Here is a 144,179-nt window from a genome sequence, read left to right on the forward strand (position 1 = left end):
ACATGGAAGTAAGGGAGTCACTTTCTTGATTTCTTCAAGGCCTTCCTTGGTGGCTTCCCTGCAGCCTGCTCTTTCACCTTCTCTGCAGCCTTCTCAGCAGCCTTCCTCTTCTGCCTGGCTGGAGGTGGTGCCACAGGGGTAGTACTCATGCCAGGAGGAGGAGTAGACGAAGGTGGTGGAGGATGAGTAGACGACGGTGGTGGAGGAGGAGGTGGAGGAGGAGGAGCAGTAGAAGGAGGAGGAGTAGTAGAAGGAGGTGGAGCATTAGAAGGAGGAGGAGTAGAAGGAGGAGGAGCAGTAGAAGGAGGAGGAGCAGTAGAAGGAGGAGCAGTAGAAGGAGGAGGAGTAGTAGAAGAAGAAGAGGAAGAAGAATGTTGAGAAGGAGCAGGAGAAGAAGAGGAAGAATAATGTTGAGAAGGAGCAGGAGAAGAAGAGGAAGAAGAATGTTCAGAAGGAGCAGGAGAAGAAGAGGAAGAAGAATGTTCAGATGGAGCATGAGAAGAAGAAGGTGGGGGAGGTTGAGAAGGAGCATGAGAAGAAGAAGAAGGTGGAGGAGGTTGAGAAGGAGCATGAGAAGAAGAAGAAGGTGGGGGAGGTTGAGAAGGAGCATGAGAAGAAGTAGAAGGTGGGGGAGGTTGAGAAGGAGCATGAGAAGAAGAAGGTGGGGGAGCTTGGGAGTTATGTGGTGTGTGAGGATGGGGATGGCGGCAAATGACAGTGTCCTCCGTGAGAAGACCCCTCACCCCCTGATTTGCGAGGGTGATGAGGAGTCCCTCAAAGAGGAGGCGCTGGTCTACTGTCATTTCGGACATTTTGGCCAAAACCACCGTTACAAATCCCTCCTGAGCAGTGGGAGGCTGTTGAAGGGTTGCATGGGCGTCCCGAATGAGGGCTAGTGAGGCGTCACGCACCCTTGTATCCCTCACCTGCCTTCTCGGACGCAGGCGAAGAGGAGACACCTGACATCTTGTACTTCGCCCAGCCACCTTGTCCAACCCACTTGGGCCTGCCACCTCATCCGCTCCACTTGGGCCTGCCACCACGTTCAAGCCACTTGGGCCTGCCAACACGTCCAAGATACTTGGGCCTGCAGCCTCCTCCAAGCCACTCACCCTGTCCTCCTCCTGCCTGGCATTTTCCTGATCCTCCTGCTGCCTGGTCTCATCCTGTGTATGGAAAAAAAGTACAGTTTTACTTTTTTTTAAAATTCAAATATTTTTTTTTAAGCTCCTGACTGTTGCATAGTTTTTAGTCACGACTTAGCTAAGCCAATCATTGTGACCCATGTTTTATGGTCAATCACACAAAAAAAATTCCTGGCCAATACTGACAAATGTTCTGTATAACACTTTTAGCTCTAATTTTTTTTTACCTTTAACATCTTAATTTACATCTCTTTAACAACATTTAAACACCACACATTTGCACATTGAAAGTACTATATACCTGGCTCCAGCTGGGCAAATCCGGATCTTCATCCAGGATGGAAGGCTGCTGAGAGGGTTCATCTGCAGAGGGAGCAGCAGGTTGGCTGGAGGGAAGGCTGGAGGGAAGGCTGGACCTTCTGTGCCTTCTGGGGGCAAGGCTCGAAAGTGACTCCCTTACCTCCAGGTGTTCATCCAGGAAGCTCAGTTTGCTATAGTACCACAACTTGGGTTTAAATACCCGCCCTGCTCCAGCTCCAGACCTCATCGAAGCCAAGACCTTGTTGTGTGCCTTCCTGTAGGTGCCTCTCAAGGTCCCAATTTTGACCTCCAACTGGTCAGTTGTCACATCAAACCCCACCTGTCTCCGCACAAGTGGGAGCAGGCTCTCCAGTGCGGTTTTGCGCAACTCTCTGTTTCGTGATATAGGGTCTTTGGTGGCCCACAGAACAGGAAGTTCTTGCCACCGATCAATAAATATCTCCAAAAATTCAGGTCTGTTAAACAGGTTCATCTTTTCCTGTCCAAAACCAAGGAGAAAAAAATAATGTCAATACACAGTCTATAAAGTTAATTACTCTTTCTCACCAGCTAGCCCTTAAAGGGTCACTAATGGATAACTCTTTTTTTGGAGGAAATGACTGTTTACAGTGTCTAGAGACATACAAGTGCATACATATAATGTGCCTCTAGTTTCACTTTTGCTTTTAAAATTATTTAATGTTTCTATGGAAAGTAAAGAGACACACAGAACAAAAAAAAAAAATCCAGGGCATATTTTCATTTCAAAAATTATTAGCATTGTTTTGGTGGATTTTTAGACACACAGCTTAGACCACAGTGACAAGCTCCCCTGATAAATTTTAGAGGGAGCCAGAGAACCAGGAAGTGAGGATTTATGCAAAGGATTACAGCTGCTTAAAAGCAAAAAGGGACAATGAGGACATGAAATCAAGACTGATATAATGTAAAGTTAGTTATTTCTGCCCCAAACAATTTGGGCTTATTGCTCCTTTAAATGTCTGTCTTTCCTGAATATGCCACTGCTGTTCCAAGTTCGAAGCATACCTACACGCTTGTCGTTCAAACGTCTTTCTTACGCAACCCGGTCGTATGGACGCTACGTGTGTTCGAGCCTTATATACACTCCGCACACGACATCCGCCCATGCTTAAAAAAAATTGATGTTTCCCCCCGCCCCTTATCTTCCGTCGCAAAAACGACAAGGAGGAATTGGCAGCAGATCATGTTGGGTCAGTTCCTAGGAAACAGATGACCAGTTGTGTCGAACTAATAAGCCAGATCTCATCCTCATTTGTGTATGAAACGTTAGAGAAAAGCACTCCGATCTAGTTTGGTCAAGACATAAAAGCGACCATTTGCATCATGTTTAAACCGACTTTTTTTTAGAAGACATCCTGATGAGAACCGAGATTGCCCACACAACAGTAGTTGGATCAAAATGCATAATCAAAGCGTTGGTTACGTACGACGGCACTATAGCGGACCATTACCTTCAAATTTCGAACTAGCTATGTTTTATTTTATGAACCTAAGATGTAGCCCACAAAATCATTCAATCAAGAATAACATGTAAAATGTAGTTACATACCGGTCTTTGACCCGATCGTTATCTCCGCCGTCTTCCACAAACTGTGAACGCCCCTTTTACTCACGTGGTAGCCCTTTATACACGCGCATGTGGGACTTTACGCACGTCTCCCCGCCCCTGACGTTCATGGTGTCGTATTTTCCCCGCCCCTTTTCCATCTTTTTTTTGTTGGGAGCACATGTTGGATAATATGGCAGCAAGACAGGAACCAGGCCAGGCGGGACGAGGAATGACACGGAGAATCCGTTTTAAGGCCACCAACATGACCTTTGAGGAAATGGTGGAGATGGTCCTCATCCTCAAAGCAGAGGACTATGATGGGAGGCATGGGCCATACAAGTACCCTAATAAGGTCAAGGCCCAAATAATGGAGAAGGTGAGGAGGAGGCTCCATCTGAAATTTGGGGTGAAAAGATCCAAGGAGCAGATCCGGAAAAGGTGGTGTGACCTGAAAAAACGGGAGCCGGAACAAATGAAGAGGATCAGGAGAGTGATTAGAAGAAGTAAGTTTGTTATATATTTTGTAAGATTTGTTCCGCGCCATGTGTTTTTTATTTCAGGTTGTACTGTATTATGTTTTTCTGCACAAGAATTTGTCGTCAAACTGGACGTACATTCGGAACGACAAAATATTGTGTTTAAAATCCTCAAAATTATGACATTTCACAAAAATTGGGGTGAGATCAATATTGAAAATTATGTAGATGTGCTATTAAAACAACAAAACTTTTTGTTAAATTAAAATATATACAGTAAAAGGAGAGTCTGCTCAGCAGTCGGTGACACATGTAGACTCATTTTGCATAATTGTTGTCCCCTTTAATAACCCATTTTGGGGTTCACACAGAGGTGAGGTGATCCAGTGTATACTTGGTTGGCTTACATGTTTAAAAGTAGACCAAAGCTACAAGAATTGTCATGATCTTTGTGAATGCCTTCAATCCTGTGTTTTGCCCTGAGGGGTTTTTCAAAATATCAATAGTCCCAGAAATTGTATAAAGTGAATCATATTCCTCTTTCAGGCCTATAAGCTATAAAAATCCTGTTTCCATTTTCTTCATTCTCGTAGGGCGTCATGAAGCTTCGACACGGGAGCAAGAAGTCCAGCAAGCCACACCCCCGAGGGATGGTGATGATGCGCAGCCTGCCACCACATCAGGTAAAGTAACATATAACTAACCCAGCTTCAGGTAATGTAGATGTAGGCCTGCCTAATTTAAAAAAATGGTTTTGTCCCACATTTCAGGATCAGGTGGTGGCTTGGACAGGCATACTGTCCAGATGGTAATCTCGGAAATCTGGGCCTGCAGAGAAGAGGTGGAGGAGATTCATCTGGCCAACCGAAAAATTAAAGAAAGAACAAGGAGGGTGGAAAATAAATTAAAAAATGTACTTGATGTTTTGGGGAGAGTCTGAATCAGAAAAAAAAAAAAATACGAAAAAACAAGATTTTACTGTTTCTTTAATTAAAAAAACAACAAAAAAAATAAAAAAAACAGATTTTACTGTTTATTTAATTAAAAAAACAACAAAAAAATAAAATAGCCAGATTTTACAGTTTATTTAATTAAAAAAAAAAAAAAAACAGATTTTACTGTTTATTTAATTAAAAAAACAACAAAAAAATAAAATAACAAGATTTTACAGTTTATTTAATTAAAAAAACAACAAAAAAATAAAAAATCCAGATTTTACTGTTTCTTTAATTAAAAAAACAACAAAAAAATAAAATAACCAGATTTTAATGTTTATTAAGATAAAAAAGACCAAAAAAATTACAAAAATGATTGTATATTGTATGAGAAAAAAAGACCAAAAAAATTAAAAAAATGATTGTATATTGTATGAGAAAAAAGACCAAAAAAATTACAAAAATGATTGTATATTGTATGAGAAAAAAGAACAAAAAAATTACAAAAATGATTGTATATTGTATGAGAAAAAAGACCAAAAAAATTACAAAAATGATTGTATATTGTATGAGAAAAAAAGACCAAAAAAATTACAAAAATGATTGTATATTGTATGAGAAAAAAAGACCAAAAACATTACAAAAATTATTGTATATTGTATGAGAAAAAAGACCAAAAAAATTACAAAAATTATTGTATATTGTATGAGAAAAAAGACCAAAAAAATTACTAAAATGATTGTATATTGTATGAGAAAAAAGACCAAAAAAATTACAAAAATGATTGTATATTGTATGAGAAAAAAAGACCAAAAAAATTACAAAAATGATTGTATATTGTATGAGAAAAAAAAAACAAATATTTTTGTAGGGTATTTTGGAAAACAAACCAAAAAAAAAATTAGTAAAATAAAGAGCTTTTGAACCTCAAAAAAGTGTGTGGTGTTTTTCCTAAAATACGTTAAATTTTCTATGTGTTTGGTTTGGGGGTCACCTGGGAAATGTTTGCTAGTTGATAATGAAAATACACTTAGTTACACTTAGTAAAGAACTCCAAGCAACACAAGCAAGACATAACAAGTTTATAAAAAAGATTCGGATTTATTTTTGGGAAAGATAAAATTATGGCAAATTTGCTTGAGATGGTATTGCCCCCCTACCCATGAAATAGTCCATGTATTTGTCCCGGACTTCACGGGCACTCTGGGGGGGCAGTCCTGTGTGGCCAGCTTCAAGGCCCGCCAAAGTTTGTGATGGAGCCAAAAGTTGTGCCTCAGGCCCAACCAGGGCCATATAATTTGGAGATTGTCTCCGCAAAAAATTATGGAGAATGCAGCATGCAAAAATAATAGTATTCCACTTATATTCCGCCATGTGGAGAGAGGTGAGGAAAAGGCGGAACCGGCTGGCCATGATGCCGAAAGCGTTCTCAACCACTCTGCGTGCTCAGCCCAGCCGGAAATTAAAGACACTCCTCTCTGGGGTGAGGGTGCGCTGAGGGAATGGCCTCATAAGATGGGGTCCCAGGGCAAACGCTTCATCAGCCAGGAAAACAAATGGCAGGCCTTCTACATTCTGGTCATCCGGTGGCAATGACAGATCATCATCCTGAAGGCGAAGCGCAAACTCCGTCTGCCTGAAGGCTCCCCCATCCGATATCCGTCCGTTCATCCCGACATCCACAAAAAGGAATTCATACTGTGCTGACACCACCGCCATCAGCACAATACTGTTGAACCCCTTATAGTTAAAGAACTGGGATCCCGAACGGGGTGGAGGCACAATGCGGACGTGCTTCCCGTCGATGGCTCCCCCGCAGTTGGGGAAGTTCCATCGGGTCTGGAAGTCCAAAGCCACAGACTGCCACTCCTGTGGTGTGGACGGAAGCTGGGGATGACAAAATGCAAAAAATTAGCCACATAACCTTGCAAGCAGATAAGACAAAGACATTATAAGCATTATAACATTTCTGGGAACTAGCATATTATATCTAAATATATTTAGACAATTAACACATTAAACACCCCCTCTGATGGGCCAGTGCCCAAGTTTGGGGGAGGGCTAGATGAGTTTGGGAGTACAAAAATAATATAATTTGGATTATTGGTGAACATAGACTTTACAACACATTTTGGAGGGGAGGGCTAGATGAGTTTGGGATTACAAAAATAATATAATGTGGATTATTGGTGAACATAGACTTTACAACACATTTTGGAGGGGAGGGCTAGATGAGTTTGGGAGTACAAAAATAATATAATTTGGATTATTGGTGAACATAGACTTTACAACACATTTTGGAGGGGAGGGCTAGATGAGTTTGGGAGTACAAAAATAATATAATTTGGATTATTGGTGAACATAGACTTTACAACACATTTTGGAGGGGAGGGGGGGGGGACATTACAATGGATATAACACAATACATTGGGAAGTGACTAGACTAGGTAGGTTGGGGCCCAGGATAGCATGCTGGGGAGGTAAGTGATGGGAAATATGCATGTAGGCCAAAAAAGGGGCATCAAAGTTTACAGCATGCATGGGGGCAAAGGGGACATTCACAGCATATTCCAGACATGGTAATTAGGGAAAGAGGAGATAACTACAAGACATTAGCATACATTATAGACATAAAATGTGATATTAAAGGAGAAAACTTACCCTCATATATTCCTCCTGCAGAACCTGGATGATGGTGTCAGGAATGATGAGGCCCAGAGCCTGGGGGGAGATGCCCGTCGAGAACTTTAAGTCCTGAAGGCTTCTCCCAGTTGCCAGATAACGGAGGGTGGCAACTAGCCTCTGCTCAGCACTGATGGCTTCCCGCATAACGGTGTCCTGCCTGGTAATATAGGGGGACACCAAAGCCAACAGGTGCTGAAAGACGGGATCAGACATCCTCAGGAAATTCCTGTAATCAACAGGATTATTTTCCTGAAGCTCCCGCAGCAAAGGCATGTGAGAGAATTGGTTCCTACGGAGCAACCAATTCTTGGTCCATGAACGCGTCCTCCTCCTGTTCATGAACTCCTCATCGTCTAGGTCATAAACAAACAGACCTACACACAGAAGATGCTTAGCACGAAGTCGGCGACGACTAGGTGCCTGCAACATGGCTACAAGGCTAGTTACGAACGACAAATCAGAATTGCACTAAACAGACCGCAGTGAAGAACAGCAAGACCTATGAAGAACGACCCTGACAATGAAAAACGCGGGGACAGGACCGCAATGTAAAACAATACGACCTGACCGCACGTCCCGATTGCCTAGATACGACCCCCACAAGTACAAACTGAACGGCAGAGATCAATCTGAAAGCACAAAGACTGAAAAGCACGAATCGTCACTCACCAAACTTTTACTAACACGCGTAAACACGGAATCAGCAAAAGGAGCCCCAAGGGTGGCGCCAACAAAATCAAACCTCCCCTTTATAGTCGCGTCATACGTCGTGAGCGTCACCGCGCCGGAGAACGACCAGATTTTGGTCTGTTACGTGTGTACGCAAAGCAAGCCTGTCGAGCTTCTCGACAAGTTCAACAAGGAACTCGACGAGGAACTCGACGGGCTTGGCACGTCGAGTTTCTCTGTTGTGTGTACGAGGCCTCTGCCTCTCTTTGTTGTCCTTCCAGACATACTAATGGCCTGCACACTGCAGAGGACACAGGCAATACACACACCATGTAGCTTTAGGTGCACACTGCAGAGGACACAGGCAGTACGCACCACATAGCTTTAGGTGGACACAGGCAGTACACACCACGTAGCTTTAGGTGCACACTGCAGAGGACACAGGCAGTACACACCACATAGCTTTAGTTGCACACTGCAGAGGACATGGGCAGTACACACACCACGTAGCTTTGGCTGCACACTCCAAAGGACACATGCAGTACATACCATGTAGCTTTAGGTGCACACTGCAGAGGACACAGACAGTACACACCACATAGCTTTAGGTGCAAACTGCAGAGGACACTGGCAGTAGTCACCACGTAGCTTTCGGTGCACACTGCAGAGGACACAGGCAGTACACACCACGTAGCTTTAGGCGCACACTGCAGAGGACACAGGCAGTACACACACAACATAGCTTTAGGTGCACACTGCAGAGGACACAGGCAGTACACCACGTGAGAATACTGCAGCTAGCACAATCACCTGCCTGCCAGTAAATTAAGAAGAGCGGATCTAGCTAAACTTTACAGTGTATAAATATATATACAACACCTGGGATGCATATATATCCTCTACACACTGTGGCCCAGATTCACAAAGCACTTACTCCAACGTATAACAAGTTACGCCGACATAAGTGCAAATGTGTGCCGTCGTATCTGTGCGCCAGACCCACAAACAGATATGCGCCTAAAACCAGGCTACACCCCGCCGACGTATCTTGCTTACGCCGGCGTAGGGTGGGCATGCATTTAGGCTGGGAGCATAGTGCAAATGAGGGAAATACGGCGATTCACGAACCTGCGTGCGCCCGACGCAGGCTACGCGAGGTGCGCGTAAGTTGTATGTCTGGCGTAAAGTTATTCCCCATAAAGGAGGTACAACCCAGCAGCAGACATGCAAAGGTCTGCACCAGGGAACACAAGCTGGCGTATCTTACGTTGGACGTGTGTCTGGCTGGGCGTAGGTTACGTTCACGCTGTACGCAGTGATCGGCGTAGTTTAGGCAGTTTTTTTGACATGGTTGTGAGCAGGCGCAGGGGGATGCGTCGTCACGGCGCATGCGCAGTTTGTGATACGTATCTGTCTGGTGCTCGGCCCATCATTTTCATGGGTTCAAGCCTCATTTGCATGGGTCACGCCCACTTCCACCTACGCCGGGCCTGCGCCCTCGAAACCTACGCCAGGCTGACGCAGCGTTGGGAGCAATAGCTTGCTGAATGCATTGCTTGCCTCTCTGCGCTGCGTTGGCGTAGCGTACATTGGTTACTCTACGGCGGAGTAATGTGCGCCTGCTCTCTGTGAATCTGGGCCTGTAACTTTAATTGACTAGCCTGCCTGCTCTATCTACCTACAAAAAATGACTCTCTCTCTCTCTCTCTCTCTCTCTCTGTCTTCTCTCTCTTAACCTCCACAACACACTACACAATAGACATGTGCAAACTGAAATATTTTGTTTCGGAATTTCATTTTCGTCCGAAAAAATTAATGCATTTGTGCGAAAATCCAAATTAATTAAGGTCGAATCTGTCATTGAAGGCTGATGGTGTCTGTCGAATGTTCTAAGAATCGTAAAAAAAAAAAAAAAAAAGAAGATTTGACGGAACCTTAAAAAAAAAAAAAGAAGAAGATTCGACAGAATCTTAAAAAAAAAAGAAAAAAAAAAAGATTTGACGGGGCAACGAAACTGTACATTTCCGGTCGAATGTTCCGCCTACAAGCTATAGAAGAATTCTAATGTTGTATGACTAATAATATTTATATTTATTAATTATTATTACTAGTCAACCAACATTAGAATTATTCTATAGCCTATGGGCAGAGCATTTCACCATAAATGTCCGCTTGCTGCGATAGTATGTTTTTAGCTACTTCGTCGAAACTTCATGTCTCTCTATGTCGATGCTTTTCTCTCTATGTCATCTTTTCTCTCTAATTCAAATCTTTTCTCTCTATGTCAAATCTTTTCTCTCAATGTTGAATCTTTTCTCTCAATGACAAATCTTTTCCCTTTATGTAGAATAATATTGGACTACAGTAATAGAGTTAAGGTTAGGCACATTCGACCGCAACGAAAACGAAAATAAAGCATTTGTTTATGTCGGATCTTTCGGTTTTCGTTTTCTGTGCTTTCGTTATCGTTTGTTAAAACAATAACGAAAATACCTGAAATTCGGACAAAAATGCATTCGAACGAAAACAAATGCACATGTCTACTACACAAGGCCGACCTGCAGGCAGCCTTTTATAGTGTGGGGTGTGTACTAAACCCCCTAAGCCATAATTGGTCAAAGCCACCCTGGCTTTGGCCAATTATGGCTCTCCGTTTTTTGCAAGCTGTGATTGGCCAAGCATGCGGATCATAGTGCATGCTTTGGCAATCATCAGCCAGCAATGCACTGCGATGCCGCAGTGAATTATGGGCCGTGACACGCCACTCCAATTTGGCGCAAACGGCCCGTAACGTTCGTATTTCGACGAACGGTCGAACATACGATGTTCGAGTCGAACGTGAGTTCGACTCGAACACGAAGCTCATCCCTACCAAGGAGTGATCCCATGCAGGAGACCATCTGGATCAGGAGAAAGGCCTAGGCTGGGTTAAAGCCACAAACACATTTGATCTCTTGTAATGAGGGATCATTTGAAGTTGGTAATCAAGCAATTCTGCTGATGGGTGAAGTCACTGAATTTTAGGGATCACTGTGGTGGTGGATGTTGTAGAGTGATACTAGGATCCATGTATCACATTACTTGTGGACTATTTAACTACTTGCATCACAGCTGTTTATGTTTATATTTGTTTAGCGCAACCTATATTTTTTTTTTATGTTTATTATTGTTTACATCTCACAAGAGGTTTGCTGCTTATCACACAATTTATTATTTGTTTTCATTTTTTTTTTTTATAATTTTATAAATACAAAATTACATACTGTACAGGACACCAGGGTTGGATCCTGGAAGGGTGCTATACAGCACCACTATTTGGGCTATGGTCCCTTTAAGAAAGCTGTGAGAGTGTTCAGGGGGTTAACACTTCCAGAGAACAGCCCATAAAAACAGTAAGCGATACTAGAGGTGTGGTGTGTGGAGGAGTATGGGGTTTGCACCTGTGAAGATGAGCTGGGCGCCTGCTGGGAGCTGTTAAGAACACAGCAAGGACTTTTGAAATTCGGGGGCGAAGACCCATCTACAAACAAACTGTATGTTTTTGCTTTGACTTATTTTTGTGCTGAAGACAAGGAGACTTTATTTGATGCTGAAGCTAAGCAGATTTTGTGTTATAGTTTTTCCCCTGTGTGCTGAGCAAAGCTATATTTTTTTTGTTTGTTTGTAAATAAAAGCCTTTTGTTTTTCCCCCAAACAGTTTATGCACTTAATCCTGCGGAGCTATAGCCCCCAAACTTTACAACTGGTGTCGAATGCGGGCAAAGTGCATTTGCAGCCCCCAAAAAAATTTAAAACTAAAAACTGACATTTAAAGAGATAATGTGCTTATGGCATGTCTTGGGTGAAGTCAGCTCAGACATTGCAAGCAGCAGGCAAAGGCATGGAGGAGGTCATCAAGGCTTTGGCACAAGCCACCATGATCCAGCAGCAAGCTTGAGCAGAGGCAAACCGTTGCCATGAGGAAGCGATGGTTCAGCAGCAGCGGGCCCTGGCGCAGGCTATAGCTGCATAGCAGTAAAACACACGGCTGCTAGCCGCCAAGTTTACGGCCCAGCAGGAGTCCACTCAAGCTCAGGTGGCTGCCTTGAAGGAGGCGGTACAGCAGATGGCTCAGGGATGAGAGCAAGCACTCGTTGCCGCCGGCAACTAAGTGTCCGTGAGACCCAGCCATTTCTTACAAAAATTAACACCCAGCGATGACAAAGAGGCCTTTCTCACTACCTTTGTGTAACAGGCGCTCCATACAGCGCCGTAATGCGTTCCATGCTGGAACGCATACGGCACCCGCGCAATAACGTCATCGCGCGGCACCACATGCGTTCCAGCTTGGAACGCGGAAGTGCGCCGCGAATCGGCGCTTCTCTTTGAATCGGTGCTAATGCACTGCATCTGTTCTCAACCTATAAAGGCATTCTTCCAACCTATGAACCTTGTTCTTTTATTGTCAGCCGTACCGGCCACTCTTCAATACAGGCAACATTATGGCCAGCTAGCAAAGACCTTCACTGCGTCCAACCTGCCATTGCTGCGGACAGCCTGGGAGTTCTTCCTTCCTGATGCCCTACACTACGCAGTCCCTTGCTGCTAAACACTGAAGTCCTGCAAACGGATAAGTAGCAATTGTGTCACTTGTAGTTCTATAGACAGATCTGCTGCATACTTTCCATCTAAAACAATTGTTATTTATTATGGCTTGTGACTATTAACATACTACTTGGGATAAACTGTTGTGCCTATGGCTCTTTGCTAAGGAATATCTTAACCACTTCAGATTCGTAGGACGTCCTGGGACGTCCTCCACTTTGAGCGGTGATATCTGAATGATGCCTGCAGCTGCAGGCATCATTCAGATATCGCCGTCTTCAGCTGGCGATTCTGTGCACCAGAAGAACGATCAAAGCGGCGGTTCCGCCGCTCGATCGTTCTTCTAGGCAGCGGGAGGGGACGTCCCCCCCCCTTCCGCCACCATCCGGTGCTTCTCCGGGCTCTCCCGTGCCATCGGGGGCCTGGAGAGCGAATCGGCCGGCGCTCGTTGGTGAACCATAGAGATGACTGGTGACCAGACGGTCACAGTCATCTCTATGACCGTCGGAGGGCAGGGCGCGACGTTATAACGTCACGCCCGGTACCCGGAAGTAAACAAAGCCGCTATCGCGGCTGTCGGCATGTAATCCGTGACATTTTTTTCACTGATTCCTATTACAAGGGATGTTTACATTCCTTGTAATAGGAATAAAAGTGATAAAAAAAAAATTTAAAAAAAAGTGTAAAAATAAAAAAAATGAAGTAAAAAAATAAAATAAAATAATTTAAAAAAAAATTTAAAATGCCCCTGTCCCGGTCGCTCGCGTGCAGAAGCGAACGCGCATGCAAGTCCCGCCCACATATGTAAACACCGTTCAAACCCCACATGTGAGGTATCATCGCGTGCGTTAGAGCGTGTGCAACAATTCTAGCACTAGACCTACTCTGTAACTCAAAAATAGTAACCTGTAAAAAAAATTAAAGCATTGCCTATGGAGATTTTTAAGTACCGAAGTTTGGCGCCATTCCATGAGTGTGTGCAATTTTAAAGCATGACATGTTAGGTATCTATTTACTCGGCGTAACATCGTCTTTCACATTATACAAAAAAATTGGGCTAACTTTACTGTTTTGTTATTTTTTAATTCATGAAACTGTTTTTTTCCCTAAAAAAAGGCGTTTGAAAAATTATTGCGCAAATACCATGCGAGAAAAAAAGTTGCAATGACCGCCATTTTATTCCCTAGGGTGTCTGCTAAAAAAAAAATATAATGTTTGGGGGTTCTGATTAATTTTCTAGCAAAGAAATTGTGATTTTTACATAAAGGAGAAAAGTGCCAAAATAGGCCCGGTAACGAAGTGGTTAAAGGGACATTTACTCTCAAATTACCTCAGCTATATTTGCCTCTCGTATGCAACTATTAGTTGTCTATATTACTATGTGTACTTTCAAAGTACCTGAGCTATATTTGCCTCTCAAATGCAACTATTATTACCTCAGCAATAATTGCTTCTCAGGCCCCGTACTCACGACCAAACATGTCTGCTGAAACTGGTCCGCAGACCAGTTTCAGCAGACATGTTTGGCCGTGTGTTGGCCCGAGCGGACCATTTTGGGACGGATCGGACAGGTATATGCAACTATTATTACCTGAGCTATATTTGCCTCTTATATGCAACTATTAGTTGTCTCAACAATGCCCATTTACTACGTGATTGACATAAGTGCTACCTGTTTATGGGCCTATGCCCTAAGTTGTGGAACATGTTCGCCTAAACTTTTCTATGCTAAGGGTTGACGTATTTTATACCTTCTCCCTTAGTGGCCTAATGCACAACGCTATGTAATACTGATAATCACTTGCATACAGTTGTGCGTTGGAATCTTTAAGTGCATACTATCATTTTAAACGCTAAGCTCTGGTGGCATGTTGTAATGCAACCAAGCTCAGTAGCTCAACGCCTATCTTTATGTGAGAGAGAGAGATGATGTAGAGAACCCCCAAACTCCTGTTTGTGTGGAGTGACGCCTGGGGCCTAATACTGAATTCTCACATAGAGAAGAGCATTACAATTCTTGCTACCACAGTTGTGGTTCACTCCGTTCACCAGAGCTGTTACACTTTGAAAGGATAGCAGAGAGAGACGGGTGGCCCCGTGACCAATGGGCTGGCAATATCTCCCCTTTTCTCACCGGTGACCCGCAAAAGGCCTATTTTGACCTCCCATCTGAGCACATCAGCGACTGAAGGCAGAAATCCTGGCCCGCCTGGGGGTGACCACAGCCGTCCAGGCTCAGAGGGTACATCGCTGGCGGTACACACCTGACAGACCACCCAGGTCCCAAATGCACAAACTGGTACAGTTGGTCAAAAAATGGCTGCAGCCACAAATGGTGGAACAGGTGGTGATGGACTGGTACCTGCGGTCCCTGCCAGATGACCTACAGCACTGGGTAAGCCATGAAGACCCTGCAACTGCTGACCAGCTGGTTGAGTTGGTTGAAAGGTATACCATGGTAGAGGACCTGCTTGGGCCTGCCAAGCTTCGGGAACCCACACCAAGGCCAACCAGACCGGCCATAGCACCTAGGAGAGAAGCCCTGCCAGACATTGGAACCCACAAACCTGCATCAGCTTCCGCAGAAACACGAAGGTCGGCGCCTGTTTCAAGGTAGGGGGACCTACAGTGATGGCGATGTCGGTCCTGGGGGCATACCTGGGCACAATGCCCACTGCAGGAGGAGCCTATGGACTGCGGGACTGGTCGGAAAAGCTCCTTCTATGTGCAAAGTGTGTGTGCCACTTATTTTGATCTGGCTGCAGGACGGTTTGAGTGTGAAGTGTGGGTGAACCACCTTCCTGCCAGGGCTCTAATGGACTCTGGTAGCATTGTAACACTTGTACATGCCAGGTCGGTCGGGAGACTCGACCCAGTAAATAAGACTTTACGGGTAGTGTGTATCCATGGGGACACCAGGGAGTACCCCATGGTCCCGGTGACGGTTTCCTATGGCCATACTTCAGTTACACAGGAGGTTGGCGTGGTAAAAAGTTTAATACATGACATAATAGTGGGGCGGGACTGTCCACTATTTCTTGAACTATGGAACCAGGTACAGATGGGGCTGCAAGGAGAACTGGGAACACTGGGCCTGGAAGGGACAGGGTCTGAGGGGTCCGGACCTGAAACCTCCACAACACACCCCTCTGATATAGAGATACCTGTCACCAATAATTAAATTGCAGAGAATGCTAATTTGGGGGATAATGCCCCTGTTCCAGGTCTTAAAACCGAGTTGATCTCTGAGGGGGGGAAGTCTTCCAATTACAAGTTATGCTGGGGGAGGATGATGTGAAGCTCTCCCCGGTTGAGGAGGATGAAGGAGAAACATCCTCAAGGCCCGTGCATCCAGACCTGGATGTATCCAGGGGTGCATTTGGCACCGCCCAATTACAGGATTCTACTTTGGTCAATGCTCGAAAGCAGGTGTCTGTTATTGATGGGGTCTCACAAATGCCGGGTGCAGATCAGAGGTTTCCCCTCGGCTGAGAGCCGAGGGGAAACTGTAGAGCAGTTGCTGGTTCCCCAACAGTATAGGCGGATGCTCCTTGATCTAGCCCACAACGACGCACTGGGAGGACACCTGGGGGCAGAGAAAACGGAGGCCAGGATAACCGACCGGTTATACTGGTTAGGGGTGAAGGCGGAGGTTAAAAGAAATTGTGCATCTTGTCCCATTTGCCAGTTAACTGCCCCAGTGCCCCACTATAGAAACCCTCTAGTACACTTGCCAATTATTGAGGTCCCATTCGAGCTGATCGCTATGGATCTTGTGGGACCCCTGGTAAAGTCGGTACGGGGGCACCAATACATATTATTCATCCTAGATTGCGCAACTAGGTATCCATAAGTGGTCCCTTTGAGGAAAACTTCCTCTAAGGCCATTGCCAGGGAATTATTTCAAATGTTCTCACGAACTGGGTTCCCCAAAGAGATACTGATGGACCAGGACACCCCTTTTATGTTAAAGGTGATGGCGGAATTGTGAAAACTGTTTCAGATTAAGCAGTTGCGGACATCCGTCTATCACCACAGACCAATGGCATAGTTGTGAGGTTTAATAAAACGCTAAATTCCATGTTGAAAAGAGTGGGCCAGAAAGATGGGAAGGATTGGCATATGTTACTCCCTGCCCTGTTGTTTGCCATCCGGGAGGTTCCACAAGCATCCACAGGGTTCTCACCGTTTGAGCTAGTGTATGGACGAAGGCCCCCGGGGGTTACTCGATCTGGTAAAAGAAACGTGGGAAAATTAGTCCTCACCGCATAAAACTGTGGTAGAGCATATCTCTCAAATGCAAGAGAGGGCGAGGGAGCACATGCAGAAGGCTCAGGATGCCCAAAGAATAGTGTACAACCGGTCAGCTAAAATTAGACAGTTTCAAGTAGGAGATAAGTGGCTGTTCTAATACCCACAGTGGAGAGCAAATTCTTGGCCAAGTGGCAAGGTCCGTTTGAGATAGTAGAGAAAGTCGGTGAGGTAAACTACAAGGTACACCGCTGACTGACTTGACCAAAGGCAGAAAGTCAGTGATGATAAAGTGGAATGCCGAGGCCGAGAAAGCTTTTCAAAAGCTTAAGACAGCATTGTGCAAAGATCCGGTGCTTGTAGCAGACAGATGCTTCAAGTGAAGTGTTGGGAGTGGTGCTGTTTCAGGAAATCAATGGAGAGGAGCACACCATGTTTTTTCTTAGTAGGAAGCTGATGGCAGCTTAGAGAAACTACCCGGTGGTGGAGTGGGAGTGTCTGCCCATCAAGTGAGCTTTGGACTCCCTACGATATTTCCTCCTGGGTAGGAGGTTTCGCTTGGTGTCAGACTACGCTCCCCTTACCTGCATGAGACAGAACAAGCACACCAATGCCAGGGTAACAAGGTGGTCCCTTTCTCTCTAGGAGTTCAATTTCATGGTAGAGCACAGACCCAGGAGACAAAAATCAGAATGCCAATGCCCTCTTCATTGTATGATGTCAAGTGGTGCCTCCAACAACTCCACGTTGAGGCAGGGGGGGATATATACAGGACGCCAGGGTTGGGTCCTGGATGGGTGCTATACAGCACCACTATTTGGGCTATGATCACTTTAAAGAAAGCTGTGAGAGTGTTCAGGGGGTTAACACTTCCAGAGAACAGCCCATAAAAACAGGAAGTGATACTAGAGGTGTGGTGTGTGGAGCAGTATGGGGTTTGCACCTGTGAAGATGAGCTGGGCGCCTGCTGGGAGCTGTTAAAACCACAGCAAGGACTTTTGAAATTCGTGGGGCGAAGACCCATCTACAAACAAACTGTATGTTTTTGCTTTGATTTATTTTTGTGCTGAAGACAAGGAGACTTTATTTGATGCTGAAGCCAAGTGGATTTTGTGTTATAGTTTTTCCCCTGTGTGCTGAGCAAAGCTTTATTTTTGGTTTGTTTGGGGGAAAAACAAAAAGCTTTTATTTACAAACGGTTTATGCACTTAATCATGCGGAGCTATAGCCCCCAGACTTTACAATACATACATAAATTGCACATAATTAAAATCTTATATCTGACATTAACCTATTAATCGCTTTGTCTTACAATATTGTAATGTCTGTTCCTCAAGAGTTTTATTCCCTACTCATCCATCATCTTTCATTTCTTCTCTCAAAAAAAAAAAAAGAAGATAACACCCCATTTTACTTTCCCATCCCCTGTCCTTCCCTCCCGTTTTTCCCCCTAGGGCTATGCCCTGTTCTTATTTAAAGATATTATTTTCTTTGAGGACCGAAATTCTTCACATTGTTTCCATTTTTCTGGTACCTGATTGTTTACATATCCTTCTTCCTGTATCTGTTTTTCCATATATTGTATTTCGTTCAGTTCACGTACCCATTCAGCTATAGATGAACTGTTTATTTTTCTCCATTTATGAGCTATTACTATTCTGCCTGCTGTTGTCATGTGGTGAAGAATATATAGTTTGATTGTTTTTATCGATCCTGCCATTATTGATAGTACTGCAACTTTTTTTTTTTTTTTTTATCTGGATCTGTCTCCTTCCCTGTCATCCTTTGATATATTTCAAATATCTTATTCCAAAATTATCTCACTCCATGACAACTATACCAAATATGTTCCATAGTCCCCCTCTCTATCAAACATCCCCAGCAACACTTTGAATTTTCCCTGTTTATTTTATGTAATGCCACTGGGCACCAGTACCATCTCATCAGAATTGTATAATGTATTTCCTGGTGTTTTATCGCTATTGCTGTCTTATGCATTATAGTGCTTTCTCCCATTCAATTTCTGGTATCTGGCTTTCCATTTCTTCTTCCCATTTTTTTCATACCAACTATTTCATTAATAGATCCAGTAGGGAGTATTGATTATATATCTTAGACAGTTTATTAGTCGATTTTCGTTCCTCTACTAATATTTTTTTGAACTTCATTGTTGGCCAGTTAATTAAAGATAATAGGATTTTTTTGTACTCACTGTGAAAATCCTTTTCTCTGACGTCCATGGACGGACATAGCTCCTTAAATCTTGACAAGTGGGTCATGTTCCCTGTTTACAGGAGAGGACTAGGCAGAAACATGTTAGATAATCAAATACATGTTACTTTAACAGAGTTTAACAGCCCCGCCCAGGGGGTGGTCCCTCCAGACATAACCCTCCTCCCTGCAGTATGCAGCCTCAGTTCGTAACAAGCAGTACAAACCCAAAAAGGAGGGGTGGGTGCTGTGTCTGTCCATGGACGTCAGAGAAAAGTATTTTACGCAAAGTACAAAAAATCCTATTTTCTCTTATCGTCCATGGACAGACACAGCTCCTTAAATCTTGACAAGTGGGATGTCCCCAAGCAGTGTCAAAAACGAGGGGTGGAAACAGAATCAGTAAAACCAATTTTAACTTCACACCAAAACAAGCAGAGCTCCTCAACAGAGGAGCTTCAACAGTAAACAGCCGCCTGCAAAACCTAGCGGCCGAAAGAAGCATCAGAAGATGCACTCACAGCAACCATGTAAAATCTGGAAAAAGTGTGAACGGACGACCAAGTCTCCGCCCCGCACACCTGTGAGACAGACGCATAATGTCGGAAAACCCAGGAAGCACCAATTGCCCTGGTCGACAGTGCCGTGACCAGAAAAGGGGTGCCCGCCCCCTAAGAGCATAGGTTTGTATGACAGCCTGCCTGATCCACCGAGAAATGGTGGTTGATGAGACCGCCAGGCCCTTTTGTGGACCAGACACAAAAGGAGCGTCAGATCTCCAAAACTGAGCCGTAGCAGGCAGGTACACCCGCAAAGCGCATACCACGTCTATAGTAGGAAACACAACCTCCTTAGGATGCGCCGGCTGAGGACAAAAGGATGGAAGAACAAAGTCCTCATTCAGGCGAAAGACCGAAACCACCTTTGGAAGCACCACCACTTAATCCTAATGGAGGATCAAGCATGGTGACTTGCAAGGCAAGACCGCCAACTCAGAAACCCTTCTGACAGGAGTAACGGCCACTAAAAATGCCACCTTCCGAGATAATGTCAAGAGAAGAATCTCTGATGTTTCCAAAAAAGGTTCCTGAAGAACCGAGAGAACCAGAGTCCAAACTCATGGGGGAAGAGGTGAACCAAGAGGGGGAAGTATATGACAAACCCCTAGCACAAAAAGTTACCCACCAGGGAATGGACCGCAAAAGGCCACTGACAAAAAACACAGCCAAGGCTGAAATCTGCCCCCAAACGGTGCTGTGAAAACAGCAGGACCCTGGACATCGAGTACGTCTGTGGACGTCACCCCATCTCTTCGCACAAAGAGACGTAGGTCTTCTAGGTGCCATGGTAAATCCTCCTGGAAGAAGACTACCTTGCTTTCAGCTTGGGTGAGATGACCGAGACGGACAGACCCTAGTCTCTTAAAGTCTGGCTTCCAACAGCCATGTCGTGCAAGCCAGTGACTGTACCACAGGAGGAAGTATAGGACCTTGAGACAGAAGGTCCTCCTGCCCTGGCAACCACCAGGGTACATCCGCCACCAGGCGCCCGAGATCGGTGTACCAAGGACGCCAAGGCCAATCTGGAGTGATTAGAATCATCAGCCTCCCCTCTGGAGCAGCCAAAGGAAGCAACTACAATGGAGGAAAGACATAAAGTCTGACGCATCCGTACAGGGTTCACTAGACCTGGCCGCGAACTTCGACACCTTTTGGTCGAGATGAGCGGTCAGGAGATCCAAGCCCTGTGAGTCTCACCTTCTGCAAGGGAGCTGAAACACCTCCAAGTACAGAGACCAGTCACCCTGGTCCAGCATCTGGCGACTCCGGTAGTCTGCCTGCCAGTATACCTAAAGGTAGACCGAAGCCACAGCCGTGGCATTTTCCGGCTGAATCCAGATCGGGCAACCCTTCAACCTCCTCGACCACGAGGAGAGGCATAGCCTGATCGTCCCAAAGTACTAGAACATTGATCGGTAGACAGGAGTCCACTAGATTCCAGTGACCCTGGGCCGACTAGACCCGCCAGGCCCCCCCTCAACCCATGAGGCTGGCGACCGTCGTAATCACCGTCCACTGAGCGGGATGAAACGACTTCCCGAACTGAGTCGGGGATCCCAGCCACCAATTCAGAGAGACTGAGTAGGTGGCTCACCAGATCTGATGATCCAGAGACAAAAGAGATTTGTACCACTTGGACAGTATCTCCCACTAGAAAACACGAGTGTGGAACTGGGCATAAGGTACCGCCTCGAAGGAGGCTACCAACAGGCCCAGAGCTGGCATGCAAAACAGAGAAAAATGACTGATTGCATGAAGCCAACACCCTTACTGCAGACTGAAGAGTCTGCAATTTCTCCAGGGGACGAAAAACCTTTGCCGCGAGGAGTCCGGATCAACCCTATGTACTCCAAACGTTGAGTTGGAAACAGGACCGACTTCAAAATGTTTAACACCCACCCAAATTTTCAGAGGGTCCACAATGGCTATAGACACATCCTCCACTAATTCTGAGCCAGAAGCTTCTCTCTGAAAAAGGGTGTCTAAGCAGCCCATGATGGAAAAGCCTCGCTATCCCAGCAAAGCTAGGATAAGTGCGAGCACCCTGGTGAAAACTCTTGGTGCTGACGCTAGAGCAAAAGGACCTCCCCAATCGTGAAGCACAGAATCTCTGTGACTTGCGCAAAATGGGACATGCATGTATGCGTCCTTGATGTCCAAGGACGCCAGAAATTCCCCCGGATAGAGCACAGCTACCACCAAACGAATGGATTCCATGCAGAACTACCCATCATTCACAAAGGCATTTTAGGCCCTTCATGCCCAAAATCGGACGGACCCCATCCACCTTTGGGACCAAGAACAGATTCGGATAGAATCTCTCAAACCTCTAGTCCTGCAGGACAGGTAAAAATTACCCTGCAGCTTAGCTAGCGCCACACTGCCTCAGGGCAGACCGACGAGCCGCAAGACTCGAGGGAAAAAATCTGTTTGGTGGATAGGAAGGAACCCTATCTAAAACTCTGAAGAGACCACCCCGCAGACCCACTGGTTGGCGAGCAGGGAGGTTCACGAGCTGTGAACCTGCAAAGCCGTGCCCCCACCCAAGGTACGGGCAGGGGGAGGCTACATACATTGGCGGGATAGGGTGCCGGCTTGTTCGGCTTACGCTCCCAGGGACATTTCAGTCCCCCAGTTGAGCCTTTAGTTGGCCCAGGAGGGTCAACCCGCGGGCCCTGACTGACGCAAAAATACCGCTTCTGAGCGGGGACTGAAGGACCCGGCCCATGGCACGGCTCCTTTCCCCTGGTGGACTGAGGGAGGAGAGTGCTCTCACCCCCAGTGACATCCTTGATAATGTCATCCAACGAGGTACCAAAAAAACTCTCATTTTTTTTCTCCACAAAAGGGGGAAAATCCAGGCGCTGAGGAACTAAAAAGACTTCTGCGGCATTTCCCATTTCTTATAAATGAACTAGTCAAAGAAAAAAAAAAAGAAAAAGCTTTCACAGAGCGGTCTGATTTATACAAAAAAGACAGAGACCTCAGAGGAAACCTCGGCTGCACAGACAGCATAAGGGAGTTCCATACAGCGCACTGACAAGTGCTCTACACACATGTCATAGGAGTGTGGGAGGAAACCGGATTAACCCGAGAAAACCCACGCAGACATAAGGAGAGAGCATGCAATCTCCAGGCAGTTTGTGTTGGAGTCCAGATTTAAACCCGTGACTCTCTTTCTGCCAGGTGAGAGAGTGAGTGAACCACCACAACACCATCCATGTCTCCATATAAAACAGAACCGGGGGACCTGAGCTGCAGCCAGGTCCTGGTCTGATATAGATCATTCCCCAGGGGATAGCGGGGGGAGGGGACGCCTTGTACCCCCTTCACATCCGCACTCCGCTCCCACTCTGGCAATAAAGGATTCCAGGACTACTGACGTGTCTGTGGGAATCCCTGGTGCAGGATCACCAGCTGCCACTTCAGGCATGATTGGGGAAGAGACTGACTCCATTTCAAAAGCTCCCAGGGCCCTATTCAGGCTAGACTGAAAACCCACCCTCTTGCTGCGCTGAACGGGGGGTCCCAGGGGACTCACCATCATAGGAAAAGACTGCACAGCACCGCTGCCCGCCCTCAGTACTCAGCGCGTGTGAGAGGAGGAAAAACCACAAGATAAACTGTGAGGAGACCTGTGCTGCACGCCATAGGGACCAGCACAAGATGGCCGACGCAATAGTAACCTGTGCCATAGCGCGGTTGCAACAAAATGTCTGCCAATGGGATTTTCAATGGTAACTGAAAACCACCCAAAAAATGGCGAAGGCGCTGCGGCAAAACGCAGCATTTTGAACAGTGAAAGCCCAAAGAGGCTAAACCGTGTCCAAACTCCTCTTTTAAAAAGACCCCAGCAGTAAAAAGAAACACACCGCAGTCCCCTCAGTAAGGTGCCCCCCTCAGTAATGTAATGCAGCAGAGGGAAAAGGAGCATGGAAGGGAGGATAGGAGAACCCCCCGATCCCCAGGAATGCCCAGCCGTACCAACCCACTGAAGTCCAAGCGAGGACTCACTGACACATTCCTGACAGGCCTACAACCGCAGCGGAGGTAGCTGTTGGCCCGGTCCACTGTGAGTGAGACAACACCACAGCCCAGTCATGTGTGGACCTCGGAGCAAGCTCACCGGCCACCCCAGGAGTCATGGGGAATGTCGTGGCAGACCCAGCCTCTTTGCAAAGGTGTGCTCACGCACGCTGGCCGTACTGAGTAGACTACAAGGATCTATATATCGAGCCTGTCTCTCAGACGACAGTTGATAGAAGATTCTTTCAAGAAAAAATAAAATAAAATAAAAATAAAATAACATTTTCATCAGAGCGCTGGGCCCAAAGGGAGCCATACGTCCCTCTCCTTTGCTAGGCAGAACGAAACTGCAGGGAGGAGGTTTTTTTCTGGAGGGATCGCCCCCTGGGCGGGGCTGTTCAACTCAGATAATTAAATACATGTTAATTTAACAAACATGTTTCTGCCTAGTCCTCTCCTGTAAACAGGGAACATAACCCACTTGTCAAGATTTAAGGAGCTGTGTCCGTCCATGGATGATAAAATAAAATTTTATTTTTGAGTCTATATATGCACATAATTGGTGATATTGTAGCCATTTATTTTTGCATTCAGGCCCGATTTCTTGCAATGTTGGGAGCTTACCGTCCACTAGGATCTGTACCATCCTTGCATTCTCCAGATTGTTTGATTTTAAATATGTACTAGTTCCCACAGCAGGCTGAAATTCTGGTCCAACAATAGTGGAGAGTTTCTCCTTTCTTAAAACCGCATCCCATATTTTTAATGTGGCTGATACAAAAACGTATAAGTCTTTTTTCTCGGGTCGTAAATTCGTTTTTTTTCCATGGAAGGGATTTTAAAGGGGTTGTAAGGTGAAAAAAACATCCGATTGGTACCGCCCCCCCCCCAAACCCTCCTGTTTTACTTACCTCACCCCTCGGAAGTCCTGCGCGCGTCCTTGTGATCCTCTTTGGTTCCCAGCCTGGCTGTTGATTGGCTAGGCTGGACGGATTGATGGCAGCGCAGCCATTGGCTGGCGCTTCTGTCAATTACATCCGGTGCGCTGGGGGCGGGGCCGAGTGATACAGTCGGCTACTATGCCCGCCGCTGTATCACGGGAACGCGCCTGCAAAAGCTTTCCACCATGCGAGCTCGCTCGCATGAAGGTGGAAAGCTTTTGCGAGGAGGAGCCGAGACAGCCGCCGAGGGACCCCAGAAGACAGGATTCGGGGACACTCTGTGCAAAACGAGCTGCACAGTGGAGGCAAGTATAACATGTTTGTTATTTTTTTTTTTTTTTAAAACATTTTTGTCTTTAGTGTTTCTTTAATTGTATTCCTATAATATCCTTCTCTAACTTTACCCATTGTTTATTTCCCATATTTTGATACCAATCTATTATTCTAGTCAGTGATGCTGCCTGAAAATATCTGCAAAAACTCTGGTAGTGACAGTCCTCCTTCCTTTTTTGTTCTGATTTAAAATCTCTCTTCTTATTCGGGGGATTTTTTGAGCCCCTATAAACCCTCCTATTGTATTGCATAGTTGCCCCATTCTTTTTTGAGGTGGGATTAAGGTTATTGCTTGAAATATATATATTTTAGGTAATATGTCTATTTTTACTATATTGATTCTACCCATCAGCGAATAGTTCATTTTATCATATTTTTGCAAAAAATGTTATAACCTTCTGAATTATAACAATATGATTCAGCTCCTGCAAACTATTTAAATTACTTGGAATATATATTCCTAAATATTTGCTTCTTTTTTCCAGTTAAAACGGAAATCTTTTTGAAGCAGTATCTTTACCTTTTCTGTCAGGGATACATTTAACATCTCTGATTTATCATAATTAACCTTGAAGTTGCTTACTTTTCCAAATCGTTTAAATTCTTGTATTAGATTTGGAATTGTCATAATTGGATTTGTAATGTAAATTAATAAATCATCTGCATATACTGCCATTTTGTATTCCTTATCTTTAATATTTATCCCTTGAATATCTTTATTTTTCCTTATTGCTATCACGAGATGTTCCATAACCATTATAGCAATGGGGAAAAGGGGCATCCCTGTCGGGTACCATTTAATATTTTAATATATTCCGAAAGTATACTATTTGCTATTACTTTTGCCCTGGGGTTGGAATACAATGCCATAATCCTGCCCCTCCCTCATCTTAGGTCCCATTTCTATTTGAATTAATGTTTATTGCAAAAACCGCCATCCCACCCTGTCAAAAGCTTTCTCAGCATCAATTGATAATAGACATGCTGGGATGACGGTTTTCTGGGCGTATTCTACCAGTGTACAAGTTTTTAGAACATTATCTCTTGTTTCTCTTCCCTTAGTAAATCCAGTTTGATCTAAATTTATATACTTCAGCAAATTAGGTGCTAATCAATTGGCAATAATTTTAGAATATAGCCTTATATCTATGTTTGGGAAATTGGTCGATAATTACTACACAATGTATGGTCCTTTTCCGGTTTAGGAATTAGTGTTATATGAGCTTCCATACCCTTTGGTGTAAATGTTTGTCCTGTCGAAATGGAATTAAATGTCTTTTTCAAGATTGATGCTAATATATCCTGGAACGCCCTAAAAAATCTTGGCGTATATCCATCTGGTCCAGGGCTTTTGCCCATGACTAATGCTGAAATTACTTGTTGAATTTTTTCCATATACTCTATTATTTCTTCCGAAAATGTGCGTAAGGCTGTTTCCTTGATATATTGGCATATGTCTTCCCCCCTCCTTTTCTTTATCTTTTTGTTGTGTATTTATGTTATATAACTTGGAATAATACTTATAAAAAGTTTCAGATATTTCTATAGGATCATATGTCAGTTCTCCCATGTTTTTTAAGGATTTTTACTATAGAGGTTTGGGATTGTTGTTTTATTGTTTTGGCTAATAATTTCCCTGTTTTATTCCCATATTGATATAGTTGTGCCCTATTTTATCCCTCAGCCGTAGGGACTGTTCCATATACAAACTTTGCAATTCCATATGTTTATCTTTTAAGATTATTGCATCCAATGAGTTTAGGCTTTGCTTATGTGCCTTTTCTATTCTTGATATTTCTCCCAATTTTCCTAAATCCATAGAGGGCTTTATCATCTGAGCTAATTGAGTAAAACAAAAAAAAATAGTCTATTCTATGATAGGAATTGTATATATATATTTAAATAGAGTCTGGTGTTGGACCCTCCATATATCTACCATTTGATACTCTTCCAATAAATCTTTAAATTATTTTAATTGGCTATTCCTTCTATAGGAATGTGTTGTAGTATCTATTTTTGTATCCATTATAAAATGTAAATCGCCTCCCATTATTACTGTCCCTTCTATTTTATCCATTGCGTCCAAAAAGATTTTTATCCCTGTTTTAATTTGTTCATAATTTGGCAAATGAAGATTGATTAAGGTAAAGATCGTTCCATATAAAATGATTTTTAATAATTACTGATCTGCCAAACTCATCTTTCCAATTATCTATTATCTGGTGGGGTATATCTTTGTTGATCACAATAGAAACTTCTCATGATTTTGAATATGAGAATGTATCGTGAATCCATGTGGTGTAGTTACTATTCCTTAGCTTAGGAATGTGATCCGAACGAAAATGTGTTTCTTGAACCCGAATAATACAAACCTGAGTCTCAGAGGGCAAATCCTTATGTGATCCTTGTTATGCCAAGGCAGTTGGGCAAAAAGAGTCTGAAAGCCGACAAATGGAATCGCTAGTCAAGTGGGTGGTGCAGCAATCCCTCAAGGAGTGGGGTACATCTGACATGCGGAGCCAGTCCACCACACTATCTGGCTCCCTGGCTGACAAGGCCCAGGAGAATCTGGGCCCATCCCAGCCTTTTGATGCCTCCCCCGAGTCTTTGGACAGCAAGTTGGAGAGAGGTGAATTTGTCGGAGGCTTTGACTTCACTCTTGTTTCCCGACTAATTAAAGCAGTCAAAGAGGCCCTTAAGTGGGAATATTCTTCCACTCCCCCAGCTAAGCAGTCAATTCTTTAAGCATCTGGGGAAGGAACGCTCCAATTTCCTGCTCTATTCAGAATTGAAGGATATTATTGATGAGGAATACAGCAAGGTTGATAAGAAGACCTCTATGTCAAGTAAAACCTCCAGATTATACCCCTTCAAGACTGAGGAAGTGAAACATATGGAAAACGCTCCCCTCGTAGTCTCCGCTCTAATGCGACTGGCCAAGCATGCCACTCTCCCCTTGGAAGATGTGGTATCCTTCAGAGATGGGCTTGAGAGAAAAATAGACCAAGACCTGAAGAGGATTCGTGGGTTAGCCGATATGGCTTGCAAACCCGTCTTGGCCCTTACGGCAATGTCCAAAGCCATGGAGACTCCGTGCTCAGAGACGTCTCAGAAGAACTGGCCAGGGGCTTTGCAGTCCAAGAGCTGAAGTTGACAGTGGCCTTCCTGGGGGAGGCTTTGATTGACCTTATCCACCTGTTGGCCCGGACTATGCGGTCCTCCGTTATGGCTAAGCGGGCCTTGTGGCTGCGCCATTGGCTCCCCGATCCAGCATCCAAACAAGCCTTGTGTAGTATCCCCTTCCAGGGGCCATCCTTGTTTAACAGGCTGGAGAGCACCATATCTCGGGCCACGGGTGGGAAGTCAGGCTTCCTTCCTAAAGATAGGCATCTGTTTGCTCAGAAGAGGCCCCAACACAGAAGATGCAGTACTGAGCATTCATGGGAAGCTCGCTCTTACAGGACCGGTTGAAAGGAATAGGAGCACAGGGCAGTCATGGATGAGAGCCAGCTAAGTCATTTTGAGATTGGTCCCTCCCAGGCGAGTCATATGGGGGAGTGTCTGCTTCTCTTCTGGCACATCTAGGTGGCCTCAATCTCGGACTACTTGACCATCAAGATGGTCTCCACAGGCCACACATGGTCCTTCTCCAGTACCCCTCCCTCCAGATTTAGTTCCACCCTGCTGCCACGGTAAGAAGAAAATAAGCAGGTTTTACTGTCCTATGTGGATTCGCTGATAGTTTAGGGAGCTGTGGTGCCTGTCCCAAAAGGCGAAGAGTCCTAAGGGGGTATACTCCCCTCTCTTCCTTGTACAGAAGAAAAGCGGTTCATGGCACCCTGTGATGGACCTAACTTACCTAAGCAAGTTAAAGCGGGATTCCATCCACGATTTGTTTTTAAAAAGTCAGCAGTTATTAAAAGTCAGCAGCTACACTGTTAGTAAGGAAACTTACCTGTCCTAGTCGCCCGCGATGTTGGTCCCCAGACGGTGATCACTGGCGATCGTTCGGTCTTGGTGCCTCCATCCTTACTAAGGGAAACAACAGGTAGTGAAGCTGGTAGTGGGGTACTTTGGGATTTAATCCCATCCTAGTAGCGCGACTCTTTTCCTTTTACATCAGCTAATCTCAATCGACTTAAAAGATGCCTATTTTAATGAGCCTGTCGCAGAAGAATTCTGCAAATACCTTCGGTTCAGAGTCGGGCAAGAACATCCTCAGTTCACCTGCCTCCCTTTCGGGTTGAAAACCTCACCCCAAGTCTTTTAAATGTTCTTCTGGCCGTGGTGGCCCTTATCAGATTAAAAGGGATACGCTTGTACCACTATCTCGACGACCTTATGTTAGTGTCCCAAGACAAGGAGCAGCTACTGGTGCACAGGGAGCATGTCATCTCCATGCTGACCAAATTTGGGTGGCTCCTAAACCTGGAAAAAGGCCATCTGGAACCAGTCAGTGCCTGATATACTTAGGGTTCCAGTTCGACACTGTGGAAAGCACCATCTCCCTCCTGGTGGAGAAGGTCCCAGTAATTTGGGAGATAATCTCACAGGCTCTGAGCTCCTCACGCCTAAAGGCATCACAGTGCCTAAGAATCATCGCCACAATTGTCTCTACGACCCCCATGGTCAAATGGTCTCTGTGGAGGTTATGCCCTTTTCAGACAGGGTTTCTTCAACAATGGAATTCAGGGGATGACAATCAGTCCATTCACATAACGTCAGTGACGAGGAACAGTCTCTTTTGGTGGATCCAGTGCAGAAATCTGCTCACCTGCCACTCCATTGCTCCCGTATAATGGGTCAGGGTCATGACCAATGCCAGTGGTGCCAGTTGGGGAGCCCTTTGCAGGTCAGAAATTGCAGAAGGCAAGTGGGATGCCCGTCTTCACAACTAGGGCTAGAACATCCTGGAACTTTGAGCAGCCTGGTGTGCCCTTCGATCTTTCACTCATCCCCTGAAAGGGGAATCAGTTTTATTGAAAATGGACAACACCACAGCGGTCTCCTATGTGAAGAGGCAAGGGGCACTCGGAGCTCCACCTTGCTCCAAGAAGTCAAGCCCATCATGTCCTGGGCTTAGAAAAACCAGACCAATCTTTCAGCGGTCTGTCCCGCACACAGTTGGACAACAACGAGTGGTCTCTTCATGTGCAGACGTTCGAGAAGATTCTGTCCCTGGGAGTCAATCCCGAAGTTGATTTATTTGCATCCCCCTGCAACTTGAGGATCAAGAAGTATTACACTCAAAGCTGTTGCAGCCAGGCCTTCGGAATAGATGCTCTGACAGATCAGTGGAGCTTCAAGAGGGCAAACGCCTTTCCCCCACTCCCGATCATCTTCAGATTTCTGCGGAGATTCCAGGCGGAAGCAGTCAAGGTGGTGGTGTTAGCACCTTATTGGCCGAACAGGCCATGTTTCCCCTCCTGATCCAGCTCAGTTTTCGGGATCCGGTGCCTCTTCTAGTCAGGCCTCCCTTCTTTCTCAGGGGCAGTCCTGCACCCTTGTCCAGCATTAGTGAGTCTGATGGTCTGGTTCTTGAGAGGGAGAGGCCAGAATCTCTTGGTTACACCTCAAGAGTGATTTCCATCCTCATGAGCTCAAGAAAGGCAAGTACGAATAAAGTCTATGGGAGAATACGGGCCAAGTTTGTCAAATTCACATCCTCTACAGGCAGATCATTCAGAGATCCAGAAATCCAGGATCCCCCCAGCTTCCTTCACTCCAGCCTAGATCTGTCTCTATCCATTAGCTCTCTTAGGGTTCAAGTCTCAGCCTTGTCAGCCTTCTCCGGAACATCATGGGCTATTCACCCTCTAGTCCGGCAGTTCTTCTATGGGGCAACAAGCCTCAAGCCCTAAAGAAGACCAGGATTCCCCAAATGGGATCTTCCCCTTGCCTCGACTCTCTGTCTGGTCCTTGGGATCTGCCCAGTGGCGGCTGGTGCTCAAAATGTTTAGGGGGGCGCAAACAAATGAAAAAAAAAAAAAGACAAATGCAGCCACTGTGCCCATCAAATGCAGCCACTGTGCCATCAATTGTCACCACTGTGCCATGCCAAACGCAGCCACTGTGCCATCAAATGCAGCCACTGTGAATGAATGAAACACGTATAAAGCGCGGCGCATGCAAACTGAATCACTTCTGGGCGCTAGTTGTTCGTGTCTCATGCCCTCAAAAGAGCAGAGTTTTGATCTGTCTTCTGAAAGTCAGGTGGTTTTCCTCCAATCGAATGCTGGTTGGTAAAGCGTTCCATAGTCTAGGACCCTGAAAAGCAAACCTTCTTTCTCCTTTGGACTTGTATTTGGTTTTTGGTACCTTGACCAGATTTTGGTCGGTGGATCGCAGAACGCGATTCGAATTGTGAGGTTCTATCTTGTCGCAAAGATATTGCGGAGCCTTCCCATGGATGCACTTATGTGTCAGGCAGAGTGCTTTAAATGCAATTCTGTCTTTTACTGGCAGCCAGTGAAGGGTTCTCAACGAAGGTGAGATTGATTCCCATTTTTTTTTCCCAGTCACCAGTCTGGCGGTCGTATTCTGAACGACTTGCTGACGGGAGATTTGGTACTTTGGGAGTCCGAGGTACAGGGCGTTAGCATAGTCCAGTCTGGAATTAACGATTGTTCCCACCACGACTGCTATGTCTTCTTTGGGGATAAATGGAATAAGTCTGCATAGTAGGCGCAACAGATGGTGCGCTCCGCTGACTACTGACCCTATTTGTGCGTCCATTGTCATGAAGGTGTCGAAGATGACCCCGAGACTTTTGACTTTGGAGCTAGGGGTGATGATTTGGCCCAGAATGGGCGGCGGTGTCCAGGTTGTTGCCAGTTGACTCTTTCGGCTGGCGTGAAACATAAGGAGTTCTGTTTTTGAACTGTTGAGTTTAAGATAACTCCTAGTCATCCAGTTTTCTATCAAAGAGAGACATTTCTCTAAACTGGGATGATGATCCTTTTTGTTGCAGATGCGAAAATACAGTTGCGTATCGTCTGCATAAGAGTGATAGAGTAGTTATTGGCTACTGATAATATCAAAGAGAGGGCGAAGATGGATGTTGAAAAGCACCGGTGACAGGGGGGATCCTTGGGGGACTCCACATGACACTGTGCGCTTTTCCGACGTGAAAGAACCCAATTTAACTGTTTGTGATCGGTTTTCAAGAAAGGAAGAAAACCATGGTAAATCACCTTCTGCGACTCCTGCTACCTTGGCTAGTCGCATCAGTAACAGTTTGTGGTCTACTGTGTCAAAGGCTGCGCTTAGGTCCAGCAGAACCAGGAGACAAGATTCTCCTTTGTCTGCGGCCTCAAGGGCATCGTCCCATATTTTGAGTAAGGCCGTTTCTGTCCCATGTCCGGGACGGAAGCCTGATTGTAATGGATCCAGTAGATTGTGGGTATCTAGATGCTGTTGCAGCTGTTGTACCACTACTTTATCCATTATCTTGGAGAGAACGTTTAGGCCTGTTATGGGACGGCGGTGAGTTGGGTCCTTGGGATCCAGGTTAGGTTTTTTCAAGATGGGCTGGATTGTGCCCTCTTTCAACAGGGATGGCACTGTGCCTTCCTTAAATGACTGGTTTATAAGCTGCGTGATAGGTGGTGCCAGGATGTCGGCACATTCCTTCAGCAGTTTAGTGGGGATGATATCATTGGGCGATGTGCTGTTCCGCAAAGCACCAATGATATTTTTTGTGGTATCGATGGAGATCGGTTCCAGAGTGAACTTTGTTGATTGTAGAGCGTTTCTGTGGGTGTATTGTGGTTGATTGACGGTGGGGTTGAGGGGAGTATTGTTTTGCATGATGCTTTCCCGGATTCCTTCAATTTTGTTGATGAAGAAATCCGATAGTTCATTACAGAACTCTTGGGTGTCTGAGTTGGGGACTTCAAGACATCCTGGATTCATGGTCTGGGTGACCATCTTGAAGAGTTTGCGGGGGCGGTTTAGGGCGCTGTTAATCGCCATAGAAAAATTATGTTTCTTGGCTTTGAAGATTTCTTTATGATATCGTGTTGTTATTGCCTTGTAGATGATGAGGTTATCCTCTGCAGGGCTTCTTTTCCAGGCGGCTTCCGCCCTTCTGCGCTCTTGCTTCAGAAGCGACAGCTGGTTGTTGAACCAGCCGGACTTTTTTTTTCGGATGCAGGCTTTGCGTTTCGGTGCTACTAAATCGGCTGACTGTAGCAGGGCTGCGTTTATGGCATCCAGTGTATCTGCGGCTGTTTGATGTGGATGGATTGTTTTGATTCTGTTTCCCAAGGTATATTTGAAGAGTTCCGAATGGAGCTTCTTCTAAGATCTAGCCCAGTGTATTGTCACCGGCTTGGGTGCTTTTATCACTGGGGGAGTTTTGGAGATTATGAAATTAATTGCATGGTGGTCTGTCCATGGCAATGGTTCATTTTCTAAAATGCTTATTTTCAGATTTTGTCTGAAAATTAGGTCGAGTGAGTGACCTGAAGCATGTGTTGGCCCGCATATAAGTTGCTGTAGCCCTAATCCCTCCAGGTGATCGATGCAGGCGTCCGCAATGGGATCCTGTGCGGAGTTGGCCCACAGATTAAAGTCCCCGAGCAGCAAAAGGTGTTTGCTGTTAAGGGTATAAGTGGATATAAACTCCGTTAATGATGGCAAAAGCTGCGATTTTGGCCCAGGTGGCCTATAGCAGAGGAGAATGTGAACAGTCTCCTGGGGGGAAGTTTGAAGTTGAAGAGTAAGGGTTTCCATGAATGGAAGAGGATTTTGAAGGGCTGGCTTAGTGATTGCAATGTGATTCTTGTGGATCACCGCCAGGCCTCCTCCTCTTTGCCCTATTCTGTTTTCCGTTATAATGCGATAGTTTTCTGGCACCAATTCTCCGAGAATGGTGTTGCAGTCGTCTGAGAGCCAGCTTTCTGTAATAAAAAGGCAGTCTAGATCGTTTTGTAGTAAGAAATCATGGATTTCTAATCTGTGTTTTACTGCCGATCTTGTGTTGATCAAAGCACATGATATGTGCTTGAGCTGGTTTAAATAGTTAAAATTTTTGATGGTCGATCGTCGATCGAATCTCAAAAGTTGCTCTATTTTTAAGGCCTTTTTGGTGACGGCTGGTAATGCTGTTGCGAATTGTCTCAGACCCCGAATAGAGTCCGCAGAGTATCGCAGATTAGCCATTGTCGCCAGTCACCGGGGGGGGGGTAATGATTAAATTACGATGGAGGGAATATTCGCTGAATCCTCTCTCTTGGCCTTGGTCCAGATGAAGGCAAAAAAACCCTGGCAGTGCTAAGCCAATGTGCTGTCGCAGGGAAAAAAATTCCCTTTTGCTCCTTTCAGCCAGTAACGAAATCTCAGCTCTTCAGCTCCATTAAACATCTAAAACCCTCTTATTATGCCGATGACACGTGCCCAGCATGGTTGCTTAAGGATAACATCAACACAGTCATCGATGAGATTCTGATCATGGTTAACCTCTCTTTGACAACTGGAGAGTTTCCAGATAACTGGAAACATGCCCTGGTCACACCAATTTTGAAAAAAAGCACGCTGGATGCCAAAGTTATGTCCAACTACCGCCCCATTTCAGGACTATGCTTTCTGGCTAAGCTGGTGGAACATGAGGCTCTTATGCAACTTCAAGCACATTGTGAATTACAAAATCTCTTTCACGATGCTCAATCGGGGTTTAGGCCCAAAAGAGGGATCGAGCTATCCATCCTGGCCACTAGAGAAAGGCTGCTGGAGTCGAGAGACACGGGGGGGTCGGCGGCCTTGGTACTGCTTGACCTCTCCGCGGCTTTCGATACTGTCAGCCACAAGATCCTCCTGGCTCGGCTGCAGGACGAGTTCTATATTACAGGCCTACCCCTTACTTGGATACGCAATTTCCTGACAGGCAGAACATTCCAAGTAATATTGGGCTCATTTAGGTCAGCGAGGGTGCCCCTTCTCTGCGGGGTCCCTCAGGGCTCGGCAATTTCACCGTGGCTGTTTAATTGCTATGTGAGGCCCGTGGTAGATATCATCTCTTCATGGGGATTGGCCACTCAGGTATACGCTGATGACATACAAATTGTGGCCAGTGATGCTCTTAACCCCACGGCAGCCCACCTTCTTTCCTGTTGCCTCTCATCTATCCAGACATGGATGAAGGACAATCGTTTGGCCCTGAACGTATCCAAAACTGAGGTACTTCTTACAGGTCCAACACAAAGTTTAAACCTGCCTGCAGAGTGGCCCGTATCAATGGGCCCGTGCCCCACTCCATCCAGCCAAGTAAGAAACCTGGGTGTCATATTTGACAATAAACTCATGGATTCCACAGGTGAGGAACTGTACCAAGAATGCCCTTTACTATCTTCGGATGCTGCGACGGGTAAAACATCTGCTCTCCCAAACACACAGAAATACACTAGTACAGGCCTTAGTCATCTCACGCCTTGACTTTTGCAATGTGGTATACCTTGGACTCCCTATTAAATGGCTCTCCAAGCTGCAGCTGGTGCAGAACCAGGCAGCTAGGTTGATTACGGGGACCTCAAGATGGGACCATATATCACCCGTTCTCAGACTACTTCATTGGCTCCCATGCGCAAGGAGGATCGAATTCAAGGCTTTGTGTGTTATGTTCAGGGCCTTCAAACAACATGGCCCACTGTTCATTAATAACATGGCCATACATTACCACCCCCCCAGGGCACTGAGATCGGCCGATCAGGACTTTGCTGTCATCCCTCTAGTAAGGTTGATTTCGTTCGGTGGCCGATCCTTCAGAGCCAGAGCCGCCTCGCTTTGGAACCTTCTCCCGTTGCCTTTGAGGAAGTCCACTGTTCTTATTACCTTCAGAAAGGCTCTGAAAACCTTCCTCTTTGGGGCAAGTTGATTATGACCACGCCTATTAAACTGACCTGGCCCCTCCTCCCCTCACCCTATGTCCCCCTCACTCCAAACCCCCTTGCTACCGTTTGTTTTTATTGTTGATATTTTATATGGTTTCTCTTTCTTTTATGTACACGAGCCATCAGTTCGTCTACGAAGTCTTTTTTCTTTTTTCTCTTGGATTGCTTTTTGGTCCAGAATAGACCAGCGGACCTCCTTCCAGCGCTTAGACACACCCTTCAGGGTGTATGTGGCGCTGTAAAGAAATATTAAAATCAATCAATCAATCAATCAAAAAAATTCCTTCCTGATCCCTAGGAGGCGATCGGACAAAGCCCTGGATCAAGTACTGTTGGGTTGAGGGAGGAAAGGGGGATGAGAGGTGTCCCCTATTACTGGGGTGTACCAAGATGGCAGCCGACCAAGACACAAGCCTCAGGTTTGCGGCTGTTTAACTAGGTTGGTTTTTAAAAAAAATGATAATCCGGGGAGGATGGGGTCCTCCAGGGATAGGGGGAGATGTTTCTGGCCAAATTCCGGAGATTCCCGGGCTGTTTTTATGCCTAAATGCGGCGCGGCGCTAGGCCGCGGCTGAAGCCGCGGTCTTTCCTAATTGTGGCAGCCGCGAATGAGGCCTGGTCTGGCGCGGATGCGGGAAGAGCTGTGAGACGCCAGGAAAAAAAACGTTGCTATGAGCGCCGGGGATCCAGGATGAATGTGGGTGACAGTGTGGGGTGCAATGCGGCTTAACAGACGAGTTAAAATTGTTACCACTGTGCCCACATCAATTGTCCCCACTGTGCCCTGTAAAATGCTGCCAGTCAGATTACCCCCCCCCCCCCTGCCCGGCACTTACCTTTCTGGGGTTGGCCATCCTCCTTCCACGGTCCCTCAATGTCTTCTGCCGCCCTCGATGACGCTTCAGCCAATCAGGTTACTGATAACCAGAATCAGTGAACCTGATTGGCTGAGACGGCCGTCAGTTTTATCCAAGGGAAGTAGCCCACTACGTTCCGAGGATAAGACATCCGGGAGCTGAAGGGCTGTACTGGGAAAGCTGGCTCTGATAGGCACTTCCGCACAGCCAACCAGCTGTCCTTATTCAGATAATCTGCGCCCAATGTCCGGTTATCTGAATAGGCTGGCCACAATAACATACACTCATGCAATGCATGAGTGTATGTTATTTGTGCGGCGCTGCAAAACAAATTTTTAAAAGCCTTAAAGGGCCCGTGTTTTTTTTTTTTTTTATGACTACAGGAGGGGGGGGGGGCGGCGCCCAGGTGCCCCCTATGGATGGGCCGCCACTGGATCTGCCCTGCTTTCTATTAAAGACCTTTCTGCAATAGCCACTTTCCTAGTAGCCATCACTTCGGTTTCTGAGGGCGGGGTAGGGTGACCACATTTCCAAACTACAATTCAGGGACACCTCCGTTCCCAAAAATCAGCTTGTGCTGTAACGAATCACAGCACAGTGATTGGACACAAGAGGCGGGATTTATGTTTCTCCAATCACAAGCATGGGGCGGGGATTGTGCTCCTCCAGGCATTCCCGGCCAGGACAAGTACTGTCATTGAGTAAAGCGGTGATGTGGCGGCCTTTTTTGGGGGCATCAGATTGGCCCGTGGGGTGGCTGTGTCAGTTTCATTCCGGGACACTGTATTGTCCTGGAATGAGTGTGCCCGGGAAAGACCTGCAAAATGCGGGACTGTCCCGGGAAATCTGGGACACATGGTCACCCTAGGGCGGGGTCCTTGGTTCATGAAGAACCATTCCTGACTTTCTTCCCATACCTGGTGGCCCTCATCCCTATGCTTGGCTCAAATCCAAAAGTCACTTCAGTGTTCCATGGGAACCAAGAAATTGTCCTACTTATATTCAGGACCCAGGGTCCACCAAAGTTCATCCTCTGGATGTAGGTGAAATACTGAAGGAATACCTGCAAGTTACTTCCTCCTTTTTAGATGCTCCGACTACCTGTTCATTCTGTACTCTGACAGTAACAGAGGGAAGCGAGCCTCGACTAGAATGATTGCGGCCTGGATCGTCCAGTCCATCCAGCAGGCTTATAGGGCTAAGGGCTTTGCTCCTCCAAAGGCAGTGACAGAACATTTCACCAGGGGTATGGCAGCTTTGTGAGCAGCAGCCCAGCATGTGGCTCTGGACGTCATCTGCAAAGCGGCCTCCTGGGCCCCCAATAATACCTTTTATGTCACATTACTGCATAGAGCAGGGATCCTCAAACTACGGCCCTCCAGCTGTTGTAGAACTACAGATCCCATGAGGCATTGTAACACACTGACATTCACAGACAAGACTAGGCATGATGGGAATTGTAGTTCCTGAACAACTGGAGGGCCGTAGTTTGAAGACCCATGGCATCGAGCCTGCTTCTGTGAACTTTGGTTTAAAAATCCTGTCGGTTGACGGGCCAAAGTTAATTTCTTTTTGATCAGCATGCCTAACCGTGTGGTCTGGCTAGTTATTTCCCACACGTAGACTGCCATGGAGTCTGTCAGGAGAACTGAAAATCTTTTATCAAATACTTACCGGAATTTTTCTTTCCTGATGGACTCCATGGCAGACAGAGTTCCCACCCATCGGTCAAGAGTTGGCTAGTTACGGAACGCAGTCTCTAGCAGTAAGCTCAAATCTATGGAAGTGGGTTCCTACAGCATTGGAGAGGAGGCGGGGTTAACACACACGTAGACTGCCATGGAGTCTATCAGGAAAGGAAATTTACGGTAAGTATTTGTTAATTAAAGTTCCGTTCTTTTAGCAGAGACTAATAACATGTGTATAGTTGTAGTATAAGTATGTAAACCTGTAAAAAATATATACTTGGGGGGGGGGGGGGGGATACACTTTCATTAATCTTTTAAAAAATACACACCCCTTTTTTTGCATGAGAAAGGTGATGTTAAAAAGCAGAGCTCTGCCGTAAAAAAAAATACTAAAAGCCAGCAGCTACAAATACTGCAGCTGCTGACTTCTAATAAATGGACACTTACCTGTCTTGGAGTCCAGCGACGTCGGCAGCAGAAGACGAGCAATTGCTCATCTCTCGCTGCCCCCACCGCCATCCTTGGTGAGGGAATTTAGGAAATGGAGCGTTGCGGCTTCACTGCCCAATTCCCTACCGTGCATGTGTGAGTCACACTGCCCCGTCTTCACTGGTCCCTGCTGTGTTCTGGGAGCCGCGTTTTTCCCAGAATACAACGCGGGGGGGGGGTTGTGATGCTCTACCCGCAGATCTAGGCAGTGTGTTCCCGGAAGTGGGTGCAAATACAGGTATCTGTAAAGTGCCAAAATGTGACACCGGAGGGGGAGGGTTCCGATGAGCAGAAGTTCCAATTTAGGGTGGAGCTCCGCTTTAAGCCTAGTAAATAGATAGTGAACTCTCTACAATTGTGCACGCTCGTGGAATAGCAGAAAAATATGTTCATATAAAGTATGCATAGGCAATGTTTTAAACAGTATACTAAACTGGAGACTAAAATGTGTAATTTTTCTCTTTCAGCTCAAAAGCGGAAAATTTGTGGGCAACCTTCTATCAACACCACAGGTAAAACAAAACAAAAAAAATAAGTAGTGTGCACACAAGCATTTGCCAATCACATGTTAAATATGTCAAAGCTAACTGCCATAACCAATATTTGTTTTTGTTCTTTTACATTAGGCGGCAGGCTTATCATAAAAGTGATCACAGCGGCACATTTGCTGAGAGATCACTTTTAGAAGCGGCGGTAGAGAGGAATACTCCCCGCTAGAGTTGAGCAGACACCTGGATGTTCGGGTTCGGGTCCGAACCCGAACTTTAAAAAAAAAGTTCGGGTTCGGGAACCCGAACCCGAACTCCGAGCCCCATTGTAGTCAATGGGACACGGACTTTTAGAAAAAAAAATGTGCGGAGGTCCCCGCAAATTCAATAACCAGACCCTTTAGGTCTGGTATGGATAATTAGGGGAACCCCGCCGTCAATTTAAAACAAAAATGACGTGCGGTTCCCCCTAAATATCCATAACCAGACCCTTCAGGTCTGGTATGGATATTCAGGGGAACCCCGCCGTCAATTTAAAACAAAAATGACGTGCGGTTCCCTTTAAATATCCATAACCAGACCCGTTATCCGAACATGTTGACCTGGCCGGCTGCAGAAAAGAGGGGGGGGGCAGAGTGCGTCCCCCCCCTCTCCTGAACCACACCAGGCCACATGCCCTCAACATGGGGAGGATGTCCCCATGTTGATGGGGACAAGGGTCTCATCCCCACAACCCTTGCCCAGTGGTTGTGGGGGTATGCGGGCGGGAGGTTTATCAGAATCTGGAAGACCCCTTTAACAAAGGGGACCCCCAGATCCTGACCCCCCCCCCCTGTGTGAAATGGTAATGGGGTACACTGTACCTCTACCTTTTCACGAAGGAAGTGTAAAGTCTTGTAAAAAAACACACTGACACCAAAGAATAAAGTCCTTTATTAAAAAAAAAAAACATCCAGTGGTGAGAAATCCACTCGTTCCCGGCTTCCTGCGTTGTCCTGATCCTGCGACGGCCGAATGAGCGGCTGAAGCTGTGACATTTCTTATATAGAGGAGGCAGAGCCACCCGTCACGTGACCCCGCCCCCTCTGACGTACCCTCTGCTACATCACTGGGTAAGCCCAAGAAGAGGAAAGATCACCCAACGCAGGATCTTCTCATCGCGGGAGATCCCCCGCAGCCGTCGCAGGATCAGGACAACGCAGGAAGCCGGGAACGAGTGGATTTCTCACCGCTGGATGTTTTTTTTTTTTTTAATAAAGGACTTTATTCTTTGGTGTCAGTGTGTTTTTTTACAAGACTTTACACTTCCTTCGTGAAATGGTAGAGATACAGTGTACCCCATTACCATTTCACACAGGGGGGGGGGGTCAGGATCTGGGGGTCCCCTTTGTTAAAGGGGTCTTCCAGATTCTGATAAACCTCCCGCCCGCATACCCCCACAACCACCGGGCAAGGGTTGTGGGGATGAAACCCTTGTCCCCATCAACATGGGGACATCCTCCCCATGTTGAGGGCATGTGGCCTGGTGCGGTTCAGGAGAGGGGTGGGGCGCACACTGTCCTCCCCCTCTTTTCTGCGGCCGGCCAGGTCAACGTGCTCGGATAACGGGTCTGGTTATGGATATTTAGGGGGAACCGCACGTCATTTTTGTTTTAAATTGACGGCGGGGTTCCCCTGAATATCCATACCAGACCTAAAGGGTCTGGTTATTGAATTTGCGGGGACCTCTGCACATTTTTTTTTTTTCCCGAACTGCGATCCCGGACCCAAACTTTTTTAAATTATTCGGGTTCGGGTCCAGATTCGGGAAAAACCCAAAGTCCGTACCGAACCCGAACTTTACAGTTCGGGTTAGCTCAACCCTACTCCCCGCCACTTCCTTGGATAACTTTTGCAGCCTCTAGCATCGGCAGGGATTTTCCATTGAGAGAAGTGATGGCTAGATGGCCACTGCTCATCTCTATCCCCTTTTATGGACTGGAGCGACATCCCTGTAACTTCCGGTCCTTGGGCCATATCAACATGAATGTGTTTTTTGTTTCCTAAAGGAAAAGATATATATATATTTTTTATCTTTTGCTGTTGAGGTTAGAGGACAGATTTGTGTTTTTTTTTTTTTTTTACAACAGATCTCTCCATAAAGAACCTACAGTATAATGCTGTATTGTTATTGCATTATTGTTATTGTTTTCCCCTATGTTTAACCCCATCCAAATGTCATTAGTGCAGTGATGTTTCGTATCACAAAAAAATGCCAGATTTCAAAAGGGGTACATGTTCAGGAGGTACTGTGGTTAGACAACAATTTTAGAATGATGAATGTAATACAAAGCTTTTAGCCATGTAGAAAAACACATTTCTAAAATAAATTTGCAAGGAGCTGAAGAGATCATCTCCAATGCAATTGTGACTCTTTATTTATTTATTGTTGTATTGTTGTGTTTTTTTCAGATGTAAAAATCTTAATACTTTGTTTTGCAGAGTACTGCAAACCCATTTATCAAATTAATGACTGGGAAGGTTGGGATGCACAACAAAGGCCAGTAGATGTTAACCACTTGCCGACCGCTGCACGCTAATATACGTTGGCGCAATGGCAGCAGTGGGCAAATGGGCGTACCTGTACGTCCTCTTTAAATCACAAATTGCTCCGTGAACGTGCCCACGGGTCCCGCAGACTCGATGTCCGCTGGAGGCCTGCGATCGTGTCACAGAGAGACAGACCAGAGAGATGCAAACAAGGCATTTTTCTGTTTTGCCTAGCAACATGACACTGCTCCCTCCTGTGATCTCGGTCATGATGTTGTGAGACTACCCCACCTATAGGGATGAGCCGAACACCCCCCGGTTTGGTTCGCACCAAAACCTTCGAATGGACCGAACGTTCACGCAAACTTTTAGAACCCCATTGAAGTCTATGGGACTCGAACGTTCGAATTCAAAAGTGCTCATTTTAAAGGCTAATATGCAAATTATTGTCGTAAAACGTGTTTGAGAACCCGGGTCTTGCCCCAGGAAACATGTATCAATGGAAAAAAAGTTTTAAAATCTGTATTTTTTTTCTGGAGCAGTGATTTTAATCATGCTTAAAGTGAAAAAAAAATAATTGAAAAATTCCTTTAAATATCGTACCTGCTGGGTGTTACTATAAGAAAAAAGTAATTTTAAAACTGCTTGCGGCTTTAATGTAATGTCTGCAATATGGATGAAAATCATTGAGAAAAATAGCATGGGTTTCCCCCGCCCCCCTCCCCCCAGGTCATTACCAGCCCCTTTGGCCCTATATACTTTTAACAGCAGTATACAGGCAGTGCAAACAAGACAGGGACTGTAGGTTTGTTGTTAAGTATAATCTGTTTGTAATTTTGAACTGGTACTTTTTTAAAGTGTAGCTCCAGACAAAAAATCTATTTTTTAAGCTTTTTGGAAAACATAGAGAGGGGTTATCACCCCTGTAACATTTGTTTTGCTGTCTGTGCGCATCTGTTCAGAAGATTGCACCTCACTTTCTGTCCCAATGACAAATGATTTTTCGAAAATGTGGGTTTTTTGGTGCCCCTCGGCCTCCTGACTGTGTTTTAAAGGTTCAACTTCACATCTATGAGATGCATCAGAGTATGTGCCTTGCTGCAGAACAGCCTATTAATTTGAGAATGAACTGCCTGCCACCCCTCAATGGCACCAAAGTGCATGGGCCTTTTTTTAATTTTACTTTTTAATGCCGCTGCATCAAAATGCATGGTGTTTTTGTTAGCATGCATTTTTTATTTTTGTGATTATTTTTATTTACACACACTGGAGCAGATCCACAGAGATCTGCACCGGCGCAGCGTATGGGAGATACGCTACGCCGCTGTAACTTACTTGTTTAAACTTCGAATCCACAAAGAATTTGCGCCGTAAGTTATGGCGGCGTAGTCTATCTCTCGCGGCGTAAGGACGCCTAATTCAAATCGGCGAGTAGGGGGCGTGTTTCATTTAAATGAAGAGCGTCCCCACGCTGAATGAACTGCGCATGCGCCGTCCCTAAATTTCCCGCCGTGCATTGCACTAAATGACGTCGCAAGGACGTCATTTTTTTTAACATAGACGTCAATTACGTCCATCCCGATTCACAGACGACTTACGCAAAAAAAAAAAAAAATCAAAATAAACGCGGGAACGACAGCCATACTTAACCTCTTGACCACCGCCCCATGTCAAAAAGACGTCCTCCTTTTTAAAGTTGAATATCTCGATAACGGCAGCAGCTGCTGCCACAACCGAGATATTCATCTTTGCAGGGGGCGGTGGTGTACACGATAACGGCGGTCTCCGCGGCGGATTCGCCGCGAGATCGCCGTTATCGGTGGCGGGAGAGGGCCCCCCCCCCCTCCCGCCGCTCTCCCGCGCTCTCCGCCGCTTACCGGAGCCGTCGGTAGCGGCGGAGGGGATCCGATGTGTCCGGCAGCTGAGCGGGGACGGGACTGAAGGAGAAATCTCCTTCACCCGTCCTCATAGCTCTGCTGGGCGGAAGTGACGTCAAAACGTCAGTCCCGCCCAGCCTCTTAAAGAAACATTTTTTTTTTTGTCATTTGAAAAAATGACTTTTTTTTTTTTATTTTTTTTTTTGCATTTAAGTCTAATTATGAGATCTGAGGTCTTTTTGACCCCAGATCTCATATTTAAGAGGACCTGTCATGCTTTTTTCTATTACAAGGGATGTTTACATTCCTTGTAATAGGAATAAAAGTGATCAATTTTTTTTATTTTATTTTTTTCAGTGTAAAAAATTATAAAACTAAATAAAAATAAATAAGAAAACCAAAAAATTTTTTTTTAAAGCGCCCCGTCCCGACGAGCTCGCGCGCAGAAGTAAACGCATACGCGAGTAGCGCCCGCATATGAAAACGGTATTCAAACCACACAAGTGAGGTATCGCCGCGATCGTTAGAGCGAGAGCAATAATTCTAGCCCTAGACCTACTCTGCAACTCAAAAAATGCAACCTGTAGAATTTTTTAAACGTCGCCTATCGAGATTTTTAAGGGTAAAAGTTTGACGCCATGCCACGAGCGGGCGCAATTTTTAAGCGTGACATGTTGGGTATCATTTTACTCGGCGTAACATTATCTTTCACAATATATAAAAAAATTGGGCAAAATGTATTGTTGTCTTATTTTTTAATTCAAAAAAGTGATTTTTATCCAAAAAAAGTGCGCTTGTAAGACCGCTGCGCAAATACGGTGTGACAAAAAGTATTGCAATGACTGCCATTTTATTCCCTAGGATGTCTGCTAAAAAAAAATATATAATGTTTGGGGGTTCTGATAAATTTTCGAGCAAAAAAATTGTGATTTTCACATGAAGGAGAGAAGTGCCAGAATTTACCTGGTGGGCAAGTGGTTAACATGGCAAGTCTAACTATACGCCGCAAAACAGCAGCTTTAACTATACGCCGGAAAAAGCCGACTAGAGATGACGTAAGAGAATGCGACGGCCGCGCGTACGTTCGTGGATTCTCGGAAATAGCTAATTTGCATACTTGACGCGGAAAACGACAAGAACTCCACCCAGTGGGCGCCGAAGCCATATGCCTGTCGGATCTAACCCAGATGCCGTCGTATCTTGGTTTGAGGATTCAAACCAAAGATACGGCGCGGGAAATTTGAAAGTACGCCGGCGTATCAGTAGATACACCGGCGTACTCTCTCTGTGGATCTGCCCCATTATATAAATGTGTGTAAATAAATAAAAAAAAATCACAAAAATTAAAATACACCACGTGAAAATACTGCAGCTAGCACAATCACCTGCCTGCCTGTCAGTAAATTAGGAAGAGCGGATCTAGCTAAACTCAATACAGTGCATACATCTATATACAACACCTGGGATGCATAAATATCCTCTACACACTGTGGCCTGGATTCACATAACACTTACGCGGCGTATCTCGAGATACGCCGCGCAAGTGTAAATGTGCGCCGTCGTATCTGTGCGCAGTGCCCAGAACTAGATACGCCTGAAAATAGGCTTCTTCCGACCGACGTCACTTTTCTACGCTGGCGCATATTTACACTGGACGCATCTGGCGCACCCATTGATTTTCTATGCAAATGAGGGAGATACGACGATTCACGAACGTACATGCGCCCGACGCAGGCTATGCGATGTGCGCGTAAGTTGTACGTCCGGCCTAAAGTTATCCCTCATAAAGCAGGTGTAACTCAGCAACAGACGTGCACAGGTCAGCTGGAGAGCAGCTGCAGCAGCACCGTTACGGACGAGCTGAGCAACCACACTTGCAGGACAACACATCCGTATGCCAACATGCCAGGGGCAGCCATGGTCAAAGCACTACTACTGTGTCCACCGGCACATAGGAGGGCACGGGAGAGGATATACCGAACGCGCATGAAAATCTTTGGCATGGGGGAATCGGAGATGTATCGCATCTTCAGATTCAGCCCTGATGCCATCCTGGAATTAGCCACAGCCCTGCATGATGACATCACCAGCAAGACACAACGCTCACATGCAGTGCAGCCACTGGTCAAGGTACTGGCAACACTCCATTTCCTGGCCAGTGGATCTTACCAGCGTACAAGTGGAGTCGTGTTTGTGATGTCACAATCCACCAAGAGCAGATGCATGCACCAGATTGTCCCCGCAATCCTCACACGCATGTCCCACCACATCATCAAACCCACCCATGAGCATCTGCGGCAGAAGGCAATGCAGAATTTCTACAGAATTGCCGGATTCCCACGCACCGTGGGGGCCATTGATTGCACACATGTGGCACTATGCCCCCCCCGTGCCACAGAGCACATATACTGCAATCGTAAGCAGTGGCATTCTATCAACGTACAGGTGATGGCCAATGCCTCATATGGCACGTCCGTGCCAAACACCCAGGGGCCAGCCACGACAGCTACATATACCGTAAAAGCAACATCCAAACAGAATTCGAACAGAACGTGTACAGGGACAGCTGGCTGGTTGGTGAGTGACATGGGAGTCAGGCATGATGCAGACATCACGAGGGGCACATGCACGACTAACATCCTCCTGTCTTTTCCCTTCCAGGTGACTCTGCATATGCACTTGGGCCCCATCTCATGACTCCATACCGGAATTCCAAACCAGAGGCCAGAGAAGATACAATGCTGCACACATACGCACCCGTGCAGTGGTGGAGCGCACATTTGGCACCCTGAAGTCCCGTTTCCGATGCCTGGATAAGTCCGGGGGGACCCTGTTGTATTTCCCAAACTTTGTGTGGCAGATCATCGGTGCATGTTGCGTGCTGCACAACTACGCCATGAGAAAGGGCCCGGACGTTGACATATGTGATGACCTGACCCCCGAAACACACAGCCCCCCCCCAACTGAGGCTACCCCATCTGCTGAAGGAACAGCAGTCAGGAGTTGCCTTGTGGAACGCATCTTTGCACGTTAAACACACACATTCATCATGGCACAAGGAAAATGCACGCATGCACATCACTGTGGTCCCTAGCTCACACACACCACATCCACCTCACATTGGATTAGCCCAAGTCCACCACACGGGACTTGGGAGCAGCAACGCCGCGCCAAGGCCCCAATGGTGTTGCTGTCCATTCATACCACATTCACACGGTCGTAGGGATAACCTCTCCCCGACGACCCAGGGTGACACGCCTTGCTGGCAGGAATGTCACCCACACATTCACACACCAGTCACACTGTAGCCTGCACTCCTCACCGTGTGCATTCACTAGAAAACAAAAAAAAATGGTTCATGCCATTGGTCGACATGTCATGCCCTTACTGGAGGCCGGCAAATCCCTCTGTGCACGACACTCCAAAATGAAAAAAGCTCATAAACTGAGCAAATAAATAAAATAAAAAAGCTCATAACCTGAGCAAAAACAAATAAAATAAAAAAGCTCCTAACCTGAGCAAAAAAAAATAAAAAAAAAGGCACTCATTTGCTCTGTCGTGGCCACGCATGGTGCCACGGCTCCGGCTCCTCAGTTGTCTGGGGGGAGCCTCGGGTGGGGGGGTGGGGCATCAGGAGGAGGCTCATCCCCAGGTCTGCCACTCCTGGCAGGTGATGGCTGCCTGCCCTCCAACGACAGGGCAATGCGGGTGAGGACCGCATTAGTCTGCGCCTGCATCCGCAGCTGGCGTGTGGTGTTGTGCCACTGGTGGCGCCTCGTCTGCCTCCCCTCCGCCTCAATGGCAGCAGTATTGGCCTTTACAGCCACTGCCAGGCTCTTTTCCTCTGCCACAAAGCCTACTGTTGTGGCCTGCAGCTCACCAACGCAGGTAACAATCGCAGCACAGTTCCCACTGTCATCCTACAGGCTGTCATTTATCTGAGCCGAGGAGGCCAGGCTGTCTGCCACATGGTGCAGGTCCCCGGCTAAAGCCCCCATATGGTGGGCCTGGTCCCTCGCTAGATTTTCCTGGAGGGATTCAGGAACACCCCTTGTCTTCCTCGCAGCCTTCCTGGGGGCAGGAGAGGCTTGGGGCCGTCTGTACGGGGAGGCCCTTGAGGGGCTTTCCCTGATGAGGGTGGACCCTGAGGGGGTTTCCCTGATGGAGGAGGAGGGTGAGGGGATTCCCCTGATGGAGGAGGAGGGTGAGGGGATTCCCCTGATGGAGGAGGAGGTTTGGGAGGGTCCAGGGATGGGGATCTGCTCCTCAAGGTAGACACCTTCCTAAAGGTCCACTTGCTCCTCCACAGCTTCCTCTAGAGGAGAGGTGTGGGCACACTCCTCCGAGGATGGCATGGGTCGTCCAGCAGCTGACAATGGGCCAGCTCCCTCCTGCACATCTGTGGATGACACAAAGCATTCACATGTTGGTGGACCCACACACTTGTCACATATTCCCTTCCACCCCCTCACATGCTACATACTGGATAGGGGAAAAAACACACTTACCTGTCCCCAAAGCCTGATCAATGGAGTCATAGCCCTCCAGGCCCTCCACCTGCTCACTCTCCAGGCACCTGGCAATCTCCTCCTCATCGGCAGTGAGCCTGATGGTAGTGGCTGGTCCGTCTCCCGTGCCCCTGGCGTGCCTCCTCACCTTGGCCAGCTTCTCTTTGACCAGACAACGCAGGTCGTTTATCTTTTTGCCAATGTCCCTTGAGGTCCTCCGCTCATGTCCAAGGGCATTGACCTGCATGGCGATCTCCTGGAGGATCTCCTCCTTCCTGACCTTGCTTGTCGTGCCCATCTGTGCCCCATGGAGGAACATGTTGTACCTGGAGATGGCAGATATCACGATTGCCTTCTCCTCCGGGCTAAAATAATTTTTCCTCCTCTCCCTCTCAGTCACAGGAGCAGACATCGCTCAGAACGCAAAAGTACCTACACCAAATGCTGCTGGTGTACTTTTGAGCTTGAGGGGCACATGTCTGGGCGTATTTATGCTCTGGGCGTAAGCGGTGGGCCGGCGTATCTTAGGGGTTAAGCCGGGCGTAGTTGTGAGCATGCGCAGAGTGGAGCGGGACATAGGTCCATGTCACGGCGCATGCGCCATTTAAGATACGCCGGACTGCGACACGCTCGAACCATCATTTGCATGGGGTCACGCCAACTTACACTTACGCTGGCCTGCGCCTTCGAAAATATGTTATGCTGGTGCATCTTAGTAAGCAATGGCTTCCTGAATACAGTGCATGCCTCTCCGCGCTGCTACGGCGTAGTGTAAAAAATATACGCTACAGCGGCATAAATATGCGCCGATGTATGTGAATCCAGGCCTGTAACTCTAACTGACTAGCCTGCCTGCCTGCCTGCTTTATCTAATTCCAAAAAATGACAGTGGGGTAGATTCAAGTAGGGGCGCGCACTACTACGGAGGCGCAGCGTACCGTTTTTACGCTACGCCTCCGTAAATTACGTGCGCTACGCTTCATTCACAAAGCAGTAGCTCCGTAATTTGCGCGTGCGTTACGTAAAAGTGGCTAGCGTAAGCGCGCATAATTTAAATGATCCCGTAGGGGATGTGGATCATTTAAATTAGGCGCGTTCCCGCGCCGAACGTAGTGCGCATGCTCCGTCGGGAAACTTTCCCGACGTGCATTGCGGTAAATGACGTCGCAAGGACATCATTTGCTTCAACGTGAACGTAAATGGCGTCCAGCGCCATTCACGATTCACTTACGCAAACAACCTAATTTTCAAAAATCGCGACGCGGGAACGACGGATATACTTAGCATTGGCTGCCCCTGCTAATAGCATGAGCAGCCTTACGCAGAAACCGACGAACGCAAACGACGTAAAATGCGAACGCCGGGCGCGCGTTAGGTTGTGAATTGGCGTGAGTATGCAATTTGCATACTCTATGCTGACCACTACGGGAACGCCACCTAGCGGCCAGCAGAAGAATGGAGCCTACTATACGACGGCATAAGAGCCTTATGCCAGTCATATCTTAGGCTGCAGTTGGCGTATCAAGCTTTCTGAATCAGGAGAAGTCGATACGCCGGCGCAACTAAGCAATTACGCTGCGTATCTCTCTCTCTCTCTCTCTATCTCTCTGTCTCTCTGTCTCTCTCTGTAAACCACCAACACACTACACAAGGTCGACTTCCAAGCAGCATTACATAGTGTGGGGCATGTACTAAACCCCCTGAGCCATAATTGGCCAAAGCCTCCCTGGCTTTGGTCAATTATGGCTCTTCGTTTTTTGCGCGCTGTGATTGGCCAAGCATGCGGGTCATAGTGCATGCTTGGCCAATCATCAGCCAGCAATGCACTGCAATGACGCAGTGAATTATGGGCCGTGACACGCCACTCGAATTTGGTGCGAAGGGCCCAAAATGTTCGTAATTCGACGAACGATCGAACATACGATGTTCGACTCGAATACGAAGCTCATCCCTACCACCCCCACAGTTAGAATCACTCCCTATTACACACTTTACTCCTTGATTTTTCCCCTAGTGTTTAACCCCGTACCTGCCATTGTCATTAACACAGTAATCAGTGCATTTTTATAGCTCTGATCACTGTATAAATGACAATGGTCCCAAAATAGTGTCAAAAGTGTGCGATGTGTCCGCCGTAATGTTGCATCCACGATAAAAATCGCAGATCGCTGCCATTACTAATACAAAATAATAATAATAATAAAAATGCCATAAATCTATCCCCTATTTTGTGGATGCTATAACTTTTGCGCAAATCAATCCATTTTTTTGATCAAAAGTGTGTAGAAGAATACATACACAATAAATAAACTGAGGAAAAAAGGAAAATTTATTATCAAATACTTACCGTAATTTTCCTTTCCTGATAGGCTCCATGGGTTGACCCCGCCTCCATAACTACCCAATAGGACCCCTCCCTATAAATTTCAGCTGTGTGCTCTCAGCTGTGTTCCGTAACTAGCCTACTCCAAGCATTGGGAGGGACTCCTGCTGCCATGGAGCCTATCAGGAAAGGAAAATTACGGTAAGTATTTGATAATAAATTTTCCTTTTTGCTGACTTGCTCCATGGCAGCATACGTGTGGGAAATAACTCGCCAAACACACCCGGGTGGGCAAAATGCTGAGGCAAGAAAATAAATTAATTTAACACTGTCAACTGACAGCACTTGTAAACCAAAATTCAGTGAAGATAAAGCAGCCGGTTCAACACAATAGTGGGAAACAAAAGTATTAATTGACGACCACAAAGCCGCTCTGCATATAACTTCAGGTGCGACATGACGTGAGGCTGCCCAAGAAGTCAAAATGCTCCGGGTTGAGTGCGCAGTTACTGCCTCTGGAGGAGCCAAGCCCTTGGCTTTGTATGCCCTCTGGATGGTCTGAACTATCCAAGCTGCAATGGATCTGATTGAAGCCCATTTTCCTTTGTTCTTTCCATGAAGAAGAATGAAAAGAAAATCTGTTTGTCTGAAAGATTCTGTCATTTCCAGATATAGACTTAATGTGTGACCCACATCAGGGGGATGAACACTTTGATCTTCAGATAAACCAAAAGTGGGCAGTACAATTTCCTGATTTTCATGAAAAAACTTTAGGATTTGAGCCCAGCATAGGAATTAATACTGCTCTATCTGGAAAGAAGGTCAAGAATGGTTCCTTTGAACCCAGATTTCTGATATCAGAGACTCTCTTTTAACTGAAGTGACCGCTACTAGAAAGATGGTTAGATCCTTAGCTGATAGTGGCTGATAGTGGTTTATCCGGATCAGAGCTGATCGTGGTAAGATAGTCCAGAACAAGAGGCAGATCCCATTTGGGGAACCTCGGTTTTCTCTGGGGTCTAAGCCGGATGGCACCCTTGAAGAACTGGTGAACCAAGGGATGATTGGCCCAAGAGATTCCAGTAAATGCAGAAATGGCAGAGATTTGCACTCGGAGTGAACTGATTGCTAAAGGTAAGTCCAAACCTTTTTGCAAAAAACTGAGTATATCTTGAACCTCTGGGGAACTGCAAGGGTTAGTTCTAGAAGACATGTGATCTGTAAATTTTGACCAGATACGCTGGTAGGCTTTGTTAGTACTATCTCTCCTAGCGTTAAGAGTTGAAATTGCTTCTTCTGGACATCCTAATGCTTCAAACCTTCCCCTCTCAAGAACCATGCCCTGAGGTGCAGATGAGCTGGACATGGGTGCAACGTTGTCCCCTGAGAGAGGAGATCCGGTCTGAGAGGAAGAGGGATCGAGTCCCGGTAACTGAGAAGCGTTAGGAGGGAAAACCATGGCCTGTTGGGCCAAAATGGAATCACTGCTAGGATTTCTACATCCTCTGATCTAAGACGGCGAAAAAATTGAAGGATCACAGGCACTGGTTGAAAGGCATATGCTTTTCTGAATTTCCATCGATCTGTGAGAGCGTCTATCCCATAGGCTTGGGGATCCCGGAACCTTGCATAATATTTCGTCAACTTGTGGTTGCATGGGGACGCAAGCAGATCCACTTCTGGGGACACTCCCAGAGTTAGAAGCCAATTAAATACTTCTATGTGCAGAGACCATTCGTTGTTGTTCAATTGGACTTGTGATAGAAAGTCTGCTTGAACATTCTGGACCCCTGGAATGTACACTGCCGAAATGTAGGCTAGGTTCTTCTGGACCCAATTCATAATTGGCTCCACCTCTCGGAGTAAGGACCAGCTGCGGGTTCCACCCTGCTTCCTTAAGTAAGCAACAGCGGTTGTGTTGTCTAACCTGAGGATCACAGAGGAGTCTGTTAATAGATGGTGGAAGGATATGAGAGTCTGAAAGGCAGCTCGCAGCTCCAGTATGTTGGATACAGTTCCTTGAGAGGGCGTGCTCCACCTGCCTTGGGCTATTTCTGTCAGGCAATGAGCGCCCCAGCCCTAATTGCTGGCATCTGAGGTTATTGTAACCCAAGTGATGGGATGGATCGAATGACAGTTGCAGAGATTCCTGCCCTGAAGCCACCACAGAAGAGATTCTCTCATGGGTTGAGTGAGCATGATGCGTTGACTCTTGCTGGGGGAGTCCCATTGCTGGAGAAACACTTTTTGGAATGTGCGAGTGTGCCACTGAGCCCACTTCACCATCAGAATGGTGGCTGCCATGGTGCCAATTACCTTCAAACATTGAAGAGCAGATAGGTGAGGAGCAGCGAGTGTTTCGCGAATCCTGTCCCGGACTGTAGCAATCTTCTCTTTGGGCAATGAAATGGTGCCTTCTATTGTGTTGAAGAGGGCACCTAGAAACACCAGAGATTGTGTTGGAACAAGATGACTCTTCTCCAAATTTAATAGCCACCCGAATTCTTGGAGAGTGGCAATTACTAGATCTCTGTGTTCCAGGAGCTGACTTCTGTCTTGAGCTAGAAGTAAGAGATCGTCTAGGTAGTGATGAAGATGAACTCCTTTTACCCGAAGCTACCAGAACCTTGCCCTTGGAGAACACCCGAGGTGATGTCGTGAGACCAAATGGTAGGCAGGTGAACTGTAAGTGTTGATTGCCTACCGCAAAGCGGAGGTACTTTTGATAGTCTGCCACCACTGGAACGTGGAAATATGCGTCTTTCAGGTCTATTGACACTAACCAATCTCCTGGATGGACTGACTGCTGAATTGTCAATAGTGACTCCATTTAGAATTTTTCTTTCCGAATGAATCGGTTGAGATGAGTCAAGTCTATTACTGGTCTCCAAGTACCATTCTTTTCTGTACAAAGAGTAAAGGGGAGTACATGCCTTCACCTCGTTCACCTTCTGGAACAGTAATGGATGCGCCTTGGGTTAACAAAGAGCTTACGTAAGCTAAAAGGATTTGTTTCTTCTCTTCTGTACATGGAAGATTTGTTGGTATGAATCTGAGCCTGGGTTGCTGTTTAATACCCAGGTGTTTCCTGAAGAGACCGTCTTTATGGTCCAAAAATCTCTAATTGAGGCCGCCCAAACATGCCGAAAGTGGAGAAGGCGAGCCCCCACCTGAAACGCTTGGGCGGGCCCAATTTCAAAAAGACTTGGTAGACTCCTGAGTGCTAGAAGAAGGAGTACTCTTTGTTTGCTTCTTGAAAGAAGACTGTCTGGATCCCCAGGGCCTTGAAAATTCACGACCAGGCCTGTAGCTGCGTGCTTCCCTTGCATGGTCTGTATTCTGTGCTCTGAAAAAAGTGCGTTTTTGATTTTGTAAACGCCTGTCCTGAGGGAGGAACCCTGACTTACCACCTGTGGCCCATGAAATAGCACTATCGAGTTTATTGCCAAAGAGAGAAGAACCCTCAAAGGGAATGCGGCACCATGCTTGCTTTGAAGCTGGATCCGCCGACCAGGGACGGAGCCATAAAACACGGCGGGCAGCTGCTAACGCCAGAATTGGTTTACAGACTGATCCTGCTTTCAGGTAGATTCTCTTCAGGTCTGAATCGATCCATCTCTCTAGAGGATCTTTAAAATAAACTATCTTCCAAGGGAAGGGTTACATATCTCACCAACCGCATCAAAGCTGCATCAACCAATGGAGCAGAGTCAAGATGTTTCACGTCTTCCTCTTTAAAAGGATATCATTTTGCAATTTTTGACTGCATAGAGCTTTTTTTATCAGGTTTACCCCATTCTTCCGAGATAATGGCACCTATGACAAACGGAAAATAATGTCGCTCCTTTTTAAGCTGTTTAAAGTGTTTGCTTTGTTTGGGAGGAGAGATAACTGGATATTCCAAATTCAAAACTTCCTTGACTGCTTTCACTAAAGCAGGAACTAAGGCATAATCAAAGCCTATCCCTGTATCATCCACTTCTGAACCACTCTCTGAGGGGGGAGCTGAGGGATGGCTGGTTTGAGCGACTTCAAAAGTCTCATGCATTTGTCCCTGATCCAACAAGGGAATCATTGGGTCTGGAGGAGAATCATGATGCACTCTGGCATCTCTCTCCTGTAGCGACTTGTCCACAACCCACTTAACCAATGCTTCTAGGTGTTTATCTGCACCTTCCCTTTTCTATGCCTGCCTTTGAGAAACAACGGTCGCAAAGGGACTTGCTAGCAGGAACTGGAGCCTTGCACCCCCAACAAAATCTCTCTGAGCTCTCACTGTGAGATGAGAGGGGGTGAGGAGTGTCTCTACTGGAACGTCCAGATTTAGAGGAACTATGGTGTCTGGAAGATGAGTGCCGGTGGTGTGATTTAGAGGACCCGCTGCGACCGCAGGACTCGTTGTGACGTTGGTCAGACCTAGAAGGGCTGAGAAAGAAAAATAGAGAGACAAGCATAGTCGCAAAAATGCCCTATACTCCACTCTCTTCCCCCCCAACAGGCAAAGAAAACATCGTGTTTCAATCATACCTGCTGAGAGAGGGCTGGTCATTAAGAGGCAGTGAAGCATCCATCATCAAGCATCTATCATAGAACAGACACACTGTGGGTGGGAGAGTCAAACATCAGATCTCAACGACTAAACACATGCTAAAATCCGACCGTTCTGAACGAGCACTTATCTGGGAACGTCCCTGTGAATGCACCGGGAAAACCGTTGTTTCGAACAATCGATCCCAAACTTCACAGATTTCCCCCGGCTTTTTAAAACTGGTGTGCGTGACGACGCGACTGCACCAGACCGCCATCCTTGCACGCATGCGCGAACCAAGCCTCGCTTTCATTCCCGGAACCATCCGTTCGTAGAACGCAGACGGAAACCCGAAAGTAAGAGGGCATGTATGGACAGCACATGGAAACAGAGAAAAAAAACAATACAACAAACATAAACACTGCTGCCATGAAGGCGATACCACTTACCACCACCTACAATCGTTTCGTCCATACACATACCGGGCTTTCAGCAGATAATGGCCACCTGCACATTGCTAGGTATTCAGGCCTGTGCGCGCTCGTCTCTCCAGTGGAAGACATAATCCAGCTCTTCAGCGCTACTCTGCAATACACTCCATACCCTGCTTAACAGTCAAGGCTTATCAGAGGGATGAGACGCCATATCATCGGCCGATCTTGATCGTAGGAACAATCGTCTTTAGGTAGGAGAACCAAAAACACATGGTCCTACGGAGGAGGACAAAAAAGGAACACGGCTGAGAGCCCACAGCTGAAATTTATAGGGAGGGGTCCTATTGGGTAGTTATGGAGGCGGGAAAAATGTGTTTATTGATATATTTTTTGGGGATATTTATTTTAGCAAAAAGTAAAAAATATTGCTTTTTTTTTCATAATTGTCGTTTTTTTTTTTTTTATAGCACAAAAAATAAAAACTTTAGAGGTGATCAAATACCACCAAAAGAAAGCTCTATTTGTGGGGGAAAAAAAGACATCAATTTTGTTTGGGTGAACATCGCACGACCGCACAATTGTCAGCTAAAGCGACGCAGTGCAGTATCGCAAAAAGTACTCTGGTCATGAAGGGTGTAAATTATTCCAGGGCTGAAGTGGTTAAGAACAAAATTGTATTCATACAATTTTATTTGGAGATGTGAACATAGCATATGCACAGAAATACAACATATCTTTTTTTCTGTTACAGTGTAAAAAAAAGTAGGAAACAAGAACCAGTTGTTGAAATTCCAGGACCCAGCATCTCAACCTCATCGACGTCTGGATCATCTGCAAAAACAAAATCAAGAGGTAAGTATGGATAGTCCACACATTTTGTTAAACATACTTTAAATATGTTATTTAATATAGATACATTTTATTTCCTCTTCACAGGAGTCCCATGTAAAACCAAATAAAGAGAAATGAGCTGCAGTACAGCAGTTATATGTGAAAGATCAAAGGCCTCATGCACACTGAATGTTAAAATAATGTTATAAATACACCAGTAGCATTTTTTAGCGTTTATTATTTTTATGTTTTCTTGTTTTTAATAGATCAAAAACATTAAAAAACATGGGTGAGTGGCGTTTTTGAGCATTTATCTGTGTTTATCAGTGTTTTTTTTACTTTAGAGCATTTTTACAGCTGAAAAAATCCTCTCAGAACCCACTAGCCAAAAACTGCTGATAACAGCCTATGTGTGCATGGACACATAGGATGACATGATGGGGAGTTTAATGACCGTAGAAAAAAAAAACATCTGAAGCCAAAATGCTGCTGTCAAAATGCCCAAAAACATCCAGTGTGCATGAGGCCAAAGAACAAAGAATGTCATCCAATGCAAATCAATTATGTGGAAAGCAGTACCAAAGTAGATAACAAGACATTGGACAAGACATATGAACCCTCAAAGGAGATGCATTCAACTGATTCAATGTGCGTTGCGGTGGAGGCAGTGCTGATGAGCTGATGCCGGCACATCACACTGTTCACTTTTTTTTAAGCCAGTGTTATTGAAATTTCACACAGTGACAGCACAGCTCTACAGCAATACAGTGGTGTGAAATGGCCACGTCAGAGACAAAGACAGTTTTCTTTGTCTTCCAGTGGATTGCGGTGGGACTGCACTGAAGTTGCTGCCCAATGCAGCCTGTCTGCACCTGGTATGAATAGATGCCAACTGTGATTATGTGCAAGTGCTCTCTTTGTAGAATTTGCTATTTGCAAACAATAAACAATTTGCTATTTTCCAGATAAACAAGAGCAAAAAATAAATAATACAAAATATATACAGTATAAAAAAATGGGTAGACTCAGTGGACCACTTGCGCTTTTTTCTGCCATCACTTTTCTATATTTCTAAATGTCTTCTGTAATTGTTTTATTGTATTTGGAATTTGTTGTCTGTGTTTTTTGTTTCAATGTCTTTATTAAGGTTTTCAGATTCCCAGGTAAAAACAGTGAAGTGGTTACATGTTACATAACTGATAACACGTGAATGCTAACAAAATATTGACAGTGCAATATAAAGTAGAAAAGTCTTAATAGAGTGTATAATTACAGATTCACAGGGGTGTTGTAACGGAAGGGCCCGTGGGACCCAGAAGCTCTTGAAAAGTATGAGGTACTCATGTTTCCGCTTCCCCGACGACTCTTATGTCTAAAATCATCCTATGTCCACTAGGGGCATAGGATGACTGAGAAATGAGATCTTGGACTACCTGAGATGGGGCAGTAATGATTATCCACAATATATTCCAGGATATCGTTAAGGAACTAATTACTGTTTGTTGATTCTGAACTCAACAGGTTAATTGAAAGATGTTAATGTCACTCCAGCACACTTGTCTGTCTGTTGTGATGTAAATGAATCTAGGATGGCTTCTGAGGATCTTTAATTGTGGCTTGTGCTAATTGACCCTGTATTGTGTGAAGGTCTATTGATGATAGATGTGTATTGTGAGTTAACAGATAGCGTAAAGGTCAGGTGTATGCATTATCAGTTGTAGTTAATTAGCTCATGTAAATTATGTCAGAGCTGGAGCCAGAATGTCTACTAAAAGATGTGTATAGGGCTCGTTAGGAACCATTGTCTGATGTTGTGGGTGGAGTTGGGTCATTGTTCATTTGGGTTACTGCAGTATTCTTTTTGTGTACATAAGAGCCTGCTATCTTAATAAAGATTGGTATTTTCTGTTGAACCTCAAACAGAGCTGTAGCTCATTATTGGGGGAATTCGAATGGGTCATGAATTGTGGAGTGTCGATAGCTGCCTTGGGTTCGGGAATAGAATATCCTAAACGGCTTTAACCCCTGTCCCATTTGGGGTTCCGTTACAGGTGTAATAGACCAGAGCCCCAAACGAGCTCACTCTGAATCTCTGCTGCTGATCCAAATTTGTGTGGAGATACGTGCACGTGAGAAGCAATACACTGACCCAACTGTTCAGTTACTTCCTAATTTCTGCTTTATTACAGGCAGTGCTCAGCTCTTTACACACAGCACGATATGTCACTTATTATGTTAATGTGAGTCTAAAAAGCACATCTGATTGGCTGAAGCTTGCTAATCACTTGTCCAGTCTCCTATTTCCTCATTCTTCTGATGCGTGGGAGTAGGGGGCAAATGCCATCTTTAGCTTCTCCAGTCATCTCGATGGGACGGGGTGTTACTAGAGACCATCTTGAGTAAGAACTTTATTAAAGCAGTTTATTTATTTATATATATATATATATATATATATATATATATATATATATATATATATATATATATATATATATATATATATTAGAATATAGACTTTATAGTATAGAAAGGATGCATAGAAACATGTATACACATAAGAAAATAGGCATTTTTATGATTATCACATTCCTTCACAGTCCCCCCTAAAATGGCTATTTTCTATCTGTCCCTCAAACTAAAGGTTCTACTCGCCTGGCCCATTCTCCTCAGCAACTCTTTTAGGCTGTGTATAGAAAAGGACAGCAACTAGTTCACTAACGTCCTCGACACAGCTTAGAGAAGGGCAGTCAGATGGTACCTATCCCTATAACCCTATAGGACTGTGAGATTATGGACAGGGTGTGACTGTAGAGGGCTGAAGGGTCAAACGGACAAGGTACTATGTCACAGTAATCAAAGGTAAAGGTGTGTGCTTGAAGAGTTATCTTTTTTTTTTGTGATGGCCACCTCATGGGTCCCGCCCTAGACCAAACAGAAAAAGGATATGCGGAATGGTCGTCATGAAGTGGGCAGGATCTTGTCCTCAGGGGTTGGAGCTTTCTTGCAGTGGGAAGCATGTATCCAGGTGTTCTTCCCGGCCAATTTGACTGAGGTGGCTGTGGTCAGCAAAACTTGGATTAGACCATTATATCTTGGCTCAAGGGATCCTCACAAACTTCTTTACTAGCACCCAATCTCCAGGTAGTAGTTGGTGTGTTCCTGTATCTAATTCAGGATCTGGAATGGAAGAAAACACTTGAGAACGGATATTAGTTAATGCTCTAGACAAACGTGTGACATAACTAGTTAACACATCAGTTTGTAAATGCAACTGCTGTGGGAAATAACAGCCAGGTCTGGGGGCTGAACCAAACAAGATGTCATAAAGGGACAGGGCATGTTTCCCCGGGGGGGTGTCTTACACTGAACAAGGCAATGGGCAAACTGTCTGGCCAACTCATGTTAGTCTCTTGGGCCATCTTTAACATCCTTACTACCTTCCCGCTGCTCTAAGGGTGGTATGGGGTGTGAGGAGCTAACTGAACTCCCAGTGCTGCCCAAATCTCTTTTGTAAGGGTTGCTGTGAATGCTGGGCCCTGATCACTCTCTATCACCTCTGAGACCCCAAATCTACATACTAGCTCACTCAGTAGTTTCTTAGCCGTGGTCTTGGCTGTCATGTTTGTAACAGCGTAGGCTTCTGGCCAGCCGGAGAACATGTCCACCACCACTAGGGCATATTCATATCGGCTACTTTTTGGCATATGTATATGGTCAATCTGTATCCTCTGGAATGGATAGAGAGGTTTCGCCAAATGCTTCTGCGATGTCTTTTCTGTCCTCCCCGGGTTGTATTTTGCACATACTGCATATGAGGCACAGTGATTTCTGGTTAGGGTGGTTATTCCTGGGGCCCAGTAATTCTTGCTGATCAGTGAATTCATTAAGTTCTTAGAGATGTGCAGGTCCATGTGCCCATTGGACGACTGCTGGATACAAATATTTTGGTAAAAAGGTTTTCCCACTCATCAGATACAGATCTCCATCGTAGTCTGCTCCTTTATCGATCCATTCCAAATGTTCATCTGTGTGAGCCGCCCTTTGCATAGAGGCTAGGTATAGCCTGTCAGATAGGAATAGCCTGTCGGATGGCACATGGACTGCCAATGACATCTGCACTGAAGATTCACTCTCCTCTTCGGCCACTTCAGCCGTTTTACATTGATCTTTCGCTGCTTGTTTGGCAGCTATATCCGTGGGTGGTTCCCTCTGGCTTCTTCAGAATTCAGTTTGCCATGTGCTTTAACCTTCAAGACAGCCACTTGGTCAGACAGGAGTAATGCATCTATTAAATCCTTGATGGCTGGGCCGTGTTTCACCGGTGTTCTAGATGCTGTCAGAAATCCTCTAGCCCTCCAGATGATGCCAAAGTCATGAGCCACTCCTGGGGTGTACCTTGAGTCTGTGTAAATGTTGGCTCTTTTACCTTCTGCTATCTTACACGATGTAGTGAGGGCTTGGAGCTCCGCTTCCTGAGCAGATACAGTTGGTGGTAATGCTCATGTTTGTAGAATTTCAAATTCAGAGGTCACAGCATTACCTGTGTGGTTTTAGTCTCCTTCATCTGCATATCTGGAGCCGTCCACAAAAAGTGTGTAGTCAGGGTTTTCCAGAGGAATTTCGCTCACTGTAGGTAAATGTGTGGTTTCCACGTGCATCATTTCAAGGCAGTCATGTGGAGCAGTACAGGGGTCTTTTTCTTCACCTTCTGTCTTGTCCCCCCTTGAAAAATGGCAGAAGGGTGGCCAGGTTGAGAGTGAGACACCTTTGGAGTGTCACATTGTTAGGAACGAGGAGGGAGATTTGCAACCGAAAATGTCTGGCGGTGGACAGGTGGCGGGGTTGCACCTGATTCAGGATGGCAGCAATGTCATGCAGTGCCAGAAGAAGCAGGGTGTGTGCTAAAACAAGGTCTGAAGTTTTGTCCAGCAGTGCTTGGGCAGCAAAACTGCTCTTAATCAGAAAGGGCCACCCCTAGCCACGGGGTCTAAGCGGCTTGAATACTACCCAATGGGTCTAGTCCGTCCTCCATGTGATTGAGCTAGGACCCCTGTGGCGTGGCCTTTCCTTTCCGACACAAACCGTTTAAATGGTATTCCATAATCTGGAAGGCCCAAAGCAGGAGCTGTGGATATTGCTTGCTTCAGCAGAATAAAATGTCCAGGGCCTCGCTTGACAGGGTAAAGGCACAGGCTTCAGAGCATAATAGAGTGGTTGCATGAGGATCGATGCATCAGGGATCCACGCCCTGCAGTAAGATATGAGTCCAAGAAAGGCATGCAGTTGTTTAGCTGCTTATGGTTGGGGAATTTCCTGGATTAAAAAAAATGGAAAAAAACTGCGCTAAACCAAAAAGAAAAGAAGATCTGCCAGCACTCAAACAAAGTAAATGGAAAAAATCTAAATAATTAGTGCAGCGCTAAAATGTATCAAAATACAATGTCAGTGATAACATACGATGTGTGACATAAATTACAATAATAATGACTTGATAATAAAGTCTGTGTATAAAGACCAGATATCACAAATAATGTGATACTGGAAAAACACTGAATGTGAAATAGTCCATAAACAAACAAATGTGTGACTTTCCAATCGCTGGCCTGGACTGATGAATAACTAGTTGTCTGCAGAAATCATACAGGCATCAAGTATAAATGATAGGGTACTCTTACCATGTGTTGTGGACTCTAAGGCCCAGATTCTCGTAGAATGGCGTAAAACTGGGTGGGCGTAACGTATCTGATTTACGTTACGCCGCCGCAAGTTTTTCAGGCAAGTGTTTTATTGTGGCGGTGTAGCGTAAATCACCCGGCGGAATTCAAATTAGACGGGTAGGGGGCGTGTTTCATTTAAATGAAGCTCGTCCCCGCGCCGAATGAACTGCACATGCACCGAACTAACTGCACATGCGCCGTCCCTAAAATATCCCAGCGTGCATTGCTCTAAATGACATCGCAAGTACGTCACTGGTTTTGACGTGGACGTAAATTACGTCCAGCACCATTCACGGACGACTTACGCAAACAACGTAAATGTATAATTTTTGACGTGGGAACAACGGCCATACTTAACATTAGTTGCGCCTCATATACCCAGGGGCAACTTTACGCCGGGACAAGCCTAACGTTAACGTCGTAACTTTAATGCGTCGGCCGCACGTATGTTCGGGAATTCGCGTATCTAGCTAATTTGCATACTCGACTGGGAAAACGACGGAAGCGACACATAGCGGACAAAAAAAAATATTCAATTTAAGATCCGACGGCGTAAGAGACTTACGCCTGATTCTGCTTGTGTGTGTGTTTGTTCACAGGTGAGTATATAGTGTCTGTACAAACTTCCATAGGAGCTGGCTCCCAGGTGATGGTGGCTCACGTGTGGATTTTCTGAACAGAAGTGGATTCTTTGAACAAAAGTGGTTGAGTTAAAAAACAGGAGTTTTAAACAGGAGTTAAGACAGGAGTCTTCATTATTTTATCAATCACTGACCCAGAACAAGCTTGCAGCTAGTAAAGTTAGAACTATATATATATATATATATATATATATATATATATATATATATATATATATATATATATATATATATATATATATATACAGCGGTGGAGCAGACACTCTCACCTTAGTCTGCTCACCCCAGGGACAGTGAGAGCAGGACGCTCTCAAACGAGCCGGCTCTCCCCAGGGATAGTGCAGCCAGGCAGGTTCCTCCCAGCTCTCGGCTGCTGCAGACACAGCACAAACAACCAGGACTCCCATATTTTAACACAGGGGTACATATCCCCCCACACCCCCCCTAGGCAATTGATCCAGGCTTGCACCGATCGCCCGTTGAGGGGTCAGGAAGGATTTTTTTCCCCCAGTCGATGCAGATTGGCACAGCACGCCTGGGGTTTTTCGCTTTCCTCTGGATCAATCGGGGAGAGAAGACTCAACGAGTGATGGCTCACTTGGACAGTCTTCCGCCCATCACCATAAAAGACCCCCCCAATCAACATTACTTCCCTGCGTTTTTTTCTGCGACCATGGGTTACCTAAAATACGCTTCAGAAACCATCCAGGAACTAAAACCATTTGCCTCTATACTCCCAGTTGTCACCAAAAAAGCTCTAAGGAATGAGCGACTGTTGAGAATCAATCGACGATCAACAGTCAAAAACTACACGCAGGTACCCCATAATATGTGCTTTGGTCAACACAAGATCGGCAGTAAAACACTGACAAGAAATCTATGATTTCATCCTTCAACACGATTTCCTCTTCATCACAGAAAGCTGTCTCACAGCCGACTGCAACACCATTCTAACAAAATTGGTGCCAGCAAATTATCGCATTCAAATGCAAAACAGAGTGGGGCAAAGAGGGCCACAAGACTCACCTCTTGATCACCAAACCAGTCCTTCAAAACTCGCTTCCATTCATGGAAACCCCTTCTCTGCAGCTGCAAACAAATCCCCAAGATACGGTCCGTGTGCTACTTTGCTATAGACCACCAGGCCCAAAAATGCACCTTCTCACGTCGTTGATGGAATTCATCTCCACATATACCCTAAACATCAAACACCTTTTGGTGTTTGGGGATTTCAACCTCTGGGCCAACTCTTCGCTCGACCCCGTCGCCGACGCCTGTATCGACCATCTGGAAGGATTAGGTCTGCAGCAACTAATACAAGGCCCCACTCATGCCTCAGGCCATACGCTTGATCTCATTTTCAAACAAGATTTGGAAATTGACGTCCTGGAAAATGAGCCGCAACCATGGACCGATCACCATGCCATTAAATTCACAATCACCAAAAACGCCAGCCCAAAAAAAAACTACAAAACCGGTGACAACTCGCTGGACTAGATCTCAGAAGAAGCTCCACTCGGAACTCTTCAAAACAACACTAGGGAACAAAATAAAAACAACACAACAAAAACAAACAGCCACAGAAACACTTGACGCCATCAACAAGGCGCTACTACAGTCAGCTGACTTAGTAGCACCAAAACGCAAAACTTGCATCCAGAAAAACAACTCCAGCTGGTTTAATGACCAGCTGACGTTGCTAAAGCAAGAGCGCAGAAGAGCAGAAGCTGCGTGGAAAAGGTGCTCTTCAGATAAAAACCACACCATTTACAAGATAATAACAAAGAAATATCACAAATAAATCTTCACGGCCAAAAAAAACATTTGTCCAACATCATCGCAAATGCCTTTAACCGCCCCCGAGAACTCTTCAAACTGGTCACTGGTCACTAGAGGACCCCAATTCTGATTCACAAGAATTTTGCAATGAATTATCGGATTATTTCATTAATAAAATTGAAAAATCCGTGAAAGTATTCAGCAAAATGGAACCGTCACCAACTCTCCCCCAAATCACAAACCTAATACCCACATAAATCCGCCGCAATCACCAAAATTCACTCTAAAACCCATTTCCATCGATGCCACTAAAAATATCATCGGTACTCTGCGTAACAGCACAGCACCCAATGATATCATCCCCACTAAACTGCTGAAAGAAAGTGCCGATATACTGGCACCAGCTATCACGCAGCTCATAAACCAATCATTCAAGGAGGGCATGGTGCCCACCTTGCTGAAACAAGGTACAATAAAACCAATTCTAAAAAAACCTACCCTCGACCCCAAAGATCCAAACAACTGGAGGCCCATAACAGGTCTAAATGTTTTCTCCAAGGTAATGGAGAAAGAAGTTTGTACAACAGCTGCAACTGCATTTAGACACCCATAAATTACTCGACCCATTTCAATCAGGCTTCCGTCCGGGTCACGGAACAGAAACGGCGCTGCTCAAAATATGAGATGACGCTCTAGAGGCCGCAGATGAAGGAGAATCTTGTCTCCTGATACTGCTGGACCTAAGCGCGGCTTTTGACACTGTAGACCACGGACTACTACTGGCTAGGCTAGCTTAAGTAGCCGGAGTCGCTGAAGGTGTTTTACCCTGGTTCTCCTCCTTCTTGGAAAACCGATCACAAATAGTGAAACTGGGGTCTTTCACTTCTGAAAAACATACGGTATCATGCGGAGTCCCTCAGGGATCTCCCTTGTTGCCCGTATTGTTTAATATCTATCTTCGCCCTCACTTTGAAATCATCAGTAACTAGAAGTTACTTTACCACTCCTATGCAGACGACACAGAACTGTATTTCCGCATCTGCAACAAAAAGGATCATTCTCTTGGACTAGAGAAATGCCTTACTCTAATAGATAACTGGATGACAAACAGTTATCTTAAACTCAATGGTTCGAAAACAGACCTTCTCCTGTTTCACGCTAACCGGAAAAATCACCCCGCGTCAACATGGACTCCCCCAGCCATTCTGGGTAAAACTATCACCCCTAGCACCAAAGTCAAAAGTCTCAGAGTAATTTTGATACCTACATGACAATGGATGCACAAATAGGGTCAGTAGTCAGCGGATCCCACCATCTGCTGCGCCTACTAAGCAGACTCACGCCCTTTATCCCGAAAGAGGACATTGCAGTCGTGGTGGGAACAATGATCAATTCCAGACTCGACTACACAAATTCCCTCTATCTAGGACTCCCCAAATACCAAATCACTCGTCTGCAAGTCGTTCAAAATACGGCCGCTCGACTAGTGACCGGAAAAAACATGGGAATCAATCTCACCTTCACTGAGATCCCTTCATTGGTTGCCAGTAAAAGACAGAATCACTTTCAAGGCACTCTGCCTAATACATAAGTGTATTCAAGGCAATGCCCCCCAATATCTATGCGAAAAAATAAAAGCCCATAACCCCAATCGCATTCTGCGATCCACCAATCAAAACTTACTCCAGATACCCAAAGCCAGATACAAGTCCAAAGGAGATCGAAGATTTGCAGTCCAGGGACCTTGCCTGTGGAATGCACTACCAACCACCATCCGACTGGAGTCGGACCACTTGGCCTTCAGGAGAAAGATTAAAACCCATCTCTTCTGAGGTCAAGGGGTTCCTTACCCATGAAATGGATACAGCGCCCAGAGGCGATTCAGTTCGCATGTGTTGCGCTTTACAAGTTTCTCACTCACTCACTTTAAACTCTCTGTGGCCAATGGAGATTCCTTTGATATCCGTATTGGACCGTAATCTATTCAGGAGGGGCTCTAGGGTCAGTACAAAAATCAAGGGAGACAGAGGGCAGCCCTGACGGGTAACGTTGCTAATTGAGAAGGCGTTCGACAGGAGGCCATTTGTCCTCACCCTAGCGGAGGGATTAGTGTAGAGGGCACCAATGTGTGCGTGCATGCGGGGCAGAAGGCCTATGCTCTCTAATACCGCCCACATGTAGTCCCATGCCACCCTGTCAAACGCCTTCTCAGGGTCCAGGGAAAGAAGAAATCCCCTGGTCTCCGACGAGGCTAGCCAGTGTTGTACATTTAGAGTGCGAATGGTGTTGTCCCTTGGATGAAGCCCATTTGGTCCGTCGATATGAGGCCAGGGATCAAAGGTAACAGCCTGTTTGTCAACAATTTGCGTAGAGTTTTATGTCTACATTAAGCAAAGAGATTGGGCTATAGTTGGAAACTTGTAAGGTGTCTTTGCCTTCTTCTAACTGCTATATGGGCTTCTAGCATTCTGCCTAAGGAAGTGTGAGGGGTCGAGAATGAATTGAATGTTTTTAACATCTTGGGAGTATGTTTGTCCAGAAAACATTTATAGCATATCAGAGGGAGGCCGTCGGCACCTGGACTTTTACCTACTTTTATCTGTTTAATTGCCAAGTAAAGTTCTTCCATGGAAAATGGGCTTTCCATGGCTTCAGCCTGCTGGGGAGTGATAGGTTTAGGGCAGTACTGCGCTAGGAAATCTGTTATTTGGAAAGGTCGGTTGGCCATATTAGTGGATCCCCCCTGTTCTTGCTCAAGGTTGTAGAGTTTCGAGTAACATTTTTCAAAATGTTTAGCTATTTCCTCATTCGTAGAGAAAAGTTTACCTTGACTGTCTCAAATATGATGTTTCACAGACGAGGTCTTAGCTGCCTGTATCATGCGTGCCAATAACCTACCACTTTTGTTTCCGTGTTCATAGAAAATTTTTTGTTTAAGAACATACCGCCTTCTGGTGCGTTTCCCCAATTCATCTAACAATGTAAAAGATTCTGCAATGTAGCTTACATGGATGACTGTTTATGGGCTATTTCCAGGCAGTTGATGGTTTCAATTATAGATTTGACATACTCCTGCTGTCTTTTTTTGTCTATCGTAGCTAGTGATATTAGCTTCCCCCTTAGGACACATTTATGCGCTTCCCAAAGGGAGATGGGCGTGACATCTGAGGTAGAATTTTCTTGAAAATACAGCTGGATTTGGGTACAAAAATGTCTAAGATTTTCCGGGTCTTTCAGTAGGGATGGATTTAGTCGCCAGTTTTTTGTCGTTTTGGTCACTTCTGGAAACATAAGAGTCATCGTTATGGGATGGTGGTCTGATAGAAACATTGGCTCAATGGTGGTATGTGAAAGAAGAGAGGTCTGTCTGTGAAAGAAAAAAGTAATCTATTCTGGAGTATTTCTGGTGTGGGGAAGAGAAGAATGTGTAGTCTTTATCAGTGGGAAACATGGTAGGCAACGTGTCATGGAGTGTTACGTTTTGAATTGGAGCTTGATCTGGCGAAGGGCTCAATAAGTAAGGGTAGATGTACCCGTGGAGGAATCTAGCGTTGGGTTAAGTGGAACATTGAAGTCCCCTCCCATGACTACGATACCCTCTAGGAAAGTGGCGAGCAGGTCGCAGACCCTCCTAAAAAATGCTACTTGATGCTGGTTAGGACAGTACACATTAGCCAATGTGATCGGCTTGGAAGCAAATGTACCCTTAATAAAGATATATCTGCCCTCAGGGTCAAAAATCGAGTCAGATAGTTTAAAGTCAGCGTTCTTGGAGATGAATATTGAAACCCCTTTTGTTTTGGCATCCGGGTTCGTAGAGTGTAGTGCCTGCTTGTAAACATGGTTCCCCAGCTTGGGGATTGCATCGGAAATGTGTTTCTTGTAATAAGAGAAAGTGGGCTTTGTGTTTGGTCAGTGCTGATAACACCTGCGACCTCTTTTCTGTGAGATTTAGTCCCTTAACCTTGAGAGAGAGACATTTCAGTGATACATTTTGTTTAATTCTCTGCTCCTTTTGCATCTTGTAAGGTAAAGGAGAGTACAGTATGTTTGTGGAAATCTCTTGTACGAGCTCTGAGTTTGCTGTGGTATTCTGGATCCACCACACTGGACCAGATGGAGGAGAGGAGGGAGGAGCAGCCCCTACAAAGATGCAGAAAAAGAGGGGAAAGAAAGAAGAAGAAAGAGGGGAAAAAAAAGGGGGTAACGCACAGATGTGGGGAGAACCAGCCATGTGTGCGCAAGAATACTGGAGGCAGTTACATAAAAATCTAACCTAATGGGGGGGGGGGGGTTCCGGGTTATCAGCTTTGCTCAAGTGAAGAAGCTGTGGGGGGACAATAAACTTAGAGCGGGTCACCGGGGGACAAAAAGAGATATACAGGTAAACAAGGGATATAGAATGAGATGCTGAGGATGTATGGGTAAGAGTTTGAAGGTATAAGAAGGAACAGGAGAAATTCCTGGGTGGATATGTGTACCAAGCACAGCCTGCGTCTAGCAGAGGTATTGCATACTGGACCAGTAATCTTGGGTGGAGTAAATGAGAAACATGACATTAACCAACGTAACAGGAATAGAGTTGAGCGAACCCGAACTGTAAAGTTCGGGTTCGGTACGGACTTTGGGGTTTACCCGGACCCGAACCTGAATAATTGGAAAAAGTTCGGGTCCGGGATCGTAGTTCGGGAAAAAAAATGCGCGGAGGTCCCCGCAAATTCAATAACCAGACCCTTTAGGTCTGGTATGGATATTAAGGGGAACCCCGCCGTCAATTTAAAAAAAAAATGACGTGCGGTTCCCCCTAAATATCCATAACCAGACCCTTCAGGTCTGGTATGGATATTAAGGGGAACCCCGCCGGCAATTAAAAAAAAATGACGTGCGGTTTCCCCTAAATATCCATAACCAGACCCGTTATCCGAGCACGTTGACCTGGCCAGCCGCAGAAAAGAGGGGGGGACAGAGTGCGCCCCCCCTCTCCTGAACCGCACCAGGCCACATGCCCTCAACATGGGGAGGATGTCCCCATGTTGATGGGGACAAGGGTCTCATCCCCACAACCCTTGACCGGTGGTTGTGGGGGTATGCGGGCGGGAGGCTTATCAGAATCTGGAAGACCCCTTTAACAAAGGGGACCCCCAGATCCTGAAATGGTAATGGGATACACTGTACCCCTACCATTTCACGAAGGAAGTGTGAATTCTTGTAAAAAAAAAAAAACACACACCGTAGAATAAAGTCCTTTATTAATAAAAAAAAAAAAAAGAAAAAAACTCCAGCGGTGATAATCCACTCGTTCCCGGCTTCCTGCTCCAACGATGTCCTGATCCAGTGACGAGTGCGGGTGATCTCCAGCGATGAGAAGATCCAGCGACGGGTGATCTCCGCTCCAGCGATGAGAAGATCCATCCATCCGGAGCGCAGCATCGCCGACCTCCTCTCATCGCTGGACACAGCCCAGCGAATGACGCGCTGGAGCTGTGACATTACTTATATAGAGGAGGCAGGGCCACCCGTCACGTGACCCCGCACCCTCTGACGTACCCTCTGCTACGTCACTGGGGAAGCCCAGGAAGAGGGAAGACTCTGGGCTTCCCCAGTGACGTAGCAGAGGGTACGTCAGAGGGTGCGGGGTCACGTGACGGGTGGCCCTGCCTCCTCTATATAAGTAATGTTACAGCTTCAACCCGTCATTCGCTGGGCTATGTCCAGCGATGAGAGGAGGTCGGCGATGCTGCGCTCCGGATGGATGGATCTTCTCATCGCTGGAGCGGAGATCACCCGTCGCTGGATCTTCTCATCGCTGGAGATCACCCGCACTCGTTGCTGGATCAGGACATCGTTGGAGCAGGAAGCCGTGAACCAGTGGATTATCACCGCTGGAGTTTTTTTTTTTTTTTTTTTTTTTTTTTATTAATAAAGGACTTTATTCTACGGTGTGTGTGTTTTTTTTTTTTTTTACAAGAATTTACACTTCCTTCGTGAAATGGTTGGGGTACAGTGTATCCCATTACCATTTCACACAGGGGGGGTCAGGATCTGGGGGTCCCCTTTGTTAAAGGGGTCTTCCAGATTCTGATAAGCCTCCCGCCCGCAGACCCCCACAACCATCGGGCAAGGGTTGTGGGGATGAGACCCTTGTCCCCATCAACATGGGGACATCCTCCCCATGTTGAGGGCATGTGGCCTGGTGCGGTTCAGGAGAGGGGGGCCGCACTCTGTCCCCCCCTCTTTTCTGCGGCCGGCCAGGTCAACGTGCTCGGATAACGGGTCTGGTTATGGATATTTAGGGGGAACCGCACGTCATTTTTTTTTTTAAATTGACGGCGGGGTTCCCCTTAATATCCATACCAGACCTAAAGGGTCTGGTTATTGAATTTGCGGGGACCTCCGCGCATTTTTTTTCTAAAAGTCCGTGTCCTATTGACTACAATGGAGTTCGGAGTTTGGGTTCGGGTTCAGGTTCTCGAACCCAAACTTTTTTTTTAAAGTTCGGGTTCGGACCCGAACCCGAACATCCAGGTGTCCGCTCAACTCTAAACAGGAACCCAAACATAAACACCACCTGGGGGTTTAGGTGGCAGTCACACTTTGCAAAACAATATAAGGGTGACATTGATAATCTGTAAACTCCAGGGTCCAAAGAACGACCAGACCCCGGGGTTCACAGAACCAGAAATGCCAAAACAAACAGGTAAAAATAGAGCAAAAAAAAACAACAAACACCAGCACACAAAAAAAAGGAAGTTGTCTCTCCCTCCACCCCAGAAGGATCATACTGTATACTGGTCTAGATGGTCTCCAGTCCAGAACCACAGTATCCAAGTCTGGGGCCAGACTTCCAAGGGGCTCCTATCATATACCTTCCCTAAAATTATACTTTGCTCATCTAAGTCCACCTGTCAACCTCATACAAACAGGTCTTGTAGCTAAAAATTGACCTTTTGTGCATGAGGTGAAGACAGTGCAATGAGAGCGTATCAGTAGGCAAAGAGTAAACACGTGAGATGAGGGTTTTGAAGTGTAGAGACCTTCTGCAGACGGCTAGAGGCCGATCCCACCTCTTCTTCAGCAATCGGCAAGCATTGAAGTATAGCATCAAATATAGGGTGATACATTTCTCTGGCCTACCTTACGCACATACAAAGGTTACCTATATGTTGGGATTCCTTTCATAGTCCCTGGAGGAGGATAAGCCTTAAAAGGTCTCTTAGGAGATCTGTAATGAAAGGAACAGCATACCAGTTACCCCTGTGGGGCCGGAAGTCCGCAAAGAATCAACGTGTGGTAGTCTCTGTGCAGGAAAAAGCAAATGTACAAGTCTGCAGGAGCCAATGGAGTACTCTGAACAGCTTTGTTCTGGGAGGCTCGAGGTCAACATGACCCCATAGTCAAAGTGGAGTGGAGAGAGAAGTAAACAATCAAACAGTAGTAAATTGTTCCGGTGTAGTCTCTTTAAGCTGATGCACGGCCATAGGCTGAAACGAAAGGTGGTTAAGCATCTTGGTGACCCCTCCGTGGGGTGACAGTGGGTTCCGGGTTCTGCAGAGGGTAATCTCGACGGGCATATCAGTCCCCTGGTGAAGACGAGTCCAATCTACGACGTCTGGATCATTGACATTGAGCCCTTAGTGAGGAGGTATGGGACACTGGCTGAAGAAGGAACCAATGAGCTGTTCCGAAACGCGTCCCGCCTCTATGACACACTTCCTGCCCTCTTCCTGGTTGTGTTCCATGCTGGTTTTTGTCTCGCTTCCTCTGACATCATCCCTAGGCTCCATCACCATTGTGTTCTCTAAACACTCACAGCACAAATTGGCTGTTATCCTGTGGACTTCCCTGGAAGCTTTATCATCAGACTGGGACTGCCCTGCCACTGGAACATCTTCTGGACACACTTACCTGCTACATGCCTGCTTCATCCACCATCTTGTAAGTGTTTTTAACCCCTTTAGGGGATATTAAAAGTTTTATATTTCTGCACTTAGAGGCGCCTTGTTTGTTTTTCTGTTCCAAATAGAAGGAGTACCAGTCAGACAGATCAATCAGTGGTATATCAAGTTGTTCGCAAAATGCGGGCAGGTCTTCTGGGGTCCGCAAAAATGCAGTGCGGCCTCCAGAGGATGCTGAGAGGCAAAACGGGAATTTCCACCTGTACTGGATGTTGCGGGCCCGCAATGTATCCAGCAGGGGGCGCAAAGTACGTCTGTTCTGCAGAGTTATTTGAGAGAGGTCTTGAAACAGCTTAATATCTGTGCCATTAGACACAATGCAGCCCCTATCTCTCGCCTTTCTCAGTATTTCCTCTTTAAGCGGAAAGTTAACAATACAGCACACAATGTCTCTGGGGGGCTCAGAGTCGCGGGGAGGGGTCTCGGGGCCAGATGCAGACTTTCCATCTCAATAGGGGATTCTGCTGGGCGACCAAGTAGATCATTGAAGATGGCACAGATCGTTTGTGGTAGTGCGTTCGGTTCAACACTCTCGGGGACCCCCCTCACCCTGATGTTATGTCTTCTGCCCCTATTGTCCAAATCCTCTACTTGCCTATGGAGCTCAAACATGTGCGGCAATTGAAAGTCATAAGCCTTTTGTACTTGCCTGATCGTTGCTGCTTGTGTTTGGGTGGTTTCCTCCACTTCAGTGAGGCAGTAGTTCATTGTGTGGATGTCAGATTTCGGGTCCGCAATGGCCGCCGTCAGCGTATGCTTGATGTCTAGAGCCACTCTCTGCAGGTCCCGCTGGAGATCGAGAAGGCTCGGGTTGAGGGCCGTGGCACCGTCAGCTATTGACGCCGTTCCGAAGTATCCTGGAGGCAGGGATCAGAACCTCTCCGGGATGCTATTGTTTAGCTGCATCCCGGAGTCCTTTAGTGTGCGGGGTGTGGAGGAGCTCCTGGTGGATTTACCCATGTTTCAGCAGGGTGTGAATCCCAGAAATAGCTGCTGTCATCCCCGTTGTGCAGGAGCTCCGTCTTCACGCAGCCATCTCGGGTCCCGTCCAAGCCACGCCCCCCCACATATCGTATGTTATCACTGACATTGTATTTTGATACATTTTAGCGCTGCACTAATTATTTAGGAATTTCCTGGATTGCAGCCACTCAGTCTGAAGTGATATGTCTTGTGCCCTTAGAAATGCAGTGGCCCAAAAAGGTGACTGTCTTGGAACACCATTGTGCTTTGGAGGCTTTACAGCCTTGTTCTGCAAGATAGCATAGTAGACTTTCAGAAGTTTCTCCTGCTGTGGGCTGGTCATCTGCACAGAGGAGAAGGTCATCCACATATATGAGAAGTCACTTCAGGATGTTCTTTTTGCCATGAATCAAGTATGGAGGCTATGGCTTTGGCAAACTAGCTTGGAGAATTTTGCGCCCCTTGTGGTATAACTGCCCAGGTGTACTGCTTGTTGTCATGGGCGAAAGCGAATAGGAACCTGCAGGAAGGATGCAGGGGGTACACTGTAGGATGCATTTGCCAGGTCCACTACAGTGAAGTACTCAGCCGTTTGGGGTAAACCTGTAAACACTGTGTGGCTTCGTTAACTGCTCGGAGGTCTTGGACCATTCTGTATTTATCAGGTTCCCCTCTTGGGGTCCGTTTCTTCACTGGGAATAAAGGTGTATTGCATTTGGAAGTGCAGGGTATCAGAGCTCCATTTGACACAAGGGTCTCACCCCATTTTGAGATAGCTGTATATTGAGCTGGCTTCAATTGGTATTATGGTTTCCGGGGGAATGATGCGCCCTCTTTGAGCTTGACTAAAACTGGTGGCACTTTCAAATGACCAATGTCTTTTGGTCCCGTGGACCATATGCATGCTGGGATTCTGTCAAGTACTTCCTGTGGTATTGAACTTGGAGTTATTGCTTCATGAAGTATCATCATGAGAAGCAGAGAACACAAGGCAGATGAGTCTTCTTAAGATAGGGGAGTATGTAGCTTCACTCATCCTTCAGGCATGAAAATTATTGAGGCCTGTAGTCTGGACAGCACATCAGCTCCCAGCAAATTCATGGGACACATAGAGGACACCACAAATCTGGCAAGCAAATCAGGAAATGTCCCCACTTGGAGTGGCTCAGTAAGTGGACTGGAGTGGGGACACTGCCATAAGGGGTGACTCAGGCTTGCGCATTTCCTAACGAGAGTTGGGTTGTGGTGGTGGTGTGAGTCTGGTATGATACTTTTCCACAGACTCCCCTTTTATCCTGGATAATACCTTGGATTGTGGTAGTCTGATATGCTAATTTCTCCTTTTCCCATTTGTGGAGTTGGGCGCAGAACTCCACACCTGAGGAATAGGAAGTGGTGTTTGTCAGACAGGCATCATTGAAGGCCGACGGCATGACCAGCCATAAGACACATTCCTCTGGCTGCAATCTGGCAGTCTTGCAATTCACAAACTTTCGCTAACTTGTTAACCGCTTCAGTACCTCCTCTTCACAATGCTCTTGTTTCACATCCAACAAACCTCATTAATAATACTAACATAACATTATGTCCATTTCTAGTGCGTTTCACTTTCAAATTCTTTAACCATTGCCTTGCTGTTTCCTTAAGTCTCATCACATCGGCATTCTTGCAGTCTATTCTGAAATCCCTGTTGTCCTCTGTTCCTCTCAGATTTTTCTGGTTTTGGTATAAGCGTTATGTGGGCTTCTAGGATATCTTTGTTAACATGAGGCGAGGAGGATAGTGAGTTAAAAGCTGGGGAAGATGAAAATGGAGGACTAGAACGTCAGTAAATGATTTGTAATAGCTAACGGTTAGGCAATCAGGACCCAGACTTTTACCCGACTTTAATTGTTTTAATGCGGCAGTGGTTTCTTCCATGGAGATAGGGTGATCTAGTGCCGCCCTTTCTGCTACGGTAATAGGGCTATATTGAACTAGAAAATTACTAATTGCCTCAGGTCGGTCAGGGTCCTTCCCGGTCGCATTCGAGGTGGGTAAATTATATTGTTTGGTGTAGTATTGTACAAATTGGTCGACTATGTCTTCCGGTGTGACAAATGTGTTACCCAAGGGGTTTTTGATAGTCTAGAAGGTTGACGCTGCCTTTTGAAGTTGAAGAACTATAGCCAGCATTTTCCATGACTTGTTCCCAAATTCATAGAATAGCCTTTGTGTCAATGTGTATTAGCATTTTAACATTTTCTCTAACTCCTCTAAGAGATCTTCTCTGGCATTCAGTAAGTCTTTCAGGGTTTTGATAGCTAGTGTTTGTTTGTGAGTCTTATAGAGAGAGAGGATGCGCATTGACAGTTCCTCAAAGCAAGCTCTTCTGGCTTTATTTCTTTTAGCGGCTATGGAAATGAGTTCCCCCCTGATTACGCATTTATGCACTGTCCATAGTGCTGTAGGTGGGGAGTCTGCAGATTCATTCTCTCAAATACCGTGAGAGGTGCTTGTTGATTTTTTTGGGAGATTCCAATGTCAGTCAGTAGGGAGTTATCGAAGCGCCAAATTGCTGATTTGGTATGGGAGGTTGGGAAGGTCAAGGTAATGGAGATGGGGTTGTGGTCAGAGAGGAGCATGGCATCTATGGTTGCATTAGTGAGGAGAGTCAAATCGTTCCGTGAGACAAAAAAGTAGTCAATTCTGGAGTATTTGTCTTGAGGTGGCAAGAAGAACGCGTAGTCCTTGTTGGGGTGTAATGTTCGCTATGCATCATGTAGGGTTAGGTTGCTTAGTTGGGTTTTGATGGCTCGGAGGGCTCTGTAGGACATGGAGGATGAGCCTGTGGATGTATCTTAAGAGGGGGATAGGGCTACATTAACCACTTGCCGACTGCCACATGTATATGTACCTCCACAGAATGGCACGTACAGGCAGATGGGCGTACAGGTACGTCCCCGCCTTTCCGCGGGGCGGGGGTCCGATCGGGACCCCCCCGCTACATGCGGCGGTCAGATTCCTGCGGGGAGCGATCCGGAACGACGGCGCGGCTATTCGTTTATAGCCGCTCCGTCGCGATCGCTCCCCGGAGCTGAAGAACGGGGAGAGCCGTATGTAAACACGGCTTCCCCGTGCTTCACTGTGGCGGCTGCATCGATCAAGTGATCCCTTTTATAGAGAGACTCGATCGATGACATCAGTCCTACAGCCACACCCCCCTACAGTTGTAAACACACACTAGGTGAACCCTAACTCCTACAGCGCCCCCTGTCTTTAACTCCCAAACTGCAACTGTCATTTTCACAATAAACAATGCAATTTAAATGCATTTTTTGTTGTGAAAATGACAATGGTCCCAAAAATGTGTCAAAATTGTCTGAAGTGTCCGCCATAATGTCGCAGTCATGAAAAAAATTGCTGATCGCCGCCATTAGTAGTAAAAAAAAAAAAATTCATAAAAATGCAATAAAACTATCCCCTATTTTGTAAACACTATAAATTTTGCGCAAACCAATCGATAAACGCTTATTGCGATTTTTTTTTTACCAAAAATAGGTAGAAGAATACGTATCGGCCTAAACTGAGGAAAAAAAATGTTATATATGTTTTTGGGGGATATTTATTATAGCAAAAAGTAAAAAATATTGCATTTTTTTCAAAATTGTCGCTCTATTTTTGTTTATAGCGCAACAAATAAAAACCACAGAGGTGATCAAATACCACAAAAAGAAAGCTCTATTTGTGGGGAAAAAAGGACGCCAATTTTGTTTGGGAGCCACGTCGCGCGACCGCGCAATTGTCTGTTAAAGCGACGCAGTGCCAAATCGCAAAACCTGGCCTGGGCATTTAGCTGCCTAAAGGTCCGGGGCTTAAGTGGTTAAAATATCCCCCTACTATCAGAATACCAGATTGGAAGGATGTGGAAAAAGGGTACTTGATGCTTATTGGGAGCGTATAGGTTAGCTAATGTGTTTGTTGTGTAGTAACCCTTTGAGAAATATATATCTGCCCTTGTTTATTGTGCTGAATTTCTTGCACCTGGATAGGACAGTGCTTGGAGATTAAAGCGGGGGTTCACCCTATCGACGGGAATTTTTTTTTTTTTATTTTTTTTTTACCTTAAAATCAGGCATTGTAGCGCGAGCTACAGTATGCCTGTCCCGAATTTTTTCCCCCCATACTCACCTTGTAGTCGTCCATCGAAGATACCGGGGAATGGGCGTGCCTCTGGAGACGGAGGATGATTGACGGCCGGCTCTGGCGCGTCACGCTTCTCCGGAAATAGCCGAAATAGGCTTGGTCTTCACGACGCGTGCGCATAGCCTGTGCGCAGGCGCCGTGAAGAGCCGAGACCTACTCCGGCTGTCTTCGGGGAGAGTGACGTGCCAGGGCCGGCCGTCAATCATCCTCCCTCTCCATAGGCACGCCCATTCCCCGCGGGACCCGAAATCTACGATGGACGACTACAAGGTGAGTACGGGGTTAAAAAAATCGGGACAGGCATACTGTAGCTCGCGCTACAATGCCTGTCTCGATGGTAAAATCATGGTATTGTGGGTGAACTACCGCTTTAAGATAGATACGCCCTTGGATTTAGAGTCTTCTTTGGAGGCATGGTAGGCTTATGGAAATAAGTGGTTGTGGAGCTTGGGGATTTTATCGAACCTAAAGTGGGTCTCTTGAAGAAATACTATGAAAAAGAAAGACAGGAAAAGCGCCTCTAAGTTATCTGGTTTAATTGTAATAACAGGTGCAGGTATCCAACACTTACATTTAAGATAGCAGGAACAAGGATAGAAGTGATGGTAATCAGGTGGAGCCGGGCTGTGCCTGCAATCTGTGAAAGATCTCCGCTCTGAAGCCAGGAGAGCCGAGTCTGCAGTTGTAGGAGAGCGCTGTTTGGACAAGCCGCTCGTCTGCTGGATGGTGACATCAGAGGGACAGTGGCTGACAAGGTTCACAAAGGTACACAACGCGCTTCAGAGCGTGCGCTGGTCTTTAGAGAGTCCTGCGCGCTCCTTTCTCAAGTGCAAAGAGGAAGGAAGTAGGGACGTATAAAAGGGAGTCATGTGGTGGTTCACCGACCAGTAGAAAGCCTTGAAATACGATCGGCTTCAGTAATACAGGGCAGATATAGGAGAAGAATTCAAAGGGAAAATAATATTAATTTCAAAAGAAGAAAAGGAAAAAAGCATTGCGTTTAAGGGGATGGCAATTACTGAATTACCTGATCACAATATTTATTAAAATGGACCTGTTATATGTGTATTGGACCAGCATAGCATGAAAAAACATGCTCAGTGATATACAAATCCAAGGAAACTAAAGGGTCCATAACATCACTTCCTGCAGACACATGAGAGAAGAGCAGGAAGTGCCAGTAATAAACAATTTATATGGCAAAATAAGAATATTGACATCATGTGTATAATAACATACATAATATAATAGAACAATGTAATAAATCAACTGTAGAGTAAAATGTGATCATGGTATCAATGAAATATTAATTATTAAAAATCTTTAAAAAGTGTTTTAAGAATATTTTAAATAAAAGATAAAAAGCTGATGATAAAGAATATCACTCATATGATGGGATACAACAAGGTTTTGTATGTAATCGAGGATAATATACTATATATGCAAATTTCAATCTACTGTAAGCAATTTTAATTTTTAATTTTTGTTTTTAATTTTATATTATATTTTATAAAATAGTGTTAACGTCCAGTTCCTCGTTTAAACAAAGGGGGGCAAGGCAATTGAGTGTAAAAATCCAAAAGGTTTCACGCTTGCATAATCGCGAGAAACGCTCAGCTTCAGATAACTTTTTGGGTATGGACTCGATAACCCACACCCGCAGGCCATCGGTAGACTGATCGTGATGTTGGAGAAAATGGCGTGGCACACTATGCTCATCGCAACCCGCCTTAACAAGACGTCGATGAGTGCCGAAACGTTGCCTGAGTGGGTTAATTGTACGACCCACATATAATAATTCACAAGGGCATGTGAGACAGTATGACATAGTCAGTAGAACACTTATAAAAGTTTTCTAGATGATGGGTTTTTTCTTTATGGACAAATTGTTTTTGACCATGAGTTACAAAGTGACAAGTTTTACAGCGGGGTTTGTTACATCTATACATTCCTGTAAGGGGGGTCAGACAAGTAACACTAGTTTTTGTGGAATCTTTAAGTCTGCTAGGAGCTATTTTATTTTTCAGAGTTGGTGCCCTCCTATAAGTGATTTTTGGCTTGTCGCATAGGGTAGTAACCAAGTAGGGGTCCTGTTTTAAAATATTCCAATGTTTGCTCAAAATGTGTTCCATGTTTTTATATTGTTCGTGATATCCAGTTATGAAGTGAACAGTAGGTATTTCAGGTGTTTTTTTCTGTTTTGGATTTTTTCCGGGAAGGAAAGTGTTGTGGGCTTGATCTATAAGTGATTCAGGGTATCCCTTTTCCAAGAATTTTTGTTTGAGATGTTTACTTTGGGCGATATAATCGCTACCTCTCGTGCAGTTTTGTCGCAATCTGCAAAATTGTCCCTTGGGTATATTTTTTATCCATAATGGGTGATGACAGCTATTGTAATGGAGGTATGAGTTACCCGCAGTCGGTTTTGTATAGTTTCGCGCAATTATACGATCACCTTCATGACTGAGTTCAAGATCGAGGAAAGCCAAACTATCTTTATTCCACACAGAGGTAAAAGAGAGACCTTGGTATTGCAATGTTCGACAGATTGGTTTACTACTGGTAGGGGGCCATCCCAGATGATAACTATATCATCGATATAGCAGCCATAAAATATAATGTGCCGTGAAAAAGGATTTTCTTTCCAAATAAAACATTTTTCCCAATAACCCATTGTCAAATTTGCATATGAGGGGGCAAAGTTGGCGCCCATGGCTGTTCCGTGGGTTTGGAGGTAAAAGTTTCCATCAAAATAAAAGTAATTGTGCTCAAGACAAAAAGCAGTGGCCTCTAAGATAAAGGCCATATGCCTAGAGTTGAGCAGAGGATCGGACGAAAGAGACTCTCGGACAGCTACCAAACCTATGTCGTGAGGTATAGATGTATATAATGAATTTACATCAAGAGACAGCCAAAAATAGCCGTTTGCCCAAGTATATGGGGATAAGAGTTCCATCAAATGTATGGAATCTCTTATATAGGATGGGAGTTGTTGAGCTAGAGGTTGTAAGAAAGAGTCGATGTATAACGAAAAACCACTAGTGATACTATTCATTGAAGCAACGATGGGCCTTCCTGGGGGGTGCAGAGAATCCTTATGTACTTTCGGCAAGTGATAAAAATAAGGTGTACTATAGTAATCTTTACGAAGGAAGGAAACTTAATTTTTGTCGATTACTTGATCTGTTAGGGCTTTTTGGATTAACAATTCGGATTCCTTACGGAAAGATGGAAGAGGATCATTAGTTAATTTTTTGTATGTATCGGAATCCGCCAACATTCTTAATGCTTCGGTTACATACAGTAAGTGGTTCGATCTTGGATGACTATGCCGCCCCCCTTATCAGCTGGCTTGATAATGAGGTCGGGGTTATTAAGGAAACGTTTAAGTGACAGTCTTTCTCCTGGGCTCAAATTAGACTTGTGTTGTTTAGTAGTGGACTGTGAACAAAGTTGTTGGAGTTCCGCAAAAACGACTCTATAGTAAGATTCTAGATAGGGGCCTTTAGATTTAGTAGGATAGAATAATGATTTTGATTTAAACGGGGGAATGTAAAATATGGGGAGAGGTGATAAGATGCTGGGTTAAACAATTAAATTCTGATTCAGAGTCATGTTCATCAGAGTCTGGGAGCAGTATACTGCTATGAGTTGTATCATGGATGGAAAAATCTGGGAACGTATCATCAGAAACGAGAAATTGGGATGACAGTTCGGTAGGTGACTGAATTTCTTTGAGAGATTGCATATAGAAAAATCTCTTAAGTGTGAGATTTCTAATAAATTTGTTTAGGTCCTTGAATAATTGAAATGAATTGGGTTGTGTAGTAGGTGAGAAAGTAAGGCTTCAACAGGGCTGAATCATCCGATGAAAGGACGTGAGAGGATAAATTGAATAGCTTTATAGTTTCGGTTGTTTGGCGCTGGCGATGTTGTTTTTTGCGCCATCCTCTTCTATGTATTTTCTTTTTAGTCGATGCTTGTGATGTAGGTCCTTTTCTAAAAAAGGAGAAAATGACACTGAGGCCGAAAAAGATGGTATCTCATCTGTATTAAGGTCACCCACAATGAGATCAAATGAAGCTGGGGAGGCAGCTATTGGAAGAACAGGTATTTTGCCTGGATTCAAGGAATGACGTTTAGAATAAGGGCTGGACTTAGTAGGGCACGCTATAGAAGTATCATAAGTACTTTTGTTAGTGATGTTAGAGGATCTGGATGTGGAGGGTATTTCTTTTGGTAAAGTCTGGACTGGATTCGTGGCAGGTGGTAATGCATTAGGACAAACCACAGGTTTGTGTCTAGGTCCATGTATGGGATTTGTCCATTGAGGTAATGGACAAGCTTTAAGAGATATAGTACCATTATTGGGCATAGCTTTTGATATAATACAGGGTGAGATTTTGGAATACGGATCAAGCGACATTAAAGCTGGTATAGTGGTGTTGTTTTTCCAGGAAAATATATTTTTTTGGCGAAAATCATTTAAGATTTTTTAAGAAATAATTTGTCCCACCATTGTGTATTGGTGGAATTAAAGCGGAGTTCCAACCACAATTAGCATTTTTTAAATGTATGTCCTTTCATCCTGTGTTTTTATAATATAAATCTGGTCACTTACTATTTTACAATCCGCCTCCGATCCGCATAGATATTCAAAAAAGATAGTTTATAAAACTATATCTACACCGGTGTCATTTTGCTTGTGGGCATTGTGAAGCCTAGAGGCACTTACTTCCTGGAAGTCTTGGATGGGGAGTGATAATTGGACAGCGCACTGCATCCTGGGAAATTATGACACACATTTCCCAGGAGCAATAGAGGGAGATGATGTCAGAATCCTGGGTGTTTTCAAAGGCAGATTTTGTGGGACCGCATAGCAACAGCCATTTCCAGATGAGTAAAAAAAAAAAGATTCTTTTTTTTTCTTTTTTAGTCGTAAGCTACAGTTTAAAGCAAAATTGTTTTTTTGATGGAACCTCCACTTTAATGAGTCTTTCTAGCTTTTTAAACTTGCCACAAAGTATATATCTATCTGGACGTGTAAGTTTAGAAGAATTACAAAAAACATCAGGGGGTAGGCTGGTATATAAAGAATCAAGTATATCATATTTATAAAACTCAATTTCATCAATCAATTCCATTATCTAAAAATAAATAAAATTGGCTGCGTAATGCAAGTAAAAAAATGCACAAAAAAAAGGATAAGAAAGTCATATTTAAAACGAGGTGGGTGAACCACAGGTGGTGATGTAAACACTTGTACAGTGTTTGGGAGATATAAAAAAATGGAACACATTTTGAGCAAACATTGGAATATTTTAAAACAAGACCCCTACTTGGTTACTACCCAATGCGACAAGCCAAAAATCACTTATAGGAGGGCACCAACTCTGAAAAATAAAATAGCTCCTAGCAGACTTAAAGATCCCACAACAACTAGTGTTACTTGTCTGACCCCCCTTACAGGAATGTATAGATGTAACAAACCCCGCTGTAAAACTTGTCACTTTGTAACTCATGGTCAAAAACAATTTGTCCATAAAGAAAAAACCTATCATCTAGAAAACTTTTATAATTGTTCTACTGACTATGTCATATACTGCCTCACATGCCCTTGTAAATTATTATATGTGGGTCGTACAATTAATCCACTCAGGCAACGTTTCGGCACTCATCGACGTCTTGTTGAGGCGGGTTGCGATGAGAATAGTGTGCCACACCATTTTCTCCAACATCACGATCAGTCTACCGATGGCCTGCGGGTGTGGGTTATCAAGTCCATACCCAAAAAGTTATCTGAAGCTGAGCGTTTCTCAGGATTATGCGAGCGTGAAACCTTTTGGATTTTTACACTCAATTGCCTTGCCCCCCTTGGTTTAAACGAGGAACTGGACGTTAACACTATTTTATAAAATATAATATAAAACTAAAAACAAAAATTAAAAATTAAAATTACTTACAGTAGATTGAAATTCGCATATATAGTATATTATCCTCGATTATATACAAAACCTTGTTGTATCCCATCATATGAGTGATATTCTTTATCATCAGCTTTTTATATTTTATTTAACATATTTTTTTAAAACACTTTTTAAAGATTTTTAATAATTAATATTTCATTGATACCATGATCACGTTTTACTCTACCGTTGATTTATTACATTGTTCTATTATATTATGTATGTTATTATACACATGATGTCAATATTCTTATTTTGCCATATAAATTGTTTATTACTGGCACTTCCTGCTCTTCTCTCATGTGTCTGCAGGAAGTGATGTTATTGACCCTCTAGTTTCCCTGGATTTGTATATCACTGAGCATGTTTTTTCATGCTATGCTGGTCCAATGCACATATAACAGGTCCATTTTACTAAATATTGTGATCAGGTAATTCAGTAATTGCCATCCCCTTAAACGCAATGCTTTTTTCCTTTTCTTCTTTTGAAATTAATATTATTTTCCCTTTGAATTCTTCTCCTATATCTGCCCTGTATTACTGAAGCCGATCGTATTTCAAGGCTTTCTATTAGTCGGTGAAACACCACATGACTCCATTTTATACGTCCCTACTTCCTTCCTCTTTACACTTGAGAAAGGAGCACGCAGGACTCTCTACAGACCAGCGCACGCTCTGAAACGCGTTGTGTACCTTTGTGAACCTTGTCAGCCACCGTCCCTCTGACGTCACCATCCAGCAGATGAGCGGCTTGTCCAAACAGCGCTCTCATACAACTGCAGACTTGGCTCTCCTGGCTTCAGAGCGGAGATCTTTCACAGATTGCAGGCACAGCCCGGCTCCACCTGATTACCATGACTTCTATCCTTGTTCCTGCTATCTTAAATGTAAGTGTTGGATACCTGCACCTGTTATTACAATTAAACCAGATAACTTAGGCCTAGTACACACGAGAGGATTGATCCGCGGATACGGTCCGCCGGACCGTATCCGCGGATAAATCCTCTCGAGGATTTCCGCGGATTTTGATCCGATGGAGTGTACTCACCATCGGATCGAAATCCGCGCCGAAATCCCATCGCGATGACGTGTCGCGCCGTCGCCGCGATGATGACGCGGCGACGTGCACGACGCTGTCATATAAGGAATTCCACGCATGCGTCGAATCATTACGACGCATGCGGGGGATTCATTCGGACGGATTGATCCGGTGAGTCTGTACAGACCAGCGGATCAATCCGTTGGGATGGATTCCAGCGGATAGATTTTAAAGCATGTCTTCAAATTTTTATCCGCTGGAAATCCATCCCAGGGGATAAAAATCCGCGGAAACGGATCCGCTGGATTGTACACACCAGGGGATCTATCCGCTGGAGCCGGTCCGCGGATCAATTCCAGCGGATGGATCCTCTCGTGTGTACGGGGCCCAAGAGGCGCTTTTCCTGTCTTTCTTTTTCTATGTATGCTCGAGTTGACTTCACTCTTGGAGAGCAGCCCTTGGTTACCTGTTGACATTTACCAGGTGAATACATCTTATCAGCATGGACTCTTGTACTCACTTTTATGGACTTTAATATTTAATACTATCTCATGAAATTCTGCTGTCATTATACCCTTGCTTTTACTTCTCATGTTGATTATTCTCAATAAACACCCTGAGCGCTGTAATTTTTGAAGAAATACTATGTGTGCTTTAGTCTTTTGTAGAGTCAGAAGTAGTTGATCTCTTTTCTGGGTTATTAAGTCCATGTATATTCAACAAGCATAACTTGACCTGTGGGGGAGGTTGAGTGTCGTGGTGTGCCATGCTGAGGGTAGGGGAGTCCACCAGTAAGGGGGCAGTGTGTTGGTGGGACCACTGGGGAGGGGGAGTATAGGGGTAGGAAATGAGGATCTCTCCTATTAAGTGAACCGAGGAGTGGGGGGACCTGCCCACCCTACTAAAAAATGTGGTGTTTTGGTAGGGTACAGTAAATATACAGTGTGGAATAACCCAACGGTAATCCACACTGTACTATGTGGGGGTTGGCAAAGACCAGGTGAGGAAAATTCTTTAGGAATGTATGCCCACCTGTCGCTACAGGGTGTTGGATTAGGTTTGTGGAGGTAAACCTTATGAGTTATGCTTTTAAGAGGGTGGTTGATAAGCCAGTGGGTGGGGGTCTTGGGGTTGGTCACATACTACCCGACTTTAGAACTGGCAAGATGCACCTTTGTCTTGGGGGGGGGGGGGGGGAGAACGTTGCCTTTTCTAACTAACCTTGCCCTTAAACATGGAGTGCCTATCGTGGCTTGCTGTGGATGGTTCATGGTTCGGACTAAGTCAAAGTTCAGTTCCAGCTATTATTAAGAAGAACTTAAATAACTACAGTATGCCTATATATATTTAACTTTGGAACAATTGAGAACAGTATCCCATATCGAGTTAACTTGCTGTTTCAGGATAGTACCACTGGCCTCTGAGACCTATACTGGGCCTTCTTGATATTTGCCACTTGTTACCCCTCGGCTGTGTGTTCTGTCAATGGGGACAGCCGATGTGGTTGGGTATAATTCTGTTATGGACTGCCATAATGAGGAGGGTGGCAGTCAGTGTGCCAGTAGTGGGGAGTATGGTTAAAATCCAGGGGAGTTCTACTCCGCAGATCATTAGGCAAGCCCTCGCCATAGTGATGGTGTAGAATCCTTTTTGTAACAAGTGGTCACGGAGGGAGTATGTCGTATCATGTCATTCCTTGATTGATTAGAATAAATGCTTGCTTAGATCTATATAATACCAGGTATTCACATGCCTTTGGAGGAGGGGTGGAGGGAGAGGAGTCCATCTGTTATGCTAAATGGTAGAACTTATAGGTCTGGTAGTTAAAGGTGCTTAGACAACTGATGTCGCGTAAGCTCCATTAGTGTGTGTTATAAAGCCCAGAGACTTCTGTTTGGTGGGTGAAGTTGTGCTATCTGGGTGGCATTTGTTATAAAAATTTACACAACACATTGTATGCTCCCGTGCTATTGGTGCAACTTGTGAATTGCATGGACTATCCTCCGTCTCCCCTCTACCCCGCAGGCCACAGACAAAAGCATGTTAGTGCATAACATCAACTAGCATCGTAGCACGGTTATCCCAATAAGGGTGTGAGGGAGCAGTTTACCTGGCGGTGGCTCCACAAAAGATAGGGAGTCACCTGAGTGCCATGCAAGTATTCATATCATGAGCTTGGTCACGACTTCTTGAGTTGTGGTATGAGTGTATGTCAGGGTTTCAGGTGGCTGGATCCCTTAGGGGAACAATGGCGGGGGGGTCTCCTAGTCATAGGAGTGAGGGAAACTCCAGCATACACCACCACAAAGCCGTTTCTTGCACAATTGTCTGGAGCAGTCTTGGGTGTAGCAGTAGACATATCCAGGGGAGGGCTGGCAGGGGGGGCAGGGTGGAAATCTCCCCCCGGGCTGGTGACACTATGCACAGCCACCGGCCGCCACTACCAATCGCTGTTTTTGCAGAGCAGGAATATGCCTGCTGAAGCTCTGTTAACACAGGTCACGGCCGCTGCTCATCTCCCACTGTGCAGCCGTGCCTGTGTCAGCTCCGAGGTAGATGGCTGCAGAGCTGAGCTATGTCTTGTCTCACACATAGCTCAGCCTCAGCGCACACCAGCGCTGACATCCCCTTCTCTCTGCACAAACACGAGGAGAGATAGAGCTCATCTGCTCCTCCTCCTTCTGAGTCTGCCCTGCCCACACTCCCCGGGCATGTGTGGGCACTGGACAGGAAGTTTGAACCCAAAAAAGCATCAGACAGCCTGCCTGCGCCTCAGCCTCCATCCTGGTAAGCTCACCCTCTCTAGTCTCTCCTGCCTCCCAGTGTATAAAAAGGGGTGCTCTGTGGACTTTGTTAAAGGGAGGGGGCAGGCTTTGGTGAGCAGAGACCCTCTTTACACAATAGTCCACAGCATGCACCCTTAAATCAAGTTTCCCAGAACACCCCTTACATCAGATCTGATGTATATGGGGTCTGTGCGGACTCTGATGTAAGGGGAGGCTCTGTGCAGACTCTGATGTAAGGGGGGCCTCTGTGCAGACTCTGATGTAAGGGGGGCCTCTGTGCAGACTCTGATGTAAGGGGGGCCTCTGTGCAGACTCTGATGTAAGGGGGGCCTCTGTGCAGACTCTTATGTAAGGGGGGCCTCTGTGCAGACTCTTATGTAAGGGGGGCCTCTGTGCAGACTCTGATGTAAGGGGGGCCGCTGTGCGGACTCTGATGTAAGGGGGGCCTCTGTGTGGACTCTTGTGATTATGAAAAATCTTAGACTGTTTTCCTCGATCCATCATTTTTTCACACTCTATGGGCCACTTGACTGGACTTGCCCCCCAGGCCTAAGGCTGCCAGCCCTCCCCTGGACATATCTGCGCACCAAAGGTTGTCAGGGATGGAAGCGGAGTAGGACATCTCTCCGATGTGAGATGTTGAGCATTACTCAGAAAGTATGACACGAGTGTGGCAGTTTTTACCATCGAGTCTTAGGTAGAGTGGCTAGTGGCTAGTGGAAACAAGTATTTAGAATTGCTGTAGGTGCCAACAGTCACTGCAGTCTGTGCTGCGAACAGGCAATGCAAAGAAGCGTAGCAGGAGGGGTGGGTGGGCAGTGTGGTCTTCCAGGAGGCAGTTTATACTCAAAATGGCTCCGGTGGTGTTAGCCACGGTTGAATAGGGATACATATATAACAAAGTAGAATAGAATAACTGGGTGTTTGTGAATAACATGCTGGAAGCATAGATGAGGTACTAAACTAGCTTGCAGAAACTCCTAAGGAGGAGTGCCTGTGGTATCTTCAGTTGTCCCGTCGGGCCCTCCTTGTTCTAGGAGAATTGGAGAGGCTGGAACCATGGTGGGTGCTATGGGATATCACTTGGGGTCTGGTTCCCAAAGGAGACTGATGTCTGCAGAAACTGGTTTCTTGTGCATCTTGTGAAATGCTGTATGTCCTCCGGGAATTCCATCTGTAATGGATTCCCTTGGCGTGTAGGGTGTCCAGCAGAGGTTTCAGGTCCCTACGGCGTTGCAGCATGATGCTAGAAAGGTCTTGAAAGACATGGGTGTCTGCTCTTTCATATACAAGCTGTATTCTATTAATTGCCTTTCTGAGTATTTCTTCTTTCAGCTTGTAATCCACTATGCAGCAGATGAAGTCCATGGGGGGATCTGTTTCTCTAACTTTGGGCCTAAGGGCTCGGTGGATCCTTTCCATGTCAATCACTGTCTGTGGAGGCCGGTTAAGGCGGTCATTAAACAGGCTTGTGACAGTGGGAGAAAGCTGCTCTGTATCAACCAACTTGAGCAGGCCATGGGTCTGTAGGTTATGGCGCCTGCCCCTATTGTCTAGGTGACACTGCAGTTCTCTGAGCTGGAGAGTGTGAGTATCCACTTTCTTTGCTTGCGGAGGACTGTGTCATGTTGTTTCTACCTCATGGATCCTGTCAGTCAATGCGTGTATATCCAGACGCAGTTCTGAGATGGAGGCTGACAGGGTATCCTTGATGTCCGCTGCAATGGTCCTCAGGTCTTGTATGCTGAGGTGATGTGGCAATTGCTGGTTTCCCGCGGCACCACTGTGAAGGGACCGTATGGTGTCAGCGGCGGGGATGCGGCCTGTGTCTGTCCGTGGTGGGATTGGTATACAGGGGGAGGGTAAAAAGAAAAAGGGTGGATTAAAATTGGAGGTAGTAAAGGGATATTAGGAGAAGTGATGTTTAACAATGTGCTGTCACAAGATCCCAGGTTTATACATGGGGTAGGTTGGGAAGAAGGAAATAAGGGGTTAATAGATTATACAGAGGCAGTGGAATGGGATAGTACAAAAGAGGTTATTGGTCAAGTTATACAAAGGTAAGGAAGGGCTATCGATAAGGAAAGGGGTTATTGGGCAGTTCTACAGGAATATTGTGAAAGAAGAAGTGAACTGGGAACATATGCAGAGGGGGTGGAGGTGTGTGGGTACATAGAGGGTTAATGGGACAATTATATAGAGGTAGTATGGGGTATGTCTAAGGATGGGGTAAATGTGGCAGTCATAGAGGTAGTGGGAGGTATTGGTAATGAAGGTGTTATTAGGGATGTTGTATAGAGGTTGTGAGGGATATGGTGAGGTAGTTGGGAAATTGAGGGTATGGCGGGTAGTATAGGGGTATAGAGGGGTATTGTGTAGTAGTAGTAGAGGACCGTATATGATGGGTTAGTTGAGCTTATTGAGGGGTATGGGGGGTAGTTGAGGATATGGAGGGTAGTAGAGTAGCATGTAACAGGAGTGACTTTAGGGGCACAGGGTGAATGAGAACCCCACTATGGTCTGTGCTAGTCACATTTAATGCGGTCAGATATTGTATATATATATATATATTGTGTGTTGGCTGATGTATACTAGTAAGCTTGCTGTGATGAAAGGGGTGGGGTGTGATTGCATTCCATTGTCTATTGTGGTAATTAAGTCTGCTATGTGGATTGGAGCTTGGTAGACAGTCTGAATACCTATTATGGGATGTTAAAGTGTCTTGCTGTGAGGAAAGGGGGGGAATCACTCCAGCAAACCCCCCTCCCCTGCTAAGACTGTTTACTGAAGGAGAAGTTTGAACACACCTGACCTGTATCACCATTGTCATTGGACAATTTAACCCACCCTGTTTCCCAAGGGTGGGAGGGATGTATTTTGAAGAGAAATGTGTTACCATGTGCAGATAATAAAGATTCATTCCCTGTTTTGAACCTCAACCAGAGCTGTGTGTCTCGTTTCTGGGGGGAATGGAATATCGTGTACGGATTTAACCCCTGTCCCATTTGGGGTTCCGTTACAATTGTTGGCAAGCAGTGAGATGATCCCACAGCCTTAAAGGACAGCTACAAGGACACAGGACAATGGAGACACAGTAGGAACGGCTGAAGCTCTCTACCCTCAAGGACTTACTGGAGAGCCGGGGCAGAGCAGCCAGAAACCATAAGAAGATGGACGTGATCACAGAACTTGTCCAAATGGATGGAGCGGAAAGACCCAACATAACGGAAAGGCCCAGCGTAACAGACAGGACCCCGGAGGAAGAAAGTTTTGATCGGGCTGTTAAGCTAAGACTGGCACACTATGGTCCTAACCCTCCACCGGAGATCATAGACCGGGTTATAGCTGCTGTGGACGCAAATTGGCTACGGCAAAGACGTTCTGCAGCAGCAGAAGTCACAGCAGCACCAACTGAAAGGAGAAAGATACATTTTGCTGCTTTTAAGAACTCATTGAAACTGAAGGGAGATTGATGGGTACCTTGCTGATTTTGAACGGCAATGTGCCCTACACCGGGTGCCCACAGAGGAATGGGTTACCATTTTGTCTGGGAAATTGTCCGGCCGGGCCAGTGAAGCATTCAGGGCCATTCCAGACAAGGATATTATGAACTATGGACTGGTAAAAGAAGCACTTTTGGCCAGGTATGCCGTCACACCAGAGGCATACCGGAGGCGGTTCCGAGAGACGAGCAAGCAGACTGGAGACTCATATACCGAGTGGGCATGCCGCCTACACCCGCACAGCATCCCACTGGGTCGATGGATGCCAAGCAGAATCCGGGGAAGAGGTGCTGCAGGTGTTCCTGCTGGAGCACTTCTTTGACAAACTGTCCCGGGAAGTCAGAGAATGGGTCCGGGACAGAAACCCTTTCTCCTTGTCTGAAGCAGCTCGCCTGGCGGACGAATACACAGACGCCCGCAAACTGGACAACTCTGTGGTCAAGACCACAGCTCGGGTGGATTATGGATCAGCGGCACCCCCGCCGCCTATTGCCTACAAAACACCCAGTCGACCGTCCTACAACACCACCTCCAGCGGCCACTTATCCTCAGAAGCCTACGTTTCAACTCCCAGGGACTACTCACAGTCCTCAGTGTTTCGGGTGTAAACAGCTAGGACACAGAAAGCTAGACTGTCCATTGAATCCACCCAGGCAGTCACAGTCCATGGAGACAGCCAGAAAGGGGGGAACCCCCGCACACCCATGCCTGCGGCCCACTGCGTTGAGGAGGAAGAACATTGGGACGTTCTGCACTCGGCAGATCCGATACAAGCAGCTAACCAGACAACAGGCAGCAACACAGGGCAGACTGTCTGGGTCAATGGAAAGGTAGCCAATGACTACGCGATTCTGGGGCCACAATGACCCTGCTACAGAAGAAACTCATCCCAGAGAGCCAGCACACCGGAGACACCGTAGCCGTAAGAGTAGCGGGAGGCACCGTCTTCCGGCTACCCGTTGCCCGGGTTCACCTGGATTGGGGGGTTGGTTCGGGACACGTGAATGTGGGGGTGATGAAGGATTTGCCAGCAGATGTACTACTGGGGAATGATTTGGCCCCCCTTATTTCTGCGTACGCCCCGATGTGCCCCGCTGAAGCCCACACAGTGACTACCTGTGCCCAGACCCGCGTTGCTGGAACGAACTCGCTTGCTGCTGAGACCCGGGTAAGACTACCTTCCCCGACATGTACTGTAGATCCGGCACAATATCACAGTCTAAAATGGGAATGTGACAAGTTGGCCAGTGAGAAATCAGAGATGCGACGACACTATGTCATGTATTATGAGATGTCCCGTGGCTTGAACATTGAAATGCACAAACAGGCGGAAATTGTCAAAAGATTAAATGGGATTTGCATCCAGGTGGTGCCTTATCTGTCCCAAGAGCATCAGCAACAGGTTTTGGGAGCGATTGAGAGAGCAAAGCAAGTGACTGTTCCAGAACTGAATTCCATTATTCACCGTCACCATCAGCTACCGATCTGGTAAGCCAAATGGCAATGCTGATGGTTTATCCCGGCAAACAGATGTTATCCCCGGCCTCCTAGTTCCGGACATCCCCAAGTAGACCCGAAAAGGATCAAGCCGGGTCTGCCAGAGTGTTCCACAAGGAGGGAGCCATGTAACAGGAAGTGACTTTAGGGGCACAGGGTGAATGAGAACCCCACTATGGTCTGTGCTAGTCACATTTAATGCGGTCAGATATTGTATATATATATTATATTGTGTGTAGGCTGATGTATACTAGTAAGCTTGCTGTGATGAAAGGGGTGGGGTGTAATTGCATTCCATTGTCTATTGTGGTAATTAAGTCTGCTATGTGGATTGGAGCTTGGTAGACAGTCTGAATACCTATTATGGGATGTTAAAGTGTCTTGCTGTGAGGAAAGGGGGGGAAATCACTCCAGCAAACCCCCTCCCCTGCTAAGACTGTTTACTGAAGGAGAAGTTTGAACACACCTGACCTGTATCACCATTGTCATTGGACAATTTAACCCACCCTGTTTCCCAAGGGTGGGAGGGATGTATTTTGAAGAGAAATGTTTTTACCATGTGCAGATAATAAAGATTCATTCCCTGTTTTGAACCTCACCAGAGCTGTGTGTCTCGTTTCTGGGGGGAAGGGAATATCGTGTACGGATTAATAATCCCTGTCCCATTTGGGGTTCCGTTACATAGCATAAAGGAGGTAGTGTGAATAATTTGGAATATGGAAGGGTTGTTTGGGGAATAGATCGGTGGTGGAGGAGTTTTGTGGGCTTTGTTATGGTCATAAATGCTATAGAAAAGAAGTGGTAATACACAGACACTCTCACCTGTTCTGGCTCTCCCTTCTCTGTTAGAGCTCCAATGTCTCTTTCAGTGAGAGTTCCTCTCAATCCCTCCTGGGCACAGTGAGCCAGAAGCCCATCCCTTTTTGTCCCAATACTCCTCTCTGTTTCTCTCCCCACTGCTCTGACTCTGTGCTTGGAGAAATCCCACCTCACAGCATTAATTTCCTCTGCCAGAGGGTGCCTGCCTATTGCCATCTACAATACACACAGGGCTGTCTTCTTCCACAAAGGGGGTGGCTTATAGTGTAAGTGCCTCTGACATATCTTTCAACCATCCAGAATTTTCTAGACTGTCAAAGGATTTTAGCAAAGGTTATGTCCCACTCATAGGTGTGCACAACCTATTGCATTAGAGTAGAGGAGGAAAACCAGCAGCAATGTGGGGCAAACGGGGGGGGGGGGGGGGGGGTTGTTGCGTCAGGCAGTAGTCGGCACTGCACCTAGGGAATAGGGTGCACCCAGTTACACCTGACACACTACTTGTGCACGCCTATGATTCCACTGCTGGACAGATGTTTGAATGCTTATTAGTGCACCTAGATTTAGCTCATTTGCTGCTCTGCCAAACGGATTGAACCCCTGCCTGACAAACACACTAGGCAGGGAGAGGTAGTGAAGAGGGACACAGAGTGTGTACAGATAAATAAACTATTGATCACTGAAGACTCCCTCTGAACATCACTGACACAAAATATCCCCCATCTTAATCTCACCAAGCACCAGTTACCCGTCATTAACAAAAAGCACTAGTGTCACCCCTCTCCCACTGCAAACCATGAGTCCCTCCATTCTCCCCTGACAGAGAATTCATGCCCCCCCCCCAAACCTCACTGAGCACCTGTGCCCAGCCTTTCTCCTTGTGGCATTACCACCAAGTCTGGGCATATTTTCCTCCCATTAAACACTAAAGTAAGACTTTTTTTCCTCTCACTGACCAACGGCGCTGTTCTTTTTCTTATTTTTTTTTCTTCTTCTTTTTATTCTTCCTGCTAATCACCAATAATAGATATGTTTTCTCCCTCTGACCACCAACATTGGACATTTTTCCCACCTACCATTGATGCTAGATAACATTTTCCCTCCGCCTGTCCATCAATGGCGACTTTTTTTCTTCCTGTTGATTTACAGATACCAGGCTCCTTTTTTTCCTGCTGACCAGCAATGTAAGAGGTATTCTGACACATACTGTTGACCACTGAAATCTATATATTGGTGTTATACATAAAAAAAAAAATGCTTACGACTGAACATTTCTACTCCTGACCTAACTGTTCATGACCTCAACAGTTTTTGTTTACTTTATTAACAGTTGCAATTTGAATAAAGTTCTTCTTTAAGATACATTCCGACAACCTTAGAATATCCTATTCTGCAACCAGTGAAATGCCAACCTTATATTATTGAAATATTATGGTAGTTTTATGCAGAAGCATATATTAATATAGTTTTCTAAGTAAAAGATATATACATTAATGCTGTGCATTTTTCCTGTTTATACCTACCTCTGACAGCTGTTCTTTCATGTCAAATTATCTGAGAATGAATTATCCCATAATCATTTGCTTCACGCAAACCTGGAGAAAAAATGGGAAAATCAAGCATCTGAGTGTTTGAGTGACATAGGCAACTTTGTGGTTGCATGCCAGATGATTTTTTTTTAAATTTCCCTATTGTTTTGAATTTCTGAATGTCGCAGCTTGCCTTCGGAACCAGACTTTTTAATCAATCACCTAGATAATCAAGTGTCAGCGGCTATCTGCTCTGTGTAATTACTTTTGCAATTAAAAATCAACCTTGAGTCTACTGGTCTAATTAGAGGGTTGGACAGATTTTCACCTAGATTGATTTTTTAATAAATATTGACTTAGGATGCCATAATCCCAACACATTCCTTCATTTTCTTTGTACCAAAAATCAAACAAATGGTAGAATTAATGAGATGAGAAGGATTCTGATCACTTCAAAGGGTTTTCTTTTTATTCTTTTTACATACAACACCCAAGCTGTTCAGAAGCCTGGCTTATCTCATGCTAATCTGAAAAGATGCTCTCCAATTCTGGGTCCTAACTGTGAATATATTAAAAAGGACCCACATCTTTTCCTCATACTATAGATGTGATTAAGTGATCAGTGATTATCAAAATAACATTAAAGGGTTATTTTTGTAAATACATTTATTAAAATTGTTATTTACAGTGTTTATTTTGTAAAATAAGAATGATCATACTTTAAAATGAGGGAAAGAAGGAACTACCAAACAGTCAAATCTTTAGTTTATGTGTTCCTTATGGTTAGCTCTAACTGTTTCAGTGCAATGCAACATTCATGTTGATAGCTGTTCTACAGTCCATATGCCACAGATACAAAACCCCTTTTCAAATGTCATATTATGGTTAAGTGTAGAAATATAGTGAGCTGACAGGTTCATGGTTAGTATTATGTATAAGCAATGCTAAAATACTAAAATAAAGTTAGAATACAAAAAATACATATATAGCCACAGTTTCTTTCATAGCATAAAAAAAAAAAAAAATGATATTGCAGTTGGGCCAAATACTTCCATTATTTTGCAGTGTTTAAAAATAATGTAAGGAACCATAGGATAAAAATATCAGCTGAGCATTTTTCACAGATGTGCTGAGCCACACCTGTATGCTTTGTATGTCAGACAGTGATTACAGATGACTCATTGGGGTTGATTTACAAAAACTAGAGAGTGAAAACTCTGATGCAGCTCTGCATAGAAACCAATCAGCTTCCATTTTTATTTATTTTTTTGTCAAAGCGTAGGGCTCCATTCACACTAGATGCTCAAAAAACACGTAATAAACATTGGATAAAAAAACGCTAATCGTTTTTGTTGTTAAGGATCATGTGTCCTTAACAACCAATGAATAATTGGTTGTTAAGGAGCAGGCCATCTTTAAAAAAGAATGACTTATTGGCTGTATGCGGGATTCCCTGCTAACAGCTGAGTGTCTACACAGCATTGCAACCAATAAAAACGAAAACAGCCATGCTAAAAATAAAAAAAAACAGAGTGGGGTCCCCCCAAATACCAGACCCTTACAGTAGGTCTGGTATGGATTTTAACTACCTCCCGCCCGCCATATAGACAAGTGGCGGCTAGCAGGAAGATCTTTTGTTCTGTGACGACATCATATGACACTGCCCAGTCTCACTGCGCTTGCACACCTATGGGGGCATGCAGGTGCAGTGCGTCACTGGGACACCACACGACCCCAATCTCGGTAACGCGCTGATGACACAGCTGATCACTTGTAAACAATGAAATATCACTTATCAGCTCTCCTCACCTCACACTGACAAAGTGTGAGGAGAGGAGAGCCAATCAGCGCCATTTTCTCACAGAGGAGACCTGTACAAGTAATCAGGGCACTGATGATCAGTGCCCTGATTATCAGTGCAGCCCCAATAGTACCCAGAAGTGATGCCAGTCTGTGCCTATCAGTGATGTCAATCTGTGCCCATTAGTGATGCCAATCTATGTGTCCATCACTGATCCCAATTTGTGCCCATAAGTGAGGCCAACCTGTGCCCATCAGTGATGCAAGTCAGTGCTGCCTTTCAGTGCCACCTATCTGTGCTGCCTATCATTACCCATAAGTGGTGCCCATTAGTGCCACCTATCAGTGCTGCATTTTAGTGCCACCTCATCAGTGCCCTTTAGTGTAATCTCATCAGTTCTGTCTCATCAGTGCTGCCTCATCAGTGCCCATCAGTGCCACCTATCAGTGCCCTAAGAATTTTTTTTTCCTAAATTTTCAGTATTCTTTTGTTTGTTTTTTTATCAAAAAATGTAAAAACTCAGCAGTGATTAAATGCCAAAAATAGCCTTCCTTCACTATCCCGGCGCTACGAGATTCACAGGCTTCTTAAAACAGATTAAAATCTAAACATAATGTTACCATTATTTTTAAATAATCGATCATCTAAAATTCAGTAGCCACTTTAAAAGCAAAAAATTGCACATTCATAAAATCAAAATAATAAATCTCCAACAGCGTCCTTAAACAGGGGGGCTTTTGTAGATTACTAAAGCGGCGCTAATTGTCACCAGTCCACCATGAACAATCTTTCTTATAACAGTTAATAAGAGAAATATACACACACATTGCCTAATTGGAGCTTGGAACGGTGCGGTTTTTGAATTAGTGTGCTGGATATACTTTCTGACGATTTTATCGATTTTATGGATGTTACCATGGACTTTTATGAATAAGGGCTCTTTCACACGTCCGTTCCGTTTGTCTGTTTTTTGGACGTCCGTTAACGGACCGCAATGCTTCCCTATGGGCTAGCGTCCGTTAGCGGATGAGCATCCGCTAACGTCCGTTAGCATCCGTCTGCGTTCAGTTCCGTTTTTTTGGACGGAAGAAAACCCTATTTTTCTTCCGTCTAAAAAACGGAACGGACGAAAAACGGACGATCCGTTTATCATCCGTTCCGCTAACATCCGTGTTTCTATGTAAAAAGCCCCAAAAAAAAAAAAAAAAAAAAAAAAAATGGATGGAAAAACGGATGGAAAAACGGATGGAAAACTGACGAAAAACTGATGAAAAACTGACAAAAAACTGATGGAAAAACGGATCAACTGATGAAAAAAAAACTGATCTGAAAAACTGAACAGACGTGTGAAAGAGCCCTAAAAAGGAGAAACAGGACTGCACTATTGTGTGTCTTTTTTCCATTTGAGAGATTGTCCTTGGGAGCGTGTACATCCAGGATGTGGAGGGATGAACTAGTTTGTCAGTGCTTGATAAACTCAACCTTTTGGTGAGTACAAATCCGAAAGGGGTGTGTGACACACAGTGGGAGCTAATTGCAGTGAGAGAGCATATCACATTCCAGAAGCACCTGTGGGTTTTCCGGGACTCTGACACACCTTCTATCCTTCAAATATTTCTCTTATGAACTGTTATAAGAAAGATTGTTCACGGTGACTGGTGACAATAAGAGCCTATTTAGTAATCTACAAAAGCTCCCCTTGTTTAAGGATGGTGTTGTAGTTTTATTATTTTGACTTTAGTCATTAAATGCCAAAAAAAGTAAAGCTCTATTTGTGTGAAAAAAATTCTAAAAAAAAAATTGTCATTCAAGGGTGACAGCGGTAAAAGCTAAAAATTGGCCTGGGCAGGAAGGGGGTAAAAGTGACCGGTATTGAAGTGGTAAAGGAAAACCCAACACTATTTTTTTTAAATGACATGGGAACCCACAAAACCCATATTGACCCTTTTTAATTATGTAGCCTGGCAGGCCAGGAAAGGGGTGGTGAGTGAGTGTTAAGGACACGATGGTTGGCTTGCTACACACTGGTTGTTAAGGATGCCGGTGGGCCACTGACTAGAAAAAAATAAATAACACTGGACACCGATGCTTAGCAATGTTTAACAGTGTTTAGGAGCTTTCAGCTTATATTTGCATGGTGATACCTAGTGTGTGACACAATGGTTGTTTTTGTACTAAGACACCCCTGACATGTGCGTTTACATTCATAAGTGTGTGTACAAGTTGTTGGGGAATAAAAGCACTGAAACCTGAAGTGATGAAAAGCTTGTCATTTCTGGCTTCATTCACTGCAGAGATGATAAGAACATGGATATTCACTTCACTCTCAATACTGTCATAAGCCATGGATGCCCCTGACACCTATAGGGATACATGGCCAGGAGGTCAGGCAGGGAGGGAGAGGCACCTTCCACAGGCAGTAGATGTGATTGAGCTGCTTTACAGCTGGCAAATCACTTCTTGTAAACAGGGAGGAGCTCAAAATTCTCTCCAAACACAGGTTTAAATCAAATTTCGTTTGTTAAAGTGGATGTAAACCCAGTGAAAATTAACAGACTTCCAGATAAAAACCTGTCTAAATAAAAAGTCCTTTCCGTCCCCTTGCTTTGAATGACTTTTTTCTACGGTGTGTGTGTGTTTTTTCCAACTATTTACACTTCCTTCGTGAAATGGTAGGGGTACAATGTACCCCATTTCCAATTCACATAGGGGGGCAGGATCTGGGGGTCCCCTTTGTTAAAGGGGTCTTCCAGATTCTGATAAGCCCCCCGCCCGTAGACCCCCACAACCACCGGGCAAGGGTTGTGGGGATGAGGCCCTTGTCCCCATCAACATGGGGACATCCTCCCCATGTTGAGGGCATGTGGCCTGGTACGGTTCAGGAGAGGGGGGCCACACTCTGTCCCCCCCTCCTTTTCTGCGGCCGGCCAGGTTAACGTGCTCGGATAAGGGGTCTGGTGTGAATTTTTGGGGGAACTCCACACCATTTTTTTTTCAAATTGGGGTGGAGTTCCCCTTAAAATCCACACCAGACCTGAAGGGTCTGGAATGGATATTTGGGGGGAACCCCACGTAATTTTTTTTTTTAAATTGACGACGGGGTTCCCCTTAATATCCATTCCAGACCTGAAGGGCCTGTTAATGGAATTTGGGGTGACCCCCACGCTATTTATTTATTTTTTGATGAATGAATTCTCTCTGAATTGCCAGAGCCGACAATTCATTATAGCCGCAAGTCTGGTTTTAAAATACTTTTTCTCCTTTCAGAAATGACACTTTGTGCAGGGACAGTTCTATGTACTGGAAACATGCACTATTTCACATGCTAACTTTACACCCCCCCTAGGTACGAAATTTTAATAATATTTCACTTTTATTGTTTCACTTTTAGCATTATTAAATTCACTGCTCCCGAAAAAACGGCTGTTTTTAAAACTTTTTTTTTGCATTGATACATGTGCCCTGGGACAGGACCCAGGTCCCCAAACACTTTTTAGGACAATAACTTGCATATTAGCCTTTAAAATTAGCACTTTAGATTTCTCCCATAGACTTTAACAGGGTGTTCCGCGGCTTTTCGAATTTGCCGCGAACAGCCCTAATTGTTGTTTGCCGAACAGGCAATGTTCGAGTCGAACATGAGTTAGACTCGAACTCGAAGCTCATCCCTATTTAGGAGATATTTGCAGAAAATATCGGCACTGATGTCTACCGCGCATGCACCGTAGATATCGGGTGCAGGCGCACTGAGCGTGCTGCTTCTAACGACGATCATGCCGTTAGTGGCGGCATCCGCACACATGCGCGGGAGTGACATCATCGCTGTTTTGGCCAGTCACAGTGCCGGAGCAGCGATACCCGACAGTCACTCCGGGTATCATGGCGGCGATGGAGGAGGTTACCCAGGACCGCTGCAGGGGCTTCAATCTCAGGTAAGAAATTCATAATGAGCTAGTATGCTATGCATACTAGCTTATTATGCCTTTCTCATGCAGGTTTTTTTTTAGAAAATGTTTTAGAGGGTTTACTTCCTCTTTAACCTACCTGGCTGTATGATTATGTCAGATTTTTGCGTCTCACAGCATTATATTGTTTTGCATAGAAATTTGGCGTTTTATATTGTAGGCCTGTAATTCTTAGGAATAACTTACTTAAATCAGTAGACATCCCGAGTTTGAAACACACACTTATAAATTATAATATATAACTATAACAAATGTACACACCAGCAAACATGTACGATGAAACCGGTCCGCCGGACCGTTTTCACCGTACATGTCTGCCCGGGGCTTTCTGTACGATGGCTGTACTAACCATCGTACAGAAAGCCGCGCGTAAACAATACGCGGGGCGTGTCCGCGGTGTCGCCGCGACAATGACGCGGCGACGTGGGCGGGCCTGCCAGTTAAATGCTTCCACGCATGCGTCAAAGTCATTCGACGCATGCGAGGGATGGCGGGCGCTCGGACATGTACGGTAGGTCTGTACAGACGACCGAACATGTCCGAGCGGGCAGGATTCCAGCGGACTGTTTTAAAACAAGTCCAGGAATATTTGTCCGCTGGGAAAAGGCCCGGCGGGCAAATGTTTGCTGGAATCCTGCACGCTCGTGCCTACACACGACCGAACATGTCTGCTGAAACTGGCCCGCAGACCAGTTTCAGCAGACATGTTTGGTCGTCTGTACGGGGCCTTAATAATAATAAAATGTATTCAATCATGTAATCAAATAAAAAACACTGACATTTGCTCAGTTGCAGAATTGTTGCTGGCGTCACTTTCAGTGTTTGATGACAAATTTTCCCAGGAATCACTATCACTCAATTTTGCAAGTGACTGGCTGTTTTTTAGCTGGTCTAAAACCACTTTTGATCTAAAGGGACACTTTTTGGTTGCCATTGACAGTCTCAAGTTTACAGGCAGAAAGAACAGTACCTGTACCTATTGTGGCAGAGCGGGCTCTGTCCCAGTAGAAATAGCGTTAAAATGGACACAGGGGGCCAGATTCAGATATCTGATTTACGATACGCCGCCGCAACTTTAGAGGCAAGTGCTTTCTGAATAAAGCACTTGCCTCAAAAACTTGCAGCGGCGTAACGTAAATCAGATAGGTTACGCGGATCTAAAGATCCGCTGACCTATCTGAATCTGGCCCCCTATCTGATTTACGTTACGCCGCTGCAAGTTTTTGAGGCAAGTGCTTTATTCAGAAACCCCTACCTCTAAAGTTGCTGCGGCGTATTGTAAATCCCCCGGCGGAATTCAAATTCCGCGGCTAGGGGGCGTGTAAAATTTAAATCAGGCGCGTCCCCGCACCGAACGAACTGCGCATGCGCCGTCCACTAAATTTCCCAGCGTGCATTGCTCCAATTGACGTCGCTAGGACGTCATTGGTTTCGACGTGAACGTAAATTACGTCCATCCGTATTCGCTAACGACTTACGCAAACGACGAAAAAAATTTAAAATTCTACCCGGGAACGACGGCCATACTTAACATAGACTACGCCGCATATAGCAGGGGTAACTATACGCCGGAAAAAGCCGAACGCAAACGACGTAAAAAAAATGCGCCCGGCGGTCGTTCGTTTCTAAATCGGCGTAACTCCTCATCTGCATATTCCTCGCGTATACAAATGGAAGCGCCACCTAGCGGCCAGCGTGAGATTGCAGCCTAAGATCCGACGGTGTAAGTCACTTACACCTGTCGGATCTTAGGGAGATCTATGCAGAACCTGATTCTATGAATCAGGTGCATAGATCCGACCAACGGAACTCAGAGATACAACGGCGTATCAGGAGATACGCCGTCGTATCTCTATTAGAGATGTACATTGAGCAAACTTTAACCCTCAATTTCACAGTCAGCATACACATTCCAGCCAATCAGCAGCATACCCTCCCTCCCTGACCCTCCCACCTCTAGGGCAGCATCCATTTTAGATTCATTCCGAACCTACATTCTTAGTGAGAGGAGGGATAGTGCTGCTGCTGCTGCTGAATTGATAGGGAAAGAATAGCTAGAGTAGTGTTTTCAGTGTCCTGAACGACTCATCTGATCTCTGCTGTAAGGACAGCACCCCAAAAAGTCCTTTTTAGGGCTGGTAACCCCAAAAAGCCCTTTTTAGGGCTGGTATATCAGTCTGCTTTTTTTCTCTGTAATCTTATCTCATTGCAGTTGCCTGCTAGGAAGGCAGCCTGTGTGTGTCAGGATCACAGCGTACACTGTGCCCAGTGCCATCCACCACTCATCTATCTTGGTGGCTTTTTTTTCTCTGTAATCTCATTGCAGTTGCCTGCTAGGAAGGCAGCCTGTGTGTGTCAGGATCACAGCGTAAACTGTGCCATACACCACTCATCTATCTTTCTTGGCACAGTAGATAACATTTAAAAAAAAAAGAAGTTATTACTGCAATATAATTGCAGTCAGTTGCCTGTCTGCCAGCGTGTGTCAGGGTACAGCGTTCACTGTGCCCAGTGCCACCCACCACCCATCTGTCTTGGTGGCACAGTCGATTAACATAAAAAAAATAATAATAATTATTACTGCAATATAATTGTAGTCAGTTGCCTGTCTGCCAGCGTGTGTCAGGGTACAGCATACACTGTGCCCAGTGCCACCCACCACCCATCTGTCTTGGTGGCACAGTCGATAACATTTAAAAATATTTTTTTTTTATTACTGCAATATAATTGTAGTCAGTTGCCTGTCTGCCAGCGTGTGTCAGGGTACAGCATACACTGTGCCCAGTGCCACCCACCACCCATCTGTCTTGGTGGCATAGTCATTAACATTTAAAAATAAAAAATTGTATTACTGCAATATAATTGTAGTCAGTTGCCTGTCTGCCAGCGTGTGTCAGGGTACAGCGTACACTGTGCCCAGTACCACCCATCTGTCTTGGTGGCACAGTACATAACATTTAAAAACCCCCTAAAATTTACTGCAATAGAATTGTAGTCAGTTGCCAGCGTGTGTCAGGCTCATAGTGTAAACTGTGCTCACTTGCCCAGTGCCACCACTCATATATCTGGTGGCATAGTATATTAAATTTAAAAAGAAAAAACACAATTTTGACTGCAATAGAATAGCAGTTAATTGTCTGCAGGCGTGTGTCAGGCCTACAGCGTCTACTCTGCCAACTTCTGCCAGTGCACAGTGCCACTCATATCTGGTGTCACAATAGCTTGCACGCATAGTACAACTAAACAAATAAGAAAAAATGACTGGCAGAGGCAGGCCACCCCGCAGGGGCTGTCGTGGTCGTGGTGCTGTGATTCCCTTTGGTCCTAGAATAATACCCAGTGTTCAGAGGCCACGTACCCTGAACTCCAAAAGTTCTGAGGACATAGTTGACTGGCTAACACAGGACACCCAATCTTCTACAGCTTCCGCTCATAACCTTGACACACCATCCTCCTCCAGCTCAGCTTCGGGCACCTCTCAAGTTACCACTCGCCTGCATGCCGCCACTACCAACTCTAGCATCACAGCTGCTTCACTTGATCTGTCAGAGGAGTTATTTACACATCAGTTGGAAGAAATGAGTGATGCGCAACCATTATTGCCAGAGGTTGTAGATAAAAGGGATATGACTCAGTCAGGCAGCATAACACACATGGACGTATGGTGTGATGATGATGTACCCGCTGCTGCTTCCTTTGCTGAGTTGTCAGATACAAGTGAAGCGGTTGATGATGACGATGTGTCCGGGGATGTCACGTGGGTGCCCGCTCGAAGAGAAGAAGAAGAGGGGGAAAGTTCAGATGTTGAGACAGAGAGGAGGAGGAGACGAGTTGGAAGCAGGGGGAGGTCGTCGCAGGGAGCTAGTGGCACAGTCAGACAGCATGTATCGGCACCCAGGGTCAGCCAGACAGCATGCCAATCAACACATGCTGTTGCCACCACCAGAATTCCGGCATTGCAAAGCTCAGCAGTGTGGCTTTTTTTTGTGTGTCTGCCTCTGATAACAGTGATGCCATTTGCAACCTGTGCCAAAAGAAACTGAGTCGTGGGAAATCCAACACCCACCTAGGTACAACTGCTTTGCGAAGGGACATGATCACACATCACAAACGCCTATGGGATCAACACATGATGAAGAGTACAAGCAGCACACAAGCTCAAAGCCACCATCCTCCTCCTGGTGCAGCATCTTCAGTCACATCAACCACTGCTGTCCTCCTTGCCCCCTCTCAACCATCCGCCACTCCATCTCTCACCTTGAGCAGTTCCTGCTCATCTGCCCACAGTTTGGTGTCTGTCAAGGACATGTTTGAGCGTAAGAAGCCAATGTCAGAGTCACCCCCTTGCCCGGCGTCTGACAGCTGGCTTGTCGGAACTCTTAGCCCGTCAGCTTTTACCATACAAGCTGGTGGAGTCTGAGGCCTTCAAAAAATTTGTAGCTATTGGGACACCGCAGTGGAAGGTACCCGGCCGAAATTTCTTTTCACAAAAGGCAATCCCCAACCTGTACTCTATTGTGCAAAAGGAAGTCATGGCATCCTTGGCACACAGTGTTGGGGCAAGGGTCCATCTGACCACTGATACCTGGTCTGCAAAGCACGGTCAGGGCAGGTATATCACCTACACTGCGCGGTAAACCTGCTGACGGCTGACAAGCATGTAATGCGTGGCTCTGCAGAGGAGTTGGTGACACCGCCACGACTTGCAGGCAGATCTGATGCCACCTCCTCTACTCCTCCTACTCCATCCTCTTTGATAACCTCCTCGGCTGAGTCATCTTCTGCTGCTGCGTCTTGCTCCACATCAACTTCACCCCCCCAGCTCCCCAGGGGCTATTCCACATCACGCATACGACAGTGTCACGCCATCTTGGGGTTGACTTGCCTGAAAGCAGAGAGTCACACCGGACCAGCACTCCTGTCCACCCTGAACACACAGGTGGATCAGTGGCTGACTCCGCACCAACTGGAGATCGGCAAAGTGGTGTGTGACAACGGAAGCAATTTGTTGGCAGTATTAAATTTGGGCAAGTTGACACATGTCCCGTGCATGGCACATGTGATGAATCTGATTGTACAATGCTTTGTGCATAAGTACCCAGACTTACAGGATGTGCTCAAGCAGGCCAGGAAGGTGTGTGGCCATTTCAGGCATTCCTACACGGCCATGGCGCACTTTTCAGATATCCAGCGGCGAAACAACATACCAGTGAGGCGACTGATTTGCGACAGCCCGACACGTTGGAATTCAACACTCCTAATGTTCGACCGCCTGCTCCAACAAGAAAAAGCCGTCAACGAGTATTTGTATGACCGGGGTGCTAGGACAGCCTCTGCGCAGCTGGGAATTTTTTAGCCACGTTACTGGACGCTCATGCGCAATGCCTGTAGGCTCATGCGTCCTTTTGAGGAGGTGACAAACCTAGTCAGTCGCACTGAAGGCAGCATCAGCGACATCATCCCATTTGTTTTCTTCCTGGAACGTGCGCTGCGAAGAGTGCTGGATCAGGCCGTAGATGAGCGAGAGGAAGAGTTGTGGTCACCATCACCACCACCAGAAACAGCCTTATCAGCATCGCTTGCTGGACCTGCAGAAACGCTGGAAGAGGAGTGTGAGGAAGAGGATTCAGAGGAGGAATGTGGCTTTGAGGAGGAGGAAGACCAACCACAGCAGGCATCCCAGGGTGCTCGTTGTCACCTATCTGGTACCCGTGGTGTTGTACGTGGCTGGGAGGAAGAACAGACCTTCAGTGAGATCAGTGAGGACGAGGAACGGACATGAGTAGCTTGGCATGCAACCTTGTGAAAATGGGGTCTTTCATGCTGTCGTGCCTGTTGAGGGACCCTCGTATAAAAAGGCTGAAGGAGAACGACCTGTACTGGGTGGCCACGCTACTAGACCCCCGGTGTAAGCAGAAAGTGCCTGAAATGTTACCGAATTACCGGAAGTCGGAAAGGATGCAGCAGTTCCAAAATAAATTAAAAAGTATGCTTTACACAGCATACAAGGGTGATGTCGCAGTACAACGGGAATCTAACAGGGGAAGAGGTGAAAGTAATCCTCCTCCTACCATGACCACGCCGGCAAGGACAGGACGCTTTACAGACGTGTTGTTGATGGAGGACATGCAGAGATTTTTCAGCCCTACGCGTCGCCACAGCCCTTCGGGGTCCACCCTCAGAGAACGAATCGACCGACAGGTAGCAGACTACCTCGCCTTAACTGCAGATATCGACACTCTGAGGAGCGATGAACCCCTTGACTACTGGGTGTGCAGGCTTGACCTGTGGCCTGAGCTATCCCAATTTGCGATAGAACTTCTGTCCTGCCCCTCTTCAAGTGTCCTTTCAGAACGGACCTTCAGTGCAGCAGGAGGTATTGTCACTGAGAAGAGAAGTCGCCTAGGTCAAAAAAGTCTAGATTACCTCACCTTTATTAAGATGAATGAGGCATGGATCCCGAAGGGACTGACAGTGGGCGATACATTTGACTAAAGGCCTGATGAGATGAGCTTCCTTGGGCTACAAATGGTCCACACACTGCTGTATTTTATCTCTGCCGGATGACTTGCATGGCTTATCCGCCACCAACTAGGGTTCAAGCCTCAATGTTTTAGTGCACTTTCTGCCTGGAAAACGTCAATTTTTCTGGCCGCTGCTACAGCAGCAGCTGCAACAATACCTAATTTTTTAGACATGTGTACATGCCTAATTTTTCTGGCCTCTGGTGCTGCACTGTGGCTGCAAAAACAAAACAAAAAAAAAGGCACAAACATGTGTCAATTTCCCTTCGTGATCGCTACCTTGTTGTGGTGAAGGGGCTTGCGTATCACAATGAAGTGACCACCTCTATGAGTGTGTTGGCAATGACAATGCTGGCACACCCCAGATGATAAGGTCGTTGCTTCATTGTGATCAGACCAAAAGCGATCAGCTGGATAATTTTGCATAGACAAACCATAAAATTTCTTTGTGATCATCTAAGGTGATCATTAAAGCCTACTAGGCCAACAATGGGCCCACACTGCAGAATCATTGTTTTCTGGGTCACTTAACTGTCACTGAACTACCTCAGCACGACCATAGGCTTTGAAAAAAACCCATCGCCTGCAATCTCAAAAACGTTCATTGACGTCAGTGAGGACAAGAAACGGGACATGGCTAGCTTGGTATCCAACCTTGTGTAAATGGGGAGTTTGCGGTTGTGCAAATGGACTGTTTGCAGGTGTTTGTGGTGCGTTTAAACGGGGAGTTTGATCTGTCAGAGTTTGGTCTGTCACTGTGAACCCTAACCCTATTACAGACAGGGTTAGGGTTACAGATAGGGTTAGGGTTACAGATAGGGTTTGGGTTAGGGTTACAGATAGGGTTAGGGTTACAGATAGGGTTAGGGTTAGGGTTAAAGATAGGGTTAGGGTTAAAGATAGGGTTAGGGTTACAGATAGGGTTAGGGTTACAGATAGGGTTAGGGTTAAAGATAGGGTTAGGGTTAGTGTTACAGATAGGGTTAGGGTTAGGGTTACAGACTGTAACCCTAACCCTATCTGTAACCCTAACCCTGTCTGTAACCCTAACCCTAACCCTACCCTAACCCTAACGCGATCTGTTACCCTAACCCTATCTCTAACCCCTTGAAACAACTTTTCCATCATTATTGTGGCCGGAAAGAGTCCCTGTGCGTTTTAAAATTCGCCTGCCCATTGAAGTCTATGGCGGTTCGCGCATTCGCAAACATATGTGCAAGTTCGCAATCGGCGTTCGCGAACGCGAAATTTTAGGTTCGCGACATCACTAATCTCTATCTGAATCTGCCCCAGGGTATGCACATTTGCTGGGTGCAACTCTACAGAGCGTAGATGTGGACTGGAGAAGACTGCTGGTGCAGCTTTCTCCAGGTTTTGGTATTTTGAAATCAGAGAGGCTGTAGGAGACAGCCAGAAAATTGGTAACTGCAAGAGGCACAGCTTTAGACGCTGAAGGGAAGCCGCCTATGTTGAGGAATCCGCTGGTCTGGGTGACCAGGATAATGTGCAGAAGTACTGCTACAGAGAGCCAGGTGGGCTAGCATTTTATATTTGCATTTGATGGAGAAGAACCCCCTGCGTGGGAAACCTTTGATTTAACTTTTTATTTTTGCCTTTTTAATAAAAATGGGGTACCATGCCCTTAAAACATAGTTCCTGACTGGTGTGAATTACTGGAAAAACGCATACCACGAGAGTTAACAACCCCGAATCTTACACTATATAAAATATAAAACTGCATGCAGGGCTTTAGACAAAACATTAGGGACAAAAGGGATGTGGAATGATTTGATGCAGTAATGTAATCTGTAAGATTACAGTGTACTGTATGTGTTTTGTTTTTTGCACTTTTTGAATTTGCCGCCGGGTTCCATCCCTGTGCATTACGACACTTTACAGTACAGGGAACGGAGCCTGGGACAGTGATGAATTGAGCAGAATACACAGCCCTCTAACACAGCAGGAGGACATTGCAGGATCCTGGGGACAAGGTAAGTAACTTTCCCAGGATACTACTGTACGATTTAATCTCAAGTGTGGCTTGGAGGTTACCTCTTTTGGTAATGAAAATTCACCCCGAGCCACACTCAGGATTACCGCCAGGGAGGTTAAAGTAGTTATAAAGTCTAAACTATTTTGACCTCAATGCATTCCTTGCATTGTGGTAAAAAATGTTTGGGCATAAGTATACCAGTTCACTTCCCCCCCTTTTACTTACTTGATCCAGCGCTGTGCACGTCTGTAGCTCTTCTATCTCTTCACTTCATTGATCCCATTGGTTTTTTTAAAGCAGTGGGAGCCATTGGCTCCCACTGCTGTCAATCAAAGCCAGTGAAGCACTCAGGACAACCCATCTGCATTCCCCATTTTAGCACCGGGGCGATGCGTTACCACAAAACTAAATTCCTGGAGGGCCAGGAACCACCTATTTATTCTCCTATTGGTCTCTTTGTTCTGTGCCATCCACTTCAATGGGGCATGATCCGTCACCAGTTCAAACTGTCTACCCATGAGGTAGTACCGGAGAGAATCCAAAGCCCATTTCACCGCCAAACATTCTTTCTCAATGGTGGCATAATTCTCCTCATGGGCTTTCAACTTTCGGCTGAGGTACATAACAGGGTGTTTCTCCTCCTTGATAATCTGAGACAGCACAGCTCCTAAGCCCACATTTGACACATCTGTCTGAACCACAAAGTCCCATGAAAAATCAGGCGAATTTAAAACTGGCTGACTACATAAAGCCTGTTTTAAAGCCTGAAAATCTGTTTCTGCTTCAGGAGTCCATTTGGTCATGACAGACTCCTTCCCTTTGGTCAAATTGGTCAGGGGAGTAGCCTGTGAGGCAAAATGGGGGTTAAAGCGGTGATAATACCCCGCGATCCCTAAAAATGCACGAACCTGTTTCTTGTTGGTGGGACGTGGCCAATCCTGAATAGCCTCAACATTGTTTATTTGGGGCTTGATTAGACCTCTTCCAATGGTATACCCCAGATACTTTGCCTCTTCTAGCCCAAGGGTACATTTTTTTGGATTGACTGTAAACCCGGCTTTCCAGATGGAATCCAACACAGCCTGAACTTTTGGCAAGTGTGATTCCCAATCCTCACTGTGGATGACAATGTCATCGAGGTATTCAGCAGCATAGGCTCGATGAGGCCGAAGGGTCTTATCCATGGTGCGTTGGAATGTGGCGGGAGCATTTTGTAGCCCAAAAGGCATCCTCCGATATTGGAAAGATCCGTCTGGAGTTACAAATGCTGTTTTTTCCCTGGCCGACTCTGAGAGAGGAATTTGCCAATAACCCTTGGTCAGGTCTAACGTTGTCATGTACCGGGCAGTGCCTAGGCGATCAATCAGTTCATCTATGCGGGGCATAGGATAGGTGTCAAACTTAGTGATTTTATTCAGGCGGTGAAAGTCATTACAAAACCGCCAACTTCCATCTGGTTTGGGCACTAAGACAATGGGACTGGACCAATCACTATTTGACTCTTCTATCACCCCCAGATCAAGCATTTTTTTTACTTCCTGGCGAATTGCCTCTCGCTGGGCTTCTGGAATTTTATAAGGCTTCAACTTGACCTTATCCCCTGGTGTGGTGATAATGTCATGTTCAACTCCGGAGACCCAACCTGGCAGGTCTGAAAACTTCTCCTTATTACAGAGCACAAATTCTTTAACCTCCTGTTTCTGAGTTTTGGATAGAGTCTCCGCTATCCCAACTTCAGGGACAGCCAGGTTAAATGGAGCAGAAAATCGGGTAGTCTTAGCGACTAAGGACTCTCTATCCTTCCATGGTTTCAGCAAGTTCACGTGATAGAGCTGCTCAGGTTTGCGTCTTCCCGGTTGGCTAATTTTATAATTCACCACTCCAATTTTTTCCAACACTCCATATGGACCCTGCCATTTGGCTAGGAATTTACTTTTGACCGTGGGGGACCAGCACCAACACCCTATCACCAGGTGCAAAGGAACGGACCTGGGCCCCACGATTGTAAATCCTTTGTTGAGACAATTGGGCTTGGGCTAAATGTTCCTTCACAATCGGCATCACTTGGGCAATTCTGTCTTGCATTTGGGCCACATGTTCAATCACACTTTGATGAGGAGAACTCTCACTCTCCCATGTTTCCCTGGCAATGTCCAGTAGGCCCCGGGGGTGCCTCCCATACAGTAGCTCAAATGGAGAGAACCCTGTGGTGGATTGGGGAACCTCTCTTATTGCAAACATCAGATAAGGGAGCAGATAATCCCAATTCTTTCCGTCTTTATCCACCACCTTCCTCAACATTTGCTTTAAGGTTTTATTAAACCTTTCCACTAACCCGTCTGTTTGAGGGTGATATACTGATGTACGTAATTGGGTCACTTTCAGGAGTTTACAAAGTTCTTTGGTCACCCTGGACATAAACAGGGTGCCCTGGTCAGTTAGGACTTCCTTAGGAAGACCCACACGGCTGAAAACCTGAAATAACTCTTTGGCAATTGTTTTAGCAGAGGTGTTTCGGAGAGGAATCGCTTCTGGGTACCGGGTGGCATAGTCCATTATTGCTAAGATGTGCTGGTGCCCTCTAGTGGACTTCAGTAAGGGGCCAACCAAGTCCGTGGCAATCCTCTCAAAAGGGACCTCGATAATGGGCAGGGGTACCAATGGACTGTGGAAAAGTGGCATGGGTGCAGTAATCTGACACACTGGACAGGAAGAGCAGTACAATTCCACTTCTTTAGTGATCCCAGGCCAATAAAACCTCTGGGTAAAACTCTCCCGGGTTTTTTCCACTCCCTAATGCCCCCCAAGAATGTGCCCATGGGCCAGTTCCAAAACCATCCTGTGGTACGGTTTAGGCACTACCAGTTGCTCAATGGTGTCCTCTATCCTCTGTGACACTCGATATAACAGGTCCCTTTCAATAATGAATTAAGGGAGGGCAACCCTCTCGTCAGGGTTAACTAACTCCCCATCTATCTTCACTACATTCTCCCGGGCTCTTAGCAATGTGGGGTCCCTCAATTGCTCAGTGACAAAATTTTCTCTGTGCACCTCAAGGTCATCAAACCCTATCGACTGCTGTTCCTCTTCTGAGGTAGCAGGCTCCTCCCTAGGGACTGGTGTTTCCCCTGCTAATACTGAGAATGAAAACTCAGAAGAATCCTCACAGTTATAGGTTTCTGGAGTAGATGGTTCAGACTCAGAAGAACCACCTACTGGGGAATCTGGGCAGTCCCAGAGTTCCCAGAATTTTGGGAAATCCCTTCCCACAATGGCATCATGTGGCAGTTTGGGAACTAAACCCACCTGGTGACACAAGTTACCGGGGGAGATTTCAAAGGAAACCGTAGTCACCGGATATTCTCAAGTGTCCCCATGTACACAAACTACAGCCATTTTCCTAGGATGTAAGGTTTTTCCCACCACTAGATCACTTTTCACCAAGTTGACCAGGCTACCTGAATCCAACAATACCACAACATTTTTACCATCTAAGCACATTCTATATAAAGGTTTCTAATTTCCCTTTACTGCAGTGCATGTGGTTGCAAAAAGGGACTGTCATATCTCTGTCAGAAAGTCACACTGCATGGGTTCATCACCTGCTGGGCAAACCGCTGCTACATGTCCCTCTTCCCGGCAACGGTAACAAATCAACCTTCTGGTCCTCTCCCGTGGGATGGGTCTTCCAGGCCACTCTCGCCAAATATTAGCAGTAGTCCCGATAATTCCTCTAGTTGCTCCTTGGTACCTCTCTCCACCCCCATCCCTTGATGCAGTCTTACCTATAGGTGGGGAGGGTCTGGTCTTGGGGTGAAAAGTCTGTGTGTCTCTGGTGGAAGAGGACAAATTCTCTGTTGTTAGGTACCTTTCGACCAGGTCTACAAGTTTGTCTGCGGTTTCCGGACCACCATGGTTCACCCATTTCTGAAGGGTGTTAGGAAGAGACCTAAGAAATGTGTCCATGACTACTCACTCCAAAATTTTTGGTCCGGACAGAGTTTCTGGCTGCAGCCATTTCCTAGCCAAATGGATGAGGTCATACATCTGCGACCGAGGTGGCTTCCTCGGCTGATAACTCCAATTGTGGACCCGCTGAGCACGGACATCCAGGGTTACACCGAAACGTGCCAATATTTCCTCTTCTGATCGATCATAGATTTTTGCGTCTGCAAGCTCCAAATCAAAATATGCCTTTTGGGCTTCTCCAGGTAATAGGGGGGCCACTAGTCCAGCCCACTGGTCTTTAGGCCAACTCTCTCTTTCTGCTGCTCTCTCAAACATGGTCAGAAACATCTCAGGGTCCTCATCTGCAGTCATCTTTGGCAATAAGTGTCTTACCCGAAAAGTCGGTATGTTACTGGCCTGACTCCCAGCCTCGGTCTGCTGTCTCTGAAGCTGTTTCACAATGGCCTCCATTTGCTGCTGGTGTCTCTGTTCCAAGCCTGCAATGCTCTCTTGGTGAGCCTGTTGTTGAGCTGCAATGCTCTCTTGGTGAACCTGTTGTTGAGCTGCAATGCTCTCTTGGTGAACCTGTTGTTGAGCTGCGTAAGCCTATTGTTGAGCTGCAATGCTCCGCTGCAAACCTGCATTCGTCTGCTGTTGATTTGCATTTGCTATAGCCAGCTGTTTCAGTATCTCCTGCATTTTGGGTTTACTTTAATTGCCTGCATTCTCCACCATGTGTAAGGGGTTAGCTCGGAAGCGGGGTGTGTGACACCTTGGATGGGTTCACTACACACTGATTTTATACAAACAGGCAGTCGAAGACGGTTGAAAACAAAGATTTTGGTTTATTCTTCCATCTTGCTGGAAACAAGTGCAAGCATCCAAACAGCATAAACAAAATCAAACATAAAATAAACCCTGGCCACTTGGGGCGTCTACCTTCCACACAGGAATCTATCTATGGGGTCTGGCACAGCCTAGTGCTGGGCAGGCACTGCTGGTCATACAGCAGGAAAACAATAGTCTTTGATTTTTATCACACAGAAAAAATCAATCCTCTCTCACCTCCTCAAAAGACTTTCAGTACACTGCTCTCCTTACTCACAAAGCCTCAGGATGCAGCAATTCAGTGGTAATCCTCTGGATTACTTATAGAGGCCTTAATTGCCTCATCTGAACAGCTGAAGTTTTCCAACGCCCTTATACATCTTCTGGCCACCTTTGCAGCCAAACGCCTAATAACAATTGGTGTATTGTCTAAACAAGGCAGAAATGTATGTCCCGTCTGTGACAACCCCCTCAGATTTACCTGACTTCATGTCACAATAAATATATATATATATATATATATATATATATATATATATATTATATATATATATATATATATATATATATATATACACTAGACATGTGCACACCTGAAATATTTTGTTTTCGGAATTTTGTTTTTGTCCGAAAAATAACATGATTTTGTTACTTCCAAAATTAGTTTTTATTTATTTTGTTTTGTTTAAAAAATGCATTAGTCTGAAAATCAAATTAATTGAGGTTGAATCTGTCATTGAAGGCTTATGGTGTCTGTTGAATGTTCTAAGAAGATTTGATGAAGCAGCTAAACTGTACGACACCGCAATCGTACATTTCCGTTTGAATGCTCCGCCAACAAGCTATAGTAGAATTCTAATGTTGTATGACTAGTAATAATTATATTTATTAATTATTATTACTAGTCAACCAACATTAGAATTCTTCTATAGCCTATGGGCAGAGCATTTGACCATAAATGTCCGCTCGTGGCGATCGTATGTTTTTAACTGCTTCGTCGAATCTTCATGTCTCTATAATGTCAAATCTTTTCTCTCTATGTCGAATAATCTTGGACTAATAGAGTTAGGTTAGGCACATTCTATCACAGGTTCGATACACACAGACTGCTTTTGTCACCGTCATGTCAAATATTCTATCTATATCGAACTGTTGTCGCTACTAAACGAAAATAAAGCATTTTTTATGTTGGATCTTTTGGATTTCGCGAAAATCCCTGAAATTTGGATGGAGTACACCCCTAACTAAAAATTTACAAATTGGACCAAATTAGCCATTTCCCTCCCCTGGTGTCATGTGACTCTTTAGTGTTAAAAGGTCTCAGGTGTGAATGGGGAGCAGGAGTGTTTTAATTTGGTGTTTTTGCTCTCACGCTCTTATACTGGTCACTGGAAGTTCATCATGGCAAAGAACTCTCTGAGGATCAGAAAAAAAAAAATGTTTCTCTACATAAAGAGGCCTACGCTATAAGAAGATTGCCAAGACCCTGAAACTGAGCTGCAGCACGGTGGCCAAGACCATACAGAGGTTTGACAGGACAGGTTCCACTCAGAACAGGCCTCACCATGGTCGACCAAATAAGTTGAGTGCACATGCTCAGCGTCATATCCAGAGGTCGTCTGTGGGAAATAGACGTATGAGTGCTGCCAGCATTGCCGCAGAATGGGTGGGGGGGTCAGCCTGTCAGTGCTCAGACCATACACTGCATACTGCATCAAATTGGTCGGCATGGCTGTCATCCCAGAACAAAGCCTCTTCTAAAGATGATGCACAAGAAAGCCTGCAAACAGTTTGCTGAAGACAAGCAGACTAAGGACATGGATTACTGGAACCATGTCATGTGGTCTGATGAGACAAAGATAAACTTATTTGGTTCAGATGGTGTCAAGAATGCGTGGTGGCAACTAAGTGAGGAGTACAAAGACAAGTGTGTCTTGCCTACAGTCAAGCATGGTGGTGGGAGTGTCAAAATCTGGGGCAGAGCATGATTCCCCTCCCTTCGGAGACTGGGCCTCAGGGCAGAAATCCAACATAATGACCCTGAACACACCTCCAAGACGACCATTGCCTTGCTAAAAAAGCTGAGGATAAAGGCGATGGACTGGCCAAGCATGTCTCCAGACCTAAACCCTATTGAGCATCTGTGGGGCATCCTCAAATGGAAGGTGGGGAGCGCAAGGTCTCTAACATCCACCAGCTCCATGATGTCGCAATGGAGGAGTGAAAGAGGACTCGAGTGGCAACCTGTGAAGCACTGGGGAAATCCATGCCCAAGAGTGTTAAGGCAATTCTGGAAAATAATGGTGGTCACACAAAAATATTGACACTTTGGGCCCAATTTGGACATTTTCACTTAAGGGTGTACTCACTTTTGTTGTCAGCGGTTAAGACATTAATGTCTGTAAGTTGAGTTATTTTGAGGCAACAGCAAATTTACACTGTTATAGAAGCTGTACACTCACTACTTTACATTGTAGCGAAGTGTAATTTCTTCAGTGTTGTCACATGAAAAGATATAATAAAATATTTACAAAAATGTGAGGGGTGTACTCACTTTTGTGAGATACTGTACATACAGTTAGCATTTGGTGAACACCCAAATTGTTGGGGCGTTCGCCTGTTTGTTTGGTCTGTTGAACGCTCCATTGCCACTGCATGCCACACTGCATGCCACACAGTGCCACAAAGTGCATTGGAAGCCCTGATTGGGCAAGACCTTCATTGCTTCAGCCAATCAGGGCACAGAACACTGTCAGAGCCATGATTGGAGAAAGTAATGTTGACTGTGCCCAATCATGGCTCATTGCTCATACACCCAACTCACACTATAAAATTCTCCTTCCCAGAGTATCCATTTTCATTGTGATATTGAAGTGAAGATAGTTAAAACAGGGCTCTGTTCATTGCTACTAGCAAGTTAGTGCGCAATAGTGTGCTATAGTGATTCTATTTTGAGTGTAAAGTATTAGTGTAGTGTGAACATAGTGATAGTGCAGCAGGAGTGTAGTGCAAACTTTCTTCCTACTTTAGTGTAAGTTGAGTGTTTCAGGGCAGGTTTACTGGAGTATAATGAAGTGTGTCAGTGTAGAGTGTCAGGGCAATTTTTCTGCAATATATTGAAGTGCATTAGTGCATTTTTCCTGCAGTAAATAGAAATGCTTTAGTGCACTATTACTGCAGTATATTGAAGTGTGTCAGGCACTTTTATTGCAATATATTGAAGTGCATTAGTGCACTTTTACTATGATATATTAAAGTGTGTTAGTGCACTTTTACTGCAGTATATTAAATTGCATTAGTGCACTTTTATTGCAGTATATTGAGGTGCATTAGTGCACTTTTATTGCAGTATATTGAAGTGTGTCAGTGCACTTTTACTACAATATATTAAAGTGTGTTAGTGCACTTTTATTGAAGTATATTGAAGTGCGTTAGTGCACTTTTACTGACATGCACTTATATTGAAGTGAATCAGGGCACTTTTACTGCAGTATATTGGGGTGTGTCAGTGGAGTGTATCTATTTAGTGAGTCATCAAGTTAAAGTGAACCAAGCACCACTTTCCATTGATTAACCACTCCCCGCCCGCGCTATAGCCGAAAGACGGCTACAGCGCTGGGCTGAATTGCGGGTGGGCGTCATGGACGTCCTCCTGTTTACCTGTTCCCTTTGACACAGCCAATCACAGATCATGGTAAATGGCCAAGTGGAAGATTGACAGCCTCAGAGGGGGATGGTAGTTCGCCCGCCAGACAAAGACATTCTGGTGAGGAGGCAGTGCCATCCACCAGCACCGCAGTGCCATCCACCAGAACTTCAGTGCCATCCACCAGCACCGCAGAAAAAAGGCCAAGTACCAGTGTGGTGTCACCTCAGTCCCAAAGGATTAGGTCCCATGCCAGCCTTCCCTATTCCCTTCAGAACCCCTTGTGGCTTCCTCCTAATTCAGGAGAAGCTAACATTCCCCCTTTCACTGCATAGCCAGGAGTCCAGGTGGACACATAAATTCTTTCCCTGATAGATTTTTTTCCACTTAATTTTGACTGAGGACATGCTTGCATCAATTGTGGCCCAGTGCAACCTGTATGCCCAACAATTCATAGCAAGTAACCCAATGTCCTATAATGCCTGTCCCTACGAGTGGAGAGCCCTAACAGTGGAGGAGTTTAAGATTTTTTTGGGCCTCGCATTCTGTATGGGACTAACCAAAAAAAAATAATTACGTTCATATTGGTCAACCCTACCCATCCACGCCCATCTTTTCTCCAGTAATAACCAGAACCAGATATCTCATGATTATGAGGTTCCTACACTGTAATGAAAATACCCAGTGCACTCCCCGAAATGATCCAAATTATAATAAGCTTTATAAAATTCGGCCACTACTAAATTATTTTTCAAAAATCTTCCCCCAGTTGTTTACCCTAGACCAGCATATATGTGTGGATGAGTCACTTATCAAATTTACTGGCAGGCTGGGCTTTAAGCAATTTATTCCCACCAAAAGGGCCCGCTATGGGGTGAAGCTGTATAAATTGTGCGACTGAGCCACAGGGTATACATATGTCTTCAAGGTATATGAAGGGAAGGACAACCAGCTGAATCCCCCTAATTGCCCAGACTACATGGGAGCCAGCGGTAAAGTCGTTGGGGAACTCATAAACCCACTCCTTGAGAAAGGCTACCATTTGTATGTGGAAAAATTCTATACGAGTTTGCCCCTGTTCTGCAACCTTCACATAAAGAACACTCTGTATGAAAAATCGGAAAGGGATTTCCTTAAAGGCTTGTCAACCAGAAGTTAAGAAGAGGGGAGACGGTATGTTTGCGGAATGAGGAAATTCTGTCTGCTGAAATGGAAGAACAGAAGGGATGTTTACATGTTGTCTTCGATACACAATATACCTTTGTGGCGATCACCAGGAGGAATGGCCAAAATCCAAAAGCCAACATGTATCCACAAATACAAATATGTTCATAGGGGGTGTCGACTTCAATGACCAACTACTCAAACCCTAACTAGCCACAAGATGAACATACCAGTGGTATACAAAAGTTTCAATTTATTTGTTTAATTTGGCCATATACAACACCTATATAATCTATCACAACTCCACTGAAAAGGCCCCAAAACCTTCCTTGGCTACCAGGAGAAAATCACCACTGCCCTTATATTCTTGAACGGTCCACCAGAAAACATTTGATTTGATGTGATTAGCCGACTCTCTGAACGCCACTTTCCCGATAAAATCCCTCCCAGACTAACAGGCCAAAAACTTCAGAAAAAACACCACTTATTATTGTCCCCAATGTCCTTCCCAACCATGCCTCTGCATAAGTGACTGTTTCCTCTATTACCATACTTTATTTTATTTTTTATTTTTAATTGTTTTTATTAAAGTTTTCACAACATACAGAAAGGAAAATTAAAATAGACAAGACAAAAACATAAAATTACACAGCTCAGTTGTACATATAGTATACAGGAAAATATGTGCTACAATTCACTACCACAGTGCGCTTCAGTTTCAATGTTAGGCATGATGGGGGCAGGGGTGCACCTAGCCACTAGCATGGCACAATCTCACGTGCCAACACCTGAGACTAACCTATATCAGCAGTGGGACCCAGGCTAAATGAAAGAGGTAATGGTTACATGAAATAATCAGCCAGCAGTTTCCGACTCAGCCAACCAAGCTCGCCAAACTTTGTCATATTTCTGTGGACATCCTCAGTTGAAATATGTATCTTTGTACAGGGGGAGGCTGGAGTTGACCAGACGTCTCCACTGCACCAGGGAGGGGGGGCGTGGGTTTCTTCAGTGCATAGCAATATTATTTCGTGCATAAAAAGTAGCAGGCTAATCAGTGTGCGTTTAGCGGAGGATGGAACAATGTTTTCAACGATACCTAGGAGACAAACCTCCATTGCCAGGGGCAATTGAACTGCCGCAACCTTGTTAATCAATTCTAGCACCTCCTCCCAATATTGTTTCACTGCAGGGCATTGCCAAAAGATGTGAGAGAAGTCGCCAGGGGAGGCGCTGCATCTCCAGCACTCCGGGGAGTGCGCAGTGTTCATTTTATGAAGTCTATGCGGGGTGAAGTATGCCCTATGCACAATTTTAAATTGCACTAGTCTGTCCCGAACTGAGACCAGGGTGCTAAAGGGAAGGTCCCACACGTCATCCCAATCGTCCGTATCCAATGTGGGTATGTCATTCTGCCACCTGGATCGCAGCCCGTCCAGGGGAGGGTGAGACACAAAGGTCAGGTAGAAGTACAAGTGCGAGGTGGGCTTCGCATCACAGCAAAACCTAAGTGTTCTCTCCACCTCCGACTGGGCCACGATGCATGATGACCGAGGAAATTGTGCTGTAAACGCATGTGACAGTTGGTGATGTCTGAAAATATAATGTGGAGGTAGATTAAATGTGGACCGGAGCTCCTCGAAGGGCATCAACTCATTTTGCGAGACAATGTGCGACATCAACTTGATTCCGCGTCCCGACCACGCAACAGGATCTGGAAGTTTATAGAGGTGGTCCAAGGTAGGGTTCAGCCAGATAGGGGCGTTGGGGGAAACCTTGGTGGGTTTACACTTTTCAATGGCTAGTCCCGTCCGCCATGCCCGTAGCGTGGTAAGCATGGAAGGTGTCAGGGGGTACGGCGCGCGGGGGCCCCGAAACAACAAGAGCCGGAGGCCTCCAGGGCAGTGGAGGTGTTAGTCCCATCCGGGCGTAGCCACCAGGCCGCGGTCACCAACTGGGTTGCCAGAAAGTATTTGTAGCAGTCGGGGAAAGCCATTCCCCCCTGCGTCCGTGGCCTCATTAACGTTGCTAACTTGTACCGTGGCGGAGAGGTGCCCCAAACGAAAGAGGAGAAAATTTGGTTTAATTTGCAAAAGAAGGACTTGGGCACCCACTGAGGGGAGTGGCGGAAGAGGTATATAAACTTTGGGACGATTTTCATTTTAAGAAGATTAACCCTTCCCCAAACAGATAGCGGAAGATTTTCCCAGGCCTTAAGCCTCGACTGAGTCTCCAGGAGGACTGGGGACAAATTTAGCAAAATAAAGTCCGTGGCCAAAGCTGAGACATGTACTCCTAGGTATTTAAATGAATCAACCCAACAGAGAGGGCTATCAGGCGGGGAGGTAGACCTGGCCGCCTGGTCAATCGGGAAGAGCAGCGACTTGGACCAATTCACCTTGAGTCCGGTGACCAAGGCGAACGCGTCCAGCACAGTCAGCGCACCCCGCAGCGAGGGACCAGCGTCATTTAAGAATAGCAGCATGTCGTCCACGTACAGGGCCACCCTCTCCTCCAGCAAGCCCACACAAAGTCCTCTAATAAATGGTGAGGAGCGGAGAGCCTCCGCCACCGGTTCAATGGCAAGGGCAAAAAGGGCTGGAGAGAGAGGGCAACCCTGCCTCGTTCCCCGGTAAAGCCTGAAGGGGACAGATAGTCCCCCATTCAGATGCACCGAGGAGGTGGGAGCCCTGTAGATTACCTGAAGCCAGTCGATAAAGAGTAAAGGGAATCCCATTCTTCGCAACGTTTCCCACAGAAAAGGCCATTCGACCGTGTCGAAGGCCTTTTCGACGTCCAACGAGGCCACAGTCCTCGTTCCTACATTTAAGTGTTGGGTGTGTATGTTGGTGAAAAGCCTCCTGAGGTTCACATCCGTGGACCTCCGGGGCATGAAACCCGTCTGATCAGAGTCTATTACCGTGGGCAGCATGGGATATAGTCGAAGGGCAAGAAGTTTAGTCAGGATTTTAAAGTCAGTGTTGAGGAGAGCAATGGGCCGGTACGAAGCGCACAGAGTTGGGTCCTTGGGAGGTTTGTATATCAGTGTCAAGTGTGCGTGGTACATGGACACAGGGAGATTCCCGTCTGTCAGGCTTGAAGTGTATATCTGGGCCAACAGGGGGGCCAAAAGGCCCACATGTGCCCTGTAAAAATCTAGGGGGAGCCCATCTGGGCCAGGCGCCTTCCCCGGTGGGAAGGACTGAATGGCGTTCTGTACCTTGAGGGCCGTAATCAGTCGAACCAAATTCTCCCTCTCCCCATCCGAAAGCCAGCCTAGCGCCAACGGGTCCATCAAAGCATTCAGGGACTCGGGTCGGAAGTCTGTGGGCAAACTGGAGGAATACAATGTCTTATAGAAATCCCCAAAGGTCTGGAGGACGTCTTGTTGGGAGGACACGGTTCCCCCCCAGGAGTCTGAAGGGACGAGATTGTCGTGAGGGGTTGGTCGTGTTGGGCTATCATAGCCAGCAGGCGACCGTTGCGGTCCCCCTGTTCAAAGGCCCGCTGCTTGCCCTTGTGGATTTCCAGGCGCGTTGCCTCTGCCAGATGTAGCTGCATTTCCCGTTGGGCCACCATCAGAAGATCAAAGTGATCCGGGGTGAGGTCCAAATTGTACCTGTCAGTGCTGTCAGTGGCGATGTGTTCTAACTCACGAGTCCGGGCCGAGTGTTGTTTCTTGACATTGGCTATGGAGGAGATGTATTGCCCTCTAGTGTATGCCTTAAAGGCATCCCAGACAACCCCGGGGGAGGAAGTTCCTGCATTATGTACCCAGAACTCAGAGAGTAAAGGGGGTAAGGCTTCAGCTATGTCAGGATGAGTGACCCATTGCGCTCCCAGCCACCAAAGCGCAGCACTGCGCGATGTCTGAGAACGAAGCTCCACTACCAAAGGATTGTGATCCGACAGCCCGCTAGGAAGATAGTCCGCCCCCAACACATCCGCTAACAGTGCGGGGTCAGAGAAGGCCAAATCTATCCGAGACGCGGTCTTGTAGGAAGCCGAGAAGCACGAATAAGCCTTCACCCCTGGGTGCTTCCATCTCCAGATCTCCTCCAGACCCACCGCCTGAGCCCAGGCAGGCAGGTCTAGGGATCTATGTTTAGGCGGCACTGGTCTATCTAAATCATGCGACAGTATAGAATTGAAGTCCCCCATTATCAGAACCCTCCCCGGACAGAATGGGGTAATCTTATCCATCACCTCGTACAGTAAGGCAGGCGAGAAAGGGGGGGGGGATGTAGAGGTTAACAATGATGTATCTCTGTGCCCAAAGCGTGAAGACCAATATCACATATTTATCTAGGGGGTCTGTACGGACCTCCTCAATCACACAAGGGAAATTTTTGTGAATAAGGATTGACACCCCCCTGGCATATGTAGAATAAGTAGCATGTATCGCCCGTTGAACCCATGGCTTTTTAAGAGTTAGGATCTTGCTGCCCATAAGATGAGTCTCCTGAAGCAGAATAAGCTGGGGTGAGCGGGTTTTTAGGTACTGGAAGAGGGTGGCGCGTTTAAACTTGGAGTTCAGGCCCCTGACATTCCAGGAGAGGATGGAGAATGAGTCAGGCGAGCGGTCAGCCATTCGGTGGAATAGGCAAATAATGGAAAGGATAACTAGCTAGGTACACCCCGGGGCATCCCAGGAGCAGCAAGATCCCAAGCACACAGCACTGTATATTGCAAATGTCTGAGCATGGCACATTCAAAAGGCAGTAAAAGTCATTGAGCGTAGTACACTGAACAAACAACAAGAAGAACAACATTCCCAGGCACTGAGTGCCTATCCTACTATGTCCCGGCCCCCGACCAACGGTCAGGAGGGGCGGGAATAGTTTTTCCCCAAAAACAGTCAAAAAAAGGTGTAAATGAGCCCCTAAAAATTGGGGGCCCTACACAACAGGCACCAGGTCGCCTACTTCGGTACCCGGGCAGCGGGTATAGCACAGACCGACGGTCGGTGTCCAGAATTTAATAGCAAAAGTGTCCAATCGCCAAAACAAGGGGGGGAAGAAAACACAAAAAACAAGAACAACGGAGGGGGCGATTCACAGAGGGGGGGGGTAGCAAACCTGGAGTGCCACCACGTCCGTGGGCCGAGAAAAGTGTATCCTAGCTTGCGCACTGAGCAGCCACCGCTCCTATGGATCATAAGAGGGCTGATTCCTGAACATGGCAATGCATAGCTGCCGCTTCCCAGAGTCCATGAAGGAGTAGGGGGCCCATGGGAGGTCGGGGTCACATAAGTATACAAGGAGAAAAATTATGAAAAAAAACGGGAAAGGGACCACAGGTATGTGCATAGGAAGCAGGGAGAGGACAGCGGAGCCAAAGTCTAGTATCAGGAAACATCGCAGGTAGTCCGGTCAACCCGCCAGTATGGGGAGTGGGGGGGCAGCCCCGGTCACCGCAAAAACAGGCCTGAGCGGCACAGAAAGAGGGAACGGAAAAATAAAAATAACAATAGAAAAAATAAAAGGATGCATTAAGGGGATGGAAGCCAGTGCAGGCACAAGGGCAGTGTCAGAAGGGTGGCAATGCCGGCTGTCTCGCCAGGTGGGGGGAGGCGGACATCACAGGGGAAGCCAATTGGGCAACAAAGGATATTTGCCACGAAGTGAAGACCCTCAGCGACCCTCCAGCCACGACATGGCCGCCCCTGGATCCATGAAGAAGCGTGTGCGGTCCCAGTCGATCACTCGCAACTTGCTGGGATAGAGCAGGCTAAATTTGAGGCCTTGATCCCGCAGGCATCTCCTCACCTCGGTGAAAGAGCGGCGCCGGTGCTGCACCTCTGGAGAGTAGTCAGGGAATAGCATGATCTTGGCCCCGTTGTAGAGTAGGTCCCGCTTCTCTCTGGCAGCAGCAAGGATACGGTCCCTGTCCCGGTAATTTAGCAGGCGGAGGAGGAAAGGCCGAGAAGGGGCTCCTGGGATCGGAGGCTTGGGGGGGACCGGGTGAGCCCTATCCACGACGAAAGTAGGCGGCATGGCTGGCAGGCCCAGGAGGTCAATTAGGAAGGTCTCTGTAAATTCTGCAGGCCTGAGGCCCTCCGCCTTTTCAGGGAGGCCAAGGACCCTGATATTATTTCTCCTGAGCTTATTTTCGGTGTCTATAGATTTCTCTTGCAGGGCCTTGACCTGGAGTTGTAAGGCATGCAGGTCCCTGGAGTCAGCTCGTGTGGAATCCTCCAGCTGTGAGATGCGGCCCTCCGCCTCCGTGAAGCGGGCCCTAAATTTGTCCATGTGGTGGCGGATCAAGCTGACATCCGCAACTAGGTGGTCAATTTTGACCATGACTGAGTCCCGACCCTCCTTGATCGCAGCCAAAAGCTCAGCATGCGAGGCGGCGTGGGATGGCTGCAGATTAGGGGAGGCTGGAGAGGCAGCCGACATCTCCTGTGCTGGAAGCCTCGTGGGCAATATGGCCACCGCAGCTCGATCCCCTGTCCCCCCGGAGGAGCGTAGCTTACCCGGAGACAGTGGAGGAGGTCTCGGAGTACCGGGTGCCTTCTTACGCCCCGGGGTGTCGGGCTGATGGTTACTGGAAGAAGGAAACAGCGCTGAAAACTGCCCAGGATAATGGTAGGAGCGGAGCTCAGCTAGCACACGTCTGGTCTCGTTCACATCCCGGCCACGCCCCTCTATTACCATACTTTAGTAAATTATTAGTGAAGTATGGTAACCATAACCCTCACTTCCTGTCATTTACCTTCACACACCTTATGCCTCTGCTTGCTCTGTAACTGACCCTAGCTTGTTATTCGACCACGCTTCTGCCTACTGATTCTGTACATACCTCTGCCTGATCTGGAACTGACCCTGGACTGTTTTCTATGCTGAAGTGAGTCTGATTTTTCACTTTCCAGCGATAGTAAAAAAAAATAAAAAATGATTGTGTAATTAAAAGTGGGGTATGCCTGTACTCAGGAGTAACAGAATGTATTTTTGGGTGTAATTGTTGCTATGTACATGCTATGCATTGGAAATATCTTATAAATGGACAACTTTGTGTAAAAAACATGTATTTTCATTTTTTTCACACATTTTCCAAAAACTTCTGGAAAAAATTAACTGTTCAAAAGACTCATTATGCCTCAAATATTATATGTTGGGGTGTTAGCTTTCCAAAATGGGGTCATTGTGTAGGAGTTTCCAGTGTCCTGGTGCTCTAGGGCCTTCAAAAATGTAATAGGTGGTCAACAAGTTAGATGTGTAATTTATGCTCCTTCAACACCTGATGGTGCTCCCTGCATGTTGGCCTCTCTATGTGGCTAGGCTGTGAAAAAGTCTCTCACATGTGTAATTAAAAGTGGGGTATGCCTGTACTCAAGAGGAGTAGCAGAATGTATTTTGGGGTGTCATTTTTTATATTTACATGCTATGCTTTGGAAATACATTTTAAATGAACAACTGTGTGTAAAAAACATGTGTTTTCATTTTTTTTCACACATTTTTCAAAAACTTCTGGAAAACCATTTAAAGGACTCATTATGCGTCATAGATTATACGTTGGGGTGTTAGCTTTCCAAAATGGGGTCATTTTATGGGTTTTTCCATTGTCTTGGTTCTCCAGGGCCTTTAAAAGTGTAATAGGTAATCAAAAAGTTAGATGTGTCATTTACCTGATGGTGCTCCCTGCATGTTGGGACTCTCTATGTGGCCAGGCTGTGAAAAATGTGATATTGCCATGCTCAGGAGGAGTAGCAGAATGTATTTTGGGGTGTAATTTGTGGTATGTGCCATGTGAGAGAAATAGCCTATTACAATGACAATTTTGTGGAAAAAATGAAATAAATCTTAATTTTGCAAAGAATTGTGGGAAAAAAATACAACATCAAAAACCTCACCATGCATCTTGCTAAATACCTTGGAATGTTTACTTTCAAAAGCGGGGTCATTTGGGGGGTATTTGTACTTTCCTGGCTTGTTAGGGTCACAAGAAATTAGATAGACCATCAGTACATTAGGTGTGATCATTTTTTTATGATTTGCTTGCAGACTCTCTAACATACCAAATAATAGCCACTGATTTGGGTTATTTTTAATAAAAGATAGGTAGCAGTATAAATTGTGGCTACAATTTATGAAGAAAAATTAATAATTTGCTACATTTTATTACAGAAACAAAGAAAAATGCATTATTTTTTTAAATGTTCTGACGTTTTTTATTTATAGCACAAAACAATAAAAAAAAACAGAGCTGATCAAATACCACCAAAAGAAAGCTCTATTTGTATGAAAAAAAGGACATTCATTTGGGTACAATATTACATGACTGAGTACTTGTCATTCAAAGTGTGAGAGCACTGAAAGGTGAAAATAGGTCTGGACAGGAGGGGGGATTTAAGTGCCCAGTAGGCAAGTGGTTAAAGTGCATCCAAGTACACATTTCCTATCTCTATTACAGGTCGGTAATAAGCCCCTCCATCATGTCTGGGAGGCCAACAAGGAGAGACTTACATTCCCATGGCACTCTGAGGGGGCCAGCAGCATCTGTGTTAACAAGCAAAGGTGGACATGGTCCGTCCTCATTCAGGGCACCATTATCTTTGTTTAGTGATGTTGCCCATGCTATTCAGCCACAGCCTGCAGAGGAGGTGGTGGACTGGCTTACTAAACCATCCTCCTCCTCCTCTATTAACCAAGCAGAGACTAGTGCACAGTCCACCGCAGCTGCCAGAGTGGCTTATTCTGTCTTTCTGTCCACAGCTACTTTACAGTACAAGGGAAACACTACAGACCATGATGTAAGGGGAAATGCTGTGGGCCTTCATGTAAAGGGCAACTCTGTGGACTGTGTCTGATGTAAAGGAGAACTCTGAGGATTCTGATGTAAGGGGAAACACTGAGGGTTCTTGTGGGGCCTGGTGACCAGAGACCCCCTTACACCAGAATCCACAGCATCACCCCTTACATCAGAGTCCTCAGAGTTTTCCTTTACATCAGACTCCACAGAGTTCTGCTTGACATCAGAGTCAAAAAATCTGAATTACACCTCCCCCTCACTTCTAATAGCTTAGGGGGGTGTATTTTTTGCATTATCTGGGCCCCTTTCTGATGATCGTGTGCTGGTCGGAGCGGAGGGAATAGTTTTTCAGTTTCGGGTGCATGTTCTTCTGCCTTGGCTCAAGTCCCGGCCAGCCACCTGCCTGCTTATCTCCTTGCCTTCCCTGGTGGACTGATCTTCCTCAGCTCCCCACCCAGTAGTAGCCGGGGGCCTGGAGAGTAAGACTTGGCTGGCTGTGAGACGGGCGGTGATTGGCAGAGAGTCGCCGATTGCCGCCATTACTAGTAGAAAAAATATGTTCCCGGATTTCATTTTAAAAATCTGGTCACCTTACTTCAAGGGCCTGTGTTTGTTTGAAGCACTTTTGGACCATTGCTCAGATATGATGGCTTTGTACTTTGTGTTCCTTCCAGTGTTTTGATACTATCTGAATGAGAACTATAAACAAGTGTGCATGCATTTTTTTTTTTGTTAGGGATTTTCATTAAGATGGCACTTTTTTGTCTTGGATTACATACCTTTAATGGACCACAAATTAAAATGAAGAGTGGAACTGTCTAAGCAGTATAAACATTCTCATTCGTTTTCTGTACCTACATGATATCAAGGTCAATAGACAGTCAGTTTATCTCTCACCACCTACTGCTAATACTTTTTTTATGATTGCAAGTTCAGTGGAGTAAATCTGCATGTTTAGTGTCTCATTTGTCTGCTTCAAAACAATTCTTTCTTGAGGTTACATTACATAACTAATGATAAGTATAGTGCAATTTTTTTTAGTAATAATACCAGTTAGAAAGCAAGGTGTGGCATTAATGCGTCCTATCATGCCATTGTTATTCATCATCACCAATCAAAGTGAAACATGAAAATGTCAGTGTGCTAAATAATGGCAGCATAAAGACAATGACAGACATTTCACTAAAATGAACAAAGTTATTCAAAATGTATCAGCCCTGTAATAATATGTCTAACTAAAAACATGAAACAAAATGAAAAACAACATAAGGCATAACGTGGCATAATAACAACATAGTGTTGATTAGTGTTGAGCAGAATATGCCATATTCGATTTCGCGATATATCTCGAATATATATTCGAATATTCGAGATATATTCGCTAAATTCGAATATTCGTGATAGTTTATCGAAATTAAATGATTGCGATTCTTCGCTATTGCGAATGCGAAAATAATTGCGAATTTTCGATAACTGCGGTAGGAGCACTCGGATTGGCTCAGAATATTCTTGATATTTTTTCGAAATTTCGCAAAATGCGAATGCGATATTGATGGCGAAATTTCGACAACAGCGCTAGGAGCACTCTGATTGGCTCAGAATATTCGTGATATTTTACAATACAAAATAATTGTGAATATTCGGCAAATGCGGAAGGAGCACTCTGGCTCAGAATATTCTTGATATTTTATCGAAATTTCGCAAAATGCAAATGCGATATTTATTGCGCAATTTCGACAAATGCTGTAGGAGCGCTCTGATTGGCTCAGAATATTCGTTATATTTTATCGAAATTTCGCAATATTGCGAATGCGATGATTATTGCGGAATTTCCCCAAATGCTGTAGGAGCGCTCTGATTGGCTCATTCTGAAATCGAATATTCGAGATATTTTAGCGCAATTTCACAAAATGCGAATGCGAAATTGTTTGCAGATATATGTTTGCGAAAACTGCTGTAGGAGCACTCTGAAATCGAATATTTGTGATATTTTAGCAAAAAAATATTGCGATTGCGATTTTTAGATCGCGCATGCGCAATCGCGCGGACAACACGCGCCCAACACGCACCCATTTCCTGGACCCTTGCCAGTTTCCAACTTTATGATTGCATCGCAATCGCAGAGCAGAATGGTTGGAAGTAATTTCACTGTATCTGAGGAAAAGATGCTGATTTGTGTAAGTATTTTGACCACTGTTATTTCATTATCTTCAACTGCATTTTAGTCTAGTTTAAAAGTTAGTATATATGATCAGATATTAGTATTTCACAAACAATGTGTCTCCTGCTTTTACAAAACTACAACTCCCAGCATGCCTGGACAGCTGCAGACACCCTGGTTGGTAAATGTGTATTTAGGCACTTTTCCTTGTTATTTAGCATAATGAATTTAAAAATTTTTTGGACATAGGACGTATGCGAACGTCCTGACTTCAGGGTCCTCAAGGCCCAAGGACGTTCGAATACATATTGCCCTTTAGATGTTGCAGAACTACAACTTCCAGCATGCCTGAAAAATGTACTAGAAGTATTGTAAGTTCTGCAGGCCCACAATGTACTAGAAGTATTGTAAGTTCTGCAGGCCCACATTTTTCAGGCCTTTATGCACGGGTCTCTAAACTGTGGCACCCTAGATGCAGCAAAAGTAAAATTCTTAGCATGCACTGACAGACCGTGGCTGATGGGAGTAGTAGTTTTACAACAGCTGAAGGTGGACTGGTCTTGAAACCCTGAGTTAGGTAACAAACCCGTAGTGTTCTGCAACCATTCTGCCTCCAGCTGTTTTTTTTCTGTTGAAAAGCCTGTGGCGTGCAAAACACAACCCAAAAACTCCACCCGGTGCAGGGAAAAATGTGCACACACCTAAAGAGTGACATCACAAAAAACTGCGACGGGTGCATACGTCAGTGGTCCTCCGAAAAGGTCCCGTCTCTGATCCCCCGGGGCGTTAGGCTCCTGACAGGGAAAAGAGTTACTGTGGTCCATACAGCCGAAGCCATATGGACCCATCTCGGTCCAAGCAGCCGAAGCCACAAGGACCCAACATCCTCGGAGGGACTGCCGAAACAGAACCCTCCTCGGTGAGGCTCCCCCGAAGGGAGACCCCATGAGAGCCGGTGAACCTAACCAGAAGGCCGAGTCTACCAACTCCCAAGACTTTCAGAGACCAGCCCGAGGACCAGCACCCTACTCGCCACACATAAAGTGCAAGCACCAAAACAAAAAGAGTGACAAACAAAACAGAACACGGGGAAAAATAATAAAAGAAAGTGGGGAAAAGGAAGATGGGAGAGTGAGGAAAATGACCAATGTGAAATAATTCTGCCTCCAGCTGTTGCAAAACTAAAACTCCCTGCATGCAACTGGCTGCAATTCCCCCCCCCCCCCCTCTCCCCCAATGTGAATGTACAGGGTAAGCTGTGGCTTACAGTGTGCTTCTAGCTGACGCAAATTCGGCGCTGCAGCTCAAACCCTCAGCGGGAAACTACTGTGAACCCCATGCCTCCCCGTTATTACCGGACAGCCATTAACTGTCCAGGCATGCTGGGAGTTAAAGTATAATTGTTGTACAGCTGGTGACGGATGAGCTACATGGTGTATCAGAGCATGCTGGTAGTTGTAGTTGTTAAATAACATCAACTCCATTATTTATTCAAAATTAATTCATCAAAAAGTAAAAAGAAACAAACATATTATTGTTCCTATACAAAGATAGGGATGAAAAAAAATAATCTATTGTACAGGCCCATTATCAGTGTCCAAAAAAAATTATAGCGGTCAGATGAATAGCAACGCATATCTCCCCTATACGTGTATCCTGTGTTGTTAATCATATATACATAATTATGCAAATCATAATGGCTGCTATATTTATGCAAAAAAGGTGGCGACCGAAATGGCAGGATATAAAATCTGTCATGTTACCCCTGTCATTGATTAATAAGGCGAGAATGCTTCCAATTGTTGAATACCATACATTTACGTCATATATCCATAAGGCTTTAAACAAAAGTATTACAATATACTTTGTTCTTCATCTTGCAGAAGTTCCTGGAAACAGGGTATGATGAGCTGCGGAGGCAGCAAGAAAAACAGGCTGTTGTCAGCTCCCTAATTGAGGAACTACGCGCCCAAAACGGCGAAGCACCAAGTCGCATGGCGATCCTCAAGAAGTGGTCCGACCTGAAGAGGCGCCAGATGAACCGGGTCAGGCGTATCCGGAATAAATATCATCCAGGTAAGTTATTGGTCACAGTTATGTTTTTTTTTTCTAAAGTGTATTTTGTGCGTGTACTCGAGAGAGGAGCCGGACTGCAGGAGTTGGGAGTAGGCAGGCCTCCCCCAGAGGTAATCTGCCACCTTTTTCCATGCCCCGGGTGGCAATGGCGGGTGTGAGGGGGGCCTCCCACACAGACCGTCCTACCTGCTCCGCTTCGAAGCCCAACGGGGCAGAGGGACTCCCTATAAGGGAGTGAGAGGATTTGCCCGCTCAACCAGCCCCGTTAGTCCTTCGCCTCTCTTTTTAGAGACCGCGTGGTCAGAGTGCGTGCATGTTAACCCAATTGCGAGTGCGTGTGTAAGTGTGGTGGTTTTTGTGGGAGGGAGGTGGGCGTACTAAGCGCAGGCTTACCTCAAATAGCACACCCACCGGGGGCCGGGCTGAGACCACCAAACTCAATTCACATGTAGCCGAGAGCGGGATCCGAACCCCTAGCTGCAGATGGCTTGTCAGCGCAGTGGCAATCGCTCACGCTCAGTCCCCTGTAGTGCCCACAAGACCCTTTAATATAACATTGTCCCATTGGTTAACTGTCTATATAAATTAATTTGTATTCATATACAATACAGCAGAGTACACAGAATTTGCATACGTCATTAGAAAACATTTTAACATATATGAACATTGTGTTTTATAGGAGCTTCTCTACCAACTGTGCTCCCCAAGCGCACAAGGCGACAGGCCGCAGAGGAGGAGCAGGAGGAGGATGTGGAAGAGGAGGAGAGGGATGAGGAGGAGCAGCCAGGGCCATCCACATCACCACCCCCAGCTCCTGTGGAGGAGCAAGAGGAGGAGCTGCACCCCCCCCCAAAACTTCTGGTGGAGTAGTGGGTGACGAGGAAGAGGAGCAGGATGAGACGGTTAATTTTACCATCAATCAGGAGGGTAAATATGTGCACAGAGATTAATAAAATTTCAACAATAAAATGTAGCTCTAAAAATGGACAGCATTTAAAGCAGGGCTGTGGAGTCGGTAGATAAATTTTCCGACTCCGACTCCGACTCCTCAGTTTTATGTACTTCAGACTCCGACTCCCTGACTCCGACTCCTCTGTATTAATATGCGAATGTATTTTATAGATTCCTTGAGGGAAAGAAACGCAACCTACCACAGGACTACTGGCTGGGAAGCCAACAGTCTACTGTATTGCACAGTTTAAGCAAAAGACAAACACAATGAAAACAATCAAGTGACTGGATAGTAGCAGCAGGCATAAACATCAGGAACAGGATCTTTACCAGTTCAAAAATACAGACCACATTATTTGGCTGTTTTAGAACAAAAACAAAGCTTATCTATAATGAACCAAAAACAAAATCTGAAAAACCTAGAAATGGCTTATATTAATCTTGAAATGTAGTTCTAGGCTTAGCAAATGCAAATACATGCAATGTAGAGTTCTAAGGAAGAGAATTGCCTCTGCCAGATCCTCTTTCATAGAGTCTCTTAAGTCCGACTTTATTATTTTTAGGGCTGAAAATAATCTTTCGTAACGGTCTTTGAAATCCAAATGTTTTTTTCTTATATCCTAACAGTTATAAAAAAGCTCAAGGGGAAACAAGCTGCCCTGAAAAATATGATGCAGAGAATACTGGCAAATGAGCAGCAGATTCTTTTTTTTACGCGCCAAAATCAGCAGCTGGCGCAACAAATGGCGAAAACCATAGATGAGGTGGCAGAGCTTCAGAAGTTCATGTCTTAATTTTTTTTTTTTTTGTTTTAATAAAAAATGTTATATTTTGCAAAGGTTTCATTTCTTATTGAGATTGTTAGTTTTTTAAACACATCTAACTTCACATCTAACACATCAACATCAACATCAACATCAACACATCTAGCTTAATAATAACCGAAAACATTTTATACTATTACTAGCTGAATACCCGGCGTTGCCCGGTCTTCCTATCTTAACCTTTTGGGGAGGAAAATCATAGTAATATAAATCTACCCATCTTTTATATAAGGGTGTTGGTAAGGGTTAATTTAACTGTTATATATTTTTATTTGGCATATAAGTAATATGTATAGCAGGTATTATTGAAATATCTCTAGGCGTACAGAAGTTATGTGGGAACATACATTTCCCATCGATTTGCATGGGACTTTAAAGAAAAACCCAGACCCTCACAAATGGGGGTAGTTAAGGGATAAATTAACTATCAGTGGTATCAGTGAACAGCAGTGGTAATAGGAGTATATAGAGTGGGAAATAACTTTTTACATAGGTGTCTTGACTGAGCAGCAGCAGCAGTAGTAGTAGTAGTAGATACAGAGTCATATCACTTGGGCAGGAGGTGCCATGATGAACAGCAGTGGTAATAGGAGTATATAGAGTGGGAAATAACTTCTGACATAGTTGTCTTGACTGAGCAGCAGCAGCAGCAGCAGTAGTAGTAGTAGATACAGAGTCATATCACTTGGGCAGGAGGTGCCATGATGAACAGCAGTGGTAATAGGAGTATATAGAGTGGGAATAACTGCTGACATAGGTGTCTTGACTGAGCAGCAGCAGCAGTAGTAGTATTAGTAGTAGTAGTTGATACAGAGTCATATCACTTGGGCAGGAGGTGCCATGATGAACAGCAGTGGTAATAGGAGTATATAGAGTGGGAAATAACTGCTGACATAGGTGTCTTGACTGAGCAGCAGCAGCAGCAGCAGTAGTAGTATTAGTAGTAGTAGTTGATACAGAGTCATATCACTTGGGCAGGAGGTGCCATGATGAACAGCAGTGGTAATAGGAGTATATAGAGTGGGAAATAACTTTTGACATAGTTGTCTTGACTGAGCAGCAGCAGCAGCAGCAGTAGTAGTATTAGTAGTAGTAGTTGATACAGAGTCATATCACTTGGGCAGTAGGTGCCATGATGAACAGCAGTGGTAATAGGAGTATATAGAGTGGGAAATAACTTTTGACATAGTTGTCTTGAGTGATCCAGAGGAGTCATGGGAGAAAGTCATGTGGTCAGATGAGACCATAATATAACTTTTTGGTCATAATTTCACTAACCGTGTTCGGAGGAAGAATAATGATGAGTACCATGCCAAGAACGCCATCCCTACTGTGAAGCATGGGGGTGGTAGCATCATGCTTTGGGGGTGTTTTTCTGCACATGGGACAGGGTGACTGCACTGTATTAAGGAGAGGATGACCGGGGCCATGTATTGCGAGATTTTGGGCAACAACCTCCTTCCCTGAGTTAGAGCTTTGAAGATGGGTCGAGGCTGGGTCTTCCAACATGACAATGACCCAAAGCACACAGCCAGGATAACCAAGGGGTGGCTCTGTAAGGAGCATATCAAGGTTCTGGCGTGGCCTAGCCAGTCTCCAGACCTAAACCCAATAGAGAATCTTTGGAGGGAGCTCAAACTCCGTGTTTCTCAGCGAGAGCCCAGAAACCTGACTGATGTAGAGAAGATCTGTGTGGAGGAGTGGGCCAAAATCCCTCCTCCAGTGTGTGCAAAGCTGGTGTAAAACTACAAGAAAGGTTTGACCGCTGTAATAGCAAAGAAAGCCTACTGTACCAAATATTAACATTGATTTTCTCAGGTGTTAAAATAGTTATATTCAGCACTGTAAATACATCAGGTCCAGGGCTCCATCAGGGAATGCATGACAAGGGACCCTTCAGCGCCCTGAACCGACGACGGGTGCCAGAAAGTCACCGCCGATCCAGGACTCATTCATCTTTATGAGTGTGAGTCTGTCCACGGAGTCTGTGGACAGACGGGTCCTCTTGTCCGTGACCACCCCACCTGCCGCGCTGAATGTCCGCTCAGATAGTACGCTGGAGGGGGGGCAAGACAATAACTCCAGCGCATACTGAGCAAGCTCGCGGCAGGTGTCCAATCTGGCAACCCAGTACTCCATGGGGTCGTCGGTGCTCATACTGTCAGAAGCACCGACGGACGCCATGTAGTCTGCCACCATGTGGGCCAGCCGCTGGTGGTGACTGCTGCTGCTGGTGCTGGTACTGGGTCGCTCCGATTGGAAGAACATCCTCATCTCATCCATTAGGTCCCCTGCTCGGCTGCTGCTGGGTGCAGCCACCTGCTGGGTGAGATGAGGGGGGACAACTGGAGGCCGGGGAGTTGCCTGCTCCAACCGGCTGACAATGCCTGCCTGCAGTTCCTCCATCCGGCGCTGCCTCCGGCTGGCTGGGATGAACTGCTCCAGTTTCCCCTTGCACCTGGGATCCAAAAGGGTGACCATCCATAAATCATCCCTCGCCTTGATGGTCTTAACCCGGGGGTCCCTCCTGAGGCATCTCAGCATGTGGGCAGCCATGGGGAAGAGCACAGCCCGCTGTGACTCCTCACTGCTGCCCAGGTCAATGAGGTCCGACTCTTCATCCCTGAGGCGCTGCTGGTCACGCTCAGAGATGCCTAACCTCCGGACTATCGGTGCCCCCAACACCGGCTCTCCCTCCTGACCAGGCCCTGACTCTGGGACGACACCAGCAACCACCTCCTCCTCATCATCATCCTCCTCCTCCTCGTCCTGGCCCTGGTCTCGGTGGAGCATTGCTGCCTCCTCCTGCTCCACCAAGGCACTCTCCCCAGCTTCGAGCAGGCGATCTAGTGTCCTCTCCAGCATGAACACTATTGGAAGCACGTTATTGAGGCCGACATGCTCACTGCTGACCATCTTGGTCGCCTGCTCGAAGGAGGACAACACTTGGCAGACCTGCTGTATCTGCCCCCACTCCGCACAGGCGATGAAAGGGAGTTGTAGTGAAGCCCTCTCAGTGCCTAGGTCCATCAGGTACTCCTTCACCGCCCTTCGCTGCTCCCACAACCTATTCAGCATGTGGAGGGTGGAGTTCCACCGCGTCACACTGTCCACAATCAGCCTGTGAAGGGGCAGCCTGTTGATCCGCTGCAACTCGGACAGGGACGCGGTAGCGGTTGGGGAGCGCCTGAAGTGGCTGGCAATCCTACGCGCCTTTGGCACAATGTCACTCAACCCGGGATAAGTGCGCAGGAACTTCTGCACCACCAGGTTGAGGACATGTGCCAGACAGGGCACGTGGGTCAGACTGCCAGCACTGAGGGCGGCGAGTAGGTTGCTGCCGTTATCGCAGACAACCATACCTGCCTGGAGCCTTCGGGGTGTCAGCCACTTCTGGACCTGAGCCTGAAGTGATTTCAGCACTTCTTGTCCAGTGTGTCTCCGGTCCCCTAAACTAACAAGCTGGAGCACGGCCTGACAGCGCACGTGCCCCACACTTGAGTAGCTACGGGGGCGCTTGCTGGGAGGCTCAGCAGCTGCGGAGACAGTGGCTTGAGGGAGACCAGCAGTTCTCCCCTGGACACCCCGGGGCAGCACCACAAGATCGGTTGCCGCCGATCCCTCACCGACGCCTCGGAGGGAAACCCAATGGGCCGTAAAGCTGATGTAGCGCCCCTGCCCATGCCTGCTGGTCCAGCCATCCATTGTCAGATGAACCCTGTCGCTGACAGCGTGATCCAGCGACAGGGTTACATTCTGCACAATGTGCTGTGTAGGGCAGGGACACCAGTCCTGGCAAAGAAATGGCGGCTGGGGACACGCCATTGGGGTTGGGCCTGCTCCAACATCTGCCTGAAGGGGTTGCTGTCAACTATGTTGAAGGGCAGCAGATGTTGGGCAATAACCCTTGCCAGGAGCCCATTGAGGGAACGCACACGTCGGTCTCCAGGGGGGAAGGGAGTGGTGCGGTCAAAGGCATCTGAAATCGACGCCTGGCGCCGGACGGCAGTGCGGGACACAGACGCGGAGGGTGCTGTCAAAGTAGAGGTCTGGCTGCCGGTACCAGTACCTCTACTAGAGGGAGCGGGGGGGCATGACCTGCTGGAAAGAGATGAAGCTGTGGCAGGGGCTGCTGTACCCTGCTCACTTGTGGTGGTGGCGCTGCTACCACCACCACGCTTCATCTCGTCAAACACCCCCCAGTGGTTTATCCTCAGGTGCTGGTTCAGGGCTGTGGTACCCACCCAAGCCAAACACTTCCCTCTCTTCACCCTCACTTTACAGATCCGGCAGACGGCCACGGTAGGGTTGTCTGCCACCAGGGTGAAGTAGTTCCAGACAGGTGACTTCAGCACCACCCTCCTGTCAGATGGGGTGACGCTGACTTGCACCTGCTGGGACTCAGTGCGCACAGGTGGAGCTGCCTGCTGCTGCTGCTGCTGCTGCTGCTCCTGACACCTCCTGCTGCCATCACCAGTGGAGACCCTGACGATGGTCTCCCTGGTGGTGACCTGGCGCACCGTTTCCCCAGGGTGCCTACCTTCCCCGTCGTCACTGACGTAGTGAGCCGACGCGTCAGATGGCAACCATGATGGGTCACCCTCTTCGCCCCCAGAGATGTCAGACCAAGGGCTGAGATGTGTTGGTCTGAGGGAACCAACTGACATGGAGCCTCTAGCCTGGCTCTGCTGTCCCCTCACCCACGCCTGGGTCTGACTAGGTGCTGCTGTTTCCTGCACCAAAACAGCAGCACCAGTTTGAAGGGATGTCTCTGGGATACTGCCAGCAGGTATCCCATCCTCCTCATCCATCCCTTCAAAAAGGTCCTGACCATCAGGACAGAGCTGGAGGTCTGCCTGATGCATGGCCTCCCCCAAGAGATCCCTCTCACTGTCGCTGTCGAACAGTAAGATGCTGGACTCTTGGGGGCTGGGGGGGGGTACTACAGGCACCGGTGTAATGGTGGTACTACTGGGAGTCGGGACCGACGACTCAGTGGCACTGCTGTGCCCCATGTAGTCCACCACTACTTCAGCCTGAGATGGCAATATCGGGCGGCTGCCCGATGGAAAGAACTCCCGGATCAGGCGGACTCCCCTTGCACCCGATCCTCTACCACTAGTAGGGGCACGAGAGGTACCCCGTGCTGGCAGCGACCCAGCACTGGGAGTAACTCCCCTACCCCTGCTGCCACGGCCACGGATGCCGCTCATGATTGCTGATGTGTGTGGGTGGGGTAAACTTTATTGGGGGGGGAAATGTGAGGAAAATGTGTTTTTATGTGTTTTTTTACAAGACCGGCACGCAGACAAAGACGTACACAGCTACTAAACTATGATAAAACTAGTACACCAAAGACAAGGACTACAAAATTAAAAAAAAATGCACTAAACAAACACTAACTAAAGTTTTTTTTTTTTTTTTAACACAAAACACAGACACTAAACACACACTAAGCTAAGCTAGATGAAATAAATGTACACTAACAGTATGTACACTTACTACACAGAAATCTAACTAACTAACCTGAACAACACAAAACTTAGCTTTTAGAAAAGCTCTTTAAGAAAAACTAAGCAAAATGTGCACTGAAATCACTAGCAAATATCACTGAAAAGCGAAGCTGCAAGATCAAACAGTAACACAAGATGAACAACACAGCACAAAACTTAGCTTTGAAAAAAGCTCTTGGGTCTATTGCTTTGAAAAAAGCAGTTGATAAACTGGAAAATATGCACTGGAATCACTAAGTAGCAATGCAGCACAATGCTGATGATGCTAGATCAATCAATGAGGAACACAGACACAGGAACACAGAAACAGCCTCCACACTCTCTAGCCACCTTCTGAATCTGCAATGAAATGGTGCTGGGAGTGACCTTATATAATGTCCGTGCAGGCAGGTTCCTATTGGTTGCAAACCTATGACAACTGTGGTAGGAGAACTCTGATTGGCTCTGATGCAAAAGAAGGGCGGAGAAAATAATCGCGCAATATTCCTATTGCCGAATATTCGCATTGCGAATATTCGGCAATATAAAATGATCGCTTCAGCTACTCGGCCCAAGGTCACTAATCATACCAGCAATGCTTTTAGACGTCTATGGAGATCACTAGGATGTAATCTGTTTTAAAAATGAAACTGTAAAAATCGCTCTGATGCGGAAGATAGGGGCGAAGAAAATAATCGCGCGATATTGCGATTGCCGAATAATCGCATTGCGATTTTTCGGCAAAATTCAATGAACGCTTCAGCTACTCGGCCCAGGGTCTCTAATCATACCAGCAATGCTTTTAGACGTCGATGGAGATATCTAGGATGTGATCTGTTCTAAAAATAAAATTGTAAAAAATCGAATATTCGGAATTGCGAATATTCACCGCGAAATTCGAAATATAGCGCGATTACTCGAATATGCTATATTCGAGTCGAATATTCGCAATGCGAATATTCGTGAGCAACACTAGTGTTGATAAAACTTAGAGGAAAACTTGATGCAGAATCATTTAATCCTTTATCAAGGAAGCCTTTTGGCTGTGTTTGGTTAGCTTGCTGTTTCATGATATTAATTCAAACCCTCTGGCATCAGTGTTTTCTTCTTACAAATCCAATAACAGTCTAATCTTAAAGTGAATTTGTGGATAATTCAGGGAATATAAACTAAGACTTGAATCTGGTAGCTAGCAGCAAAAACCATTGGCTTACACATTTTTCATGGCATTTTCCCCTTACAATGTCACCTGCTGTACTCCTAAAGCACTTATGCAATGCTCACTTTTTAAAGTGTTAAGGTTGTCTATGGACATCTTTATATAGAATTTATTATTTTTAGTCAAGTCCATGCTTATAGATTTGCACAAATAAAGAGGAGCAAAAAAGTATTACCACTGTGCAGTTATTAAAGCCCAACTTTGGCATGGCACTCTGTGTGTGTGTATTTACCACAGTTGTAGCAACCTGCCTCCAATCCTAAAAACCCTTAAGGGCCAGTTCTCACTGGTCTGACACACACTCTGACTTCAAAAGCACAAGTCGCATGACATTTCAAAATCAATGTTTTTATGAGACCTGTCTTAACTGGTCAGACTTGTGTCAGTCTGACTTTGAAAAGGTTCCTTCACTACTTTGGTCCCACTTGGGTCCAATTTCCCAATTTCATCCCATTGAATTTAATTGAGGTTGCATCTGAGTCAGATCAGCATCTTAACTGATCTGACTTGTGAAATGCGACTTGTGCTCAGAGGAATGTTAGCAATGCAAAATGTATTGAAAGAAAACACTAAATGTGGTCCCTACCCAAGACCATATCAGATCCTTGGGTCTGGCATGGATTTTTAGGTGAAACCCTAAGCCAAAATCCATACCAGACCCTTATCCAAGCAAGGAGCCTGGCAGCCCAAGAAAGAGGGGTGAGCGAGTGCCCCCCCTCCTCCTGAACCATATCAACCATGCCTTAACATGCCCCAAAGTATTTTCTCCCCATGTTGATGGTGACAAGGGTCTCTTCCCATAACCCTGGGCTGTGGTTGTGGGGGTCTGCGGGCAGGGGGCTTATCAAAATCTAGAAGTCCCCTTTAAGGGGGCTCCCAGATTCTGGCTCCCCCTATGTGATTGAATACACCACTAATTCCCCCCCCCCCCAAAAAAAAAAACAGTGTAGTGTAACAAAAAACGTGAGGCAGTTTTTGACAAGTTGACAAGTTCTTTATGAAAAATTGCTAATGTTCCCCTATGTAGAGCACACGTCAATCACAGTGGGGCTGATTTACCAAGCCTTTACTCCATGACTCATGGAGTAAAAGCAGGAGTAGCAGCCGTTTGGCCATTTACTAAAGAAATACGCTGCTAGTGCAGTGTATTTCCCTAGTTACTAATGTGCTCCGTGCGCCCAGGAGAGGGTGCATTGTGCACCAGTACAGACCTGGCGCACGGCACATTGAACTGTAAATTGCGGGGGTTTGGGCGGGAGTTTATTAGGGGGGGAGGTGGGGGGATGCAGGGGAAGTGAAGTGACATGTGTTTGAATGTGTTTGGCGGGCCGAATTGAAAGGGAAAGTGTTTTTTGAAAACAGATCCCCGTACGCTTGCACAGTGCGCCTGAACCTCGGGAGGTTCATTTGCATACTGGGCATGCGCAGAGAGAAATTTTGGCGCTTCCCGTGCGCCTTGTCAGTACGCCGTGAAAATCTTGGTAAATACCAAGCGGCGTACCCGTGAATGCGCTGCGTGACGCGGGCACACGGGAATCTCCAAGCTGTTTTCAGCCCTGAAGGGGAACTCCGCGCCAAATTTCAAACTTGAAATCGGTGCGGGTCCCCCTCCAGGGCTACATTAGGCTCTTAGGCTTGGTCCGGAACGTGAGGGGTTAAACCCGCGCGGATTCGGCGCGGGGGTCCCCCCCAGATCCAAACCAAGCCCTCATCCCAAGCATGCAGTCTGGCCCGGACAGGAATGGAGGCGGGGACGAGCGAGCGCCCCCCCCTCCTGAGCCGTACCAGACCGCATGCCCTCAACATGGGGGAGTGTGTGCTGTGGGGGAGGGGGGCACTGCCCCCCCACCCCACAGCACTCTTGTCCCCATGTCGATAGGGACAAGAGCCTCTTCCCGACAACCCTTGCCATTGGTTGTCAGGGTATGCGGGCGGGGCTAATCGGAATCTGCGAGCTCCCTTTAATAAGGGGGCCCCCAGATGCCGGCCCCCCACCCTATGTGAATGAGTATGGGGTACATCGTACCTCTACCCATTCACATGGGGGAAATGTAAAGTAAAATAAAACACGACACAGAATAAAATATTTTATTAATCAGCTCCGGAGCCCCCCCTTTCTTCTTTAGCTCTCTTACAAGGGGGGTTTCTTCTCTCCCGATCTTCTGCCGGGACCCTGGGCTTCGGTGATTTCTGCCGGGGGAGGGCGCCATCCCTCGGTCCTTTCCGGAGCCTTCCGCCGGATGCCCTCACCCCATTTAAGCTCTTTTTCATTAGGGAGGGGCATCCGGACTTCGGGGTCTTCTGCCGGGGGATGGCGCCTATCCCCCGGTCTTTCCGGTGCCTTCCGCCAGGGTTCCGGTCTTCCTGGTCTTCTGCCGGGGGTGCGCCAACTCCCCGGTCTTTTCTCTGCTCCCTCTTCTGCCTGGCTCCCCCGCGGAGCCAGGGCTTTCTTCCGTCTTCTTTCTTCTCTCTTCCTTCTTCTGCCTGTCTCCTCCGGGAGCCCAGGGCTTGTCTCCGCTGTCTTCTTCCTTCTCTTCCATTGGATGTTGACACGACGAGGTTCCGCGCTGACATGCCGTGTCAGCGGCGGGCATGGACTTATATAGGGTAATGCCACCATGTGACCTCAACCCATGTGACATCACATTCCCTGGGCATGATGGGAATGTGATGTCACATGGGTTGAGGTCACATGGTGGCATTGCCCTATATAAGTCCATGCCCACTGCTCAGACGGCATTCCAGCGCCGGACCTCGTCGTGTCAACATCGAATGGAAGAGAAGGGAGAAGACAGCGGAGACAAGCCCTGTGCTCCGCGGAGGAGACAGGCAGAAGCGGAAGGCATCGCAGAAGCCCGCGGGTGTCGCCCCCCGGCGGAAGACACCGTAGAAGCCCGGGACCCTCCCCCAAAGGCAGGAGCCTCACTGGTGAATGGGGGTCCCGGTGAATTACGTCGCTGAAGACGGGGGTGGGGTGCCAGTGCACCCCCCCGCAGAAACCGTCGTAGAAGCCCGGGACCCTCCCCCAAAGGCAGGAGCCTCACTGGTGAAGGGGGTCCCGGTGAATTACGTCGCTGAAGACGGGGGTGGGGTGCCAGTGCACCCCCCCCCCGCAGAAACCGTCGTAGAAGCCCGGGACCCTCCCCCAAAGGCAGGAGCCTCACTGGTGAAGGGGGTCCCGGTGAATTACGTCGCTGAAGACGGGGGTGGGGTGCCAGTGCACCCCCCCCGCAGAAACCGTCGTAGAAGCCCGGGACCCTCCCCCAAAGGCAGGAGCCTCACTGGTGAAGGGGGTCCCGGTGAATTACGTCGCTGAAGACGGGGGTGGGGTGCCAGTGCACCCCCCCCGCAGAAACCGTCGTAGAAGCCCGGGACCCTCCCCCAAAGGCAGGAGCCTCACTGGTGAAGGGGGTCCCGGTGAATTACGTCGCTGAAGACGGGGGTGGGGTGCCAGTGCACCCCCCCCGCAGAAACCGTCGTAGAAGCCCGGGACCCTCCCCCAAAGGCAGGAGCCTCACTGGTGAAGGGGGTCCCGGTGAAAGACGGCGAAGCCCGGGGCCTAATGGGGTGGTGGTGGGGGGCCCCGGCAGAAGACCCCCGGCAAACTAATAAATAAATTTATTCATGTGTGGTGTTTTATTTCTTAACATTTTTTTCCCCAGGTGAATGGGTAGGGGTACGATGTACCCCCATACTCCTTCACATAGGGTGAGGGGCCGGAATCTGGGGGCCACCTTATTAAAGGGGCCTCTCAGATTCTGATAAGCCCCCCGCCCGCATACCCCGACAACCAACGGCCAGGGTTGTCGGGAAGAGGCTCTTGTCCCTATCGACATGGGGACAAGAGTGCTTTGGGGTGGGGGTGCAGTGCCCCCCTCCCCCACAGCACACACTCCACCATGTTGAGGGCATGCGGTCCGGTACGGCTCAGGAGGGGGGGGGCGCTCGCTCGTCCCCGCCCCCATTCCTGTCCGGCCAGACTGCGTGCCTGGGATGAGGGCTTGGTTTGGATCTTGGGGGGAACCCCACGCTGGTTTTCGGCGCGGGTTTAACCCCTTATGTTCCAGACCAAGCCTAAGAGCCTGGTATGCACCTGAAGGGGAACCCACATTTTTTTTTTTTTTTTGGTCTGGAGATTTTTATTTTTAAAACTACGACCATTAAAAAAAAGTTAACAAATATACAAAGTAAACTAAATAACACAAAACAAACAACACACACAAACCATCATACCACCCTCCAAGAAAATAACTGAAAAAAAAAATAAATAAAAAAAAAACAGAAACAACATTAGAACGGGTATTTA

This window comes from Rana temporaria, chromosome 11 (assembly GCF_905171775.1).
Source record: "Rana temporaria chromosome 11, aRanTem1.1, whole genome shotgun sequence".
NCBI classification, from domain to species: domain Eukaryota; kingdom Metazoa; phylum Chordata; class Amphibia; order Anura; family Ranidae; genus Rana; species Rana temporaria.